The sequence below is a fragment of the Ursus arctos genome, unplaced genomic scaffold (assembly GCF_023065955.2).
Source record: "Ursus arctos isolate Adak ecotype North America unplaced genomic scaffold, UrsArc2.0 scaffold_13, whole genome shotgun sequence".
Taxonomy (NCBI): domain Eukaryota; kingdom Metazoa; phylum Chordata; class Mammalia; order Carnivora; family Ursidae; genus Ursus; species Ursus arctos.
This window is the reverse complement of record NW_026622797.1, coordinates 43,739,667-43,852,178: the sequence shown is the minus strand read 5'-3', so window position 1 is coordinate 43,852,178 and position 112,512 is coordinate 43,739,667. Positions and strand designations below refer to the sequence as shown.

The following is a 112,512-nucleotide window of genomic DNA, read 5'->3' as shown; positions in this document are numbered from 1 at the left end:
CTGCGTGACTTATTTCACTTAACATAATGCCCTCAAGGTCCATCCATGTTGTCACAAATGGTAAGATTTCATTCTTTTTTATGGCTAAATAATATGCTACAGTTTCTTTATTTACTCACTAATCAATAAACACTTAGGTTGCTTCCATATATTGGCTATTGTAAACAATGCTCCAATAAACATGGGGGTACAGATATCTTTCCAAGTTAATGTTTTCATTTTCTTTGGATAAATACCCAGAAGTGGAATTACTGGATCATATGGTAGTTCTATTTTTAAGGAACTGCAATGTTGTTTTCCACAGTGGCTGCACCAATTTACATTTCCACCAACAGTGCACAAGGGTCCCCTTTTCTCCGTATCCTCACCAACACTTGTTATTTCTTGTGTTTCTGATAGCCATAGTAACAACATGAGGTGACATTTCATTGTGGTTTTGATTGACATTTCCCTTACAGTTAAGGATGTTGGTCCTGTATATGTTGACCATCTGGATGTCTTCTTTGGAAAAATGTCTATTCAGATTTTCTGTCCATTTTTTAATTGGATTGTTCGATTTTTTGCTATTGAATTGTCTAAGTTCTTTATATTTTTTTATATTAACCCCTTATCAAATATATGACTGGTAAATATTTTCTCCCATTCAGTAGTTTCCAATTTTAAATGGTTTGTTCGATGTTTATGTGCTTATCTAAGTGCTAAGTCATAAAGAGGGTATCTATCATAAGGCACACACATAAATACAAAATTGTTTCGAATGGCCAAAATACTGAAACACGGTATTTGCCTGTATTTTCATCACATTTTCTTTGACATATCAAGGTAATTTATATATAACTTCTAAATATAATTTTAAAAATATTTTAAAGTTGTTGGTTTGCTGCTTCTCTATGTGAAAATTTAACCGGAAAATGAAGCACTTATAAATGTAATTTAACAGAAAATTCTTTACACAGAATCAAAATATTTTAGGTAAGATATATTTAACCAGCTATCTTATTGAGATTAATTTATAAGTATTAACATTATCCTTTCATATCTATACAACTAAAATAATTCACCAATTATAATGCTGGCCCAGATTTTTCATTTTAAAAATGTAATAATTATGGCAGATTGTCAATTAATTCCCAATTAAATTAAAAATTTAAATGTGCATAGCTGCTGACCGAAAAATTTCACATCTAGAAATTTATCACATATATGTAAAAACACACACACAAACAGGTAATATCTACCTCAAGAACTAAACAGATACAACTGCAGTAGACTATTTAGTGTTACATTGTTTTAAAAACAAGGAAATGAAAACTAAGTCTTGTTCAATAGCCATTAAAGTAGATTATGGAATTATTTAATATAAAGTATATACATATATATACACACACACATATGTTCAAAGTTTAGAAAGGTGTTGAATGATTATTACGTGTAAAAAAAGTAAGTTATGGAACAGTACCTAATATCCCATTTGTTTTCTTTAAATAATATATTCATAAAAACATACATACCCCCTCCCTCCAAAAACACAAAAAACAAAACAAAAAACCACATATGCACTCCTAGCTTATAAAAAAGATAAGTCAGATGGGGAACATGTTTTTTCCAGGCTAAACAAGTTTATAAATTTTTACCAATTGGCTTAGAAATATGCACTTTTGGGGGACCTGGGTGGCTCAGTTGGTTAGTGTCCAACCCTTGATTTCAGCTCAGGTCATGATCTCAGGGTCTCCACACAGTGTGGAGTCTGCTTAGGATTCTCTCTCTCTCTCTGCCCCTCCCCACTGTTTGCACACTCTCGCTCTAAAAAAATTAATTAATTAATTTAAAAAAGATATATGCACTATTGTAATATTCCCACTTGATTAATGGGTTTCAAATTGTATGTGCTTGAATTTTTCTCACATGATACCTATACCAGTTAAATGTTTATTTTGACTGTATTATTTTATGTTCACAACTAATTTAAGTACCCCAAATAATCAAATTGTGTCTTATAAAAAAAACACTACTTTTAGTACATCTATAAAAGAGAGGAAAGTGAGAATGCTGAAATAATAACAACTTGTGTCATTAAAGTAATCAAGTATATTAGAGAGTGTCTCCAAATACAAAATTCAAAATAAGATTAAGATCTTAATGTATTAATAATATATATTAATAATAACAATATTACTACTAAAAAATACCACTTATTTGACCACATGGTGTCCCAAAATTCTTACCACAGCCTTTTACAGGTGTTAGCCCGCAAGTATTTTGTGGATACTCACAAGCTGATTCTAAAGTTTATGTGGGGAAGTAAAAGACCCAGAATAGCCAACACCGTTGAAAGAGTAGAATAAACCTGGAGGACTGACATTGCCTGACTTTAAGACTTACTACAAAGCTACAGTATCAAGACAATGTAGTATTGGTAAAAGAAGAAAATAATCAATCAACAGAATAGAATAGAAAGCCTAGAAATAGACCTACATAAATATAGGAAACTGATATTTGACAAAGGAGCAAAGACAATAATACAGAAGGTAGTTTTTTCAAAAATTTTGCTGGAACAACTGCACAACCACATGCAAAAAAAATGAATTTAGACATAGACCTCACATCCTTCACAAAAATTAATTCAAAAATGGGTCACAGACTTAAAGGTAAAACTTAAAATAATAGAACTCCAAGAAGATAACATCGGAAAAAATTTAGATGACCTGGGGTTTTGTCCTGACTTTTAAGATACAACACCAAAGTTACATTTTATGAAGGAAATAATTGATAAGCTGGACCTGATTAAAATTAAAAATCTGTGACCTGACACTGTCAAGAGAATGAAAAAGACAAGGCAGAGACTTGGAGAAAATATTTGCAAAAGACATATCTAATAAAGGACTGTTTTCCAAAATATACAAAGAAGTCTTAGAACTCAATAAGAAAACAAACAACTCAATTTTAAAAATATGCTGAGGAAAGACGTTCCACATCATATGTCATCGGAGAATTGCAAATTTAAAAAATGAGATACCACTAGACACCTAGTGGACTAGCCAAACACTGACGACACCCATTGCTGGAGAGGATGTGGAACAACAGGAACTTTTATTCTTTGCTGGTGGGAATGCAGCATGTCACGTTGGAAGACGGTGGTTTCTTACAAAAGTAAACATACTCTTACCTTAGAATCCAGCAATCACACTCCTTGGTATTTACCCAAAGGTGTTGGCAACTTCTCTCCACAGAAAACCTGCACGTGAATGTTTATAGCAGCTTTATTCATAATTGCCAGAAATTGGAAATCTTGAATACAAGATAGCTTTCAGTAGGTAAGTGGATAAAGAAACTGTGGTACACCCAGAAAATGAAATATTATTTAGTCTAAAAAGAAATGAACCATCAAGTCATGAATATACACGCAGGAAACCTCGTGTAGAGCACTCAGTGAAAGAAACCAATCTGAAACAGCTACATCCTGTATGATCCAACTGTGTGACATTTTGGAAAAGAAAAAACCATGGAGGCAGTAAAAAGATTAGTAATTGCCAGCAGTTAGGAAAGATGGAGGGTTAAATAAGAGGGACATAGAAGGTATTTAGGTTAGTGAAACTACTCTGTATGACACTCGAATGGCAGATCCATGTTATTAGTCACATGCCTGATGCTGATATAAAAATTCGGCTGTGTATGGGACGCTGGGTTGCTCAGTCAAGCAGCTGCCTTCAGCTCAGGTCATGATCCAAGGGTCCTGGAATCAAGCTCGGCATCGGCATCGGGCTCTTTGCTCGGCAGGGAGCCTGCTTCTCCCTCTCCCCCGCTGCTCTCCCTTCTTGTGCTCTCTCTCTCTCTCTGACAAATCAATAAATAAAAATCTTAAAAATATACATATATATAAAAAATTCGGCTGTGCATATATTTTCATGAAATGAACAAAAATGAGGAGGATCAATGATATTATTAATGATCGAGATAGAGACGCAGAAATCTTTAAAATGCATATATAAACTAATGCCACTTCCTCATATATTCTAACACCACCGCTCCATCCCAAGCCCTCCACCATCCAGATTCCCTGTCCTCTAGGCTTATTACCTCTTTAATGTTCCAGGAGCAGTTACAGGCATACCACATCTTATTGTGTTTCACTTTTTTGTGTTTCCCAGGTACTGAATTTTTTACAAATTAAAGGTCCACAGAACCGGAATTGGAAGTGAAGCCCGAAGAGGTGCTTGAATTGCCGCAATTTCGTGATCAAACTTGACCGGATGAGGAGTCGCTTCTTCTGGGTGAGCAAAGGAAGTGGTTTCTTGGGATGGAAGCTGCTCCTGGTGGAGACGCTGTGAAGATGAGCTTTGATATCGACTATGTTGCATCTGTGTCCACTAAAAGTCAGTCGGTTTGTTCCCCACTGTCAGTTTTTACCTGGGGTTCCTGAGGGCAAATCTAAAGTGGGCAGTTTAAGTCCACGGGAGAACCTGGGCCTTCAGGGGTCAGGGCAAGACGAGGGGGTGGAATAGAAGAGGGGTCACCTAGAATGTCCTCAGAGTCAGAGGAACTGTGAAACGGAACAGGACACATTCTAATTTTTGCGGAGGTCGGGATTTGGGGAACAATGCCATGAAGGCTGGCATACACGGGATCTTCGACCATTTGAAGGAGTTCCAGCAAAAGAGGCCAAGCTGGAAAATAGTATTATAAGAATGGGTTCCATGGAGGGGCCATACCTCTTGATCTGGGAGTTTGTACTGAGGCCAGGAAACATGACATAAAAAGATGGGACATTTTTTCTTAGGCTTTCGGGGCCACATTTGTTCCCGTTTTTTTAAAATGCAACCCAAGGACAAGTCGGAAGGAATAGAGGTGGTTTGTCCCATAGTGGGAAAGACTGGCTAACAATTCTCAAAGGGGCATCCCACCAAGAAGCAAGGTAGCTGAGAGTTAGCAGGCATCAGAAAAGGGGCCCAAGTGAGTCTGTAAAGTGTAAAGTTACCCAGGATGAGTTGCTGTTGCCCACTGTGCCACACATTGGGAACAGAGACCTCAGAGGAGACAGACTGGGAAAGGTTAGAGGAATGGGGTCCTCTTGGGCATGCATAGTCTGACCTGTTGGCCCTCAGACCTTCCAACCACACGGGGGAGCTGCCCTGGCCAGAGACCTTCAGTTGTCTGAGGAGTACTAGGGTTGGCTGCCGAAGGGCCAAAAAGAGAAAGAAGAAGGAGAGAAAGATCCCTCCAAATGGCAAGAGGGGAAATTTCTCACCCTTTCGGGCAAGGGCGGTCCAGCAGGTCCCCCCTGGAGCTTCAGATCTCCACTGAGGAGTAATCTTGGCCGGAGGTCATCAGTTCCCAAAATGTTAGAGTCCAGCCACTAATGGAAACTCCCAGAAAATCTAAGGAGAATTCCAGGCCAGCAGAGGGTCCCCGTGTGGGCTACCAAATGTGGGGTGTCTTGATTGGGTGGGAGCCAGTGGTGCAGATGGTGAAAGAATTCACCCGAAGCTGAACAAAGGAGATAGAAATTTATTGAATACACAGCAAGGGAGCAGCAGGAAGGACAGCAAAGGAGAGACTGTGCTGAGGTTGGGGGTGGGGGTGGGCCCAAAGTTATAGGGTGAAGTGAGGAAATATGGGAATGTAGAGAATTTTCCCTTTTTTGGTAATCGCAGGAACTGTGCTTGGCTGGAAGTAGCGCATTGGTTGGTTAGGGCCTATGACTTAATGAGCCTGTTCGCATCAGTTCGGGTGGTCGCTTGTGGGCCCTTTGGTCTTCCTCCAGTTTCCATTGCTCATGCCTATTGCTTAAAAGCGACCTTTACAAATAGCTTACATCATCTCTCCTACAACATGTGTTGACAATAATTTGGTATGATGAAACTTTTACTTAAAAATAGCTTACAAAATCTTCTGGTAACTTGAACTTTAGAGTTTTGCTCAATTAAATTAAATGATAGAAATATGTTAAATGTCTAGATCATTTCCAAATAAGATAAAATAATGAAACATTAATTTCTGAACATAGGCTTATCTACTTTGGGCGCTCTTATTACAAAGAAACTAAAGATCTGTTAGTGAACATGTTTAATGCTTTATTGAAAGATTATACTATAAGAAAGTACATATTTCTAGAAATCATGAAAAGTATTGATCAGTTTGCCAATTCACAGAATGCTAATGTAAAAGCTCACAACTGTTTACTTCTTAGTTAAGGTTTCTCAAAGTTAAGCACTTTAATACATTTAATTAAAACTGCTAAAAGTAAGGGAAACATCTCAGTATGCGAAAATAAAAATAAGATAAAACAAAAGCAGAATGTGTGTAAAAGAAGGTATAAGGAATGGAAATTCACGTCTGCCTTCGGCTCAGGGCGTGATCCTGGCGTTATGGGATCGAGCCCCACATCAGGCTCCTCCGCTATGAGCCTGCTTCTTCCTCTCCCACTCCCCCTGCCTGTGTTCCCTCTCTCGCTGGCTGTCTCTCTCTCTGTCAAATAAATAAATAAAATCTTAAAAAAAAAAAAAAAGGAATGGAAATTCATTTTTGTTGAGGAAAAATAAAGTCATTTTGTTTTATAGTGAGCTGGTTATTTGAAGACCGGATACTTAGGACAAAATTTAAATGTAAAAAGAAACTTGAGACCATCTGTGGAAAAGAAATCTTTAAAGAGAAATTTTAATATGTGCTCAAGCTGGCTAAGATTACAATGAATTTCTTTTAAAGTAAAAGTATACTGTTGCAAAATTAGAATTGGGGTTGCTTTTATTTATTTATTTATTTTTAAAAGATTTTGTTTATTTATTTGACAGAGAGAGAGACAGCCAGCGAGAGAGGGAACACTGCAGGGGAGTGGGAGAGGAAGAAGCAGGCTCCCAGCGGAGGAGCCCGATGTGGGACTCGATCCAAGGCACAGGCTTAAGGACTGAGCCACCCAGGCGCCCCTGGGTTGCTTTTAAAAAGACCAAGTTTCTTGGGCCCTTGGCCTGCTGTTGATAAAAGATTGTAAAAGGTTTTTTCTAAAAAATGGCTTTGGCAGTTTTTGTGATTAATTAAAACTGAGGCTTTTCTACTGAAAGAGTTAGGGTTCCTATAACTATATTAATTTTCTGCATTTGCCTGTGGTCTCTAATTGTCACCATGCTTAAGTGGATAACTGAGTATTGTTGCACAATGACTGTGATCCTACTTGCCCAAGTATTTTAAAGATTTTGAATATTTTTAACAAGATTCTTTGAATCAACTTATCACTTGTAAGTACAGTTATAATCTTAAAATGTAGTGTGTCTCAAACATAACTAAACCTTCTTGTCAATTCCATTGCTGTAAATTCTCCTTAGATCTTTAACAATGGACAATAAAATCTATAAAGATTGTGGCACCTGTGGGTAAAGTATATTCTGCTTCTATAAAAAATGGTCCCTCATTACCACACTCTTGCCATTCTGATGTCCTTGTAACAATGACAACAGTCTGCTCCTGAATCACAGAAATGAAGATAGGTGAACAATGGCTACAAACTAAATCACAGTCAGGGCTACGGGAAACCCAAGACGGCCACTTGGTCCTTCCTAGCTCCCTGGCAAAACCATTGTTGGTTTTTGCACTCACCTTAGTGCATTTAAGAAAAACTAACTTGGTCCTCAGCGGCCTCAGACCTCCTCTCTCAGGACGTTTTGAACATTTGCAGCTGGACTTCGTTCAACTGCCACTTACTGTGGGTTATCAAAATGTTGATGTGTTTCCCATTTAGGGTACACCTTCCACAATACCCACTTCATTGGGCAAATTGTGTAACACTTAATGAAAACCTTACAACTTTCTTAAAATTATCACTGTTGATAATCAGGCAAGGTCAACAAAACAAATGCAAAACCTGTACTCAAGCAGAACAAGTATTAATTATGTAGGACTGATGTAATTAACGAGCTGATGAATATGGATTATAATTTTTATAACTTTTTGTCTAAAGTGTTACTAGTTTTTAATCTTTTGTTTTACCAGATTTAGAGAAATCTTTTCTTTTAAGCTTTCAACAATTTGGTAAGATAAATCTTTGTAAGCAAAGATGAAACATTTATCTTTTCCTCTCTACCTGATTCCTCTAGAATTCAAACAACAGTGTTAGTTGTTTACATAAATTCAATGAGAAGTTGTTCCCCTTATCACAGGACACAATTTTTAAAAAACTGATTACCTTGCTAAGGCTTTGACTAAAACATTCGTGTTTGCGAGATAGGTGCGTAGACTCAGGTATGACCAGACAGCTTTAAAGAACTGCTTGCAAAAATTAGCCTAGTACCTTGCTTACAAAGTTCCAACAAAGCAATCTTTTCATAAAAAAAGTTTATATAGCCAATCACTATTTTTGCTGCTTTTATATAAATAATCAGGCCTAGCTTAAACAGGTTAATTTTGTCATGATCTTTTATTTTAAAAAAATGGGGTAATTGTAGAGAGAGAAGTTATGTTTGTTCCTTGGTCTATATTAGATCCTAGCCCTATTAATTGTCTTTCAGGTTTTGTCATATACCTGTAAGCTGGACTGGATCCTAAATTCTAGTTTCTTCAAATATCTGGCTTTGACTCTCCAAACTAACATTTCTAATTTTCTCCCACCCTTGTGATTTGAAATCAATAAGGCCGATAACTGTCTTAGAATCTCCTTGGAAGAGATTATATCAGGTCCTCCTCACTCACTGCCCAAATGGTAGCAAACTTCAGGGACTCGAGCCTTGGGGACACATCTCACAGCTGAAGAAGGCTCCACCTGACATCTGGCTCTGCACAAACGCTGGAGACCTCTGAACCAAGCTGACCAGGAAGATGAAGATGGCATCTAATGTGGACAGCTGACTCAAGACTCTGCACCAGGCCTGTGTACTCATGAACATTATTTTGACTCAGCTCTTAATCCATTTCACATGAGATCTGCTTTACAATATCAGCGAACTCTTTAGCTTTTGATAACTCAATATTTCTGCCATGCTCAGATTATTGGTATTTTTTACCGCTTACTCCTTATTTCCTTTCTTCAGTTAATTTCCCTACTAAAACGGGTGCACCTTATTGATTGAACTACAGTGTATAATGACTCCATAATGTGTGCTTCCTCAGGGTATATTTTTACTTGTATTTGGCAAAAGGACTTACGGGGAACACACTGTTTAAGTCCCTGTTAAAGTAAAGCTTGTGCAGGGGCGCCTGGGTGGCACAGCGGTTGGGCGTCTGCCTTCGGCTCAGGGCGTGATCCCGGCGTTAAGGGATCGAGCCCCACATCAGGCTCCTCCGCTATGAGCCTGCTTCTTCCTCTCCCACTCCCCCTGCTTGTGTTCCCTCTCTCACTGGCTGTCTCTATCTCTGTCAAATAAATTAATAAAAAATCTTTAAAAAAAAAAAAGTAAAGCTTGTGCAATTGGATTATCGGTTACACCTATTTCATTTGTATAATCAATCAGAAACGTAGCATCAGGCATCGCCTTTAAATTTACTTCAGAGCCTAAAGTGTGACAGTGGCTGCACACGTAGTCAAGGGCGATCAGTGACGGCTGACGTCAACCCCAGCAAAGCTGCCAGCGTCAGCAGACCACTTGTCCTTGGGTCGATAGTGCCATAAATGAATACGCGAGTAGAAATCTCTCTGAAATCCTGAGCGATATTGCTAAATCTGTTGCTAAAGCAATAGCCATCCAAGAAAATTCTTTGGACTCCCTTGCACAAGTTGTATTCATTAATGGAATTGTTCTGGATTCCCTCCGAGCTGAACATGGGGTCTGCTCTGGGATAAACACCTCTGGTCGTACTTGGGCAAACAGCTCTGGTGAAGTACAAACAGAACTAGATAAAATCCAGGCACAATCCAAGTGGTTAAACGCAATGCGCACTGATTTCTTTTTAGCTGGCTGCCCTCAGGAATTGCTTTCTGGTTAGATCAATTGTCCAATTTGGACTCAGCGTTTTGTTTATTATTATTGGAATTTTTATCATTGTAAAACTTTGTGTCCTCTATATAGCTCAATGTTATAGGGATACCACTCACGTAATGGTCACTCAGAATTTTGAAATGAATTCTAAAGCGTATGAGACATTCCATGAGAAAGCTCCAGAAACTTCAGAAGATATTTGGCCTTAGGACTTGACGGTAAAGCTTTTCTCTCCTCTGGCACTAATGTTGCTCAAATGTGGCCTAAGGCTCCCAAGAAAATCACTTTCCCTCCTACGTGGACATGACACACCGAGAATGAGTCTTCCTGGTGACAAGGGATCACTGATGCTTGGTGGTCAATCAGCAATGCTTTTCAATGGTTGAGATCTACAGTGCTTTCAGAGAAAGGTCTAGATCAAAAAGGGGAAAGGTGAAAAACTGACACGACGATCCATTTTAAAAGGGGTTGGGATGGCCATTGTAGAGAAACCACCTTATGTGCTTTTGTTTGAACTGGGCCAAAACCTTTGGACTGGCCAAAATGGCAATTGTTTTTAAGCATTGTTTGAGAACAGACAGAACAGCAGAACAGACATCTGGTAAGACGCATAGTTGTGGAATTTCTGAAGTAAAAGCAGGGGTCAATCAATGCATAACGCAAAGTAGCTTACCTTGTTAACACCCATAGAGAGCTTCTTCCTTCCTTTGTAACCGAACCCCAATCCATCTGCCATCATTTCACTTATGCATAAGCTGTATTTATCCAATAATTATTGTAGAAGTATTTTGATCAAACTCTTAGCTGTTAGATCAGTTAAAAGTAATAAAATTAAAGATTTGATTTTAAGTTCATTTATTCCTTCTCTAACACTTTTCTTTTCCTCGTGTACATTTGACTTTCTGATCTATATCGTTTTCCGTCTCTCTGAGGAACTTAACATTTCTTGCAAAGCAGGTCTACAGGGAGCAAATCTTCATCTCAGAAAGTCTGTGTATCTCCTTCACTTGTGAAGGATAATTTCATTAGATACAGAATACCAGATTGGTGGGGTTTTTCTTCTTTCAACACTTTGCATATTTCAGTTCACTTTCTTGTTCAAATGGTTTCTAAAGAGAAGTCTAATGTAATTTTATCCTTGTTTCTGTAGAGATAGGTAAAGTGGTTTTTTTCCCCTCTGGCTTCTTTCAAGATTTTCTCTTTGTTTTGCTTTTCTGAAGTTTGAATACTTTATGCCTAGATACAGATTTTTTGGTATTTATCCTGCATGTTCTCTCTTAATTTCCTGGATCTGTGGTTTGGTATCTGTCATTAATTTTTGAAAATTCTTTTTCAAATATTTTTTCTGTTCCTTTCCTTTTTACCTTCTGCTATTTCCCTCAAGTGTATTTTACACCTATTGTAATTATCTCACAGGTCTTGGATATTCAGTTCCTTTTATTTTTATTTTTTAATTCCTTTTTTCTCTTTGCCTTTCAGTTTCAAAAGTTTCTATGAACATATCTTCAAACTCACTGATTCTTTTCTCAGCCATGTCCATTAAACTGATGAGCCCATCAGATACATTCTTCATTTTTTTTCACAGTGATTTTGGTTTCTAGTATTTCCTTTTGATTTTAACAGTTTGCACCTCTCTCCTTAGAGTACTCATCTGTTCTTTGACATTGTCCACTTTTTCCATGAAAGCCTTTGGCCTCTTTATCATAGTTATTTTAAATTCAGGTCGGATAATTCCAAAATCTCTGCCATATCTGAATCTGTTTCCAATGCTAGTTTTTCTCCTTAGACTGTTTATTGTCATTCAGCATGCATTGTAATTTTCTGTGGAAAGCTGGAAGGATGTATCAGGTAAAAGGAATGGAGATACACAGACCTTTAGTGTGAGGTATTATGTTTATCTAGCTGAGAGTTAGGCTGTATTTACTGTTTGCTGCAGCTGTGGTTTCAGAGGCTAAAATTTCCTCTGGTGTCTTTGTTTTTATGTCCTCTGTTGCCTCGGGTTTCTCCAGAGACTCCTTATATTTTTTTAAATGGATCTCAGGTTTGCAGTTCTTCCAGTGTAACCCCCTGTTATTACACAGAAGCCCCACTGATGTGGTGCTCAGATAAGGAGAAAGGGGAAGCATTCCATAAGCTTATAATTAGGTCTCAGTCCTTTGCAAATCCATCCATGTTCCTGGGGCTTAGCCTTCACAAATGCTTCTCAGCTTCCTTCCCCCTCTCCAACCTCAGGTGATATAGGAAGGCTAGAGTGGGCTAGATTTGGATATCTCCCCTCAGGTCAGTTAGGCTTCAGCAAAAAGCCCAATGAAACCCTTGTAAAAATTATTTAGGCTCTGGTAAAATAGCTTTCCTGGAGGGCAATCCTTGTTAAGCAGAACAGAGAGCTCTGGGCATTTTTCAGAATGGTTACTTTCCCCTATCCCCCTGCCCAAAGCAGGAGCTTTTTCTCTGGTCTCCACAAAACCAGGGAAACCTCTGGAGGTAAAACTCACTAGTAGTTCATTACCATGGCAGACTGTGATCAATGCTAAGAATGAGAAGTACAGGGTACTGTGATAGCACATAATAAGAGAAACGGAAATTGTCCGTGGGATCAAGGAAGGTTTTCCTAAGGAAAAAAACTAAGTGGCAGGACAGGGGAAAACTTTTCAGGCAAAGGAAATAGCCATGTGCAATTGCTCTGAGGTCAGAAGGAATATGGAACATTTGAGTGAATGAAAGAAAAATCAGGGTGACTAGGTTGCCCGTACAGAAGGGAGAGTGGAGGGGCGCCTGGGTGGCTCAGTTGGTTAAGCGAATGCCTTCAGCTTAGCTCATGATCCTGGAGTCCCAGGATTGGATTGAGTCCCTGCTCAGCAAGAAGTCTGCTTCTCCCTCTGACCCTCCCCTGTCTCATGCTCTCTCTCTCTCATTCTCTCTCTCAAATAAATAAATAAAATCTTAAAGAAAGAAAGAAAGAAAGAAAGAAAGAAAGAAAGAAAGAGAAAGAAAGAAAGAAAGAAAGAAAGAAAGAAAGAAAGAAAGAAAGAAAGAAAGAAAGAAAGAAAGGCTCCAGATGAAAATGGAAAGGTAAGTAGGCAAAGAGCTTTAATAGTTATTCTAAGAACAGTGAGAACCAACTTTAGGATTACTAGAGTCAGAGTCTAGATAGATAATTGGGGCTGGAAATAAAGCAGGAAAAATAATGGATATTTTCTTAGGTTGTTCCTTTCAGTTGTCCGTCTCCCCTAGTTTATCATTCTAGTTTTTCTTTCATTTTTTAGTCTATTCCGAGGGTTCTAATCTGGGGAGTTTGACTTCAAGGAGTACCTGAACCAGCAGAAATTATAGGCAACATTTTGTGCACACATACACATGTATTTTGTGAGGGGGAAATGTCCACAGTTCTATGGAAGAGTTCTGAAATTCTCCCACCAAATTGGGAGGGGGTGAGAGCTAAGTATCATGTTCTTCCATGAAGTTAAAATTAATGACCAACATCTTGCTAATTGGAAGTTATATCAATGTAAAGTGTCAAAAACCAAGTATTCACTTATTAAAAAAGAGAGATACAGGACAAAGGAACATTGAAGACTAATGAATATACAGTTTATAGTCCAGACCAGATATGGTCCCATCCTTTATATCTTCTTCACATTGGAGACCTAATAATCTGAATTAAGTCATAGTTATAGTCATGGCCTTAAATACTGCAAAATTATGAATTCACATTTATATTATCGAAAAAGGATGATAATATAGTTTTAGGGCTAATTTGAATTTCAATCATTAGAAAACAGGTAACCCCATGAGCTGTATTACTTTTATAGGACAACCTTCTACACTGCCTTCGCCTTCAAGGCAACATGCTGCCTACTCATCCGGCAGATTCCATAAGAGGGGGAAGAATAAAAATCAGGACTTCTTTGTTTATCCTCCAAAAGTCTATCGAGTTTGGATGGCGCGCAGATGAGACATCTCTGCCTTCTAAGCGTGAGTCTTGGACTCTCCTGGTCCGCACACTAGCATCTCTTGCGCACCTATCCCTCGGGATTCCCAAGGTCTGTCTGTCTGTCTGTGCCTGTCTCTGTCACTCCTCACTCACTCACTCACTCAACTCTCTCACTCACTCTGTAAATGCATTATCTCTCCATTAATGCAGGACTCACCCCTTTCTGCGCACCTTGAATCAAACTATCAGACCCTGATGGTTCTCCCGCGCTGGATCGCGACTCTCGCGGCTCCTCCTCCTTTGTTTTTGTTCTCGCGGCGCCGGACCAGTTCTCAGGTTTCCAACCAAGACTGGTCAACTGCGGGTCGGATTGGCTGCGGTAGGAAGAGGAGCAGAGGCTTCACCAAGTCACAAATCTAGGATTTTCTTTTTTCTTTTCTTTTCTTTTTTGTCTCCTCCCCAGAATCCTGGCAACAGGTGTGCGCAGTCTCTCTTCGAGGAACCCTGGCCTGGGGTTGCTATGGAGATAGGACGCTGCAACTTGCAGAGCCGCTAGGACCGAGAAATCGCTTAGCCTACCTCAGCAAAGCGACTGCCTACGTTGCCTCTTCATATTTCTGCACTCCCCCTTCATCCAGAACTTTGTTTTTTCTTGACTCCTTCCATGGAAGACCTGACATACCCGAAGCAAGAACAAGAAAACCAAGAACCGGGGGAAGCAGGGCGGCCATGGGAAGAAAGAGCAGCTTCTTCCCAAGATCCCAAGTCTGGGTTATCTGAGCCCCTGGAGCCGGAGGAGCGGCCGGAAACTGGACCCTCACCCAGAAGCAGCCCTGCTCAGAGCCCACGGTCTAGAGCCAGCACCCCTCTGGATGACCTCACGGGACCAGGGGCATCATCTTCACTTTCCCCTCCTCAGGAGGCCTCTTTCAGTCCTACACTGGCTCTGGCCAGACAGGAGCACTCAGACAAAACCACTAATGTGAATCCCAAAGCTGGGACACCTCGCTCCCACCATTTGGAACAATCATCTGATAAAGGAGAATGGACTGCTCCTGCAACATGCCAATCAGAGGGAAACGCCTTTCAGCAGTCTCAGCAAACCAAACATCACCTGTATGGACCAAAAGATGTGAGCGATAACAGCTCTAAACAAAAAGAGCTGAGATTTAACATCTTTCAGGAGGAAGACTCAAACAGTAACTACGATCTGGATCACGCTGGGCCTGGGGTCTCTGAAGCGGCCCCCAGCCTGCTTGAGATTGCCATTCAGAGTGCTAAGGCTTACCTACAGAAGACCAGTAGCAAGTCTGGCTTAAATCTGTAAGTCTTAAAGGGAAAAAGGAAGGGGGGGGGCGGAAGTTTGGCAAAGAAAAGGGGGTGTGAGTATTTTTGTGTGAGAGTGTGTTTCTGTGGGTAAGTGGAAATGTGTTTGAAAAGGCTGCATTAGTAGGAGAGAGTTAGTGGCTTAATAACTCTTTACATCACAGAACTCAAAATAGGTCTTTGGTGGGAACTCTTTTAACTTCTTTAAAGACCCTTGGCTCACAGAAATAAATCTTAGGAATTATGGAATCTTGGGTTTAAAAGAAATCATGAAGATAGTGAAGTCCAAGCATTTCTCCAAGATGCTTATGAAAAGCAGTTGCCTACCAGTGATAGGGAGTGCGTGGCACCGCCTCTGAGCCTCCTGGTGCTTGTCTGGCTTGACTTAGAGTCGCCCCACCCTCAGGCCAGTGGGGGGGGGGGCTGGTGACCCACTATCTCAGCCACCCAGAACTCTCCTGATTTGAGCACTGGATGTTCTGCATCCTGAAAAACCCTTCCGTCTGGGGCAAACTAAGAGAATTGGTCACCGTAATTTTAAGGTCTAAAGAATTTTTTAAATTAATATTTAATGTGAGAAATCTTCCAGAAAACCTGAGATTGACAATTCAAAAGGTAACTTCTAAAGTGCTGTTTTAAACTACAATTTACTAAACTTCAAAGGTATGATTTATACTCAGTAGTGGATTCTACTTGAATTTGTCATATAAACTTATTGTCCTAATTCTCTGGGTTAAATAACAAGCATGAATTTACAAACTGTGTTAAAATTCAGGAAACACTCATTATAAATACTTGAGAGTTCACTAACATTTTAAAATCGAACACAAAACATCAAGGTGGAAAAATTTCCTTTACTGAATTATTTTGTAACTGACATTACTTAAATATGTAAATTTTATTTTATTTCCAAATGCTAAACCTCTGAGGTCATAAATTAATCTCTTCTATAATACTCACTATTATCTTCTAAGTACTTTAGAGCGTGCATTTAAAAACTGCTCAGGGGGCGCCTGGGTGGCTCAGTCGTTAAGCATCTGCCTTCGGCTCAGGGTGTGATCCCAGAGTCCTGGGATCTCCTGGGATGGAGCCCTGCATTGGGCTCCTTTGCTGGGAGCCTGCTTCTTCCTCTCCCACTCCCCCGGCTTGTGTTCCCTCTCTCGCTGGCTGTCTCTCTCTCTGTCAAGTAAATAAATAAAATATTAAAAAAAAAACCCTGAAAAATAAAATGAAAATTTGGATTTAGAGTCCTCAATTTAATGGCATGTATGTCCTCTATCGGAGCAAATCAAGGACTCCAGTTGCTGTAATATGTTTTTTTTAAACATACTAAATGTTTTGTTAAATGTTCATATCACATTGGAGGCATTTCCTAAGGAAAATTCTAGGGTAGGTTCTTTGTGCAGTGATGCAGTTACCGTCAGTGTTTATCCACTTAAAATTTCTGAAGGCTTTGAGTTGTTGAAGTTTCCTAGAAACCAACTAATTGAGTTTGCATGTATGTAATGTTTCTTCAAAGGCAGTTTGACATGGATATTATCTGGAATTTTCTCTTTTCGGGTAGATATGATCATCTTTCTGATATGCTGACCAAGGTCTTAGATGAGCATCCTGAAAATGCTGTGGACATCATTGAAAGTATCAGCCAAGATGTGAAGATGGCACATTTTAGGAAAAAATTAGATACACTCCAAAATGAGAATGAGATGCTTCCAATATATGAAATAGCAGAGAAGCAAAAGGCTCTTTTTCTCCAGGGAAATTTAGAAGGAGCCGACCAAGAACTAGAAGATGAAATAGTAAGTCACGGCTATAGATTTGAATAGTTCGATCTTAGGGTTTTATTTGAGATGAGTGGGTGTGGCTTGAAATTCTCATTGACTGTCTTTTGTAGTTGCCTAAATAGTATTTGCAACCTCATTTCACACCATTCATTTCCTTGTTTAGAGTTTCTTATTTTTTTACATTATGTTTTAATACTTCGGAGACTTGGTTGTTATGTTTGTGGGGTTGACCTCCTTGATATCAGAGAAAATGATTCCTTCATCTTTTATATTCTCCAAAGTACCTGGTGTAGATGTGGGTTTAAAGCTGTTTCTAATTAAATATTTATTGAATAAATGAATTAATGTCAGAGAGTTAAAAGTTGGGCTTTAAAACAAGTTGCCTATTTGCCCCCTTAATTTACTAGAATAATTAGACGTACTTTTAATGTTATTTGCATTTTTTCCAAGGCAACTTCCTCATATTATGCCTTGATATTATGCATATTACATCAATGGGACATAATCAAGAGGAGAGGGATGGAATATTTATTTTAATCACTATAGACAAAGTGTTAAAAATATTTACAGAGAAAGCTGGTGTCAGAGATAAAAAGCTACCATTAAAGAATAAAATTAGTTGTACCACAGAAATTTTTGCTCCAAATATTTTTAAAATAGCATCAAGTATTCTGTTTCCTGAATGCCCGCATGCTTGTAATTTATACTACTGAGTGATTTATACTATACATGTACTGAGCTTCCATGTTGTGTTACCACTAGACCATTTAAAATCCATCTGTATACTTGCAAATTTGATGTTTGGTGTAAGATATTTTCAGAAAAAGGGGGAGAGTTCAGCCAAGAAAAACATAGGAGGGTAGGGATCTAAAGAGCAAGTTCACCCTCTAGGGCTCTGCAACCTTTGTGGGGAGACCAACCTGACACAGTGGGATGCAGAGTACTCAGAAGGAGCAGGTGATTGTTGTCAAGGAGTTGACATTGGCTGAACCTTTTCTGAAAATATCTTACTCTAAACATGTGGTTAAATAGCTACACACGGTGATGACGTTTCTGGGGACAGTCAGTATGGGGGGATCAAGCAGATAGGCAGACATCTCAGGGAGGAGTTTATCAAAGAGATGTCGACTCCAGTATAAGAATGGGGCTTTGGGCCCTCTGTATAGGCACAGCATGACATGATAGGGATCTGCATCCCAAAACTAGGGGTGAGAACACAAATGAGGTGTTTTGGTCCTGGAACTTCAGCCCCTTAACCAGATTTCATAAATTCTTCCTAATGAGGAGTAGGATTTAGAGCCAGGAAGAGCTGAGCCATCAGATGAAGATTAAAAGCTCTACCTCAGACAGGAGAAAGATGCAGCAACAGGAAGACACATTGGTCTTGGAAGCACTGAAATATAAGCTTTGTGACCAACTCTGTCTCAGACTTAAGACTTAGAGTGTTCATGTCTCTAGTCCTGTCTTTGACCACATGAGAATTCCTGTTCCTAGTTTTCAGCTTTCATTTATTCATACACCCATTGATTCACACTGTGACTACCTACCACATGCCAGCTACACATGAATAAGATATACGCATGAAATGAAATACACACAAAAAAGACTTTTTTGACTTTAAGTTGCTCACAGTCTAGTGAAAGAGCAAAAAAGACTATAAAACTATTTGATTAGCACAATAAAAGAGGTAGCCTCCTTTGGTGGGAAAAACAGGAGCTTGGGAGTTACACCTGAATTAGAATCCTAGCTCAATCACTTACTTGCTGTGTGACTGTGGGTAAGTGATTTAACCCTTTCAAGCCTCAGGGATAATCACATGGCAACAACTCAAGGGGTAGAGTACTATATATGAAGGGTTTGGCACATACTGTTATATTGTTTTGACAAGCTATGAAACAGAATGAAACAACTAACTCCACTATTGGGAATTGGGCAAAACTTTGTACTGGAGGTGACGTTTCATTTGGGTCATGAAGGACAAGTAGAAGTTCACGAGATAGACTATAAGGAATAAATTCTGAGCAAAAAGAACAAAAAAAAGTCAGGAGACATTATGCAATGTTTGGAAAAATGAACATGGGTTTGAGGGGTGATAGAAGCAAAGCAAACAAGGTGCTTAAAGCCAACCTGCTCTTGTGCATTCAGAAGAAATTTCTTGCTTCTATATGATAGGAGGTCAATAGAAGCTTTTCATAAAAAATAGCAATGGTCCGACTTTTGGTTTAGACAGGTAACTCTGGTGATAGTGTGGAGGAGAATGAGAGAAGAAAGATTAGAACAGGGATAAGGAGAGCATTTGAAGCCTTCTGTGATAGGACAAGGAGTCAGAATGGAGACTAGTAGGGTAGAAATGAGAAGGTAGAAATGAGAAATGAAGAAGGGATAATAAGAACAGCTCTTTGGGTGGTAGAATCAATAGGACTCTAACTAGTTAATGAAAGTCTAGAGATTCAGAAGAAACAGGATGATGGAATTAATTTGGGAAACTGAGTGAATGGTGATGTTATTGGCAAAGATAGGGTATATAAGTAAAAAGAGAAGGTTTTGAGAGAAATATGAATGCAATCTTAATTTGAGGTATATGTAGACTCTTAATAAGCTGAAATTTCTCAGAGGTGACTAGAAACCTAGGTGTAGAATATGGGAGAAAAGTCAGAGTAAGAGAGCTGGATTTTAAACAACCACATAACACTTGTGTGTGGAAGCGATCTTCCAAGCATAAAGTACTGAATGATGACTGAAATTTGAGGACACGAATATTTAGGTCTCTATTAAGGACATGAATATTTAGGTCTCTATTAAGGAAAAGGAGCCAATTAGAGACTAAGAAGAAATAGTTATAGAGGGCAAAGGAGGATGAAGAGTGAGAGCCACTGTGGAAAACAGTAGGGAGGTTCCTCAAAAAATTACAAATAGAAATACCATGTGATTCAATAATTCCACTACCGGGTATTTACCAAAAGAAAACAAAAACACTAGTTTGAAAAGATATATGCACCCCTATGTTTATTGCAGCATTATTTACAATAGTCAAGATATGGAAGCAAGCTAAATGTCCATTAAAACACAAATGGATAAGGACAATGGAATATTTCGCAGCCATAAAATGGATGAGACTGTGCTACTTGTGACAGCATGGATAGACCTAGAATGTATGATGCTAAGAGAAATAAGTCAGACTGAGAAGGACAAATGCCATATGATTTTACTCTTGTGTGGAATCTAAAAAAAAAAAAAAAAACCCATACACACACACAAATTTATAAAAAAACAAACAAAAAGCAGAATCAGTCCCATAAATAAAAAAAAAAAAGAGAAGAAAGTGCTGGTCGGGGGGGTGGACAAAATGGGTGAAGGCGACTGGGAGATACAGGCTTCCAGTTTTGAAATGAAAGTCACAGAAATAACAGACGCAGCATAGGGAATACAGTCAATGATATGGTAATAGTATCGTATGGTGACAGATGGAGCTACACTTGTGGTGAGCACAGCATATGTATAAACTTGTCCAATCACTATGGGTCCACCTGAAACAAATGTAACATTGTTTGTCAACTACTCTCAAGTGAAAAAAAAAAAGAAAAGAAAAAAAAAGTGAGGGGTGCAACAAATGCCAAACATGAAAGAGATGAGGATTGTAAAAGTCATCATGCTTATTTTGACACCAAAATTATAATATAAACAAGAGCAGAACGCTTGTAAGAGCAGCAAAGTGCTCTCAACTTCTCTATCTTCAAGGTCTAAAATTTGTCTAAATTTATCTAAAATTTACAAGTGATCCCTATCTTACTTAAGGTTATTCTCTACTTTCTCACAGATGTTTTCTTAGAATCTACTTGAGACTTCGCTTTTTCACTTCTATTTCTTTTATGAAATCATTTTTTAATTTTCTTCCTTATGTTAAATCCAAAAGTATTTATTATAAGTAGGGACAAACACCTGACTAAATTATGTTTTCAAGGGACGTCATGTCTGAGCACTTATTTTATTATATCTTCCTTTTATTTATCCTATATATTACCCTATATAGAGGGCCGTATTGATTTTTATTTACCCTATATATTATCATATGTACATATTAAATATTTATTACTAAGAAAAAATATGGTAATATATACAAACATATATAAACTTTTTTTCTAAATATATGTAGGGAGATAGATTATATTTTATTATTTCAGGATAGTAAAGGCATCACTTAAATATTTTTTATAAAAAGACGATGTTGAATTTTTACTATTCATAGTAGCTATTAAATTATCCTTAAGATACACACATACAACAAAGCAACTATTATATTGGTAAGTATAAGACACAATGGTAGAAGTTACATTTATAAGTACTGAGAGAAAAATTGGAATACAGGAATTATCAGAGTTTGATCTGAGCCTTGAAACAAATGTTGAAGACATGGTGGAGTGAGGAAGTAGAGCTAATACCAAGATGTTGAAAAAGGAAAAGAGAAGCCAGCAGTTTTCTAATACTAACCACAGTGTTTGTATCCCCAGGCAGAGAACTCTCTCCCAAATGTAATGGAGTCAGCTTTTTATTTTGAACAAGCTGGAGTTGGTTTGGGCACAGATGAAACTTATCGCATATTTCTTGCCCTCAAGCAGCTTACTGACACCCATCCAATCCAGAGATGCCGCTTCTGGGGCAAGATCTTAGGTCTGGAAATGAATTATATTGTGGCTGAAGTAGAATTCCGTGAGGGAGAAGACGAAGAGGACATCGAAGATGAAGATGTAACCGAAGAGAGGGACGATGGAGACAGCGAAGCTGAGGAGAATGACGAAGATGAATTACCAAGGACATTTTACAAGACCCCACAGGCTATACCAAAAGAAGAAAGTAGAACGGGGGCCAACAAATATGTGTACTTTGTTTGCAACGAACCAGGAGGACCATGGGTGAAGTTACCATCAGTTACACCCGCACAAATTGTTACTGCAAGAAAAATTAAGAAATTTTTCACTGGGCGTTTAGAGACTCCCATTGTCAGCTACCCACCTTTCCCAGGAAATGAGAGCAATTACTTACGAGCACAAATTGCCAGAATTTCAGCAGGGACCCATGTCAGCCCTCTGGGATTCTATCAGTTTGGTGAAGAGGAAGGAGAGGAGGAGGAAGAGGTAGAAGGCAGGCGAGATAGCTTTGAAGAAAACCCCGATTTTGAAGGCATCCAAGTGATTGATCTCGTGGAATCCCTATCCAATTGGGTTCATCACGTGCAACACATTCTCTCTCAGGTAGGGGTTTGGCAATTCTCAATTCATCAGCCGATCAGCAAATTTGTATTAAATTCTCTCTACAATGCACAGATACATACAAAACAAAGTTCTTCAGATCCTAGACAAAGAAACCTTTGGAAAATCAAGTAAAAACACAGAGTATTACGAAATTGCCAAGGAGTGTAGATCCGGGATCTTCGAACAAATTTTTATTTCCAAACAGAAATAAAATAAATATTTCTATGGAAAATTTGACAAGTTATGTGAGGGTTTAGATTAATGTGTGTTGTGAAATTATATTTTATACGTTAAATATAGATAGGCGCATTCCTGTATTAGGAACAGTTCTTTTATTCTATTTCTATAATACATGGAGCTTTTATACCAAGAAAAAATTTTAGTATTTTTACTAAATACTTATATTTAGTATAAATATAGTATTTATAATACTATATTTATACCAAGAAAAAATTTTAGTATTTTTACTAAATACTTATATTTAGTATAAATATAAGTATTTATAATACTTATACTATTTTAAGTATAAGAAAAATGGAAACAAGTAGAGCTGTAGAGAAGTTATTTGGCACCTCCCCTGCTAGGTGCTTTTAACAGCACTTTACACGTATTATCTCATGTAATCCTCACAACTGTACGGAAGTCTAATATTATCCTGATTTTACAGGTGAGGAAATCGAGGCAGAGAGTTTAGAAGATGTGAAAAAGGGAATATAGCTAATAAGCAACAGTCACATATGAATGGGCAGAATGGACCTGGCATCCATCCTCTTTATCACCCTGCTACGCTGCTTCAACTACACGGAGAAAACCATTACACTTTGATCTACTGAAGAGGGACTCTCATATGTCTCTGGATAAAAGTTACTTAAATGAGAAATAACCCCCAACCTTCTTACCTAACTCAATATCACATTTAAAAATTTGTTATTGCTACTAATAGTAATACCTTACTACTTTCACATAAATTATTCATTACAAATTAGTTAAGTACATTATTTTTTTCACTAAGGTTTTGCTGATTTCAAAATATAAGTGTTCTGTAACTTTAAGAAGTCGGCAAATTTATGAAATAAATTGTACCATTTTTTGCTTGAAATAAGCTAGATCAAAAACCTAGCACTTGGGATGTTGAATGAATAAGTGATTGATTAAATTCCCATACAGGAGGTCCCCCTGGAGATAATTGCTTTAATCCAAATAAATAGTCCAATATTTTAAGGTCCTCATTAGGTTGCTAAATCTTGCAATACTCATTCCCAGGGTCGCTGTAATTGGTTCAACCCCATACAAAAAAGTGAGGAGGAGGAAGAAGAGGAAGATGAAGAAAAAGAAGAAGAAAAAGGAGAAGAGCCTGACTATATGGAACAGGAAGTGGGGCCTCCTCTTTTGACACCAATCTCTGAAGATTTAGGTAATTTTACACAAACTGCATAATACACCATGTGTATTGTATACAAATGTAGCTATTATGTGTATATAATATAGTATATATAGTATACGTATATATACACACACACACACTATAGTGGCTTTATGCATGTATATATAATATACTGCGTATATTATATGGTTAATAAATGAGCGTTGGAAACGTATAAAAAGTGAACAGGAGCCAAAATTTCATCCCCTTTCCCATTCATGTGTTTTGGGATAGTGGGGAATAGAGAATATAGCTGGCCTCACCACCAACTTTCTCGAACAGAGGGTGAAGGAGTGATGCAGGAAAGAAATGTGAATTGGCTGCAGCTGTTACTGAAATGCTGACAGTTGTCTTATGTATCATTCTTGTCTTGCATTCTGCAGACCATAACCTATGGCCGTAAACACACGACATAGTTACAGTAAAATATCATATGAGGTATTGCGGGTTTTTTAAATCTACCCTTGTCCTCCTGTTCTTGTTTCTTCCTACTCAGTTTTGGAGCAGTTTTGCTTGTAACTCTTGTTCTGTTTCATAATAATAATTTGATCTTTTTTTTTTTTTTTGGTCATTAAATAATCTCTCTACCACATAGTTTTCTGCCCCCTTGATATAAATTTTTCTGTTGCACAGATGGACACATACACACACACATACATGCATAAAAATAATCAAATTTTGTTGCTCCACAACATTCATAAACTATCCTTCTGACCTTAAGCTGCTGATGTTTAATTGTTCTTTCAATGTCAAGTATATGTGTTTTAAGATTTGTAAAAAGATTATCTCTGTTACGTAGTAGATCCTTGTCTATTTAGGAGTGAAGTTTTGAATTTCTCTTTGGTTTACAGAAATCCAGAACATACCACCTTGGACAACACGGCTGTCCTCAAACCTCGTTCCTCAATATGCTATTGCCGTCCTAAGATCCAACCTTTGGCCTGGAGCATATGCCTTTTCCAATGGCAAGTAAGTATACAAAGCCATTATCCGGATTATTTAAGTGCTGGAAATTATAGCTATCGCTGGAATGTTGGTACGTTCCAGTTTTGTTTTTTCTTCTTTTTCCCCTCCCTCGCCTGCTTCCCCAGGTGAAGCACAAACCTGGACGAAGCAGTCAGAGTAACCCCAGAGTAACAGACAAGGCTGCCCTGGGTAGTTGTTCAGAGCAGCTACTCACAATAACCTGGGGTGAGATCCCAGACCAGGATGGGAGGGAAAAAAGAGTATGGGGCAGTCTACCCAGAGTAAGGGGTCGGGAGGAGGGATACCAAGGAAGGTGCAGGCCATGAGCCAGACGTCATGTTCAGCACTCGTACTTACATCTTCCCCATGAGTTCTTATCACAACTCTGGGGAGAGAGGTCCCCTATTTCACAGCTTAGGAAATGGGGCTGAGATAAAGAGAGCAAGAGGCCGGAGGCAGATGATGAAGTCCCCAGATGGTATAGTGCGTAAAATGTCACTGCCTAGGACGAGCTTGTCCTGTTGCCGAGTTGACCACTCTCAGGGAAACTACACCCCCAAAATCTGTTAAGCTATTTTCTCAATGGAGTGATTTTCTCAGTGGTGTCTGTTTCTGGAGCCAAGTCTGGTGCCAGAAACGCTCTGGAAGGAGGAAGGGGGTTTCTATTGTTTTAACTCATCTTGGCTTGTCAAGTGTGTGTGCTGTAAGATTCAGTCCAACAACATCTATATTACGTGGTAAGCATCAAATTTAGAACACTAGAGTAATTCAGACTTCTGTCCTAATACGGTTTTTATTCTGAGTATTTGAGTAATAGACTTACTAGTTTTCTAGGATTAATGGAGGTAGCTCTATACAATGTTTAGCTTGAATCTCACATAATTTTTGTTGGGTATTTTGTTAAAAAATAAAGTAAAATATGTTTTATTTAAGCTATCACTTTCAAGGGAATTAGGGTCAAGAGGATACTCAATGTCTTGGGGCACCTGGGTGGCACAGCGGTTAAGCGTCTGCCTTCGGCTCAGGGCGTGATCCTGGCGTTGTGGGATCGAGCCCCACATCGGGCTCCTCCGCTATGAGCCTGCTTCTTCCTCTCCCACTCCCCCTGCTTGTGTTCCCTCTCTCACTGGCTGTCTCTATCTCTGTCGAATAAATAAATAAAATCTTTAAAAAAAAAAAAAGAGGATACTCAATGTCCTTTTATACCTCACCCAGAACTACACTTCTATTTGTCTTATGCTTCCATTTCTCATCTAAAAACCCAGTGTCGGAAGCTCAGCTAAACTGGAGAGAGAGAGATGAGCTGCCAAATATGAGAGATGCCATGAAAGCCACAGCCAAAAATGAGTTGAGCTTTTGATCATTTACTGTGACGATACAAGCAAGAGAAAACTCTGACTGCTCCTGTCCCGTTTTCCTTCATGGAATGGCACACGATGGAAGTGAGTCAGTGTAGATGGTAGGGGTCATCTCACTGACCAGTCTCCAAATACCAGGCTTCTGCGGTTGTATGGCCTCCGGGGCCCAGGAAGCTGGTGGAGGGGAAGGGGGAAGGGCTAGAAGTGAAAAAGTACTGAGTACTGAGTCAGAGTAGGGAGAAGTGTCTTTAAGGCACCCCCCCCCCCCCCCGCCCTTCTGCATCTGAAGACCTCTGCTGAAGGCCTCCCATAAGACCTAGAGTGAAGACAGCTGTGCTAGGAACTCAACTATGCAAACAGCATGGTAGGCCAGATGGGTCAGAGTCCTTGACTAGAACTTTCCTTAGAGACTGCAGTGCACTGGCTGGGCATCAAGTATGGCAAGGAAACAGCAGTTTCCCTGTGGGGCCTGCCAGGTAAAGCATGACAACAGCGTACGGGGGGCCTGAGAAACCTCACACAGGTTGTAACCAATCACAAGCATCCTCTGCCATAGCGACGATTCGCGAGGTTGGTAAGTTTTTAATTTTTCCTAACTCCAAAGAGGATTCGTAACTTTCTAACTTAGTTGTTTTGTTTTTTCTGAAAATAGCAAATAATGATTAAAGATGGTGGTCTAGGTGTAGGGTCCATTTTGACAGAGCCTGGCCGGCCTCTTAACCAGCTTAAGCAGTGTGGACCACAGCAGTGCCCTGTGGTAGAAGAATCACTGAGGGCTGTTTCATCCCTGGCACTCCAAAGGTAGTGTTTTGAAATTATGGGACCATGACACTGAGAGTCATCAGCTTGTACGGAGAAGGATCAACTTTTCTTACTGAAAAATGAGATAATGATCATCTACTTTCTTTTCAAACTTTATAGAAAGTTCGAAAATGTCTACATAGGCTGGGGTCATAAATACAGTCCAGACAACTATACACCCCCAGCTCTACCCCCAGTTTACCAGGAGTACCCCAGCGGAGCCGAAATTACAGAAATGGACGACCCTAGTGTGGAAGAAGAGCAGGCTTTCGAAGCCTCACGGGAAGCAGCTGCTCTTCCAGTTGAAGAGATGGAAGACACTGAGGAAGATGAAGATGAGGAAGATGATGAAGACTGAGAATAGGGTCAGCCCAGTCTTGTGTGAGACTGGTACACGTATACCGTGTGTGGACCTGATTTTACCTATATAAGACGAGTATAGAATTACATAAAATTGGCAACTACTCGTGTGCAAAATGTCACTCCTTGAAAATGTCGTTTGTATTTCATGTGTGCAACTACTACTATGTACTTCTAGAAAGACGCTCGATGCATTTTCCAGAGGCTAAACGACATGTTCTTATCACTGTTCTGATGGCTACAGCTAATAGAATGTGTATTCTTAAAAAAAAAAAAAAAAAAGTCTTAGGTTTAATTTCTACTATGGCAAACATGGAAAGATGTAATCCACAAAATCTTCTTGGGGACTTTAATATTTTCAGTGGGTACTGGGACCAAAATTATTGATAATCCCTGAATCAGAGCATGTATTTTTAACCAGTCTGTGATACTGTATGCAAATATTGTGTATGTCTGTGTGTATGGGGGGATTTTGTGTTTTGTTTTGCTGGGGAGAGGATTTATAATTCCATCACCTGCTCAAAGACTGGGAGCACTCAAAATTTTAACACTTTTACTTGTTACTTCTTAAAAAATGTTCTCAGTCTGGCTCCTTTATCCTACAGAAATTGGTTTGATCTGATTGGGGAAAAATGATCTGCACAGAGATAGCTAGCTGGGATATCCAAAGACTTCAGACTACTATTTTTCTACTACTGTTTCTCTAAAACTAGTTATTATTTCTGTTCACTAAAAAAGTATTTTTAAGTCCTCTATGTGCTAGGCATTCTGAGACTAATGTTAAAAAGTAGACATTGCTCCTGAAATCTTAGAACTCCCATTCAAGGAGGGGAATATGAAAAGAGTAGAAAATTAGAACAGATTACAACTTAGCAGATATTGTGATATAAATGTCACAGGGTACCATAGAACAGTGTTTCTCAAAGTCTATGAAGTACCAATTTAAAAATAAAAATTCTAATCCAGTGCTATTATTTTTGTCAGATAAAATATCAAAGCAATTCTAATTTCTGTAATTATCTTGTCATGGACTGGCAGTTCTCAGATCACTGATCTATCTACACTTTGAAAAACACTGCTATCAAACACTTAGAAGGTGCATTTAATCTAGACTTGAGCCTTGCAGAAAGCACTTCCAAGAAAGTGGAAAACTATGGGGAGAAGGGTCCTAGGCAGTATCAACTGTTTTTTTTTGGCACAGGACTTTAGGCTGAAGGAGTAGAACTTTGAGAGTGGTGAGGGATGAGCCTGGAGAGGTAAGCAGAGGTAAACTTTGAACATATGTGTGTGTGTATATATATGTATATACTTTATATTTAATCTAGACTTGAGCCTTGCAGAAAGCACTTCCAAGAAAGTGGAGAACTATGGGGAGAAGGGTCCTAGGCAGTATCAACTGTTTTTTTTTTTGGCACAGGACTTTAGGCTGAAGGAGTAGAACTTTGAGAGTGGTGAGGGATGAGCCTGGAGAGGTAAGCAGAGCCCAGGTTGTGTGGAATGTGTGGACTTTATCCAATGGAGTGATGAAGAAGACTCAACCAGGAATCACAAAATCACATCTGTATTTCAAAACATTTGGCTTATGTGTGGAAGACTGACTGACAGAGATCAACACAAGATCAAGACAGGGAGACCAGTTAGGAGATTATTACATTATCTAGATGAAAGTAACAGTGGCACGAAACAGGATAAAGTAGAAACCTGGTTACCTGTCTGAGGGACAGAGTATTAGGAAAGATGATTTCCAGAATTTTCCAGTTGGCAATATTATTCATTCTTGGAGTGCAGCTTCTACTATTTGATGGAGTAGCTAATATTTATAAAACCTTATTCAAGTATGTTCTTCCTTTTTTCATCATGTTGCTTTTTGCTGTTGTATAATATCCATTTCCTTATCTACCCTGATTTCCTTTTGAGAAACTGTCTCTGTCAGATGTGCCCTTTGTAGAATCTGTATTTTGAGCAGAGACATTTGACTTGGGCTCCTACCCTGATAGTTCCACTATAAATCAGACCACCTTCTAGCCTCTAGAATTGCCTTTGTTCCAGCAGTTTCCTAGTCACCTGTGTATTCTCTGAGCTTCTGATAATCTTTAAATGAATTCCCTTCTGCTCAAATTGGCCAAAGTAGGATTCCTGCTTGCAACCTTACTTGACACATCCAACATGAATCTGAAAGCTTCTTTCCTATAGGACATGTTAAACACAAGGTTCTAATTCACAGTTGTAGGGGTAAGAGTATAAATATTTAACAAAAGCAAATCCCTCTTTTTAGAGCTATACCTGTTAAATATTAATGTAATTTCTAAGTGATGAGGAGGGGATTTCATTATATGTGTTTTATAACAAAAGAAAGCCCAATACTCAAATGTAAGAGCTTGGAAGTGAGGCAGCCTTGGTTCGCACCCTGGATCACAATCATTTTCTTGGGCAAATTACAAACTTTGCAGAGCTTCAGCTTCCTTACAGGACTAACAGAATTTGTCTCACAGAATTGAAGATTACATTAATTAATACATGGAAAATACTAAGAATACCTAACACAAGGACCCAATAAATATTACATATGACTATCATACAAAACCAGTTTCTAACACATGGATATGAGAGGAAATACAGAACTCATAATGCAAACAAAATAGTTTATTGAATTAGTTACTAAACAATGAGGTACTTGAGGTTAGATGATTTAGATGTTTTAGAAATTAAATTATAAGTTGAGTATTTAAAGAATTCAGATTCGTAAGCTGTATTTGGGACTTTAATATCTGAATTTGGAAAATAAAGTAAAATTCCATGATCACTGAAATGCTTAATTCTTCAAGGAATCTTCTCGGCTGTGAAGACTTGAGAAGCTTGTCTCCTGGCCTTGAAAAGGAATTTTAAAGAACTGTTAATTTTAAGCAAGAAGTCCATTATTTAGAATATATATTATCTAATATAAAAAATAAAATTTAGAATTTTTTTCAAGATAATTAAAATTCCTTAAGAAAAATTACAACTTCAAACTTAGGAAATTAGAAATAAACTTTTTTTTTTTTTTTTAAGTAGTTTCCACACCCAGAGTGGAGCCCAACGGGGGCTTGAACTCAGGACCCTGAGATCAAGACCTGAGCTGAGATCGAGTCAGATGCTTAACTGACTAAGCCACCCAGGCATCCCAGAAGTTAACATTTCTAAAGCCAAACCAAAAAAAAAAAAAAAAAATTAAACAAAATATCAGATAAAGACAAAACAGAAAAAAGTAAAAAGAAAATTCACTCTTTTAAGGAATAATGAGTCAAAAGTAAAAATGATGGCTCATGGTCAGAAAGAGACATGTATAAGCACAGAGAAGGAGAGACAGAGAGAGAGAGAGAGCTATGAGCAGAGAACCTTTAAGAAAATTATCTCCTTCATTATGGCCTTAAAAATGTCACTTTAAAAGACTTTTTTTTTTTTTTTAGAAGATTTTTATTCATTTATTTAAGAGAGAGAGAGAGCACAGGCAGGGGGAAGAGGGAGAGGGAGAAGCAGACTCCCTGCTGAGCAAGGAGCCTCACGTGGGGTGGATCCTAGGACCCTGAGATCATGACCTGAGCCGAAGGCAGATGCTTAACTGTCTGATGCACTCAGGTGCCCCTAAAAGACTTTTAAACATTTTTTCTATTTTCACAAGTTGAGTTACAAATCAAAGCACATTATACCAAGCTAATTTAAAACAAAGTTAAATCAAGTTAAGAGTACAAGGATTACATAATGGAAAGCAAAGAATGCATTGATATAATTTAACTACAACTTGTCAGTGTATGAAAAGAATGAGAAAAATAGCTATTCAATAGGTCTGTATGCATTACTTAACTGAATTGCATTAGGAGATATTTTCCAACATAAATCCTTTCACCTAAACAAGTGCTCCAACACCTATAACAGTTTGGAATTATTACTCAAAATATACTTACGGCAGAAATGTATTATGGTAATTATAGGATAGCTGCCAGGGTAAAAACAATTTTTGAAACCTGATTTCTCTTCTTGAATAAGAGCTGCATGATTATTAAAATATTAAAATTAACTCCAAATATGAAGAACAAAACATAAAATGCAGTTACAAGTATCTATATCTTGGGATACTTTAAAATACTAAATTTGCTCTGAAAGTCCTACAATTAAAATTACAGTTCTCACTTAGGACAAAAAAGACATTTTAAAATGAGCTATAAAAAACCACCACCCTGAAATAAAAAGTAAAGTCTTTAATGTGCCCTTAGTTAAAGACACAGGTTTCTATCTGGTGATATGCAGATCAATCAGTACATCAGTATTTGTGGAATTCCTACAATATATACAGCACTGTTAAAAATGGCAGAATAACTGTAAGACACAGTAATTAAAAAAAGAAAAAAACAAAAACCTAAGCTTGAAAGCAATATGTGAAAACAATGTTAACTGATGATTTTTTTTCATTTTTCAAAATATACTGTCCTATCTTCTCAATAATAAAAGTGAATTGTTCACATATAAGCTTAATTAGCAAACATGAAACAATGAGCCTTTGTATCCTCCCAGGAGAAGCAATACAGAGGACGACTCTGGATGTAAATGGACTGAGTTGAAATCCTGCCTCTTGTTACTTAGCAGCTGTGTGACATAACAACTTCTTTGAGCTTAGGTATCCTCATCTGTAAAACGGGAATAATAGTGCCTATACTGTAGGATGGTGCCTAGCACAAAGCAAGCATTATAAAGTATTACTTTATTAATATTACAATTATAGCCCTATTATTATTATTATTTCTTCTCTATCTGGCAGTACTGTACATAGTCAGCCAAGTTCTGATTCTTTTGCTTAAAGACACAGCTGCTCTCCATGACTCAAAAAAACAAAAAAAGGAACAGTAGCAAATGCACATTTTTAGTATTCTATTAACACCAATGTCTCACTTTCCAAAACCAGAAAGTTAACAACTAAAATGTTCAGCTAGGCTCCATGATAATATTTAACCTCACCAATGCTCTCAAAAGTTACTTGTATGTTGATGAACAAGCATCTTGGTATTTTATACCTATTAAAACTAACCTCTAACAAACAAAAAACAGACTCTTAACTATAGAGAAGAGAGGGCTACCAGAGGGGAGGTGGTACAGGGATGGGTGAACTAGTGAAGGGGAGTACACTTAACTGAGTAATGTATAGAATTGCTGAATCGCTATATTGTACACCTGAAACCAATAGAACATTTTATGTCAACAACACTGGAATTACAATAAAAATATAGGGACCCTTGGGTGGCTCAGTTGGTTAAGCATCTGCCTTTGGCTCAGGTCACGCATAATCCCAGGGTCCTGGGATCAAGTCCCGTATTGGGTTCCTTGCTCAGTGGGGAGTCTGCTTCTCCCTCTGCCTGCAACTCTCCCTGCTTGTGCTTTCTCTCTCTCTGACAAATAAATAAATAAAATCTTTAAAAATTAAAAAAATATATATATAGGGGCACCTGGGTGGCTCAGTTGGTTAAGCATCTGCCTTCTGCTTGGGTCATGATCCCAGAGTCCTGGGATCGAGCCCCACTTGGGGCTCCCTGCCCAACAGGGAAACCTGCTTCTCCCTCACCCTCTCCCTGCTTGTGTGTGCAGGCATGCTCTCTCAAATAAATAAAATTTTTAAAAAAATCAAATAAAAATATAAGTCTTTTTAAAAATCATTAAATGAATTAATAAAATTAATCTCTAACTTCATGCAGCCAAATTAATGATAGGGTGGAAAAAATGAATGTGATTTTGGCATTTATGTCACGGCAAAGAAACCTTTAAGATACAATTAAATTGAAGAACCTCTGAAACAATCTTCACCTTTATATTCCAAGTTGTGAGGCTGAAAAGATGAACTCTGGTTCTATTTCTCATTTCAAGTAATTTTAGTGCTTCCCCCTGTAATCCTGTTACCCTTCATAAATGCTCCTCTCCAGTCCTCTGTCTCTTTTCTCCTCAGAGGGAAACAAACCACATGGAGTAGTCGAATAGGGACATTTTTTTCTTTTAAGATTCTGGGAACTGTGCATTTTCTGGACTTGCTACGCCATTACACAACTTCAGTTTATACCAAGTGAGGGGTTTTCAATCCCTAGAAATTCTTCTGAACATACCAGTCACCACTTAACTGTAAGGGATAAAGAGGCAACTGTACTGAAGTTAAATTCTAGAACTATGTCTATCCAGTAACCCCAGATGCCTAAGATAGAGCCTCAATAATTACAAGAATCACACTTAATAAACCATACTTATTAAGACCAATACGCACTAGGTCTCCTGGGATTAAGTTAGGTTTTCTTACTATATACGTTGCCATTTTTCATCATTTGCCTGGCATTAACAATTACATTATATAAGATTAAATATTTTTATGAAGCTCTGAGTAAAGTATTTGAAAGTCATTAGGTAGCATTTGAAATTTAAAGTTGTCCACTCCAGAAATTAAATGATACAAAACCAAAATAATGCAGAATGAGATCTAAAGGGATAACACTGATTTTAACTAAAGATTTTAAACTTGTAAGTTCAACTTGTTCAAGCTTCACATACATATGCAGATACTTACAACTTTCTCCTCTGAAGAAAGAACACCCTCTACTGCCACTATCTGGTATTGCTTATGTTTTAAATTTCCCACAAATTTCCGAAGTTGCTTGAGATGGCTAGCCTCCATGTCTTGCTTTAACAGTTTCTGCATTTCTCGAGAAGGACATCCAGGATCAAATATTAGTAAACATAATGTTCGGTTTTTTCTCTCTTCAATTCCAACAACTGTTCGACTATGACCTATCAAAAAATAAAAAAACAGCTATGTATATGTGTGTGTCCTAGCTATCTATTGCTATACACATAGACGTTACTAAACACACACACACACACACACACACACACACACACTATATATATATATATATTCTGTATGCAGTGTGTGCACATATGTGTTTAGAATAGAAATATAATCAGTTCCTCTGACAGGTACTCTCTGAAGACACAACAGTTTTAGTTCTATTTCCTAACCTTCAGTTTTCATTTGTTCAATTTTTCTTTTCTCAAAGGCTCCATTACAAAAAATTCTATGTCTACTATGCCATATTATTTTAGCTTTTCTTTCCTAATCCCCTGATCCTTCTTATCCAAATTACCTCACATGAAAGCATTCGAAAATTACCTATCACGGAACAAAAACTCTCATGAATCCAAAAGGTTAACAAAAGTAAATTTATATATACTAGAATTTCATTGGGGGGGGGGCTTAACCTTTACAGCTTGTATTCCTAAATGATAAAATCCCCAACATTTACTTCTACTATTCCTGCTGATTCAAATCATCCATTCAATAAAATACATCAAGTATCCATGTGCCAGGCACTATTCCAGGCAGTCAGCTATACAGAAGCAAACAGAACAAACATCCCTGCCTTTATGGAGTTTTCACTCTAAAAGGAAGGAATATAAACAAGGTAAATAACAAGGTAAATAAATAAGCATATTACTATGTTAGATACAAAAAAATAAAGCAGGGAAGAGAGACAGAAAATGCCAGTGGTAAGGGGATGATAACAAGATGGAATTTTAAATAAGGTGATCAGGGAAGGCCTCACTGAAGTGACAGAGGTGAAGACCTAAAAAAGTAAGGGATGAACAAGAAAGGAAGAGTGAACCAGGTGGCCCTGAAATATACGAGGGATGGCACCCTTCAATACCCAGGAAGGTACCGTAATGACAATGTAGCTCTGAAAATCAGACTAACGTCACAATTCTCCCCTCTTCCCTATTATCTGAATCTTAATCTGTCCTGAAGCAAAAGTCAATTAGGTGTCCTGTAAAGGTATAAGTTATACTCATCATCTATGAGTTATACCAACCTTGATGCTGAAGATAGATTGGAGGTTTAGATGTACACACTACTTTTGGACTCCCTTCTCTCTCTGAAGAATAATAGTTCAATATCCATTCAAATAAACGAGGATGTGTACCCAAAGGACCAGTTGACTTATGAAAATCAACAATGTGGCACCTATAAAAAAATTGACAAAATGGATTGTTTGGAGAATAGTTTTTAAAACATTTTCACCAATGGAGTTATACAAAAAATTTTAATTTAGAACTAACTTTATCTCATTAGTATTTTCCTAAGAAGGAAGTAAGTATAAGTTTCATTATGTATCTGGAAAAATGTCATTTTATGAAGAAATAATTATTTAAATATAATAAGATTGATGACTGATCTAAAAGTTACATTTTCTGACATAGAGAATCTCCATGAATAGTAAACAAGGGCCCAGCTTGGTTTTAAAAGTCATCTACATGTAATCTGAGATACAACTTTCACTCTAAAGTCTCTAAACCTGATTGATATCAATCAGAAGCTGACTTCTAATTTTAATTCTGCAATAGCCACTCACATCTATCAAAAATATCCTGAGTATTTTTCCTGTTGGTTCTCACAAATTCCAATAACAGACAAGAAAAGAACACCTGCAAAGATCTCAGGAAAATCCTGTATGTACTCCCATCTATACATCTATCTATCTGCTATTTGGCAGTAGACCACAGTGGTATTCCTACCTCTAGAGGAAGTCAACCTTGAATAAACGAAATTATTTTAACCAGAAGCACTACTGACACTTCTTAGCAACTATTTTTAAAAGGTCGGGTATAAGCAAGGGGCGCCTGCGTGGCTCAGTGGGTTAAGGTCTAACTCTTGATTTCTGCTCAGGTCATGATCTCAGGGTTGTGTGATGGAGCCCCATGTCGGGCTCCCTGCTGAGCAAGGAGTCTGCTTGAGATTCTCTCTCTCCCTCTGCCCCTCCTCCTACTTGTGCTCGCGTGCTCTTTCTCTCTCTCTCATAAATAAAATCTTTAAAAAAATAATAAGGGGCGCCTGGGTGGCTCAGTTGGTTAAGCGTCTGTCTTCGGCTCAGGTCATGATCCCGGGGTCCTGGGATGGAGCCCCTGCATCGAGATCCTTGCTCAGCTCCCTCTTCCTCTGCCTGACACTCCCCCTGCTTGTGCTGTCAAATAAATAAAGTCTTTAAAATAAAAAATAAAAATAAATAAATAAATAAATACTCGGTCATAAGCAAAAGCAATTAAAAGCTTTTCTGTCACTTCAAAGTATAGCACAGATATCCCGTCCTTCCTTGTCTCTCTTGACAAATAAAGTCCCCAAATACACCAAAATTATAATGGTTGCTATCCTTAGCCTCAGCAAGTCTAGTGTTGAGGCTAACTTTCAACTGATTACTACTGAGTTTTAAACGCTGAAATGAACTTCTGGATAAATTGTTTAAAACGTAGGTATGGTGCTTTTGGGTTAGAAATTGACTACATATTTAGGTTTAGAACCTGAATAGTCCCCTACAGAATATAATTCAGAGCAAAGGGAAGACATTTAAACAAGTAGTAAACAAATTCGGAGCAGAGTATTAAAGAGGCTTTACTAAAAAACTAAACTATTTCAGTCACCAAGAAAAAAGCTGGATATATCAGGTATTTTAGACAGATATTTTCCTTTCCTTAAACATTACCTGAAAACTCAGTATATGATATAATATGTAATCTGAAAGTGTGAACAGACTGACAAGAAGAAAAGAAGAAAAAATAAAGTTAGAGGACATTAAAATAGTCCTTTTGATTTAAATAATTCAAGAAAATTATTAAATAAGGTTTTTCTATTTATTTTCTTTTAAAGATTTTATTTATTTATTTTGAGAAAGAGAGCACAAGTGGGGGGAGGGGCAGGAGCAGAGGAGAGCGAGAATCTCAAGCAGACTCCACACTGAGGAGGGAGCCCCATGTGGGGCTTGAGCCCATAACTGTGAGATCATGACCTGAGCTGAAATTCAGAGTTGGACGCTTAACCAACTGAGCCACCCAGACACCCCCAAAGTTTTTCTATTTAACAGTTAATAGTTTTACCTCTGAATCTAATCAATTAATATGGTAAAAATGGTGTAAAACAAACCTAAAGGAAACACAGAGCCATGAAGCTTAAAGGCAAACTTTCCATTAGAGATGACCATAAGCATCTATCTCTGTTCCCTTAAAAAGCCAAACAACATAATACTGAAGGAGAAAATGATTCAAACAGCCAAGACAAAGAGAATGGAGACAGACCAAACTGCCCTGAATTTTCTGGAAAAGGAAAAGCAGAAAAGGAAACATAAAAGTGAATGCAAAAACAGACAATTGTCTTAAAATCCCAGAGAGGCTGAAAGTTAGAGGAATTAGGTATTGGGGAGAGTAGTAGTGGGGCTATAATGTGAAATGAATTGAATATTTGCATAAAGGCAGCAAATCACTGCTTAACTACCCCCTCCATCAATGCAGGAGCTCTAGGCAGGAGAATGGAGAACTCTTCTCTGAAGGGCCCCTAGAAAAGATCTCTCCCTATATTAATATTTTCAGAGTTTGCCAAACAAATAGCAAGCTTCCACCTACAACTCTCTAAATGAAATCTGCTCATCTGCAAGCTCCATGTAATCCTACAGGACCTCTGATCTTTTAGTGCCTCATCCTCACTCTAGGAATGGACAACTAAGGATTTACAGAAGTTAGAAGAAAGCCTTCAAAATGCGAAAGACTAAAATATATAGACATGAAAACAAATTAACGTGGAAAAAACCCACAAAATGTAAGGAAAAGAAAGAAAGAAAATGTTGGGAAAAAATCTGCAACCATAACAGACTATGATGTTATGAAATTACCCCTTAAAATTAGAAACATGATTGCTAAGACACAAATTTCAATAGAACAGTTGGGAGATAAAATTGAGAAAACCTACATAGTAAAACAAAAAGCAAAGATAAAAAATGAAAAATGACCAATAAACTCAAAAAGTCAAAGGAGTTCAGTGACCAACTACCAGAAGTTCCAGAAAGAAGAATAAAGAAAATGGAGGGATCGTAATTATCAAACAGTTAACCTCTGAGCTCTTACTACATGCCAGTCACAGTTCTAAGCACTTTATCATCTCACTTACTATCACTGTAACTCTATGAAGCAGTTACTATGTACATGTTCTTTTTATCAACAGTGGGACTAGGCTAAGACAAATTAAGTCATACAGCCAACCAATAAGCAGGAAAACTAGAATCAATTGTAGGCAGTCTGACTCCAAAGTCCAAGCTCCTAATCACTATACTGAGATCTTACAACTCACAATTCTAGATTCAAAAGCAAAAACAAATGCCCAACACAAAGAATCAAAGCCCCACATTCATAGTGAAATTTCATAAATAGCAGGACTAAGAGATGATGCAAAAAATTTCTGGAGAAAATAAATAGGTTATACATAAAAGGAATGAAAATCAGATAACATTTTACCTTCTCAACAGTAACAGTGATTGCTAGAAGTCAACAGAGTAAAAACTTGATTTGATCTGAAAATGAGTTTGAATTTAGAATAACATAGCCACCCAAACTATCATTTAAGTAGTTAAGGACTGGGAAGCTAATGAAACATGTGTTTAAGCAGAAGAGCAATCCAAAAGAGATAAAGACATGGAATCCAGAAAAAAGTCCAGGCTCCACTTCAAGAAAACAATGAAGAAATGCTACATAATTACAACTTTGAGGGGGATTTAGGAGACTTGAGCAAAGACAAAGAGGGCTTCAAGGAAGAAGTGTCCAGGAATAGGGGTGCCTCAGATTACGTACGTGGAGGCTGTGAAAAAGTTTGAGACCATGATGCAGTCAAATAGCAAAAAGGAAGAGAAAAGACAATTCTTAAGGAAAAATTTTAAAAGCGTTTCAGAAAAGGAAATGAAATCAGCAATGAATAATATTATACAGTCATGATGTAAACTCTGACTTTAACTTAAATAAAAAGTGAGATTTAACCAAATTACAAGGATTGAGGATGAACACAGGTAGGAAATGTGAGGGAAATGCAACAGACAATGTCTAAAACTGATAAACCAAAAAATGAAAAGAAAAGGGAAAAAAACCCCCGAAAGCATATTATTCAAAACAATGTATTCAAAATAATGGAAGTAACAGCTGCCTCTGAGAAATAAGACTAGAAAATAGAGAAGTATATGAGATAGGGGCTGAATTGCTGGTTTTTAGTATAAGCCTTTCAGTGCCACTTAAATTTTATTTTTTAACTGTCCTTTGATAAAAGAAAAAACCAACAACAAAGAAAACCTCCCAGATGTGACAATAACCTTAACTTCGGTTTTCAGGTACATACTTTACCCTTAGAGAGGTCAGAAGTGTATATACTTCACAAGCTCCGATCCAGGCCTTTGTTCCCTGTAACCTGTTATTAAGTTGAGAGGCACCCTGAGGATCAAAACCTTCCTTCCACGCATCTTCAATCATAGACTGAATTTTTGGAATGCAAGGAATTGACATACCTAAAATATACAAGCAAACACGTTACCTGACAGTTACTAAAGTACTATAGATATTAACGCATTCCATATTATATGTACAGTTGATCCTTGAACAATACAGGGGTTGGGACACTGATCGCCTGCACAGTCAAAAATCTGCATATAACTTTTTGCTCCCCTAAAACTTCACTACTAATAACCTACTGTTGACTGGGAGCCTTACCAATAAACATAAAACGAACAGCTGATTACAATACACATATTTTATGTTATACCTATTACATACTGTATTTTAATAATAAAGCAAAAAAAATTGTAAGAAAAAATCATAAGGCAAAAATACATTTACAATATTAAACTGTAAAAAATCCATGTATAAAAATCCATGTTATATGCAGTGCAAACTCATGTTTTTCAAGGGCCAACTACATATCAGTGGATAAGTTCAGAGAATTGTATTTCACGTACCTTTCAAGCAATCGTCATAAGCATCATTTTGCAGTAATGATGAAAGTAGCATCTGGAAATTTCTGTAACCACAACCCCAACCTTTGTCACCAAAAGATGAATGAAAGTGATCCACCCCTGTGGAAAGCCACACACGCCTCACATCTGTGGCAGCATTCTGATAATATCTATAAAGTGCTTCAATAATTCCTAAAATAAAAAAGAGACTTAGAAGATTTAGAAGGATAAGCTATCATCTTTTATGGCTACCTCATATATTTCTAATATTAGTCTCTCTCTCAAGTGCCCCATGTAAATCCTGTCGATTTCATCTTCTTTATCTTTTTACTGTTATAATCTTAGTTCATGTCTTGTTACTACTATGCAAGTTTTCCTAACACTAGCATACTACTTATTATATATACTAAGACAATGGTGCCTCACTGTCTAGGTAACGCGGTCTTAGCAACCACATCCTATAATTGCCAAAGAAAAATTTCCTCATAATAAAACTTTCTATCCTTAGCTCCTAAATCTCTTTAGAAATTTTTCAATATTTTTTGTGAAATTATAATCTATTGTTAAACAGAAATAATAGCTTTAACTAACAGCTGCTTCAATTAACATTTGCGTAACTAACAAAAATAAAAATCTTTGCAACACAATCACTGAATTTCAAAGCAGCTTATAAAAAGGAAATAGTATATTATAGAGCAGTATTCTTTAATCTTCTACGGATATATTAATATTAAATTATACATACTCTATTCTATAGTAATTCTAAAACATATGCACAAATAGAAATTAAAGGGTGACATAAATTAAAAACAAATAGAAATTCTAGTATTTGCTTCCTAATGAATCATATTCCACATCTGCTGGAATGTCCTACCTCACAGAAACCTTTTTACATGGAGACCCTTGAAGAAATATAAAGATAAGTGGGGAAAGTACAGAGTTGCTTTCCTTTCTTATTGCTTGAGATACATAAGCAGTAAGAACTTATAAATACTGTTATAAATAAGGGGAAAAATTAAATCCACACCATCTCTTTCTCTCTCTCCTTCTCTTTCATACACACATATGTACAAACAAATTCCAAGTGAATTAAAAGTAGAAATATGAAAAGCAAAGTATAAATGTTTAAAGAAAATACAAAGGAATATGTTTATAACCTCAAAGTTGGGGGATTTCCTTAAACAAGACACTTAGGATACAAATAAAGACTAAGACAGAAATTTGATAACATTCAAATTTAAAACTCTAATTAAAAATACCATATACAAAATTTAAAGGCAAATTATAGATGCTGAAGAAGATATTTGTATTTCATATAATCAACAAAGAATTAGTGTCCTAAATATTGAAGGAACTCCCACAAATCAAGAAGAAAAAGACAACCCAAAAGAGGACGGACAAAGGAAGGGAATAGGTTATTTACTGAAGAAACTAACTCAGGAGTAATCAGGAAAATGCAAATTAAGTACTATAGCATTTCAAAAATGAGTGGCAAAAATTAAAAAGTGTCACCATACAAAGTGTGAGTGAGAATACAATGATGCAAATGTAGATTATGATCATTTTAGAAAACAATTCTGCAATAACCTTAACAAAGTTAACAAAGTTAGAGATGTATATGCCCTTTAACCTAGTATCTCCAGTTCTGGATTCATTACAGAGAAACTCTTAAAAAAGACCTCTTGACAAAAGGGTACAAACTGAGGGTTGCTGGAGGGGAGGTGGGTGGGAGGGATGGGGTAAATGGATAATGGGTATTAAGGATAAAAAACAAAACAAACAAAAAAACCGACCTGTTCATAATTTGTAAGAGTAAGAAACTGGAAACAACCTAAATGTTTGTCAACACGAAAACAGGTAAATAAGTTCTGTATAACTTATACAAGGAAATATTATATCAGAGTCAAAATGAATGAAGTACAGCTGTAAGAATCAACATATCTGAGCAGACCAAATAGAAACAGATGTATACCAATTTACACAGTTTAAATACATCAAAATATTACATATTTTTATGGACACCTACATATATGGTAAAAGCACTAAAATATACAGGAGACTGATAAATACCAAATTCAGGATATCGGTTCTCCTTGTGGATAGTAGGGATTAGAAGCAGAAATGGATGCACAAGGGATTTAAAATACATATGAGAGGTTTACAGCTTTAAAACAGTAAGATTAGGAAACTTTGTGGTAGGAACAAGGTTGTGTCCATATACATTTTTTTACTACACTAATAGGTACATTAAAAAAATACCTTAAAAAACATCAGGGAAAAGGCATTCTTTGGAGCAAGGCAGATTTGATTGTGAATACTAGCTGGGCCAATAAGTAGCTATGTGGTTACGTTGGGAAAGTAATTTAATCTATCTAAATCACAATTAACTAATCCAGAAAAATGTAACAGGATACAAGTCAATGTCTGTTTTGAGAGTTAAATGATGCAATATATATATAAAGATCTTAGTGTCTAAAACTATACTAAAACAATATAGTAGTCACTATCTAAGTGTGACTATTAAGCACTTGAGATGTGACTTGTCCAAATATAAATACTCTGTAAAGTATAAAATACACACTGGATTTTGAAGAATGTACAAAGATTGCAAAGTATTTCATTAATAGTTTTTAATATTGATTATATGTTTAAATAATAATAGTATGGACACATGGGGTTTAAAATATTAAAATTAATTTCACTTCATCCCTTCTTACTTTTCCTAATGTGACTACTGGAATTAAAAAAAATATATATATATACACACACATACATACACACATATATATTTGGTTTACTTATACTTCTATCACACAGCATTGATTTAGAACATAGTAAACACTCAATAAAAACTTCTAAAAGGCTCACTTTCAAATGTCAAGTAAATGAACAAAATATAAAAGTAAATTATTTTTATTGCACTACTGGGTATTTACCCCAAAGATACAGACGTAGTGAAGAGAAGGGCCATATGCACCCCAATGTTCATAGCAGCATTGTCCACAATAGCCAAATTGTGGAAGGAGCCGAGATGCCCTTCAACAGATGACTGGATTAAGAAGATGTGGTCCATATATACAATGGAATATTACTCAGCCATCAAAAAGAACGATTTCACAACATTTGCAGCGACATGGACGGGACTGGAGGAGATAATGCTAAGCGAAATAAGTCAAGCAGAGAAAGACAATTATCATACGGTTTCACTCATTCATGGAACATAAGAAGTAGGAAGATTAGTAGAAGAAGAAAGGGAAGAAGGAAGGGGGGGTAAAAAGAAGGGGGAATGAACCATGAGAAACTGTGGACTCTGGGAAACACACTGAGGGCTTTAGAGGGGAGAGGGGTGGGGGATCGGGACAGGATGGTGATGGGTATTAAGGAGGGCATGTATTGCATGGTGCACTGGGTGTTATATGCAAGTAATGAATCATGGAACTTTACATCAAAAACTTGGGATGTACTGTATGGTGACTAACATAACATAATAAAAAATTTTTATAAAAAAAGGTAAATTATTTTTAAGTGAATTATTTAATGAAAAAATAAAAGTGCAGAAGTTTCACAAAAACACTTATAAAAAATTATTTGAACAGTTTCACCTAAAAGTATATAAACTATGGATTATTAAAATAAAGCAAAATTCAAAAAATCTTGATTACTTCACTGTTATATGAAATACTAAAATAATGATTTTGATGCTTAAGTACTCACCAGAAGTTTTTGTTTTTCCATCATCAATACCAACAGCTAGCGATTCCATCATATCAGCTTTTCTTCTATGAAATTCAGATGGATGCATTCTTCCCCTGTTGACTTCTATCTCCATATTTCGTAGTTGCTGTTGTTTGTATCCTCCAGAATTATCTAAACCATATTGTCTCTATCAAACATAAAAATGGCTTACTTTTTATGTCCCTTTACCTCAATGAGGATGGAAACTTACTATAATTTTATTTATTTGGAAATGTATTTTGAAACATTCTGGTTTGTAGACTTTCATACAAGATTAAGATTTTTTTATTAGAGATTTTTATTAAAGATTTTTCTTAAGATTTTTATTAAAGATAAATAACACACACACACACAAATCCCTGAGTTAGTAGCAAACAGCCTTCCTCTGTAAACAACCACCAGGGCAAGAGATTTGCTTTCCTTGTAGTAGGGAAAGTAGAGAATCTTGTCTTCCTACTAAAGGTACTGAAAAAGGCAGACGAGTTCTGAAAACACCACTGATTTATTTAAGAAACTTACCAATACGTATTACTTGGTTCCCAGACTAGCCTATGAAGGCCTACTTAATCCATAATTCATTCAGGCAGTAATTCTACATAGTAAATTAACAATGTTTTTTTGCACACTGGATATAGACTCTCCAATGTATAACACAGCCTCTATGGAAAAAGTTTTTGAGATCTAAACAACTTGCAAAGTTACTTAACGAACTCCCTTAAAAACTGGAAACTTTTTGTATTGATAACGTTCAAAATTATGTAAGACAAAGAAAACTTAGGAAAAGCCAGCTTTTTTTCCTCCTCTGAATCTTGGAGGGAAAATGTTTTGCAAATAAATGAATCACCAAGGAGAAAAATAGCCTAAATTAGGTATTCCAAATGAGAATTATACAGTCAGGTGTGACATATCTAAGATAGACTCAGAAGTCTGAGAAAATTATGATATGTACGACGTACATTCGTATATTAAAAGTTTTCCATTAAAAATGGCTCTTTTTAAATGCCTAAATTGCAATCACTAAAAGAATTTAACACTCGGACAGGAGATATTAATTCTAAATTTCTCTTTTAAGTATCTACACAAACACTTAAATTTGTTTCCTAATCTGCCCTATCAATTTAACATAGGTTTGAATCCAGAGTTTACTATTTAATATAGCCTGAACCTGAACAAGTTACTAGCTCCATAAGCACTCTGTCTCTACATCCTCACCTGTCAGTTAGGGAGCTGTGAAGATCTTAACATACTATATATGAAGTGCTTATCCCAGTACATGACCAGAATGAGTACTTATAAGTGGTAGCTATTACGAACTATAAAATGCGTATGTAAAAAGAATATTTTGTATACCAAAAATGACAATAGGCTGCAGTCTTGACAGCATGTTTGAAAAATAAGAACTCTACCAAAGCAAAATATTACAATTGTTATTAATCTTTGTACCTGGAGCTTCTGAAATTCTCCCATTTCTTGTCGTGATTCTTCAGATCTCCTCTTTCTGTCTTCTTCTTGTTGAAGCTGGTGAGCCAATTCTAGATCTCTAGAACATTGGACTCTATCTATGCCTATTAGATATTTTTAATGTTTAGAATAAAATAACTACTGAATTCAAATCTCACTTATTATACATTAACTCATCTTTTAAATGGAGTAAATGCTATTATTTTGATATTTACTCACGACTATGATGTCATGGAAACACTGCTTCTAGCAGAACTTGAACAACTTCTATAAGGGTAGAACCTTTACTTAAATCACTAATATTCACCGAATAGGTAGGCTGTGACAAGCATTTTTCATTAACTATCTCATTTGATCCTCTCAACAACCTTAGGAAGTAATACTTAAATTCCTAAGGAAACTTCCTTAGAGAAATTAAGTAATACTCTTCATTGGTATTCCTTATTAACACAAATAAAGAAGATTGGCTTTTAAAATAAACTGGGGAAGAAAAGGAAATAATAAGAGCATAAAAATATGTTTGCAAAGTACAGCTTAATTACAATCAGGTCTCAAACAAATGGTACAATTTTGCATCATGTTGCCATTTCCTCTCTACCCCATATCCCACAGATTCATTAGTCAGTGGCTTCTGACCAGGATCTTGTCTCCCCGACTTCCAAATTGATATTTGAATTATGTATTTGAATATTCTTTCTTTTCTTTCAAATTTCTCAGTCTCTACTACATCTTCCTATTTGGTCCCCACTCCTGCTGGAGACAAACAATTTACAACTGATTTTTAGCATACTTCTGACACTATCTATAGTGATTTACTCAGGCCTATCTTTCATTATCTACCATAGGCTTACAGAATAATTTATGTACCCATAGAAAGCCTATTATAAACAAAAGAAGAATTGTCATTCAGCTTCAGAGTACTTATAAGTGGTAGCTGTACACCAGCAGAGAATCACTGTAGTTTGTAGAGAATCACTGGAGTAGAGGACTGTTCTATCTTTGCTCCAGTGATTCTCATTTTGGGATTAGGCTGAGTGAGCAAGCAGTATTACTCATGAAGATCACTGACTGGTACTGGGATCATTAATACTAGATAATGAAGATCCCTGAATTAATAGGAGAAACCAATGTACCTTAAGAAAATGAAATCCAGTAGAACACAATTGGTTTCTCTTAGGGCCTACTTTATATTGTTTCATTGGGACTCTGAAACTCACAGAATCCTTCCACTTCTAAGGCACCACAGTGATTACTTAATCAATGCCACTATTCCAAAAGATAAGGGACAGAGAAAAAACTGTACAGAGTCACTTACAAAACTAGTAAGTGGTAATATAAGGAACTGGGCAAACTGGAAATGAACCTGAAAAACATTTAAATCATATAGTTCATATACATATTTTTTTAAGTTATATGTACCCTATGGCAGCTTCCTCATTCAACAACACCTTTTGCTGAGCTGATGCTAAATTCAGTTCTTTCTAGCTCCTGAAAGAACAGCCTCAACTTCATCAAACAGGTTTCTTAAATTGTACATATTTCATTGTTTTCTAAATATTGGTGTTCTAGGGCAAAACTCTGGGGGCAAAACCACTAGTTTAGCTGCTGCTCCCAACAGTTCATCCTATACAACTTTTCTGTGAAACAACTTCTAAAAAGAAGTTGAAGCTACATTAGAATTCTTTAAAGGGACAAATTTATTTTTAACCAGTATGCTTTTTTCCCTCTATATCACTACTCTAATTAGATATATCCTAGGAAACAGAAATTAAATCATGAGATTCTTATTTTTAAACATATCAACACACCTTGTCCAAAGCTGCTTTCTTCCAAATGTAAGTCAACATGTTCCTGGAGAATATGGTAATTTGTACAGATGAGTCCACACATAGGGCAGTCATACAGTGGTTGATCATGACCTGTTTTAGAAATATAATTCAGTTGGTTTTATTTTGAGAGCTTTTAGATTTTTTGACCCTACGTCAAAGAGAATAACTGTATTTAGGAGGTAGCTGAGACTGCTAGGCAGCTGTTTATTTCCACAAAGTGAATGGGACTGGTCTCATTTTAGGTGGATCAGCTGACCTTAAAACTGAACCAAGTCAATCTGATACATGTGGAGAGACGCTGCAGTCAAAAGACTTAAAATGAGTTGATGGAAACCAAGCCACTGAGTTATCTGTTGATGTTCTTTCCAAGGTAAAATCCATTCAAACAGAAAAATTAATTCAACACGTTGGTGAAATCAGCCAGGACACAAATAAGTACTGTTTTGGAGCTGAAGATACACTAAAGGCTTTGGAAGTGGGAACTGTAGAGATTCTAACAGTTTATGAAAATCTGGATATAATGAGAAATGTTCTTCATTGCCAAGGCACAGAAGAGGAGAAAATTCTTAACCTAACTGAAGAATAAGAGAAGGATAAATCTCATTTCACTGACAGTATAGGAACATGAACCGATTGAGAGTATGTCCCTTCTGGAATGGTTTGCTCGTAACTATCAAAAATTTGGAGCTACACTGGAAATTGTCACAGATAGGTCATATGAAAGATCCTAGTTTGTGACAAGATTTGGTGGAACTGAAGTATCTTGCAATACTGAGTTGATTTCCATGGAATGGAACATCAAAGAGGAGACGATGAATTTTTTCACCGTGATGACTAGCAGGTAGTTGACATGGGTCCCAGAAAATGTGCCTCCCCCTGTAGCAGCCAACTAACATACCCCTGGTGGAATCCAAATGATCCCTGCCTTACAACTGGACCATTTCCAGATCTTAATCCAACAGCACTGGCTACTGAAAACAAAAACAAAACAAAACCAGACCCAACCCTATACTTGGCTTTGTCATGGTGTCAACATTGCAGCTTACAACTAAGTTCCTAAATGTTACTTTGGACTAAATTTAAAAAGAAACCCAGTTTTTACTTTTATTTGATGACAAATTGGGTGCTCTTGCATTTTATGAAAAAAATTTTTTTAACCTTCATACATTCAAGCAAACATAATTTAAGTGCTATAAATCTTCAAAAGTTAACAGAAGTGACATCCTAAAAAAAGAAATGCTAGAGATCGACCACTTAGGCTTATTAAGCAGGCTGGACATGGCTGAGGAAAGAATCTCTGAGTGTGAGGATATGACAAGAGATATTTCCCAAAATGAAACAGAAAGAGACCTCCAAAACATTAAAAAACAAACAAACAAACAAACAAAAAAACCCCCCACAATCTCCAAAAACTGTGGGAGAACTGCAAAAGGTATAATATACACAAAATGGGAATACCAGAAAGAAAGGAACAAAAGTATTATTTGAAGCAATAAGGTCTGAGAATATCCCCAAGTTAATGTCAGACATCAAACTATAGATCCTGGAAGCTCAGAAAACACCAAGCACAGTAAATACCAAAAACTACATCTAGGCACATCATATTCAGACTTCAGAAAATCAAAGATAAAAAATCTTGAAAGTAGCCAGAGGGGAAAAAACACCTTACCTATAGAGGAACAAAGATAAGAATTACATACAACTTTTCAGAAGTCACTCAGGAAATAAGAGAGAGGAGTGAAATATTTAAATTTTCTAGAAGGAAAAAAAAAAACAAAATAAAAAAATACCCCCACTAACCTAAAATTCTGTACTATTCAAAATTATCCCTCAAAAGTAAAGGAAAAATAAAGAATTTCTCAGACAAAAATTAGGGAATTGTTGCCAGTAGACTAGCTGTGCAAGAAATGTTAAAAGAAGTTCTTCAGAAAGAAGGAAAATGATATTGGTCAGAAACATGGATATCCATAAAGGAAGAGCAGAAGAGCATCAGAGAAGAAATAGGAGACGGTAAAATAAAACTTTTATTTTTCTCATTAATTGATATAAAAGATAAGTTTATTTAAAAATAGCAACAACATTCAATTGTGTGTGTATATATATGTATATACATGTGTGCTAACATTTACTTAAAATGAATGGCAGCAATGACATAAGGGACAGGGGGAGGAATTAGGAGTATCTTATTATTATAAGGTCCTTGTACTTCTACAGTGATACAACGTTACTCAAAAGTAGACTTGAATTAGTTGTTAATGTATACTGCAAACTCTAGGCCAAGCACTAAAAAAGTAAAAACAAGTATAAATAGAAAGGAGAGTATTAAACAAGTGACATCTCTTGCGTATGATCAGGAGTAGAAGTCCAAATGCATCTTGATATCAGAATTGCCACAGAAAACATAATGTAGTCAAGTACTGGAGAGAACACTTTACTCACAGTAAACACAGAGAAACACACAGAGAAGAGAAAGAGCAAGATCTTCTTTGGTATTGGACATCAGTCTGCCATGGCCAGTGGGTCACTTCCAGCAGCCAACACAGGGCAATTGGTCTGTACACACCTCTCTTGCACCACAGAATGAAGGATGTCATCCCCTTCAGCAGAGGACAGAGCTAGCATTAAGGCTGTTCAGGTGCCATATGACACACATGCTTAAGCAAAACAAAGGGGTATACATTGTTGCCTGAAACAAGGGAAGATATTTCCATACACAGGCTGTGAGGACTCTATCTCTTGAAAAGGAAGTGTTCTAGGCCCAAGGATCATTCTTATGTTGCCAAATAGGGTCAAAAGACTACATGCATAATGAATCATGGAACATTGCACCAAAAACTGGGGACGTACTGTATGGTGACTAATATAACAAAGTAAAAATTATAAAAATAAATAAATAAACATAAAATAAAGACTACATGCATGAACTATTTTTTCCCCATGGAGAGAAAATGAAATCATATGAAATGCTCCATTAAACCACAAAAAATAGGAAAAAAGTCAAAGACAAAAAAAGAAGCAAAGAACAAGGGCAACAACTAGAAAACAATAACAAATATAGTGTGGATATATTAATCTAACTATAGGAATAATCACTTTAAACATCACTGGTCTAAACATACACAATAAAAGACAGATTATCAAGGTGAAACAAAATATAAGATCTACCTGTATGTTGTCTACAAGAAATACATTTTAAATATAAATACACATATAGAGGGGAGCCTGGGTGCCTCAGTTGGTTAAGCATCCGACTTGGTTAGATCTCACGGGTTGTGAGATGGAGCCCTGCATGAGCTCTGCGCTCAGTGGGGAGTCTACTTGAAGATGCTCTCCCGCTGCCTATTCACCCCCCTCCAAAATAAATATATAAATTAAAAAAAATACAAATATAGGTTAAAAGTAAACGGATGGGGAAAGATACATCATGCTAACACTAACCAAAACCAAAACCAAACGAACAAGGAACTGGGAGTAGCTATACTAACTTCAGAAAGGGCAGATTTCAGAACAAGGAATGTTATCCAGGATAAAGTGGGGGATTACATATTGACAAAGGGTTCAATACTCCAAGACGACATAAAAATCCTTAACCTGCATGGGCCTAACAGAGTGTCAAAATACATGAGGTAAAAATTAATAGAACTGCAAGAAGAAACAGATGAATCTGCCATTATACAGTTAGAGAATTTTTAACACCCCTCTTTTAGAAGTGGACAAATCCAGCAGGCAGAAAATAAGTACGGATATAGTTGAACTCAACAGTACCATCAATCAACTGAATGTATTTAGACACAGGTTCATCCAACAACAGCAGAATATACACTCTGCTTAAGCTCATATAAAATATTCACCAAGACAGACTACATTCTACGCCATCAAACATAAACTAGGCTATTAAAGCTTAAGAAATTTAAAGAATTAAAATCAAACAATGTCTGCTCTCAAACTACAAAGGAAATAAAAATTAAGAGCAGAAAAATCCCCAAATACTTGGAGATTAGACACACATTTAAATAATGTATCAAAGAAATCTCAAGGGAAATTTAAAAATATTTTGAACTAAATGAAAATTAAAATACAGCTTAAAATTTGTGCAATGCAGCAAAAGCACTGCTTTGAAGGAAACTAATAACATTGAACGCATATATCAGAAAAGAAGAAAGATCAATCATCTAGGTTGCCACTAAAGAACATTAGAAAAAGAAGAACAAGTTAAATCCAAGATAAGCAGAAGAAATAAAAAAAAAATAGAGCAAAAATCAATGAAATTGAAAACAGAAAACCAATAGAGAAAACCGATGAAACCAAAGACCTCTAGCCAAGCTAAGAAGAAAAAAGAGAACACAGATTGTTAACACCAGAAATAAAAAAGGGGACATCACATGTCCCATGTATATTCCAAAGATAATAAAGTTATATATTATGTACTATGCCACAAATTTATAAACTAGATGAAATGGACCAATTCCTTGAAAGACACAATTGGGCAAATCAATACCAAAAAAAACACAAAAAGAAACCAAACAAACTTAGGTAAAAACCTAACAAAATATATAACAAGATATACATGAGAAAAAAAATACAAAATTCTGATGAAAGAAATCAAAGAACAACTAAGTTGTTTCTAGTATTTCTCGTTCATGATAGGAAGACTCGACATTGCCACCATGTCTATTCTTCCCAACTTGATCTATAGATTCCAAACAATCCCAATAAAAATCTCAGCAAGCTGTTTTGTGGCTATCAAGTAACTGATTCTAAAATTTATATGAAGAGCCAAAAGATCCAGAATAACCAACACAATAGTGAAGAAGACAGAGTAAAAGGACTGGCTCTACCAGACTTCAAGACTTACTGTAAAGTTACAAGTATCAAGACACAATGGTACTGAAAAAAGAATAAATAGATCAATGGAACAGAACACAGAGCCCAGAAATAGGCTAATAGCCCAGCTGACTAATCTTTGACAAAGCAAGGGCACAACTGTGGAAGAAGGAAAATCTTATTAACAAATGGTGTTGGAACATGTGCACATCAAAATGCAAAGAAAATGAATCTAGACTCAGACCTACATCCTTCACAAAAAGTTACTTGAAAATGGATCATAGACCTAAAATGCGAAACCACAAAATTCCTAGGAGGTAACATGGGAGAAAACTTAGATAACTTAGGATATGGCGATGACAACACCAAAGGCATGATGAAGTTACAAAATAATTGATAAGGTGGACTTCATTAAAATAAAAAAACTTCTGCTCTGCAAAAGACATTGTCAAAGAGAATAAGAAGACAAGTCACAGAATGGGAAAAAATATTTGCAAAAAGATACATGTACTAAAGATCTGTTATCCAAAATATACAAAGAACTCTTAAAAATCAACAATAAGAAAAGCAAAACCAGATAAAAGGTGGGCTGAAGACCTTCACAGACACTTTACCAAAGAAGATATACAGATGATAATTAAGCATACAAAAAAATGTTCATGTTATGTTTATGAGAGAGCACTTCAAATTAAATTAAGATGAGATACCACAACACAAATATTAGAATGGTCACAATCTGGAACACTGACGATACCAAATGCTGGTGAGGATGTGGAGCAACAGGAAATCTCATTCACTGCCACTGTGAAAGAGTTTGGCAGTTTCTTACTAAAACTAAACACACTACTATTATACAATCCATTAACCACATTCCTTGGTATTTACCCAAATGAATCAAAAATTCATTTGTCCATATAAAAACCTGCATTTGGATATTTCAGGGCGCCTGGGTGGCATAGCCGTTAAGCGTCTGCCTTCGGCTCAGGGCGTGATCCCCGCGTTATGGGATCAAGTCCCACATCAGGCTCCTCCGCTATGAGCCTGCTTTTTCCTCTCCCACTCCCCCTGCTTGTGTTCCCTCTCTCGCTGTCAAATAAATAAATAAAATCTTTAAAAAAAAAAACCCTGCATTTGGATATTTAAAGCAGCTTTATTCCTAACTGCCAAAACTTGGAAACAATCAAGATGTTTTTCAGTAGGTTGAATGGATAAACATACTGTAGTACATCTGGACAACGTAATATTATTCAGCCCTAAAAAAGAGCTATCAAGCTATGAAAAGACATGGAGAAACATTTAAATGCATATTACCAAGTAAAAGAAATCAATCTGAAAAAGCTACATATTGTATGATTCCAATGGCATTCTGAAAAAGGCAAAAATATGGATAGTAGAAAGATCTGTGATTGCCAGGGGTTGGGGTGGGGGAGGGGTGACTGGGTGGAGCACGGAGGATTTTTAGGGAACTGAGGCTATTCTCCATGATAACTAAAATGGTGCGTAGTTGTTATTGCACATTGTCAAAACCTGTAGAATGTACACCACCAAGAATGAACTTTAATGGAACTATGGACTTTGGGTGATAATGATGCGTCAGTGTAGGTTCGTTTAGACCAAATAAATCACTTCGTACAGATATTGATACTGGAGGAGGTTATGAGTATATAAGGACAGTGAGTACATGGGTATTCTCTGTACTTTTTACTTAATTTTGCTGTGAACCTGAAACTGCTCTAAAAAATAACATTAATTTAAAAAAATGAATCTAGACACTCTCCTTACATCTTTTAAAAAATTAACTCAAATGAGTCACAGACTTAAATGTAGAATTCAAAACTATAAAACTTCTAGAAGATAACATAGGAAAGGTGACCTTGGGTTTGGTGATGAGTTTTTAGACACAACGTTAAAAGTACAATCCATGAATGAAGAAATCAAGTAAGTTGCACTTCATTAGAGTTAAAACTTCTGCTCTGTGAAAAACACTGTTAAGAGAATGAAAAGAAGCTCCAGACTGAGAGAAATACCTGCAAAACACATATCTGATAAAGGACTTGTATCCAAAATAAACAAATTACTCTTAAAACTCAATAGTAAAGAAAGAGAGGATACTAAATACACTGTATGTACCAACAAAGCCTCCAAATACATAAAATACAGCCTGATAGAACTGAAAGGGAAAATAGACAAATATTATAATCGTGGACTTCAACAACCGCCTTTCAAAAACTGGTAGAACTGCTAGACATGAAATCAGCAAGGCTATAGAAGATCTGAATACAAACAAAGTGATCTAAATGACAAACTTACAACACTCAACCCAACAACAGCAGAATATATATCTCTTTCTCAAGTGTCCATGGAATATGTACCAAGATAGATCATATACAGTATCTTGGTAGATAAAACACATTCCAACACATTTAAAAGAACTAAAACCATACAGTGTGTTCTCTGATCATAAGGGAACCAAACTCAGAACCACAGAAAATCAGAGTACAAGACAGTTCAGGTGCAACTGGGCACGTGGTAAGTAAAAGAATGCCCTCTGAAAAATTGATTCTGAGTGTATATCTCCTCAGAAAGTTTCTAAAACTACTCTCAATGTAGTTGAAACATTTATTATCTGAATCAAAAATTCTTTTCCATAATTATATTTTTATATTGTAATAATAGAAAATGAACAATGTTATAAGCTGAATTTAAAAAACACATTTGCAGTAATCTGATTTACAAACCAACTTTTAGGATACCACATATTAAACTGACACTACTGTTACTTATTACATAAAATGAGTATCTTACCTTCTGATGGAGTGTCTAAAAGATCGGCATGCTTTGTTTTCACATGATTTTCCATATCTTGACTACAGTCTTCTATTCTTCCGCAGAACGGACATTCAGGAGGACTATATGTTGTTTCATAAATTGATCCTTTTATTTTAGATGGATCACACTCTTTTTCCTTACTTGTAAGGAATTTTCTAGATTCAGTTAAGTTCTCTGAATAAAAGGCTTTATGTTTTAAAGCACTATCATTAGGCAGGCTTTGAGCTGAAATTTTTGGATGATTAGATGCACAAGCTGAATGGACACTAGAACTAACTTCCACTCTACACTGTAAGGTATTGTCCTTCCTGTTATCTGAAGTTCTAATCTGTATTGTATTGATCCTCGCAAAGCTTCTTTCTAGTTCATTTTGCTCAAAATGAGCAGTTTCAATATGAAAACACATTTCATCATAATTCACACCTGACAACTTGCAAAATGGACATATAACTTCATTTTCCATGTGAACAATGAGGAGGTGAGCTTTCATGTCTGGTTCTGAGGTTACTGTTTCACCACAAATATCACAAGAAAGCATAGTACATCAGGTAGCTAGAAAAGAATATAACATTATTTTAAGTTTGAAAGACTGAAGAAAAATATGCATTCTATAAAATGATTTGAAACAAATTTTTAACAAATATTTATCAAAAACTGGATTATTTGGATGAAGATATTTTTGATGTACTTAACTGTTCCTCAAATGTACAAACTTCATTATAAATCTCAACCAAAATTTCTCTACTGTATTTTAAGTTTATGGTTTCAATAAAATAAAGGCAATAGTTCAAGTTAAAATAAATAATTTTTAATATATTTCAATAAGCATGTCTGGTGTGAAGTAGAGAAGAAAATAATGTTTATAAAATTGCCCAAGTATGGTAAGTCAGTTAAGGGAACACTAAAAGAAGAAATCTTATCAACTGATCTATCTAAATAGGGAAACTTAAAGTTGTTAACAATGGGGAGGGTAAATAAACACATCTTAATAACAAGAGTTAACAGGTAAAGAGCTTTAGATATATCAAAGTAATTTAAGTAGCATTATTATCATCCTATATGAAGGAAACCCTGGCTCAGATAGGTCACCAAGGCCAGAAAATGGGTTTGCCAAACTGCTAACCCAGTCAGGCTCCAAACGCTGTCCTCTTAATCCAAAGAATAAAAAGAGTGACCATGGTAGCTAAGAGCACAGATTCCAGAACCAAGAGAACTGGATTGCAATCTCACGTCTCAGAATTTTAGGTAAGACAGCCCATGTCTTTGAGGTTCGGTCTATAAAATGAATCGTACTAAATCGGCAGTCACTTTAGGGTTTTATGGATAATACAGTACTGGGTACGGACAAAGGTGATTTTGTTAAGAATTTTTAAAAGGCAATCACAGCCACAACCTTCCTATATCGTTCAGCTAAGGACTATTTAAAAAAACGAAAAGAAAAATAAGGAAACTATTCCCATTGTTTGAATAAATTTAGCTTTATAAGAACTTCCTACATTGTCCTTATGTTTCTTATTCCCCTTCAGACAAGTGAAAATAGTTCCTGATCTTAGAAGCAAATTCTACCAAACCACCAGTGGAAAGAACGTCACATCGTTTCTTCTTTTCCCGGGGCTGGGACACGGCTAAACAGAGAGATACGCTTGAACTGCCAAACACTCTGATCAGAACAAGTGGGTGAGAGATATAAGGAGGCTGTGACAGGTGCCAGGCTGGGCAGGCGGTGAGAGAAGCCCTAAGGGCCAAATGCCAAACGGCCCAGTCTGCCCAAAAGTCCGCGCCAACGTCCAGGACCCGAAACCGGCCCCAGACACTAACTGGGCCAAAGTTGAGGCCGGGGGAATAAGGGAAGGGACCGTTAGTTCCTACCGGCCCAAAGATCCGGCCGCGGCTACACTGCCTTGTGCTTGGCTTCCTCTTCGGGTCGGCCGCCGACGCCGTCTGGCTCTCCCGCAGAGAAGTGCACGTTCAGCGCCGATTACCTTTCCCGGCCTGGAAGATTGGGGGGACCTCCCTATACTCAGAGATTCACAGTTAACCAAGAAAAGAACCAGCGCCTTCAAAACACTTTCATTTCCATTATCACATTCAAAAACGCTTTTCCTCTGTACCCCCGGAAGGAAAAGACTCCCATCATACACTGCTCCACGCCTGTCTGGGTTGTAGTGTTTTCTGGGAGTCGTAGTCTTTTTTTGCATCCTCGGTTCAGCGTGCTGATTCCTAAATTACTAGGAGGCACACAAGGCTCTGAGAATTTTCAGAATGAATTCCTACGAAGGGTGCTAGGACATTACACGAGTACACAATACCCTAAGGCCTGACTGCCGCGGTATATCAAGACAGAGGCCAAATCATGTAGGCTCTTGTAGAAAACTATTGGAATATTTAAACAGGAGGGTGGCATAATCTGATAATGCACAGTATATTCAAATTTTGTGGTTCAATATGGCAGACTGAACATGTACATCTATATTCCCTGCCTCTCACAATCTACTAAAATGACAGAAGAATAAAAATAATAAAAATAAATGTTAATGAGATTTTAATAACATTTGAAAGCTAGAAAAAGGATGGATGAGTAGTAACTAACTTGGCTAAGAGAAGTGAACAAAAACAAATCGGTTTATACACCGGAATTCTGGAAATGTTCAGAAATTAAAGACCAGATACTTCTGAAAAAGATACTAAAACTGGGCCTGAAAAGAGGAACACTTTGCTGAAAATTCTTAATAAGGAGCAGTTAGCCCCCTACCTCCAGATTTCCTCCATTACCAGGTTGCCAAGTGATTGATCTTCCTTCCAAGACAGAAGGCTATAGGTTTGGTTTCATGAAGAAAATGAACCAGAAAGGCTATTAGGTCAGAAATGCACAGCTAAGAGTGGGGGAGAGGGGGTGTCAAGGTGTTGGACTGTAAGTGGGGAACAGTGAAAGCTAAATACTGAATTATGAGGCCATTCCCCCCCAACCCCCATCCGTTCTCATGTCTGATATGTGCCTTCTAGTCAGGAGATTAGAAAAATTCTTCTCCGGGGAAAATCATTGGTCTGAGAGAAAAGACCTACAGATAAGGGCTTTTAGAAAGTCCTCCAATGAAACAGCCAAGATCCCATGTTATTACTCTGTAGGGAGGCCAACAATTGGCAAGTAAATAATCAGCTGATACACAAGTTTACAGTTTTCTTCAGTGTCTCACTCTTAAATATGAACGGATACTCAAGGATCACCAGGCATTGGAGTAGGCTGTGGCAGGAAAGATGAAAACCAAAATGATCATAAAGGAAAAACACTCTGAAGAATCAGAGACAATGAATGAAGGAAAAAAAAAATACTTCAAGGAAACTACAATTAATATCTTCAGAGAGACAAAAAAAAAAAAAAGATATTTGACTCCTGAATCAAAAATAGGAAATAGCTCTTGGGATTAAAAATACAATAGCAGAATCTATCTATCTATCTATCTATCTATCTATCTATCTATCTATCTATCCATCCATCCATCCATCCATCCATCCATCCATCCATCTAAATCCAGAGCTGGAAGATAACCCAAGACATTTCTCAGAAAAGAAAACAAAAAGAACAAGAGATAGAAAACAAGATCTTCCTCAGGGCAGGAATCAGGTGTTATTTATCTTCTATATTCTAGAAGATAGTCTCTTTTCAATGCTGTTTGTTGAAATCCAGGGTGGATTACAAAATTTATGTGTGTTATAACAATTTAGAATTCTTTATTTGGAATTATTTATTTCACGTATTAGTGACTACCTTTTGTTAAAAATCCACAGATGTTATAGAATCCAAATTTTAAGTAAATGGCAAATTGAAAAGCTTGAAACAAATGAGCAGAACATACAGGAAGAGTTGAATGCAGCTGAAGAAAGAGCCTTTCTCTGTGAAGCTCCACGAGGTTGGAATTTTTCCGTTGTGCACACTACAGCAACTCTAATATCTAAAACAGTGCCTAGCACAGATTAGGCCCTCCATCAATGCTATCTTGTAGGATGAATGACTGAATAAATAAACTAAATCAAAGAAAAAGTGAATGAATGAGAGCTCGCCCAGAGGACTAGAGCACTAGGACACACTGCGGCCACCGCGACCGCGCCCGATTAAAATCCCGAAGTCAGTGCAGGGGCCGGCTCCTCTTTCGGTGGGTGGAGCTGGGGCACTCGCTTCTCTCCGCCCCTCTGCCGGTCTGTGCAGCTGCCGCCGCCACCACTGCGGTCGCCGCATGCAAGGGCTTCTGGGAGCCGAGCCTCGGGGTCTCGGGGAAGGGGCGCAGGTAGCCGCCATCTTGAGTTGCGAACCTTGTCGCTACGCTCAACGCTAGGGGCGGAGTGGCGACCCCACTGTTACCTGCAGCGGACGGCGCAACCGGGAACCGGGAAGTTAAGACACCGGGTATTGCCACATTAATGGGTAAGTGGGAGTGACACAGGCCAGTTTGGGTGAACCTCGGGTTTTGACCCTTTGGGAGTTACTGGTTCCAGGGGCCACTGTTTTTACTTACCCATTTCCTTGCGAAGGCTCGAGGACCAGGCCATGCTGCCAGGTTTTTGTTTTTTTTTTTTTGCTCAGGTTCCCCTGAGGGAGACCGCGGTGGCGGGGGCGTGGCAGCCGGACCTATTCCTTGCTGATGCGAAGGTGCAGGGAATACAGATTCTCGCAGCCAGCCAGACCGGCCCTGGGAAGGAGCCTTAAACGGCCGAGCTCCTCCTCCTCCCTTTCTGCTTCTCTGTGACTTGGTAGTTCTTGTTCTCCGTACAAGGTCTTGTCAAACGTTGCCATTCACTCCTGGGACTCAGCGTCTGTGTGAGTCCGGCAGCGTATTAGAAGTTCCATAGTGTCCAGAATACGGCAGGGGTGGCCCTGGGGGGTGGGGGTGGAGGGCTACTTGTCGCACCGACGCGGTCGCCCGCTGCCCTCCACGGGAATGCAGGTGCCTCGGAGGGCTCAGTGTCGACGCCGGCAAGGGTGGGTTAGATGCTTCTCTCTAATAGCCTGTCAGCTCCCTTCCAAGATGAAAATTTAATGAGTGTGTCCTCGGTAATGCGTAAGACATGAAGGATTTGAAAGCTATGAAACGGGATAGTGATACTTCAAAAGAATCAGCATTTACTCTTAGGCTGTTAAAACATTTTTTAGAAACAAACCTCTGACTTAATGTCTCTTAATTGCAGCACTCAGTGATTCATATGCTGTAGGAGAGCGACTTTCTTTCTTGGTAAACAAGAAACAGCTCTGTGCTTTCTGTCTTTGAAGTAGTGCTTGTTTGGTTGTAGCGGCTCTAGTCAGCACACTTAACGTTTTTCTACCGATGTTATAATTTTACTAATATGAAATTCCGTTAGTGGGTACTAGAAAAAGTTCAAATTCCTGTTACTTTCCCAACCTCAAAACAATTCTTCAAAGAGCTGAGTGAAAAAGAAGCTTATGACTGGAAAAAAAAAAAAAAATCCCTCTGTTGGGGATTCAAAGTATCTGAATAGCATTTCTTATATTTGGAATAACTTGTATGAGATAGCAACCTTTGAAATACAGTCTTTAAAGTTATTTGCGAGAAAAGGGAACAATCCTGTTGGGTCAGGCACCTTTAGAGATGATTTTTCTTGGACTTTATATCCCCTTTAAAGCAACTGCAGTGAGGATGCAGGTGTTAAATAAGAAGTTAGTAGTACATGAGAAAAAGGAACAAATGATATATAAGTTATTGGGGGTAGATTTTATTCAGTTAACAGATTTATATTAAAGGTTTTAATGTGGTCACTAGATTAATGGTTTTAGAAGTGTCCAGTGTGTAGGTTGTGGAGGCACAAGGTAATTGAATCAGATATGGGGAGAAAATATTAGAACTTGTTTCTTTACCTTTTAAAACTGTTCCTTTCTAAAAATTTTCTCTTAATTTTATGTATGTTTTTATTTATTTTTATTATGTTCAGTTAGCCAGCATATAGTAGTTTTTGATGTAGTGTTCAACGATTCATTAGTTGCATATTAATGAGACAATTTTTATATATGAAATACTTAGAGAATATTGCTGAACATTGTTATTATTAATAAAGTTAGACTGAGCTGTTTCTAATGATAAGTATTTGTAGGTCCACACAGTATTGTTGAAATCAATTCATTAAATACTTTAAGGAAGGATTTTGGTCGATTATAAATATACTTTAATTGCTGGAATGTACAGGTGTTTGGTTCAAAGACACAAAGTACTTTTTAAATCATTCTGAAGTGTTCAGCCTATTCTACTTTTAGCTTCACCACTATTGAAATTTTTCTCCCTAATCTTTACCAGGGACCTAATAATCAGATCTTATGCCCCATGTGGTACTTGGCTTATTGTAGGCACTTATATTTATTTGCTGGATGAAACAATGAATGAATAAATTGAGTGGCTTGTTTTTAGTGCTACTGCAAATGAAATACTCCTTTGTCTTTTGAATTCCTTTCTCTTTCATGACTCTTTCTTCTGATTCTCTGACCTATTTCTTTTTGGTTTCCTTGGCTCTTCCTTTTCCCACTCAAAGGTAAACAAACATTCTCAGGATTTCTCCCTTGGCTATCTTTCTTTTATAGCTCTGCATGATCTTGAATGATCTATTAGGACTCTTCCTGAGTTTTGACCCATCCTTTTTTTTTTTTTTTAAGATTTTATTTATTTTATTCGACAGAGAGAGCAAGCAACAGCAGGGGGAGTGGCAGGCAGAGGGAGAGGGAGAAGCAGGCTCCCTGCCCTGATGCGGGGCTCCATCCCAGGACCCTGGGATCATAACCCAAGCCAAAGGCAGATGCTTAATCTACTGAGCCACCCAGGCTCCCCTTGACCCATACTTTTAACCATCTATAGGTCTTAATCTCCTGTATGTGCCCTAAGTATTATATAAATATAACACGTTTAAAATGAAAGTTACTATACATCTATTAGAATGGCTACAATTACCAACAAAATCTGACAATACTAAGTGTAGACAGAGCATAGAGCAACAGGAAGTCTTATACATTGCTGACGGAATACTTTGCAGTTTGGCAGTTCTTTATAAAATGTGAAGCATACAGTTGCCATATTATCCATCAGTCCTACTTCTAAATATTTACCCGAGACAAATGAAAACTTATATTTACACAAAAACCTGTAGTGAATATTATAACAGATTTATTCATAACTGCACTAAACTGGAAACAACCTAAATGTCCTTCAACTAATGAATGGATAAACTGTGGAATATCTATGCAATAGATTACTACTCAACAATAAGAAGGAATAAATTATCAATATATGCCAACAGTATGGGTCTCACAAATACACTATGCTAAATAAAACAAGCCAATTTAAGACTATATACTGTTATTATTCCATTTATGTGAAATTCAGGAAAAGTTAGAACTGTGAAGATAGAGAACCAATCAGTGGTTACCAGGTATTAAGGGTGGGAGAGGGGTTAATAGGAGCAGCATGACCAGGTGTTTTTAGGGGGCATGGAGCTGTTCTGTATCTTGATTGTGATAGTTTTATGCCTGTGCATTTGTCATATTCATAGAACTTTATAACAAAAGAGTGATTTTTTTTTCTGTATATAAATTTAAAAATGGGGACGCCTGGATGGCTAAGTCGGTTAAGCATCTGCCTTATGCTCAGCTCATGATCCCAGGGTCCTGGGATCAAGTCCCGCATCGGGCTCATTGCTCAGCAGGGGGCCCGCTTCTCCCTCTGCCTGCCTTGCTCTCTCTCTTTTCCTCTCTCTCTCTGACAAATAAATAAAATCTTTAAAAAAAATAAAGCAATTCACTGTTTTCATCTCAAAAACAAGCAATCAAACAAAACCATCTCTCTGATACTCCATCTTTATTCCCTGTCTTGGCTTATTTTGTTGCCAAACTGAAATAGATCAAGCTAAAAACCATGGAGTTATCCTAAACTACTTTTTTTTCTTCTCCACACATTCCTTACATTTATTTGGTCTCTAATTCTTATTCAATCAATTTCTGCAATGTTTCTGAAATCAGCCAGTCTTCTCCATTTCCAGTGTAGCTGCTAATTTAATTTAGTTCAGGTCTTCATCATCAGAGTTCGAAACAGTCTTCTCTTTAATTTTTTAAATTGTTATTAGGTCAAGTCCAAATTTCTCAGCCTGATTGCAGGAACCATATGTGTTCTTAGTTACCTTTCTAGCTTTATCTCCTGCCCTTTCTCCCACAAGTCTTCTTGTTTAGGCACATTTAATCTCTTACTGTTTTGTGTTTATTCCAGTCTTCTGCAAGAGCTCTTTGCCTTTGCATATATTCCCTCTGCTTGAAATGCTTATTCCTTCCCGATTTTTCCTTTTCACCCTCTTCCCTGACAAATTTTTGCTCAACTGTCAGAGCTCCCTAAGACACAGTTAGTTACTGTGTCTTCTGTGCTCTCACGGGATTTAATGCATATGTTTTAGTGTACTTTTCTACTTAGAGTGTAATTTGCCAGTTCATTAGTCTATCTTCAACATCAGAGATGGCAGATAAATGCCAGCCTTTCCTTTTCTTCTGTTTACTTCGTAAGTGTTAATTGATCACAACATTCTCTCTGGTTTCTAAAAGTAAAATTATATCATTTTAAATGTAAAATATTATGTAAAATATTATAAATGTACTTGTAAGAATATGTTTATATAAATGTTAACTTTTCAAATACATTTATAATAAAACTACTTAAAAATAAAGTATACAAGGATTTCACTATTTTAAAAGAAGTAATTATACCCTCATTTGCAAATTAGTATTGCAGTCCTGACTGAAGTCATGACCCATGCAACCTTACTTATGAAGACAGCACCTTAAGTAAGTGAAAGAAGCCAGACCCCCCAAAATATTTGAGGGATGCTTATTGAAGTCTAATACCAAATTCCATTGAAAATAAGATACTTCATTCTGGCTATCTTTTGATCTTGCCAGGAGCTGTAATTTAGAAGTTTTTTACCCAGCTATTTCATGATTGAGTATATCCTGGCTGACAGTGATTTTAAGATGCATCCCACTTCAGAAAGGTGAAAACACCAGGCATTGGGCAGTGCCTCTTAAAATCAGTGAAGTTAGGGTAATGACTTTATCTGTGTTTAGACCAAAATCTATTATTTGTTTGATAGTTTAGTCCAAAAATGTTTGGTCACTTTGCTCTAATTTTGATATGGGAATGAGGGAATGTATTCTTTGTACATACTTTTCAGAATTGATTTTGTTAGTCTATTTAAGCAGTAAGCGTGAACTTAGTTCTCCTAATAAACATCTCATGTTGTTTTGAGAATTATCAGTATCTGTTTTCTTCTCTCCTAACCTTAAGATGCCATGGCTAGTCCAGGGAAAGATAACTATAGAATGAAAAGTTACAAGAATAAAGCCCTAAATCCCCAAGAGATGCGTAGACGAAGAGAAGAAGAAGGAATACAGCTTCGAAAACAAAAAAGGGAAGAACAGGTAGGTGTTTTAAAATATTTAAATCTGTTTAACACAGAAACATCATTATATAGATTTTAGAAGTTACATTATTACTGCTTATTTTTAGATAACTTAAAATGAAAAAGTGTTTTTAAGAAATTGAATATAAATAAATCTATTCTTTATTAGACTCCAGGAATAATTCATGAATCAGAATCCTGTTCTATTTTTAATCACTGAGAGGAACAGCTTTTCTGTTTTATTGATAGATCTTTTATGTTAATTATATTTTATCCCAGTTTTAAGAAATTTTTACTCTTGAACCTATTTAGATCACTTCCCTTTGTCATTGTAAAATTTCCTCCCCCCAAAAACATCGTATTCATTTGTTGCTTTGTGGTTTTCATAGGTCTTGCTCCTAAGTTAATTACAGTCCTCTTCCTATGCTACTCATACTGTTCCTTCTATAGTCTCATCAGCCAGCTAGCTCTCTTAGCCTTCTCCATTTTGAACTTTGTATATGTGACATAAGGAATAGAAAAATTGTTTAAAAGAGTGCATCTCAACATTTTTCACTCCAAGACATGCTCAAATTTAGAAGTATTTATAATTAAGAGGGTATAGTCCTCACAGCATGAATTAAAAACTAAGGTGTAGAAAGGATAAAGGATAAATGATAAAAGTAGAGAAAGGCCTGTTTTAGAAATATGATTTGTCATCTCCCTATCTATAGTATCTAGCACAGTCCTTATTTTATTATAGTAGGGACTCAAAAAAAAAAATCTGTTGAATGAATGATTAGAAAGAACTGTATACAGGTTGAAGAACAGTATTTCTTTAGCTATCAAAAAGAATATACCAGATTTTTTTCTTTTCTATTTTGATATAGGAAATGTATCCATAAATCTCCCTCAGTGACCTCACTATACTTCATTCCTTTTTTTTATTTTTATTTTTATTCATTCCTGAAATAAAAAGGATAGGGCCATATTTCCTCAGAGTTGTTCTCTATTCCTTATTAATCTGATATGAGTTTGTTAATATACTACAATATTTCTCCCATGTAACTAATTTGCTTTTTAATGAAGATTTTCTTGGAAAAATTCTTAGACATCTTAGACATCTTAGACATATACCAGTGTGAGCATATGTGCTTTTCCAAATGCTATAAAACATAAATGTGTACTCCACCTATGAGGCTGGCCATGGGTAAAAGACCTGAGATTAAGAATGACCCAAAGCAGTCTGCAGGTAAGAGCTAACCAAGCCAGGAGAGTTTAACTTCTCAAAGATAATTTAGGTCTTCATGGAATAGTGATTGAGAAATACTAAATATTTAGAATTTTAAATGATCAGTTTGTTTTGTTCACTTAAATGAGAAGTATAATTCTATGGGAATTCAGTGTTTTATGGAAAGCCCAGTGGATAAAGTGATTTCTCTTTATTACAGTTGTTCAAACGCAGAAATGTCTCTTTGCCCAGAAATGATGAATCTATGCTAGAAAGTCCTATCCAGGATCCGGATATCAGTTCCACTGTACCCATTCCAGAGGTAGATATTACAAAAGCGTATTTCAAATTATACTTCAACAATGTTTCAGAGATAGAGGGTATAGCAACAATTATTCACGTAAAATATTTAAATGATGAATTATATTTTCTATGTTTTAGGAGGAAGTTATCACCACAGATATGGTTCAGATGATTTTTTCTAACAATGCTGATCAACAGCTAACAGCAACACAGAAATTTAGAAAGCTGCTTTCTAAAGGCAAGAATTATTTTCAGTATGCTTATTTGATATTAAAAGATTCTATAATAGAGATTTATTAGGTATTTTTTATTTTAAGACACTTTCTTTGTCAGTAAGTCAGTAGGTCTTAATTTTTCTTTAAAATATACTTGTAAGTAAGATCTATTTTTTATAAAGTTTATTTATTTATTTATTTTAAGTAGGCTCCATGTCCAATGTGGGGCTTGAACTCACAACCCTGAGATCAAGAGTCACATGCTCTACTGACTGAGCCAGCCAGGGAACCCTAAAGGAAGTCTTTTTTATCCTTTTTGTTACATAAATAGGGAACACTAACAGAGAAGTTCCTGGAGAACCGCAAGAGCATACTTTTTGTTGAAGCCAAGGGAGAAGGAAGAGTTGTTGATACTTAGATTGCCAGTAGCTGAAATATCTTGGTTTTAATTTTGAATATCTTTGTTTTAAAATTTCCTAGAGATTTTATGATCCTCAAAAGCCCTCTGCATTTTATGAAAATTTATGAAGAATCCTACAGTCCAATAGCATTTCTGTGAATAATGAATGGTACGCTGACAGCATAGAATATCATTTGGCTGAGAACCATTAGATAATGGTTGATAGGGAAGGCGACATCCCTGGAAAGTGGGGTATGCTTATATAGGATTAGGGGGTCAGTTGGTGTTTTGTGTATTAGACGGAAATACTCCATGTTGTCAAGATGACCTTCTAAATAGCCTTCAACTTACAATATTTAAATATTTGTGTAGGAAATATTTACTAATTTTTCTTACTATGATTAATGAAAAAGAATTTGCTTTCCAGTAAACATTGCAATTATGAGAACATTTATTTACTTCAGTTAAATGCACCTAAGGCTTTTAAATTTGGTCAGTGAAACCTAGGAAAGAGTTATTTCGGGCATCTTGTTAATTGACAGAGGGACCAGGTTATTGTCTTTTTGTGTCTGTGTAATGACTTAATTCTTTTTTAATTTTTAGAACCTAATCCACCAATTGATCAGGTTATACAGAAACCAGGAGTTGTACAGAGATTTGTGAAATTTCTTGAAAGAAATGAAAATTGTACTTTACAGGTGCGTTCTAAAGTTTTCCTTCTTAATCTGTTTCCAGAAATAACATATAATTAAATTTTCTAGTGAAATTCTACAATACTAAATATATTATAAGCATCCAGGAAATACTTGGCAATTAAAGGAAAAGGTAGTACCACCTGTCTTGCCTTAGTCATGTTTGCGATGCTAGTTTTTTCTAGGGACTGTTATTTCATTAAAACGATTTTGAGAAAACCATATAAAATCATTTGTAATGTTAATAAAAATTTTGTAGTTGTCAACTTTTAATAACTTTTTCGTTTTAGAAAACCTCAAATTAGGGGCACCTGGGTGACGTAGTCGTTAAGCGTCTGCCTTCGGCTCAGGGCGTGATCCCGGCGTTCTGGGATCGAACCCCGCATCAGGCTCTTCTGCTGGGAGCCTGCTTCTTCCTCTCCCACTCCCCCTGCTTGTATTCCCTCTCTCGCTGGCTGTCTCTCTCTGTCAAATAAATAAAATCTTTAAAAAAAAAATACAAAAACCTCAAATTAAAATGTTAATGGGTACATTTTTTTTTCGGCTCTCAGCTAATTAGGGTTGTAACTTTTTAGTATAAACTCTTTTACCTTTTAAAACATTTTTATCTGATTGATTAGCTCTTTTTTTTAAAAAAAGGTGAAATCAGTAAAATCTACTAAAAATGTGACCAAAGTTAGGTTTGTCGAAATGAGCATTGCTTCTCAGTTATACTGCAGTGACTGTTGTAATATGTCTTCCAAATAATTGGCTGCTAATAGTAAATTACTGAAGTTTGTAAATATTTTACTGTTTTTTTAAGAAAGATTGCTTTTCCTGATTTCATTGCCATATATATTCTTAAGTAGGAATACAGTGTGGAGTTACATCTATCAGGAATTACACAAGACCTACACCTAGTTTATCAGCGCTATTGTCAGTAATGAAAGATTGTTACTGGTATTTGGGTAATAGTTGTTGAAATTACAACTTAGAATAGTGTTGCAGTTAATTGAGTAATTTGGGAAAGCTCCTCACATTTTAGATAATAAGCAAAGGAATGTGTTGCATACGTGAATATTACCTATCATAAATTTTATGCTGAAAAATTTTGAGAGTGTTTACAATAAGGATGTCAGGAAAAAGCCACTTTGTGTTATATATAATAATACTGTCCATTAGTTTTCAAAGTCCTTAGGTGTTAGCTCTGTAAGGACTAGAGGTCATGACTTCTGGTCCATTTGCTTTATATTTAAGCCTCAAGTTCAGACTAAAACCCAAGCCTCCTGATATTTAGTTTATTATTTGGCTTCTTAATTCTAAATGAATGAAAGAGGAAATTAGTAAATATGAATAAATAAAATTGAGTGTTCGTTTAAGCCATACATTGTGTATAAGGTATTATTTTACAAAATTAAAATATTGTCCCTCTCTGCAGAAATTCTTCACTCTGTGGGGAAGACAAACGTAAACAGATCTGTGATGCCATAGCATGCTTAGTGCTGTAACAGAACTATAAACAAAGTGCTTTAGGAGCACAGACAGTGTAATAACTCATCTGTGTAGGGGAAGTTGAAGAAGACTTCACAAATGTAGTATTATGTGGCTAGTTGTGAGGATGAACCTTTTCAGGATGAACCTGAAGAAAGGAAAATTAATATCAGTTGTGAGAACAGCATGTGCAAAAAGCATAGAGTATTCAAGAAGAACATTGGGGACTTCGGCATTTATTAATCACTGCAGTTAAAACTTAATGAAATTCAACAGTGTGGTCTTGGGATAACTATAGCATTGCCGTATTACCCACGTTCATATGAAAGATGCTAGTTCAGATTTGGTCTGTCAAAGAGGTCTCCAACTGGGGGCCTACAGGCCATATTGGCCTACAAACAAGTTTTGTTTGTCCTGCATATGTTTTAAAAATGTGAATTAGATATTGGCCTTTAAAATATTGGAGAAATTCATATGAAAATCTAGATTTTTGGCTTCTGTTGACAAATCAGAGGAGTTGGCATTACTGCCACACAGTAAAGATCTAGTGGGGCTGAATAGGAGTTGTGCCCCCTGCTTTTTAGAAAGTTACTTCTTTTTTTTCCTTTCTTTTTAGAAAAATCATAGTCATGTTCTCTAGTTTGCTGCAGTTCCCCACTTACTCATATCACTCCTTTTATTGTTAATTATGTTTTGTCAGCTTGTGAATTCACCACTCTTCTCTAATGCTTTCTCCTGGGGATACCTAGGAGAATTTTATGGTGTAACCTTTTAATTGTCCTTTAGTTTGTTTCTTTATAATTGGTTAGTACTATGGTCTTTTTCTTTTTTTTCAACATAAATTCCTTCCTTAAAAATTTAGTCTTACACATAATAGTAACTGCTTTTCGTGCCTTTCAGTAATGCTTTTGGATGTGTTTTTATTTTATTAATCATAGTGATATGTACCTTTCATGTGAAAAGTTGTCTGTACCAAATATTTTTAAAGTTATAGTCACTCCTTAGTTTGCCTGTGGATTCGTAGATCATTTTCAGTAATTTGCTAGTTATTATTTGGGAGCCATGGGTTGAATTTTCTGTTTCTTCTGTTACAAATCCATCATATTTAGATATATCTAAATTTAAGTAGAATTGATATGAGTGACTTTTCAGAGGTTCTGCTGCTTACAGGAATACAAGTCCTGCCTGTGGCTCTGCTAATAGTGAACTCTTTGACTTTGAGCAGATCATCTAAGTCTCTGGACTTCTAATTTTCTTAATTTCTTAAATGAGGAGGCTGAAACTAGATGATTCATCCCCAAGGAAACAAAAGTACCTTTTAGGATTCTAGGTTCCATTAATGTACTATTGCTCTATTAAGTAGTGTCTCATTTATTTTTGAACTGCTTGCTTTAGGACACCTGGCTCTCTAAATAGTAAGCATTAGGAGTTCTGTGAAATATAATTTCAGAGGTGTTCATTTATTGTTCATGATTTTGAAAAGTTTCATTATATGCTTCTCAGTTTTTATTTTTCCAAATTGAGTCCTTTTTTTAAAACTGAGGGTTTTTATTTATGAAATATGATTAATCTTATTAATCATAAATCAGTCTTTCAGGCTTGTACAACTAACTTTACTCCTGCTATTCTTCCCTTTCTTTCTAACATTTCTTTGATACTTTCATTTATTCTACCTTTGTTTTTCCTTAGTTTGAAGCTGCATGGGCATTAACTAATATAGCATCTGGAACTTTTCTGCATACCAAGGTAGTGATTGAAACTGGGGCTGTTCCAATTTTTATCAAACTTCTTAATTCAGAGCATGAAGATGTGCAAGAGCAGGTATGTTTCTAATTAGAATGGTTATATTTACTAGATTTTAATGTTCTCTTGAGAGTTGCATGTGCATTACATTTATTAAAATATTAATTTCTCTTCCGTGTCAGATTAGAAGGAAGCCAGAATGAACTGTCTCAGGCATAATCCTGGGTTCTCTGTAAGTGTGATCTCAGATATCAGAAATTACTACTCCTGCTTTTAAAGAGCATACTGAGACTCAGAAAAGTTAGTAATTTACCCAAAGTCACAGTGAATGGCTGAACCAAGTTTTAAACCTGGGCTGGTCTGACTCCTTATTCTTTGCATGTACATATATTATTTTGTTGTTTCTTTTTAAAATATCACATTATTTTTAATGGAACTGTTTATAATAGACATTATAAATTCTCAGAGTTGTTATAAGAGGGAAAATTTAATCACATATACTTTGTACCAACGAAAGAAAATAAAATGTTTTGGTATTTTTGTTTTGAACTATTCTTATGGCAAATTGATCTGTTGCTCTACCATTCTATTCATCTGTTTAGTTATATATATATATATACATGTGTGTGTATATACACACACACACTTTCCCCCTCCCCCCACTTAATTAATATTGGGAGCCTTTTCTAATGGCATTAATTATTCTTCCAAGAAACTTTTACTGATTACTCATTATCTAGTCAGGTATGAATGATAATTTGTTATCTTTTCCTCTTATTATTTATTAGAGTTATTTCTAGCTTATTAATATTACGATGAACATCATTATCAATCTATGTGTATCTTGATTATTTCATTAGGAAAAATGACTTAACCCTGGTAAAAGAAAAATTTTTCAAGTTTTTATTATGTATTTCAATGTTGACCTCCAAAGAAGTTATATATACTAATTTCCCCACCAACAGAATATTAGACTTCACAGGGTGAAAAATGTCAATACTTCATAAGATTTTTCTTAAGGTGGCTCTGTGACTTAGTTGGTTAAGGCGCCTGTCTTGTAAAAGATTTTTCTTAAAAAATAGAAAATAAACTTAGGCTTAGAGTAGATGTTGAAAATATTAACTCATGTTTTAAATGTTAAAATTTTCCCAATTAAAAAAAGTAACTTGTGTCTACTTTTGCACTTATTTGAAACATTTGAAGTGAGAATATAATGAAATGATAATTTGCATTTGCATTATTTGTTACTTAATTGAAATTTAATGTGAATAATTTGATCTTCTACTTTAATTATTTAAAAAATTATAATGAACCTGGACTAATTCTAAACTTATTTTCAGAGATCAATCCAAGCTAATTCTTGTAGTAGCTTGACTTCACTTTTCTTTATCTTGTCTCTCCTTCCGTTCTTTTACAAATTAGTCCCTTCCCAGTGAGTGGATTCCTTGGCATAGGAGCAAACCTCTAGTATAGGTAATTGCAAAATTCACTAAATTATATTTTGTCTCTCCGTGTAGATTCGGAGTAGACAGACTGTCTCGTTGTTGAACAAAATAAACATTTCACTAGTATGTAATGAAAAAATTTTAATACCCCATCCTTCAGTTGGTTAAAAATATTAGTAAATGGTACTTTTTAACTTTCTTTACTGTCCTGCTAGCATGTTTTAGCTTTTCTTTAATATCTTGGAAACTATTACTTTGTTCATTTTGTACTAAAATCTCATTCTTAAGAGAGAGCATCTTATTTAAGATATTGTAACAGTATTTTTTTCTCATTTTTCTAAGGCCGTTTGGGCACTTGGTAATATTGCTGGTGACAATGCAGAATGCAGAGATTTTGTTTTGAATTGTGAGATACTTCCACCTCTTTTAGAGTAAGTACTTCATCACAATTAAATTAATACTAGTTTTAGAAAATAAAACTATATTCTATACTATATTTCTACATGCACAGTTATGTTCTTCAGTGATGCTTATAAATTTGGTATCTTCAAGAGCAATCGCTTAAAAGTAAGTAAAGCAAGAAAAAAAATTTCCAATTTTCTCATTTCTGTCTTTTATATTTTCTTAAGCCATACTTAACAGTGTTTATTGTGTACTTGATGCTTACTGTGCTGAAATAATAATTCTACAAAATTAAGGATATGTAGTAGTTTTAGTACAATAAAAATTTAAGTTTTACTAAAGAAGGGAATCCTTAGTACATGAACAGATGATGTATTTAGGATATCAGTTTTTATATTTGATGTTGAAATGTTCAGAGAACAAATATCATAAGAGATTTTTCTTTCAGAATTAGAATTAAATGAGTTATCTAGTAGTTTCTTTTTCAAATACCTTACATACTTCTTAAAAAAGCAATTACTCTATAATGTAAGGACCTTTACAGAAATTACATAAAATTATTAGGAATGTAGATTCCTTTATTCATCTTGGTTATCATTCAGTAAGAGGATCTTTTTTTTTAGGCTAGATGCCACTGGCAAGTGGTGAAAAGAAAAAAATGGAGGAGATGGTAAAAAGGAAAAATTTTATCATTCCTGTGGTATTAGCCATCCTCTCCAAGCTGAAGAATTGAAAGGAAGTTTGCAAAAGATATTTTATTCTTTTAGAGAGAATAACTTTCCACGGACGGAGTGATTTCACAGCATTTCACTCAACTAACATTGAATATTTAACTATGTGCAGGCCACTGAACCGCTTGCTATAATGTCATTAACTTTGGACTTATTCAAAGTTAATGTTCCAAAGTATGTGAGAATTTAGCTGAGCTATAACGGAAAATACTGATTTAGAGTTCAATATCAGAATTATTTTGAAATTCATATTATTAAAAGTATCTCTTGAATTTTCAATTTGAGATTTTTCTGTCCTGATTATATGGTTCATAGATTCACCGAGCACTTTGTTTCCTTTTACTTTTGCTTTTTGTCTCATTTTCTTATTTGTTAATATCGCAAGTTGGTCATGGTTTCTGAAATAGTAAGTAAGCATTTCTTAGTTCTAATTCCTTTAAATGTTCTAAAGAGCTTTTAATCATGACCAAAGAAACCAAACTAAAAAATAAAGCTCTAATGGAGAAAAAGTACCTAGCTATGTAGTGCCAGTTATAAATATAATAAATTTCAGAAAATGAATAGGCTTAAACAGAAAGTTTGAAAGTTTCATTAAAAAATTGAGAAAAGTAGTAAAAAAGAAATTATGTCAACTTAGCTACCAGATGCTCTCACTTTAGTTGGGCAAAAGGAAGAGAGTTACTGGCTTTTATTAAGATTATGGATTACCTGTTGTTCACATTGAAATTCACATTTTAGTTATTAAGTAAATGCACAACTTCTATTAATATATGGTTTTATCAATTCAGTTTGAGTGAATTTTAATTTGTTTCATTCTACTTCATTTGATTTGCAGTAAACGTAAGTCTCTCAGCAAATGTAAATCTTCCACTACTGTGGATTTCATATACTGACACATTTGTTATTTTAATTTAATTTGATTTTAATTTATATAATAACCTCATTAATACAGATAAAGAAGAGTAGTATACAACACAGCTTGGCCAACTATAGGCCTCAAGCCAAATCTGGCCTGCTTCCGTTTTGTAAATTAAGTTTTATTGGAACACAATCGCTCCCCTTTGCTCACTTAATGCTACGGTTGCTTTCATGCTACATCAGCAGAGTTGAACAGTTGCTGCCAAGAAACACCTGCAAAGCCTAAAATATTTACTGAAAAAGTTTCTCAACCCCTGATACAGAAAGTCAGTGTAATTATTTTATTTCTAAATGAGTTATGGTTTTAGGAGGCTTTAAAGACTATAGGAAAATCTGTAGAGCAGATTTTTTTTGTATATGGTAAGATATACATAACAAAATTTATCATTTTAATTATTTTAAAATGCACAGTTCACTGGCATTAAACAGTATTTTGTACCTATCACCACTGTCTAGTTCCAGAACTTTTAACACTCCAAACAGAAACCCCAATACCTATTAAGCTGTCATGTCCCATTTTCTCCTGGCCCCAGCTCTTGGAAACCACTAATCTGCTGTCTATGGATTTGCCTATTCTGGATATTTCATATAAATGGAATCATATGTTGTGTGACCTTTTGTATCTGGCTTCTTTCACTGAGCATATTGTTTTCAAGGTTCATCTATACTATAACATGTATCAGTACGTCATTATTAAGGCCTAATAACATTCTGTTGTATGGATGTACCACATTTTATTCACCCATTCATCAGTTGATGGTCATTTATTTTCCATCTGTTGATTACATAGTATTCCTCTGAACATTCATATACAAGATTTTGTTTGAACAGTAGTTTTTAATTCTTTTTAGGTATATACCAATGAATAGAATTACTGAGTCATATGGTAACTCTATCTTTAACTTTTTGGGAACCACCAAACTATTTTCCATAGCAGCAGCACCATTTTACATTCCCACCAGCAATGTATGAGAGTTTCACTTTTCCCACATTCTCATCAGCGCTTGTTAATATGTTATTCTGATTTAAGCCACCCTAGTAGGTGTGAGGTGTTATCTCATTTTGCTTTGATTTATATTGAACATCTTTTCATAGGTTTGTTGGCTATGTCTATATCTTCTTTGGAGAAATGTCTGTTAAGTCTTTTGAATAATTTTTAATTCAGTTACTTGTCCTTTGTTGCTGTGTTGTAAGAATTCTTCATATATTCTGAATACATTCTTATCAGATTAATGATTTACAATTTTTTTTTTTGCATTTTCTGGGTTGTCTTCACTCTTGATATTGTCCATTGAGTCACAAAAGTTTTTAATTTTGATGACATCCAATTTATATATTTTTTTCCTTTTGTTGCTTATGCTTTTGGTATTGTATGTGAGAAACCATTGCCAAATCTAAGGTCATGAATATTTGCCCTTATGTTTTCATCAAAGAGTCAAAGAGCCTTCGTCGAAGAGTCTTATAGTCTTAGCGCTTACATTTGCATCTTTGATGCATTTTGAGTTAATTTTTTTATATGATGCGAGGGCATTTGCTTATCACAGCATAATTTGTTGAAAAGAGTATTCTTTCCTTATTGAATGGTACCATATTGTTTTGATTACAGTAGCTTCGTGGTAAATTTTGAAATCAGAATATGTGAGTCCTTCAGTTTTCTTTTTTTGGTCAAGATTGTTTTAGCTATTAGGGTGCCTGGGAAGCTCAGTCAGTTAAGTGTCCGACTCTTGATTTCAGCTCAGGTCATGATGTCATGGGTTTTGAAATCGAGCCTTGTGTCGGGCTGTGTGCTCAGTGCGAGTCTGCTTGAGATTCTTTCCCTCTCTCTCCCTCGCCTTCCCCTTCTGCTCCTCCCCCTGCTGTGCGTGCTGTCTCTCTTTCTCTCAAATAAATAAATCTTTTTTAAAAATCCTTTTAAAAAAAGATTGTTTTAGCTATTCAGGGCTCCTTGCAATTCCATATGAATTAGTTTTCAGTGTACAGAATTGGTTAAATTTATTCCTAAGTATTTTATTCTTTTTGATGCTATTTTAGATGAAATTTTTTTTGACTTGTTCATTGGTAATGTATAGACATACAGTTGGTTTTTGTGTTTTAATCTTGTAGCCTGCACCTTTGTTGAATTCATTTATTAGCACTAGTGGGGCTTTGTTATGGATTTTGTTGGATTTCTCTATCCAAGATCATGTCATCTGTGAATAGTAATAGTTTCAGTTACTGGTTTCTAATTTGGATGCCTTTATTCCTTTTCCTACCTAATTGCTCTGGCTAGAGCTTCTAGTACAGTGTTGCATAACAGGGCAAAAGAAGGTTTGTTCTGTTTGTTTCTGATCTTGAGTGAAAGCTTTTACTCTCACCATTGAGTATGTTGTTAGCTGTGAATTTTTCATAAATGTTCTTTATCATGTTGAGGTAGTTTGCTCCTACTCCTAGTTTGTTGAGTGTTTTTATTATGAAAGAGTGTTGGGTTCTGTTAAATGCTTTTTTTGCATCAGTTGACAGGATCACATGGTTTTTGGGGTTCTTTTTCCCTTCATTCTGTTAATGTGTATTATATTATTTATTATTTGTACATTGAATTATCTTTGCCTTCCTGGGGTAAATTCCATTAGGTCATAGTATATAACCCTTTTAATATGTTGCTTGATTCAATTTCCTAGAATTCTGTTGAAGATTTTTGCCATGTGCATTTATTAGAAATACTGGTCTGTACTTGTGATGTCTTTGGCTTTGGTATTGGGGTAATGCTGGCTCATAAAACAGGTTAGGAAATGTTCTCTTCTATCTCTTGGGAGAGGTTGAGAAGGATTCAGTTCTTCTCATGTTTGGTAGAATTTACCAGTGAAGCCATCTTGTGCTGGACTCTTCTTTATTGTGAGGTTTTTGATTATTGATCAATATCTTTAATTGTTGTAGGCCTATTCAGATTTTCTGTGTCTTTGTGAATCAGTTTGGTAGTTTTTGTGTTTCTAGTTTTTCATTTCTTCTGGGTTATTCAATTTGTTGGCTTACTATTGCTCATAGTATTCTTTTATACTTATATTCTTATTTCTAGAAGATCAGTAGTAACAGCCCCACTTTAATTCTTTTTTTTTTTTGAAGATTTTATTTATTTATTTATTTATTTGAGAGAGAGAAAACGCACGTGTGTACCTGTGCTTATTCCGGGGGTGGGAGAGGGTAACAGAAGGAAAGGGACAAGCAGACTGAATGCAGAGCCCAATGTGGGGCTCAACCCCATGACCCCACAGTCATGACCGGAGCCAAAATCAAGAGTCAGACGCTCAACCAACTGAGTCACCCAGGTGCCTGCCCCTCCCCACTTCCATTCTTAATTTTGAGTCCCTTTTCCTTTGTCAGTCTAAGTAAAGGTATTAATTTTGTTAATTTTTTTCCCCAAAGAATCAACTTTTGGTTTAGTTCATTTTCTCTAGTGTTTTTCTATTCTTTATTTCATTTACTCTTCTGCTCTTTCTTATTTCCTTCCTTCTGCTAGCTTTTGGTTGAGTTTGCTCTAATTTCTGTAGTTTCTTAAGATGGAAGTTTGAGCTATTGATTTGAGATCTTCTTTCCTTAATGTAGGTTTCTACAGCTATAAATTTTTCTCTGAGCATTGCTTTCACTGTATCCCATTAAGTTTAAATATGTTTGTTTTCATTTTCATTTATTTTAAAATATTTCCTAATTTCCTCATTTTTGGGGGTGTTTTTTGTTTTTACCCATTGGTTAGGAGTATGTTTTTTTAATTCCCACATATTTGTGAATGTTCCAGTTTTTCTTCCGTTAGTGATTTTTAGTTTCATGGTGGTCAGAGAAGATACTTTGTGTGATTTCAGTCTTTTAAAATATATCAGATTTGCTCTATGATCTAATATACAATATATCCTGGAGAATGTTTAATGTGCACTTGAGAATATATATTCTCCTGTTACTGAGTTGAATGTTGTATAGGTGTCTTTTATATTTAGTTGGTTTATAGCATTGTTGAAGTCCTCTTTTTCTTCTTACTGATATTCTATCTAGGTATTCTGTCCATTACTAAAAACAGTGTATTAAAGTTTCTAACTATGATTGTACAATTGTTTTTCTCCCTTCAGGTCTGTCAATTTTTGCTTTGTATTTTTGCTGTATTGTTACATCTTCTAAGTTTATGAGTGTTAGAGCTTCGTGATGGGTTGACTTTTTTATCAATATATAATGTTCCTCTTTGTCTTTTAAAATAATTTTTGACTTGAAGTCTATTTGTCTGATACTACTGTAACTACCCCTGGCTCTCTTTGGGTTATTATTTGCATGGAATGTCTTTTTCCATCCTTTCACTTTCAGCCTATTTGTCTTCATATCTAAAGTGAGTATCTTGTAGGGGTGCCTGGGTGGCTCCGTCGGTTAAGCATCTGACTACTGGTTTCAGCTCAGGTCATAATCTCATGGGTTGTGAGATTGAGCCCCATGTGGGGCTCCGTGCTCAACGGGGAATCTGCTTGAGATTCTTTCCCTTTCTCTCTACCCCTTCCCTGCTCTTGCACATGCTCTCTCCCTCTCTCTAAAATATATAGATCTTTAGGAAAAAGTAAAGTGAGTATCTTGTAGAGTGCATTATAGATGGCTCATAGATTGTTGTTTGTTTATCTTGGGGTTTTTAAAAAATGTGTTCTGCCAGTCACTGCCTTTAATTCAAAAATTTGATCCATTTACATTCAGTAGAAATACTGACAAGGAAGGACTTCTGCCATTTTGTTGGTTTCTGTATGTTTTATTTCCTTTTTGTTTCTTAATTCCTTATTGCCTTCTTTTGTGTTTGATTTTTTGGGGTAAGATATGGTATTGATTCCCTTCTCATTTCCTTTTTCTGTATATTTTTTAGTTATTTTCTTAATGATCAGTCCCAGGAGTACAGTTAACATCTTAAACTTGCAGTAACCTTGTTTGAATTAAAACCAATTTAGTTGCAATATTATGAAAAAAATCTACTCCTGTATATCTCTGTCCTATCCCTAGTTTAAGTTTTGGCAAAAATAACATTATACGTTGTATGCCAATTAAAATAGATCTATAATTATTGTTTTATGTATTTGTCTTTTAAGTCATATAGAAAAAAAGAAAAATTACAAATCGAAATTACCACCTTTTATATTTATCTGTATACTTATTTTTAGCAGTGTTGTTTGTTTTTTCTTCTGGTTTTGAGTTGTTGTTTATTGTCCTTTCACTTCAGCCTAAAGGACTCCTTTTAGTTGCTCTAGTAAAGCAGTTCTACTGGTGATGAGTTTTTCTGCTTTTGTTTTTCTGGGAATCTTTTACTTTCTCTTTGATATTTTGAAGGATAGCTTTGCAGGATATAGAATTCTTAAATGACAGCTCTTTCTTTTAGCAGTTTAAATATAATCTTGTTGCCTTCTGTTCTCCATGGTTTTTGATGAGAATTTATCTGTTGATCTTAATGAAAGAGTTCCCAGTTAGACAAAACAAAGGCAGGCCCCTTGCATCAGTCCTTCAGGCAGCACCCACATAGGTCAAACAAACACAATTCCTTGGAAATATGTCTCCTTAGCTCCTTTTTGGAACTAGGAATTCACAGTGGAAATTCTGGCTTTCTTCTTCAAGACTGCTGCCAGACTTGGGAGGGAGTTAGTCAAGGGTAAATTATACTGCCTGAAATCTCTCTTACCACATTGTAGCCCTTTCTTAGTTAAAAGTTTTCTTGGTGACTATAAGTTTTTTACTATCTTCAAGAGTTCGGATATAGTTGATCCTGACAAAGTTTCCAAGTTTTTTTGGTTGTTTCTAGGAGGGGACAGGCTGCCAGAGTTACTGTCTCCACTATTTTTGCTGAGGTCACTACAGAATAGGGATTTTTTAAAAATCTAGTTTCTCTATACTTGTAACAGGTTACAGATCAAAAATACTGACAATCTGTTCAAAACAAACATCTCTTCTCAGTAGCTGATCTTCATTCAATCTGACCCTGTATTCCTTGCTTCCTGAAACATATTTTTTTCATGGTTTAAAAAAATGTAATCTAATACTCTTTTTAAAGTATATAGAAATAATTTTATTTAAGCACCAAACCCAATATTTGGTATTTTTTCTTTTTTTTTTTACTAAGATAATTTGGCCTTAATTTGTAATGCTTAGGCTACTTTTGCTAAGACTTTATGCATTCCTTTTTCTGCTCCTCTAAAGTCCCAGTGGAAAGATTTCATATTCAAAATCATATTATCTGTTACATTATATTGTGATTTAAAACAATAAATCCGTCAAGGTTTAAAAAAAATAAAGTATATAGAAGTAAATCAGCCAATATTCCATGATACCCTTTATTTTGAACATGTTTTATGTCTTGTAAGGATCTGTTCAGATCATAGATTCAGAATTTTAAAAATACAGTGGTGAGATATATATATATATATATATATATATATATATATAATGATTTTTTAAATTACCTTTTCCTACTTTACCACTTTGACTATGTTATAAAATATATTGAGAATTTTTATATTTTATGATATAAAATAGCTAAAAAGAAGAAATGAATGTAAAGTGACAATTTTCTTTTTTCTTTTCTTTCTTTCTTTCTTTTTCTTTTTTTTTTTTGGCAGGTTATTAACAAATTCAAACAGACTTACAACAACCAGAAATGCTGTATGGGCCCTCTCAAATTTATGTAGAGGCAAAAACCCTCCTCCAAACTTTAGTAAGGTATGACTAAAATATACAAATTAAGGAATCTATGTACATACACTTTTAAGTCTCCTTATAATAGACTTTCAGAGATTGAAGGAACTTTATGCTTTTTTTAGTAATTATTTTCTTTATCGACTAGATAACATTTGCACACGTACAAAGTCTAGAGATATACAATAGAAAGGAACTTCTCTTCTACTTTTACTTTACCTCATGATTGCCTCTCGGCAGCTAGTGTCACTTGATGTCTATTTATGTTAGTGTTGACTTTAGAAATCTTCTAGTTTAGTTCTTCTCATTTATTTCCTATAAGTGAAGTTCAAGCCCCCAAAAAGGTTAAGGTAATTCATCCAGGTCCACTATTAGTTATAAAATTGGAAAAGTAATTAGTCCCCAGTGGCTTGTGCTTTCCCAGTGTATTTTTTATCTGTTTAGAATATCTTTTTCCCCATCTACTCATATTCTGCTGCTAAAAGTATAGATTATTAATAACTTTCCAATCTAGTTCCATTTTCTTACCAATGAGATGTTAAAAAGATAGAATGTAGGTAAATTTCTGGGCTGCCATTATACTTCTTTTGAATTCAGTATCTATGAATGAAAGGGGAACATTGACTCTGGCACTAAGAAGAGCTCAAAATCTGGTGAGAATTTAGTAATTAAGTTTCTGGGGGCAAAAAATAATAAATTCCTAATTGAAAAATATGATGCATGAGCTGGTATGCCTTCTCATTTATACTTTCACCATTGCAGTTTGAAAAATGCATGATTTTAAGCCACATTTCGTCTGAACCACCAACATGACTTTAAAATCTCATTGGTAGCATCATCTATTGATCTTTTACCACACCCCATAGCATGTTATGGGTTCAGTCATAGTTCATAAAATTTTTCCATAACCATCCATGCCTATTCTATCCCATGTTCATTGACAAGTACATAATATGACTAAGAAGATAGTTAAAAGCATTTAAAATATGCTAAAAAAATAAAAGGGGGAACAAAATTATTACTTTTTTTTTTTTAAAGATTTGTGTTTATTTGAGAGAGAGAGAGAGAAGAGAAAAGGCACACATGCATGCGGGGGGAGGGGCAGAGGGAGAGAATCTCAAGCAGACTCCCTGCTGAGCATGGGACCCCCCCCCTACCATGTGGGGCTTGATCTCATGACCCATGAAATCATGACCTGAGCCAAAATCAAGAGTCAGATGCTTAACTTAATGAGTCACCCAGGCACCCCCAAAATTATTATTTTAATCAGAAATTTGGTTTAATAGATACATATATCTTAGAAAAGTTTTGAGTAAACTATATACCATAGCTCCCCAAGGAAGCATTATGAAATAATGTTGCAACAATGGCCTTAGTTTAAAAGGTTTTTTTTTTATAATTTTCACTTTAATAGTAGAAGGATAAGGGATGAATATTCGAACTGGGTATAGTACAAGGAAAAGAATATTTATGTGGTACACAAGTACTCCTCTATGACCTTTTTGTTTTTTTAAAGCATTATGTATAAAAACATCGTTTGGCAATGATTATTCTAGAATTGAAAGGAAAGAAAATGTTCATATTTTGTTTGAGGAGATAATAAGGATCAATTCAACTGATGGTGAATCCTTCGCCAGCTATTTGTAGGTTTAGACTTGCATATGTAGAATTGGCTTGCTAATTATATATGTATATATTCATGGTTTTAGCAGTCACAGTAATTTGTCTTTTTTACCTCTTAAAAATAGTATGGGATAACTATATTTTGATTGAGTCTTTATTCAGTGAACTTTAGTTTATACATTGCTTTTCATTTTAAATTTCTTTCTTTAAAATACGTTCCATTTAAGAGTTTGGAGGTTTTTTTCCCTTTGCTTTTAAAATAGCGTGCATCTGTATGTGTATATGTTGAGATAATAATTATGTGATAATAGTTGTAAATATATAATAAGTTTAAAATGCTATATTTCATTTTTCCCTTTTTTTCTGCTTAGAAACAGTATTGGATCTTTTTTTGTTCACATTTTGAGATCTTTTTGTGTTCCAGTTATATTACATGGTTTTTAAGAGTTCTTTAGCCATAGACAAGCAGTAAAGATTTTTTTAAATTTTTGTAATAACAAGCATCTACTATAAAGGACTCTTTTAAAAAAGTTTTTCTTGTAGAGATGCTTTTCCTGAAGAATTTGCTTATTTGAAAGATACTGAAATTTATAATTTATAAAACTGATAGTCTAAACCACATTTTTCTAAGCTTCCTTTTTAAAAACGATTGCTTTTATGAGACATCTAATGGAACATTAAGGACTTTGAGAAGTTATATGAATCTTGAGAAGCCATGTGGTTATCTGAATTTCAGGCCAATTTACATTTATAATGGCAAATAGATACTATTTTAACAGCTGACCAAAAAAAAGATTTCTCAATTAGGAGACTCTTGTTTTCTCTTCCATCCCACCTCTACTTCCTTCTCCATCCTCAGTCAATTTATGACCCTGCTTCTTCACTGAGAAAATTGAAGCACTCTGAAGAGAACTTCCATGGATTACTACCGTCACTACATTTGCCATCTTGTCATCATTTGTACTGCTATACATTCCTGTCATTGTTAATTACTTTAGCCATGCTTCTTTATAAAGTTAATTCATCTGTTTGGATACTACATAACTTTCTGTTTTCCCTATTCAGGGTCATCGCTCCAAGTCCATCACTCCTTTCCTCTCCAACATTAGTAATTGTTTTACTCTCTCCTACATCATTCTCAATACTATAAAAGTATACTGTTATTTCTCTCATGTTAAATCTTTTCTTAGTCCCTGAGAGTCCTGTTAGCTTCCATGTTTATTGCCACCCCATTTCTTTGCTTCCTTTTATAGCAAAATTCCTCATTTGTCTATTCTCATTGTCTACTCTCTCTCTTTCATTCTTGTTGAACCTCTCCAGTCAGAATTTTCCCTCAGTCACTGCACTGAATCTGCTTTCACTAAGGGCACACATGTGTTCACATTGTGAAATCCAGGGGTCAATGATTAGACCTCATCTTAAACGACTTGCTGTATCACAGTGGTGATTTCTCAGTCTTCATCTTACCTGATCTCTTGCCTTCATATGACACATTTGATCACTTCCTCCTCCTATGTAATTTTTTTCACTTTGTTTTCAGGCTACTACTCTCTTTTAAGTTTTCCTTCTACCTCAATGATTGCTCCTTCTCAGATTCATAGTTCCACTTCTTTTTTTCCTCCTAAAAGTGAGAGTACAAAGTGAGTAGTTTTGGCTTTTTCGTATCTTTATCTGCATTCAATTCCTTATTGATTATTACCCATTCTGTGACTTTAAGTGTCATCCACATGCCAGCAACGTACAGATTTCAATGCTTAGCTCATATCTTCTTTTTAACTCCAAACTCAGCATCTTTATTTGGATAGCTAATAGACGTCTTAAACTTAACATATTTAAAATCTAATTCCTGTTCTTTTCCCTCAGAACCTTCTATGCCAACAGTCTTTCATATCAGTTATAGAATTTCCATCTTCCATTATTAAATGAGGTACTTCAACATTTTTTACCTGCTTTCTCTTTTATCTCATTCTCTACAATCACTCCATCAGTAGATTCTGTTGGCTCTACTTCCAAAGTATATTCAGGTAGGAGTTCCTCTGGCCAAATTTGGTACTGTTTGAGGATCAAGATGAATTAAGAAAAGGAAATACTTTTAACACATTGAATAAAAGAATCTGGGATGCCTGGGTGGCTCAGTTGGTTAAGCGTCTGCCTTCGGGGTAGGTCATGATTCCAGGGTCCTGTGATTGAGTCCCACAATGGGCTCCTTGCTCATTCTGCTTCTCCCTCTACCTGCCGCTTCACCTGCTTGTGCTCACGTGCGCTCTCTCTCTCTCTGACAAATAAATAAATAAAATCTTAGGAAAAAAAAAAAGAATCTGTGAGTCTATCCTAATACTAAAAATGGGGAAAGGAAAGCTCTTTTTTATAGAAGAAAGACTTCATATTAGAAAAGTCAACCACCATGCTAATAATTGATTTAGGCAAGAATTATCAATGCGTTCTAAAACATTTAGGTGAAAGATTGTTGGGGAACAGAATATTGACATTGTTGGAAAGTACTGACCTACAGAGTATTTATTAATTACAAAGGGGATAGGAGGGAGTTTTATTTACTGTTGAGAATTCTAGTGGACTTTAGTCACCTTAACCAAATGATTAAGTTTAACATTACTAATAAAGGGAAAACTGACATGATATGCCTTTAGATGTGACATGACTAAAAATGACGCATCATCACCTATGTAACACTCTTGCTGGAAATGTCTACTCTGAATCTAATAATGAGGGAAGTAAGACAAATCAGAATTGAGGAATGGTTTGTGAAATAAATGTGCTGGACTCGAAGAACATCAGTGGTGTGAAAGCACACAAATAAGCTGAGGAACTATCTAAGATTAAAAGGCAGTAAAGGCACACACCTATTAGAATCGTTAAAATCTAAGAAGCTAGTAATACCAAGTGCTGACAAGATGGATAGCAACTGAAATTCATATACATTGCTGATAAATGTAAAATGGCACAGACACTTTAGTAAGAAGGCAGTTTCTTACTGTGCCATTTAACAATATGGTACTTACCCAGGGAGTAGGACATAGTATGTCTACAAAAAGACCTGTACGTAAATGTTTATGAGAGCTTTATTCATAATCACCAGAAATTGGAAACAGCCCAAACGAACATCAGCTGGTGTATGGATATACAAATTATGTTTCATTCATATGGTGGAATATAACTCAACAGTAAGAAGCTACTGGTACATGTAACAACATGAGTGAATCTCACAAGAATTAAGCTAAACAAAAGAAGCCATACACAAATGCTACATCTTGTATGATTTCATTAATATAATATTTTGGAAAAGACAAAACTATAGAAACAAAATCAGATCAGTGATTGCTGAAAGGGACAGAAGGGTAGTTTTAGAGGTGATAGGAATATTCTATAGCTTGATTGGGTGGTAGCTATACCACTGAATGTATTTGTCAAAACTCTCACTAGAACTGTACATCTAAGAAGAATTACTTTTACTGTAATTTATACTTCAATAAACCTGATTTTTTAAAGATACTAATGAGATATAACAAGTAAATGCAATGTTTAATTACTGATTAGATCGTGGATTGGAATTAAGTTTTAATTTAAAATATTTAAATTTGCTTTAGACCTTAGATGATATTATTGTACCAATAAAAAATTTTTGGATGTGACAATTACATTGTCTTAGAAGAGTGTAAAGAAATTCCATTTTTCTTAAGAGATACATGCTGAAGGATTAGGGGTGAAGTATCATGATAATATTTGTAGTTGGTTCTCAAATAGGCAGTAAACATATTTTTAAAATGTATTTTATATGTATATATATGTGTGTGTTGTGTGTATGCATATTTCCCATTTCATCTCACAATGTATTCAAAAGACATGTATTCAAGAATTGAGACGTAATAAAATGAGTAATTTTTACTGCTTGCTTCTACCAGGTAATTCTTAAATGAAACAGGCATCCTCCCGCCACCCCCCCTTTGCAAGTATGTGAATATAAAGAATACAAAGATCTGTGGTACATTTTGGTACCACTGCCTTGATTTATGCTGAGTTTTATTCACCATTGCTTTTGTAGCTTTAGTGCAAATGTCAACAAAATGAAGAAGACTAATTATGTGTTAGTAGAATTATGAAAATGGTTTTGGCATTAAAGATTGCTTCCCTCAAGGTTTCAGGAATCCTTCAGGAGTCCGTGGACCACACTTTGAGAACCACTGGCCTACAACTTAATGCTTAATATCTGCTTAATATCTATATACTTCCCTCATTTTTAAAAAATATTTAATTTATTTATTTATTTGAGAGAGAGAGCATGAGAGTGGGGTGAGGGGCAGAGGGAGAAGCAGACTCCCCGCTGAGCAAGGAGCCCAATGTGGGACTCGATTCCAGGACTCTGGGATCATGACCTGATCCAAAAGCAGTTGCTTAACTGACTGAGCCACCCAGACCCCCCCCCCATCTTCTTAAAGTGCTTGCTTATAAGTTACCTTTTCCATGAGCTCCACTCTGACTACCCTACATAGTAATGTAATCTCTTACTACCCCAGCCACTGACCTCCACATTTTTTCTGACCTCTAATTTTTTCTTAGCATCTTTTAACATAATACATTTTTAAAAATTTATTACATAATTAATTTTTTCAAAAAAACTTTCTTTCACTGAAATATAAACTCCTTAGAGTTAGGAATCTTTGTCTCTTTTTGTTTACTTATGTATTCCAAACTTAGAGTGTAATTCACATTGATAGGGCTTAAAACTTTTGTTGGGTAAATTTTCTGTGACTTTCTGTGAGAGTTTTTATCATTCACATTTTTTTGAAATTTTTATTTTCAGAATCATAATTTTCAAGAATTTTTTCTGTTCTCTGATTGCTCATCTTTAGCTAGAATTTTACAGGTGTTATAGCTTTTTGTATGCACCAGCAAATTATCTACCTGAGGATTTATAATTTTTTTGAAATTTTCTTTTTTCTGGTGTCTCTCTTTCTTTGTATGTTTTTGTTTTGTTTATGGTTTGTTTGTCTTAGTCTCTTTTTTATTGGGCGATCTCCTCATATAACTGGTGATCCTGGGCACTCTGGACATACTTAGGAGGCAGACACTAAAAGCGAAATGGAAAATAGGTGTAGAGGTGGGTGTATAGATTTGTCATTTCATGGGCTTCATTATAGAGTAATTGGGCAGCAAAACCATGTTTTCTTTGAGGAACTCAAAATTTCTGTATGTTTTCTGAGACCATTCTGTGTCTCCAGAGACAGATTTTCTAGTCTCCTGGTGGAAAGTGAATGGATTGGGTTGAACAGTAGAGTAGATAATACTACTGGAGATGTGGGAGCTGGGCATTGGAAGAGAACTAGAGATTTTCATCAGTCAGTATGTAAACTTTTACTTAATCTCTGTAATTTCTGATCTCGTGCTTTATTTCAAACTTGTCTATGTCTGATATCCCAAAGTTAAGTTTCTGTAGTTCACTTTTTGTTTTTCAGTTTCTCCTTAAAATAAACCTCTAGTCTTTGGTAGCATTGAGAATATTAGATACCTACCTATAGTCTAACATGTTTCTCATTTAGCTTTTTAAGCTTTCTTTCTGTTTTAGCACCATTTCTCTTCTGTGCCTTCTTTGATAGCTGTCACCTCTGATTCTTGAGGCCCTTTGGGGTGATGGTTGGAGGATAAATTAGCTTTCTTCTTCTTTTTTAAATTAGCTTTCTTCATATTGGTAGTTCCCTCTCCAGGCATTGAGGTGTCACCTTTCTCTCATTCATAATCCTGTCCACAATATATTATGGGCATGATTACAGATGTCTGCTGCACTCCTCAGAGATGGGATTTGTATTTCTTTCTTCTTTGCCTTGTTTCTGAGAAGACAGTGGGTCAGAAATGTTTTTATTTTGCTCCCTTAAAACTAGAAATCTGTAGTGCTTCATTTTTTAAATCAGTAAAAAGATATGAACCAGTATGCTGATTTTTTTAACTCAAAAATTTATATTTGCTTTAAAAAATGATTCTCACAGTTCTCTGTTCAAGGAAGAGGTCATTGGCAAGGGTGAAGGCATGATTATTTGGAAAGAATTCAGTTGTGCAGATTTGCTTTACTAACTTACAAACACATCTATTTTGTAAGCGAACTGTTTTTTTTATTCCTGGGCCCTGGGGTCTTCCTTACAGAAAGGCCTCACAGAGAAGATAGATAGGTATTTTCAGATGCTCATAGTTTATATACTGGCAATCTTTAAAATAGAGGTAAAGAGAAAATTCATCTCAAGTATTAGAACCTTAAAAAAGCTGTCATTACTCTTTATTTGTGGCATATCTAAATTTAGTATATAACTCTTATCTGTAGGATACTTTAGGTTGCTGATTAAAAAAAAAACTTGGGGTGCCTGGGTAGCTCAGTTGATTAAGCCTCTGCCTTTGGCTCAGGTCATGATCCCAGGGTTCTGGGATCGAGTCCCACATCGGGCTCTCTCTGCCTCAGACTACTGCCTACTGCCCCCCTCCCCCCCGATTATGCCCTCTATCTTTCTCTCCCTGTCAAATAAATAAATAAAAATCTTAAAAAAAAAAAAACGCTTTAAAAAAAGCTTTAAGGAATATAGAATCAATACTAATCGTGGCAATAAAAAGAGCGAACATCTCCGTGCTTACTACGTGTCAGGTACTGTTCTAAGATGCTACATGCATTCTTACTAGTATAACAGTATTGTTTTATTCCTGTTTTATAAATGAAGAAATTGGTTTTCAGAGATGTTAGGTAATTTGCCCATGGTCATACAGCTAGTGAATCTAGGTCTGTCTGATTTGAGAAAGAAAGGATCATAGAATTTGTCTAATTCAGCCTTTTGTTTCACAGATTTGGAAACTGAGTCTCAGAGAGGTGAAGTGATATGCTCATTTCACAACTAAGTAGTTGTAATACTAATGCTAAAGAGATTTTAATCTTTTAATCTGTTTTCATGTATGTGGTTTTTCTTTTTTTGTAATTGAAGATTCAGGGTTTCAGTACATTAAGTACAGTTAATTAGTGACTTTCATTTAAAAACCCTTCAGATTTCTTTTCGTATTTTCTACACCTGTAGAAAATTGATTTTCTCAATTGATTATTAGATTTGTTTCCAGTAATGTACATGTAATAAGTAGGGTGAGGTTTATTTCAGTTAGATCATATTTCATGATGATATTAAACACAAAACTAAAACATTTTTACTTCTCTTAGCTTTGTTACGCCTTTTTGGGTGTGTTATGTGTGTGATTTAAACATAGGGGATCTCACATATGTATTTCATTACTCTTAAAAACTTTACCACATATCTTATTTAATGTAAGATTAATTAGAGGGGTGCTTGGGTGCTTAGTCAGTTAAGCGTCTGATTCTTGGTTTCAGGTCTGGTCATGATCTCAGGGTCCTGAGATCAAGCTCTGTGTTGGGCTCCCCGCTCAGCGGGGAGTCTGCTTCCCCTCTCTCTCTTCCTTTTTCCCTCCCCCAGCTCATGCCCCCTCTCCCCTCTCTCTTTCTTTCTCTAAAATAAATAAATAAATCTTTTTAAAAAAGTAATTGGAAACAATCAGTTACATATTCATATATATGACCATAATTTTTTAAAACAATAGAATGTTTTAATTTCTGGTATTTTTATAGCATTAAATTTTTGTTTTAAAATGGGTTTCTGTACTTTCCCAAAGAAACCTGTCTTAGATAGAGTAAATTGTTAAATATTGGCTCTTTTCTTTTCTTCCAGGTTTCACCTTGCTTAAATGTCTTGTCACGATTGTTGTTTAGCAGTGACCCAGATGTATTAGCAGATGTGTGCTGGGCCCTTTCTTATCTTTCTGATGGACCCAATGATAAAATTCAAGCAGTCATTGATTCTGGAGTCTGTCGAAGATTGGTGGAACTTTTGATGTAACTATGATTTATGTTTAATAATTGTATGATTGTGTATTAAATTTAGCAGTTAGGGTAATGGCCTTGTAAATATCTCAAGAGTGACTGTCTTTGGAGAGGATTGAAAAGCCATCAATCCCACTTTTCAGAACAGCTATAATGCTGAAAAGTTGACCTTTTTAAATTTATATCTCATCCTTTAGTTGGAACTAATCATTTTGTGAATGTATTTCATTAGTTTTCATCTTTTTATGAGTGACAGGGATTTAATTTAACAGATATATATGGAATGCCTGTTACCTGCTAGAGTGTTGTACAACATATTATTAATGAAGTATAGAACTCGGTACCTGCTCCCACAGAACCAGTAACCTAGTTAATTGTTCATTACAGTAACTAATTTGTGTGAAAATCCATGTAGTGAAAACATTTCGTATTTCACTTGTTTTAGTATTTCACTTGCTAGGCTATTGCTACCCTCTTTAAAAAGAACGTATTTTTTGTAAAAGAAGTTAAAAACTGTAAGAGAATTTGTTTTAAAAAGATACTTTCTTTATCTTTTTCTTTAAAAAGACTTATTATACTACTTCCTTTTATCAAAAAGCCATTAGGTAGGGTCAAACAAAGCAGATGGCACAAAGAAGAGAGGTCTGATAAGGAGTTATGGCTCTAGTCCAAAGACAGCATCTGAGGAGGGTAGGCTGGCAGGTCCAGTGGGGGGATCAGGGCTCAAGCTTGAGGATGGCACCCATTAGAGCGGAATAGCAAGCAGGCTGGAGCAACACATGATGGATAACAGCCTAGCTGGATCAGAAGCCAGTTTCTTATTTTTATTCTAAGAGAATGGAGATGCAAATATGGAAAGGAGGAAAGCCAGAATAATCTTGTGGTATTAGATTAGAACTGGAGATATCAATGTGAACTCATGGCTTTGAACATAAAGAGATAGATGTAGAAATAAATATATATGTAAGTATGTGTGTGTGTGTGTCTGTGTATGTGTGTATCCTCTTAAAGGGCCTGGGAGTAGTGACACATATGTACTAAAAAGTTGAACATACCAAATCTTGGTATTTAAACACTACCCTTCATTAACAGGAACCAAAATTCTTGGATAAATGGCTGATTCTAGGGCTGGGATTGAGAAAAAATAAGATGAACCTAGAAAGTAATAAGTGCTCAAAGAATGGAGAAATATCAAAAGGACACAGAACCCACTTGAGGGGACTCCTGCTGTTGAAGCTTCCAAACTTTGGATGATTTGAGCATTAAAATAAATTGTAGTAATATATTATAGCATTGAATAAAATAGGAATCCATGAGTCCACACTAAAATAAGTAGGTAGATCAATAGACTGAAAAAGCATATAGTTGGAATGATGGTATTACAAATCATTGGCAATAATATTAATAATAATTCAGACAATACACATCAAGAGGTGGTGAAAGTAGTGGTGAAAGTGGGATAAGGAGTGGGGTTTAACATAGTCTAAAAGTATTTCCTCTCAAAAATATTAATTATAAAAGGAAAAACAATAATGTTGAAGTGGAGAAATCTGACAGACACCATTTTAAGTGACGAGTTCGGTGCCACTATTGTGGACAAAGCAGATTATCAGGGGCTACCCTATGTGATGAAAAGACGATTGCATTTGTGATATCCTAGCATAAAGTATATAACTTGTATCTTAATCATGAGGAAACATGGGACAAAACGTAAAAATTAGTTTATGATCATTATAAATGTCAAGATCATGAAATAAAGGAAAAAATAGGAACTGTTTTGAATTAGAATAGAGACATGACAACTGGGTATAATACATAATCCTGGATTAGATTCTTTATTACAGAAGTATTACTGGCATAATTAGTGAAACTTGAGTGGAATCTCTGGGTTAAAGAGTATACAGGACTATTTTGTACTATTTTTGCAAATTTTTTGTAAATTTTAACTCTTGCATAGTATGTAAGTTCATATTTTTATTTTTAGGCACAATGATTATAAAGTTGTATCACCTGCATTAAGAGCAGTTGGTAATATTGTGACTGGTGATGATATTCAAACACAGGTAAGTTCAGACTTCAGTATGATAAATTGTTAAGATAATGGATTTTAAGAAATTTATCTAGTTTCATACTGCTTGGTTACATATTAATCAAGACTTTAGCATTACCATAACTATATAAGCATCTATAATGTGACAGTAAGCATATTCTTGATGATGAGTGATCTACCTCGAATTCCTGTATGTGAAAGCACTATCCTAGATCTATATAGATAGAAAGAAGTACAAGATAGGAGGTTGACTCTTGAAGGATTTATAATAAAATTGAGGAGAAAATATATACTAAAGCAAAGCAAATTACCCAAGTTAGTGTATGTTTTGCTGAGAGCTGATTGGTCAGTAAATGCTACAGAAGTTTAAAGAGATCTCCGTCCTAAGAAATCTTTGTAGATTCCATAAAGAAGTTGTAATTAAAGCTTTATCTTAAAGTTGGGGAAGAACTTAAGTAGACTAGAAGAGATTTATGTGAACATAGGTACAGAGGCAGCCATGTGTGAGTTGTGTTTAAGAGACATTAAACTAGGGGCGCCTGGGTGGCACAGTGGTTAAGCGTCTGCCTTCGGCTCAGGGCGTGATCCCGGCGTTATGGGATCTGGCCCCACATCAGGCTCCTCCGCTATGAGCCTGCTTCTTCCTCTCCCACTCCCCCTGCTTGTGTTCCCTCTCTCGCTGGCTGTCTCTATCTCTGTCAAATAAATAAATAAAATCTTTAAAAAAAAAGAGAGAGACATTAAACTTGACTGGAGAAGGAACTGTTAGTGAAAGGTGATTGATTATAAATGGTTTAAACGTGGGGTTGGTTGGAAATGGGAGGGTCTTTTATAGTAGATTGAAGACCTAGATTATGAGAATGGAAGGAAAGATAGCAAGGAAACATTTTCCGGGATAGTAAATACGTGTGTATCTGTCTGTCTGTCTGTCTGTCTGTCTTTCGGAGGATGGTGAGATACCAGAAAAGGTGTGATGTCAAGATTGACTTAGGTCTGGAGCAATCTTTCTTGAAGATAGGAACTTAAACTCTGTGACACATTAGATTCTCCTTTTTTTGCCACCATAGCTTAAACTTCATTCTCATTTACATATTATCTTTTGGGTTTAATCTTTTCAAGTCCTATTTAGATATATGTTTTTAAGTTGATCCTTAGTAATTGATAGTTATTAATTTAAAATAGCTCTTTAAATGAGAGTGCCCTTTTTTTTTTTTTTTTAAGATTTTATTTATTTATTTGACAGAGAGACAGCCAGCAAGAGAGGGAACACAAGCAGGGGGAGTGGGAGAGGGAGAAGCAGGCTCCCAGCAGAGCAGGGAGCCCAGTGTGAGGCTCTAACCCAGGACTCTGGGATCACGCCCTGAGGCGAAGGTGGACGCTTAACGCCTGCGCCACCCAGGCGCCCCGTGAGAGTGCCCTTCTAAACATAACACTCTTCAGCAGAATTTTGGTGCACTGCTTCATGCCTTCTTCTTCACCAAGTAAATCATTGTGGGTATTCTGAAAATAGGAACATAATTAATTATGACATGGAATGAAGAATGTAAAGGGACAAAGCAGAACATACTTCTTTACAAAAGAAAAGTGGAACAGTAAAAAAATTTAATGAAAAAAATTGACTTATTCTCTGCATTGAAGTTTCTTAACCAGTTACGGAATTAGGTATTTTCAAACTGATTTATTTTCATCATTTCATTTGGTAAAACTAGAGGTTGGATCCTGACCAGTCACTAAATCTCTCTTGAATTGTATCAGTTGAATTCTTGAGTGTATTTGTAAACATGAAGGACACACCTCTGAGTGTCCTGCTTACCCACATTTTAGTGGTTTGACAGAGCACTTTACTGCACCAGGTTTTGGCGAAGTGGGAGAGTAGAAAGTAGCAAGTACCTAAGTTTTACTTTGAGAGGAATTTCTTTTTTCTTAATTAAGTTTTTCAAGAGTGATTTTTGTATTTCTGTAAATCATTAGTCTATCTTTGTGTAGTTTTTTGCTACAAAACTTCTGTTTCCATTTCTGATTTTTGTTTCAGGTAATTTTGAATTGCTCTGCATTACCATGTCTCTTACATTTGTTGAGTAGCCCAAAGGAGTCAATCAGAAAAGAAGCCTGCTGGACTGTTTCTAACATTACTGCTGGAAATAGAGCTCAGATTCAGGTAAATACCTTTCAAACCAAAAAAAAAACCAGGAAGATCTCTTAAGTCAGTTTGGACAAAAGTCAGCATTTTATCAGTGATTTTTTTTTTTTAGTGAGTGAGTTAAAAAAAATTCTTAAAAAGGATTTTACAGAACATGGTCTTTTCTCCTCTAAAATAATAACATCCATTTATAGTTGTCTAGTGAGGAATTGTGTGTGTGTGTGTGTGTATAAAATTGCCCACAGTGCTGGACACATATGGCTAGTCTTAAAAAGAGATTGATTTTTATTAGTTTTAAATAAGTTAGGTAATGATCTTCCTATCAAAACTTTTAAGTAATGATTTATTAGGGTCTTAACAAGCTTCTCGGGTGAAAAATTGAGTCAAAAATTACTTGTACATTTTGATCAAATATCTACCTTGTGCTTTATCATCTTTATTTTTTTATTATTTTTTTTAAAGATTTTATTTATTTGAGAGAGAGAGTGAGAGAACATGACCAGGATGAGGGGCAGAGGGAAAAGCAGACTCCCTGCTGAGCAGGGAGTCCAATGTGGGGCTCGATCCCTGGGACCCTGGGATCATGACCTGAGCCAAAGGCAGACGCTTAACCTAGTGAGCCACCGAGGCTCCCCTGCTTTATCATCTTTAAAATTAATATCCTGTTAATATGTTTTCCAGCTTTGGAAGTATATGAAAGTTTGTTGAAAGATTAGAAAGATTTCCAAAGGTATTTCTAAAAAGCATGACATTTTAAAGCCAATGGGTCTTAAAATTTCTCTACTTAATAACATTTTTAAAACAACATTGGCACTGTTTATGTTGTATCATTTTTCCTCCTCAGGCTGTTATAGATGCAAATATTTTTCCTGTTTTGATTGAGATTCTGCAGAAAGCAGAGTTTCGCACCAGAAAAGAAGCAGCTTGGGCTATAACTAATGCAACATCGGGAGGTACTCCAGAACAAATAAGGTATGATACAGAGTTTTTTAATTTGTTTTTTTTAAATATAAATGGGACAAAATAAAGTACTACATACTTTTTATTTGTTGATGAAACTAAAACATTATTTCTAAGTCAGTTTAATATGCATTTTTAATGTGAAATGAAAGCATTTGTTACATCGGTTATATTATTCATTCATAGTAGTTTTTGTTTTGTTTTGTTTTTCAGTAAAGGATAATTAACACCACTTGCCTTGGCAGACTATTTATGAAAAATCAGAGGTTAAAAATCTGAAAAAGAGCAGCTTTTATTAATTTGCAAAATATACTCTAATGGATATTAAATATTTTTTATACCATTAGAGTCACGTGCATATAACTTTATTATATAGAAATGGCTAATGAATTTGAACATCCACTTATTTAAAATAATTATTAAAAATAAAAGATAATGCTGAAATAGACATTTGTTTGTATAGGATGTTCTCCTGGTCAGTTGTTAGCCTTACCTGTAGATGGTATCTTTTCTTTCTCTATACTTGTTTTCTTTTTTCTTTTTTACGATAGCTTTTTTGATAGGCCTTCTGTTGTTTTTTTTACGTGTTTCTTTTACTAACAACATAAATACTGCGTACATGGGCTTTGAAGTCTGGCAGCTTTCAAATCCTGTTCCTTCAGTAAAAGTTGTGTGACCTTGACAAAGTCATTTTACCTGTCTAATCCACAGTTTCTTCATTTTTTAAATGGATTTGATTAACGGATAATATCTTATGATAGTCTCTTGATAATTAAATGGGATTCATACGTTTAAAGTGCTTAACATGGTGCCTAAACATTAAGTTCTCTACTAAGATTAGCTGCTCTTATCATTATTATTTGTATTCATCACAACTTTTATGATCAGAATTGATACCAGAATTTCTTTTTATCTTGTGCCTTTACTCTCTTTTCCTCCATAGCAAGGTTCTACTTTACACTTGAATAAAGCCTGACTTCCTACAGAATCTTTTTGTTCTACGGATTTGTCTGTGAAACTTAGGACTTTTTAGTTTCTTGAAATGACTGTCTAGGAAGTATTTTCTAATGAGTATTTAATTTATAAAACAAGAAGTCAGGCTACTAGCTATTTTACAAATCACTGAGAGGATTTTGAAATATACCTGTTGTGAGATCTTTGTCTTATTGCTTTCATTTATACTATTATCTTTGTGTCTTAGATTTATATTTATGGATGTTGATAACGTCTCTTCTGCTTTTTATTTTCCATTCTACCTCTTTCCATTACATTTTCATCTCATGTTATGAATATAAAGAGTAATAAAACAAGATCTTCCCCTTGTTCTAGCTTGCATTTTTTATAAACTAATACTGTTTTTTATCTGCTTTGGGAACCAAAGTTTCTTTGTTCACCTACAAATAGTTGAATTTTTTCAGATTATTTTTATTATTATGCCTAGTCTGTATATTATTACCTAAATTTATTGGTGTGAATCAAGTGTCCAAACTGAGATCATTGTTTTTCTAACCATTTTCACCATTTCATTAATTGTACATATATGGGTGGAGATCTTGATCTCAGATTAATTTCGGCATGCCTACCACGAATATTTATTGAATGTCTCATATTGCCAGTTGTTGTGCTAAGTCATTTCAGTTATTGAGTGCCAGGAGAGTATCCGATACTTTCATGTATTTTATGTCCTTTAAGGTCATACCTCTATGAGATATTCATTCAACAAATATATTGATTAGTTATAGTATAGTATATGGCAAGTGAGTGCTCTAGTGAAAGTATGTACTTTTTTAAGAAAAAGGATAGTGGAAACTAACTTGTATCAAATGCTTAACTGTATTTTTGTAGCAACTCTCTGAGCTTGGTGCTGTTGTTATCCCCATTCTAAGATGGAGAAACTGAAGCACAGAGCAGTCACTCAAAGTCACACAACTAATAAGGAGTGGAATTGGGACTTGAAGCCATGCAGTCTGGCTTCAGTACATGTTTTTTTCCTTTAGCTGTAATGGACTTTTCGCCAAGTAAATAAATCAGTGACTTTAGTTATATTATAGAGAATGGAAAAGAACTAATAAAAACTAGAAAAGGGCAAAGTATTAGAAAATGAGTGGAATAACTTTTGTGAACATTGTTTATTAAAATTGTTCACAACATAGCCTGTTTTGCTCCTAGAAGCTTCTGAAACACAGGCAGTATTTTAGAGCATCAGCTATGATTGCTTTTGTGGGAAATTTGATTTCGCTCTCCCTTCTCCCTCTTCAGTTTTGCCTGCTCCCATATGACCCCAATGTGTGTACATAGGCTCACCTTTAAAAAAAGAGAAAAAACACCTTGAAGTCACTATTATTCTTAGTACTCATATGCCATGCAGAAACAGGTCCAAGTACTGATTTGCTTGTATGTATATTTTTGTAGTATTTGTAATCTCATTTATTGCTAATTATGTTAAATGAAAATAGGAGAGTAGAAAAGTTTTCGGGTTCCTATGTAAGTGAAAAGTTAAATGTTACAATGTTTGAGTTTGTATAATAATACTTTTCTTAATTGTTTATAGAACATTTCATTGAAGAATACTTGCTATAAATAATATTTAAGTCTTTCTAAATGTTTTTTCTTCTACTTTTTTTTTTAATTACTCTGAAGGTATTTGGTAGCCTTAGGTTGCATTAAACCACTTTGTGACCTATTGACTGTTATGGACTCTAAAATAGTCCAAGTGGCTTTAAATGGACTTGAAAATATTTTACGTCTTGGAGAACAAGAATCTAAGCAGAATGGAATAGGCATTAATCCATACTGTGCTCTCATTGAAGAAGCATATGGTAAGCAGTCAGTTCGAAATGTGTCATTATAGTCAAGTCTTCTTGTTTTTAATTGACATATAACAAGTTGGTCTCAGGTGTACAACATGATTCAGTGTTTGTATATACTATACATCGATCATGATCACCATAGTAAGTCTAGTTAACAACCATTACTGTACATAGTTACAAAATGTTTTTCTTGTGATGAGAACTTTTAATATTTACTCTCTTAGCAACTTATAAATATATAATATGATATTATTAACTTTAGTCCCCATGCTGTACATTATATCCCCAGACTTATTTATAACTAGAAGTTTGTACCTTTTGTCCTTCACCCATTTTGCCAGCTTCCCACACTGGCAAATACCAGTCCATTTTCTGTATCTATGAGCTTGGTATTTTGTGTTTTGGTTTTGGATTTTACATATATGTGAGATTATATGGTATTTGTCTTTCTCTATGTGGCTTATTTTATTTAGCTTAATGCCCTCAAGGTCCATCCATGTTGTCACAAATGGCAAGATTTCATTCTTTTTTATGGCTGAATAATATTTTATTGTATACATATATATACCACAGTTGTTGTTTTTAATCCATTCGTCCATCAGGAAACACTTACGTTGCTTACATATCTTGGCCACTATAAATAGTGCTGCAATGAACATGGGGGTGAAGATGTCTTTTCTAGTCAGTGTTTTCATTTTCTTTAGATAAATACCCAGAAATGGAATTGCTAAATTATATGGTAGTTCTATTTTTTGGGGGGGGGGTAGTTTAATTTTTTGAAGAACCTCTATACTGTTTACCATAGTGGCTGCACCAATTTACATTTCTACGAACAGTGCACCAGGGTCCCATTTGTTCCACATCTATGCTTGTTATTTCTAGTCTTTTTGATAATAGTCATCCTAACACATGTGAGGTGATTATTTCATTGCAGTTTTGATTTAAATTTCCCTAATGATTACTGACATTGAACACCTTTTCAGGTACCTGTTGGATATCTGTCATCTTTGGAAAAATGTCTATTCAGATCATCTGCCCATTTTTTAACCACATTGCTTGTTTTGGGTGTTGAGTTGGTGTCGAGTTCTTTATCTGTTGTGGGCATTAACTCCTTAAGGTATACGACTTGCAAATATTGTCTACTATTCTGTAGGTTATCTTTTCATTTTGTTGATGGGTTCCTTTGCTGTGCAGAAGCTTTTTAGTTTGATATAATCCCCCTTGTTTATTTTGACTTTTGTTGCCTTTGCTTTTGGTGTCAAATCCAAAATATTGCCAAGACCAATGTCAAATAGTTTATCACCAATGTTTTCTTCTACTTTTATGGTTTCAGATCTTACATTCAAGAAATGTATTCAGAGTTTGTTTTTGTGTACAGTATACATTTTCCCAGTATCCAGTTTTCCCAGCACCATTTTTTTAAGAGACTGCCCTTTCCCCATTGTATGTTACATTCTTTGCTCCTTTGTAGTAAATTAATTGATTTTGTGTATGGATTTCTTTCTGGGCTCTTTATTCCATTGATTTGTTTTTATGCCAGTAAGTTTTTATTATTACAGGTTTGTAGTATAGTTTGAAATCAGAGAATATTATGATCCCTCCAGCTTTGTTCTTTTTCTTAAGATTGCTTTTGGCTATTTGGGGTTCTGTGTGCTTCAATATAGGGGCACCTCAGTGGCTCAGTCAGTTAAGTGTCTGCCTTTGGCTCAGTTCATGATCCTAGGGCCCTGGGATCGAGCCCCACATCAGGCTCTCTGCTCAGTGGGGAGTCTGCTTCTTCCTCTCCCTCTCCCTCTGTGTGCTCTCTCTCTCTCTCAAATAAATAAAATCTTTAAATATATTTATTTATTTATTTAGGATTTTTTTTTCTATTTCTGTGAAAAATGCCATTGGTATTTTCATACAGAGTATATTGAATCTGTAGATTGCTTTGAGTAGTATGGACATTTTAACAATATTAATTCCTCCAACCCATGAGCACAGAATATCTTTCCATTTATTTGTATCCACTTCAGTTTCTTTCATTATAGTTTTCAGTGTGCAGGTCTTTCACCTCCTTGGTTAAATTTATTCCTAGGTATTTTATTCGTTTTGATGTACTTCTAAATGGGATTATTTTTTAATTTCTCTTTCTGATAGTTGTTATTGGTGTATAGAAATGCAACAGATTTTTGTACTGATTTTGTATACTGCTACTTTGCTGAACTCATTGATTAGTTTTAAGTTTTTTGGTGGAGTCTTTAGGATTTTCTATATATAATACCATGTCATCTGCAAATGGTGACAGTTTTACTTCTTCCTTTTTGAAATAGATGGCTTTTATTTCTTTTTATTGCCCAGTTGCTCTGGCTGGTACTTCAGTACTATTCTGCAATGATATAATTGAAGAGGTACCTGTAATTAACTGAAAAATACATTCAGCATCACCCAGTCTTAGTGTAAATTTTTCTTCTTGTGAGCAATAAAATAGAGTCCTCTAGATTTTGCATATCTTGTAAAAGTAGGGTTTTTCAGTTTCACTTATAGGTTGTACTTTTGGTTTATTATACAGTAGCTACATTGGATTTGTAAATAATACTTATTCCGTATTGATCTCTGGCTCTTTCTCTGAGAGAATGTGTGTGTGTTAGTTTGCTCGCCTTTTAGTTTCATTTGTGTTTGTTTTGATGCTTTTCGTTTTTGTACGTTTTATAAATAGCATAATTACTCTGGAAAGGACCTGTGGAATTACATAATCTAAAACTGTCATTTTAAAATTGAGAAACTAAAGTATAGAGAAACCAAACTTATTTGGGCAAAATCACACAGCTAGCAAGGTGTAGTCTGTGATCTTTTTATGCCCTGGCTTGTGCTACTTCTTCATATCACACTGCCTTATGCTGTCATTCTTGAAGTTTAAGACCTAACTGGTGTTGGCTATCAGTATGTGCAGAAATTAGATAAAAATAACAGCCTCATTGCTGATGGACTGAAAGATGCTATTGATTCATTATTTTGGTTCAAATATACGATGAAACTTGAATAACAATTATATATAAATATAAATATAAATATAAATATAAATATAAATATATATGTTTCGTATAACAGGTCTGGATAAAATTGAATTTCTGCAAAGCCATGAAAATCAGGAAATTTACCAAAAGGCTTTTGACCTGATTGAACATTACTTTGGTGTAGAGGAAGATGACCCCAGCATAGTACCTCAGGTGGATGAAAGTCAGCAACAGTTCGTGTTTCAGCAGCAGGAAGCTCCAATGGAAGGGTTTCAACTTTAACTTGGTGGGGGAAAAATTAATGGCTACAAAGGGTGGTTTCAGATATCTCTTCTTTGTTACAATGTCAGTAGGAATGTTTGATGTGTTTTTACTTAGAACAGAAAAGAAAAAAGTTGATGCACTTTTAAAAAGCAAAACAAAAAAAAGTTTCCATTCAGATGCAATCTTTCATTATGGTTTTGCTTTTGTTTTGGTGTACCTATATTTGTGTTTTTATTGTTTTATCTATTTTTTGTAACTCTTTGTGAGCAATTAAATACATATGAAATTATTTAATAACTTAAGCTTGAAAAGGAGAACTTTGGTAAAGTATTACATATAATGGTTCTGAATTTTTTCTGGCATCTTGGAAACTGCACATGAGCAGTACAGCTGATAATTGCATTTTGGCAGGAAGTCTGACATGCCCAGTCTATTAAATCTACCTCTATCTTGAAGCAAAAACAAAAAAGCTTCAGAAGCATGAAATAGTGTAAAAGCTAAATTAGAATGTGAAAATATCTATTACCTTAAATTATAAATCACTGTGCTGTAGGTTATACTTTGCAAAAAAAAAAAAAAAATACAACAGAAAACCTGTAAAATTTATTTATAAAACATAGAAGTATTGTACTGATAATCAATTAAAATGTGGCAATTGTGAAGAGAAAAGCTGTTCTTCATGTTGAACACATTAAAGTGATTACACAACATTTAAATATTTGTGTTTTTAACATGTAAATGCTATTATATTAGTATATTTTGTATTTCGACCGAATATGCTACCATTTTTGAAATAGTGTTTTATTATTTTTTCACTCTTTATTTTAAAAAGCATCATGATAGAGATGCCATCATGAATCTAAAGTAGTGCTGCATAGCAAAAATAATACTGTAATTCTTTCTCTGATTTTTTCAGAGCAGTTATTAAAAAGTTTCACTTTTTGTGTAATAATAAACTTAGGTACTTGAATGGCAAAATTATCCTGAAGAAATCACCTTGTTATGTGTTAAGTTTTATTAAATGCACTTAATGTTTGGACACTAAAGGATGACACTAATGAAAATTGCTAAGGATTCTTTAATATAGTTGAAATCTATATTAGGAATTTTTTTTCATTTTTCATAATACTTGGAGGGCCATACTGCTGCTTGTTGTAAATCAGTGTATTAAATTACATTTGTATCAGATTGGTCAGTATAATGTATGTGTTTTACGTATTAACAGCAAAAACCTCTTCAAACCATGAAGCTTTTAAAAAAAGTTTCCATAGAAAAAGTATATATATATTTATTTATAGATACGTATGTAAATGGTGTCTGTATGTTATTCTCACAGTGCTGTACTTGGTAGAGCTTTCTAAGCAGATATGGTACTGTTGAACTCAGTCTTTTCATTTAGAGTTATATGCAGGCTATTTACACTTCCAATTATATACCTAAAATACTTATTTAAAAATTAGTATACAACTGTTTTAAGATGGGAACTAAGGCATTTTTGATATGATTCATAGTCTATTCTGTAAAGAAAGATTTCATTTATGATAGCATTTATAATGTTTCTGCTGGAAATCAGAGGCATGTTACAAGAAGAAAATGTATATAGGAGTACTTTTAAATAGTATGACACTTTGTAAATTATGTATCATGAAACTGTGCTTTTGGCAAGACACTTAAAACCTACAGCTATGAAATACAGGTTTAAATGGTGTCCATAATGCTGACTGTATCTGCCAAACCTCTTTTATATATTGTTAAGTAGAGGGTTGTATCTGTGCCCTTTTTATTGTGGTGGAAGTTACAAAGTTTAGTATAAACAGTTTTTCTTTTGCATTATGTATAGTCAAAAGAACAGGGTAGTTATATCAAAGATTACCAAACTGATGGTGAATTTATGAGATAAACATTTTTTTTGTGGTACAGATGGTTCTAAGTATCAGGTGACAGGGTATTCCACTCTTTCTAATCAATTGAACTTGATAATGCAGCATAATTCATAAACTAACCAGCTGTGCCTGCTTTTATTTTGAGGACCCTGTAGTCACATTAATAAATACCTAATCCAAGTCTTTCAAACAAAATAGTTCTTATAGAAGGAAAAATAATATATATGTGTGTACATACCCACACATATATAAAATGATTTTTGAGGGGACAATTTTTAAATTTTGCCGGTAAAACAAACCTTATATCTCTAAATACAGAATATGACCATATTTTAAGCATCTAAATATAGAATTATACTTAATTTCTTAGCTCTGTTATTTGGGTAATTAATTTGATTAGATTTGAATGCAAGAGGGAGTATCTGTCTAATAGTTGGGACCAGCCATTGACATGCTGATGACTTCATTGAACCAACACTAGCAAATACTTTGTTACTAAAATTTTTTTTATATATGACTACTCTTTTCAAATAAAATATTTAAAATGCTCCAAAATGTATTTTCATTAATCTTCACTTATCCTTATGGAAAAAAATACCTTTTTTTAACTTGCTTTCCTACTAAGATATATTTAAATTCAAGAGAAACTGTGCCAAAAAAAACAAAAAAACAAAAAAACGTAAAACATGTTGTAAAGGGAAAACGCAACATTAACGCAAAAAAAGAAAACACTTGAAAGAGCCTTTTACATTTATTTAATTAAATTCATTGTTTTATTTTGTCTGAATTTGAATTTGTACTAGTTAATCTATGCAATTATGCTTACTTGTTTTATCATATTTGTAAGTACTTGATTCACTAGCCTTGTTTTCTTTAACAAGTTTTATTTTGAAAGGTGTTCCTAGAACTTAAATTTTTAGTGTCATTTTGTTCACTTAACTGGTAGCACCAGAACAAGAAAGCAAAAAAAAAAAAAAAAAACCAAACACATAAAAAATCTGCTGGCACAGAAATAACATCATTTGGTAACTGTAAAACTTATTTGCAAGGTAAAGGTTGATTTGTTGGACTAAAAGAAGCATTACCTTTGCCTCATTTTTTCTTAAGAAGGAGCATTATGGAAAAGGTAACTCTAATACAAAGTCTTAGTGAATTTTTGTTGCTGTTCTGAATTCAGCAATCTACTGGCTGCTTTGTGAAACTGTGAAATCGAAGTAATTGTTGTTAACCTTTACTCATTTTAGTTCATAGCATTACTGTTTTATGAAATGTGACATTAGGAGCCAATATGGTAGGGCTCTGCAAGGATAATGTGTCTTTAAATTCTGAATTGGGGAGTGGGATGAGGGGAGGATATTCTTGCCTAACTAAATAAACCAACATTTGAGCAGTATGCAATATTATGAAATGTTACAGCACTATATTAAAAATAATAAAATACTATTTTACAATTGCATTTATATAAATGTGTCTATTTCATTTATTCTCACTTAAGATGGTATATTCCTTTTTTTTTTTTTTAAGATTTTATTTATTTATCTGACAGAGAGAGACAGCCAGCCAGAGAGGGAACACAAGCAGGGGGAGTGGGAGAGGAAGAAACAGGCTCCCAGCGGAGGAGCCTGATGTGGGGCTCGATCCCAGAACGCTGGGATCACGCCCTGAGCCGAAGGCAGACGCTGAACGACGGCACCACCCAGGTGACCCTAAGATGGTATATTCTTAACGGAACAAAAACAGATACCCTCATTGATTATAATTCCATCCACTTTCTAGAACCAGTCAGATTGTTGTTTGTAGCATATCCGATAAAGCAGTATGTTGCTTTTATTTTAGAACTTATTTATTCTGCTATACATCAAATTTGTCTTTGTATTTCAAGCTTTGGCAGCAGACATTCACATGTTTTGAGATTATTTTTTCCTTTTCTGTTCTTTTAATGCAATACAATGCATTTATTTAAGGGGTAAGAGTTTTAAATCTGATAAACAGAAACCAGAGGGAATGTCCGATTTAACTTATTCATGAACTCCGGGATACATGGTCTACACTGTGGCCAAGCCCAAGCCTCCCTAGCCTAGTATTTTTGTTTTCTTCTGCTGCTACTATATTTTTTGCTTTGCCTGGCTTCATTTCCTTCAGTATTTGAAACTATGTTAATCACAGAGTAGCAAAAGTAATTGGATCTGTTATTTTTAGGGTACCTTACTGTCAATAAGGCAGTCTGCAATTCTAGTGACAAATGAATTCCTGAAAATGTATGAAAATACAATGTACAGGTCAAACAATAGACTTAAATATGCAGTGGCATTTCCTTCCCAGAAATTCCTAAGTACATCCTTTAATGATGTATTTGCTCAATTTTATATATGTTCTTTTTTTTAACTTTTAAACATTTTTAAATTTATTTAAATTAACATATAATGTATTATTGGTTTCACAGGTACAGGGATATGATTCATCAGTCTTTACCCAGTGTTCATTACATCACATGTCCTCCTTAATGTCCATCACCCAGTTACCCCATCTCTCCACCCTCACTCCCCTCCAGCAACCCTCTGTTTGTTTCCTATGATTAAGAGTTCTTTCCTTTCCTTTCATATTTGAAGAGTTGAGTAAGTTCAATGAGCACATGATTCCCCCCTTCTAGCACATCAAATATTTTTATATTTGTTTCAGTAGCTTAAGTTTTATGAAACATATATCATTATTAATAGCACTTTAACATTACAATTTTCCATTCTGTTATGAAATGGGACTTTCAAATAATTGCACTGGCTGTAAAGCACCACCAGAACTAAAATGTTGATTGGGGGCAACCCCACAAAATAAACAACTTGGAATGCCCAGTAGTTAATGCACAACCATTTTAATTTGGAGACAGTAGGAAGTTGGGGGAATTTAATGTGTAATGCCCAAAAGTGTCTGTTATTTAAAAATTGACTGTTTTAAACTTCTAGACTACTTTTGAGGGAACTCTTCTGTTCTTTTTCAGTTATGGTTAACATGTTTTTAAGAGCTAAAATAGCACGACAAAATTTAATACACATTAGGATTTGACATGACTCACTATTTTCTGAGCATCCCATCTTTTAAATTGTTTTATTATAAGATATACACAAAGAGAATAACGTTTGAATAACAAAATGAACACCTACATATTCACCACCCAACTTAAATTATCAGTCCTTTGTAACTATTACTCTGGATTGTGTTACTAATTCCTATGCTTTTCCTCATTGTTTTATCTCATGTTTATGTATCCCTAAAATAGTTTCACTTCCCTGTTTTTGAAATGTATAAAATGGAATATTTTACATATCCCATGATTTTTTTAGCTCAATGTTAAGCATTTTTTGAGATGCATTCACACTGATGCACATCTGGGGTTCATTTTCTTTGCTACTATTCCATTTTGTGCCATCATCATGATTATCTGATAAGGCAAGTCTTCTATTTTGTTTTTCTTCGGGATAGTCATAGCTCTTTGCATTTTCACATAAAGAATTCACCTATCAAATTCTGTTAAGAGGCCCATAAGATTTTTGGATGAAATTAATTTAATCTAGAGGATGGTTTTGGAGGAATTAACATCTTAATGATACTAACTCTTATTATCCGTGAACAAGTTATAGCTTACCATTTACTTAGAGCTTTCTTACTATATTTCAAAAAAAATTTTTTATAGTTTTCTTCACAAAGATCATTCACATTTTTAAGTTTACTCCCAGGTAGGACCCTTATGTTTTTCATTGTAAAACAATTATCTTTTGTTACCTAAAATTTTCCAACTTGCTGCTGGGATATAGAAATGTAATTTAATTTTGTATATTAATCATGTCCAACAACCTTGCTAAATAAATTCCAATTTATAGATGATTTGGAGTTTTTGTAGACAATATTAACTGAATAATGTCATTCGTTTCAAATTCTTGTTTCTTTTTCTTACTGTATTAGGTAGGATCTCTAGTACAATATTGATTAGAAGTAATAACAGAGATTTTAAACTTGTTCTTATTTTTTTTAACACCTTTAATGTTGCACCACAAAATATAACGTAGTTGGTGTAGTTTCTCTTGGTTTTTGCAGATTCTTTATTATCAAATTTGCCTACTCCCCAAAATCAACATTCAGGGCATTTTCAAGGTTATTTGTGGACATTATGTAGAGTGGTGAAAAAATGGAGTCACCCAGGGCACATGTTCCCAGCTGAGGTTGAACAAAACAAAGCTCTGCTTTCTTATTTCAGCTTTCATACTATCAACAACTATCCTTTCCTGATCTATTTAATGCCACGTTTCTTGCGCTTCTGTTGATTTTGCTATTTAAAATGGCCTCCAAGTATAATGCTGAAGTGCTGTCTAGTGTTCCTCCTAAGTGCAAGAAAACAGTGATGTGTCTTAACAAAAAACACATTACGTTAGCTAGGTTCGTTTGTAGCTCTGTAGGCTCGGAGTTCAATGTTAACGAATCATATATATAGTCTTTAAACAGAAACACACATAGAACAGATTATGTATTGAGTAGTTGACAAAGTGTTACCAGAAGCTCTCAGGAATCTAACCCTGTATTTCCCCTAGGAATAATGATCAGTGCTTGCTAATGCAGTGTTCGCAGCAACTTTCTACAGTAGCTCCCATGAGTAATGAGAATTGACCGGTTTTTTTTGTAGATAGTTTTTGTCAGCTTTAAAAAGCGCTCTTATTCCTAGTGTAAGGTTTTTATTTCGTTCTGTTTTTAACTTGAATGGTGTTTTTTTTCTGCATCATGAATAAGCATATGGTTTTCCATTGTTAATACGTTGAAAAATAGACTTTCCAGCATTGAACCTATTTTAAGATATACCCAATATGTCATTTATCATTTTACTGCTTTTAAGCTTCAAATGCACCCTTCCTCAACCTACTTTGTGATATTGGTACTGGACCCTGTAAACATTTCTCCTTTGCCAAGTGGCATGATGTTAAGCTTTGTCAGTAGAAGGCACTGGAGAGACATCGGAGGGGAAAGAAGTGTCTTGACCTCTTCCAAGTGTGCTCTTCTTAGTGTTTGTTCCTGTCATGCATAACTGTCGTGCAGAAGACTTAGGGGTTCACCTCCAGTACTTGCAGCGGCACTTCTGCAGGCAGCTTCATGGTAAGTTTCGTTGGCACCTCCAGTCAGCTTCCCAGCAAGTTCAGTGGCACTTACAGGCAGCTCACTGGGGAGTTACCCCATCTGGTTTTCTTTTTTCTTTTTTCTTTTCTTTTCCTTTTCTTTTCTTTTCTTTTCTTTTCTTTTCTTTTCTTTTTTCTTTTCTTTTTTTCCTTTCCTTTCCTTTCCTTTCTTTTTTTCTTTTCTTTCTTTTTCTTTCTTTTTTTTTAAAGATTTTATTTATTTAACAGAGACAGTAAGAGAGCACAAGCAGGGGGAACAGTAGAGGGAGAAGCAGGCTCCCCGCCATGCAGAGAGCCCAATGTGGGGCTCGATCCCAGGACCCTGGGATCATGACCTGAGCTGAACACAGACACTTAACCATGTGAGCCACCCAGTTGCCCCCACCCCCAATCTGGTTTTCTAGCAAGGTTGCACAGGCACCCCATAGGTAGCTTCCCAGCTCGTTTCACTGGTGCCCCCAGCAGGCTTGCAAGGAGCCTTGCAGGCACCCCAGTGGGCAACTTCTCAGTGAAATTAAGCAGCACCTTGCAAGCAACATTCTAGGGAGTTCCTCCAGCACCCCTGAGAGCAACTTCCTGGTGAGTTTTGTTGGCACTTCAGTGGACAGTTCTCTGTTTGCCAGCCTCAGCCCGAGACACCCAAAAAACCTAGCTGCCATCCAGGAATGCTGCATACCGATGAGGTCTGAATCTTAGCCTTGGAGGAGAGGGCCCTATTCCAAGTCCATTCCTTCCTTGGGCATAGTGGCTGTTCCCTACATCTACTTCTCCTGCTATTTATCAGACTTCTCTTTACTTGTAGTAGACAATCCCTCATTACTAATCTTTTTACATTAAATTTTCCCTGTTCAGGTATCAAGGACATGCTGCTTTATTTTTTAAAAGAAAAGTTTTATTGAGCTATTCACTTACACACCGTATAATTTATCCACTTAAAATACACAATTCGGTGGTTTCAATGGTTTCTATACCCGTACAGATGTGTAACTATCACCACAATCAACTGTAGAACATCTGATTTTGAGACTCCCTTCTTTCATTTAACAATGTTTTCAGTGTTTATCCATGTGGTAGCATATATCAATACTTCATTCCTTTTTGTTACTGAGTAATATTCCACTCTGTGGATATAACACATGGACATTTGGGTTGTTTCCACACGTTGGTTACCATGAATTGCCCCCTTTATCAAATAACCCTCTTTGTGTTTGGTAATATTCTTTGTTCTAAAATCTACTCTGATTACTATAGCCACTCCTACTTACTTTTGTGTTGCATGGTATATCTTTTCTGTCTTTTTACTTTTAATTTCCCCCTTTATAAAGTGGATTTCTTGTAGGCAACAAATAGGTCTTGCTTTTTTATTCGGACAATATCTGCATTTTAACTGGAGTGTGTTTATAAATCATTAACAATTATCAGGATTATTGATTTAATTTAGTTTAGACCTACCATTGTACTTTTAGTCCCTTTTATTTCGTTCTGCTTTTTCTTTTTCTACCTAGTTTTGGATTAATTATTTTTTAGGGTTCCATTTCATCTCCTTTTTGACTCATTCTCTATAACTTTATATTTGTTTTTCATTTTTTATTGGCTGCTTTAGGCTTTAAAGTAGGCATTTTTAACTTCGGCTACTCTTAAATAATATAGAAGTATGTCACATATAACACTGCGCTTTTGAGCACTTGAAATGTGGCTGGTACCATTGAGAAATGGAACTTTTAATATTGCTTTGTTTTAATGAAGTTAAAAATAAAGACTGATAACTTTACTTGGTTATTAGAAAACCTAAGTATATTTGGAACAACTTGGATATGAGAATCTTTTTTTTTTTTTACTATACATTTTATGAAGTCTAACTATAGACCAAGTATTTCCAATCAAAATATAGCCTTTGAACTGAGATGTAAAATCTACATTGGATCTCAAAAATTTAAAAAGGAAAAAAGAATGTAAAATGTGTTGTTAATAATGTTTATATTATGATTACTTGCTAAAAAACTATTTTGGCCATATTGGATTAACTTCCATTTAAGTTAATTTTATTGATTATTTTTATTTTTTAACATGGCTATTAGAAAATTATAAATTTCATATGTGGCGTTATTTTTCTATTTGATAATACTGATATAAGCTTAAATACAGTATACTTCCATTTCCTCCTTCTCAGCCTCTGTCCTATTGTTCTCATACATTTACTTCTCTGTATGTTATAAACCCCATAATACATTCATGGGTTAGTCATAAATTTTTGCTTTAGTCTATTATTTTAAAAGAGATTTAAGAATTATGAAGTTTTTAATATTTGGTCTCATAGTTACAATTTCTAGTGTTCTTCAATTCTTTGTGTTGATGTAGATTTCCATTTGGTATCATTTTCCTTCTACATGAAGGACTTTAATATTTTCGTATTGTAGGTTTGCTGGTGGAGAATTCCATCAACTTTTGTATGCCTGAATAAGTCTTTACTTCACCTTCATTTTTGAAAGATTTTTTTTTCTTTTTTTTAGAGAGGGAGAGAACAGAAGGAGAGGGAGAGAGAACATCTTAAGCAGGTTCCACAGCCCATGACCTGAGCTGAAATCAAGAGTTGGATGTTCGTAACCAATGGAATCACCCAGGTACCCCTTGAAAGATATTTTTATTGGGTGTAGAATTCTAGATGTATTTTGTTCTTTTAAGATGTTGCTTCACTGTCTTCTGACTTGCCTTTTTCTGACAACAATTCTATCATTCTTATCTCTGTTTCTTTGTAAGTAAATAATGTTAACTTTTTCTTTGGCTGCTTTTAAATTTTTTTCTTCATCACTGATGTTAAGCAATTTGGTTATGATGTGTCCTGGTGTACCTTTTTTCATGTTTCTTGTTCTTGCAGGTAGCTGAGGTTCTTGGGTCTGTGAGGTTATAGTTTTCATCAATTTTGGAAACATTTTAACCTTTATGTCTTCAAATATTTTTTCAATTCCGATTTCACTTATACTAGGCTGCTCAAAATAGTCATACAGCTTACCGATGCTTTGTCCATTTCTTTTTCTCTATGTTTGGATAGTTTTCATTGTTTTGTCTTTATTTTTTTAATTTAAATTCAATTTAGTTAATATATAGTATATTGTTTCAGGGGTAGAATTTAGTGATTCATTAGTTGCATTTAACACCCAGTGCTGATTACATCAAGTGCCCTCCTGAGTGGCTAAAATTAACAACTCAGGAAATGACAGATGTTGGCGAGGATGCAGAGAAAGAGGAACCCTCTTACACTGTTGGTGGGAATGCAAACTGGTGCAGCCACTCTGTAACACAGTATGAAGCTTCCTCAAAAGTTAAAAATAGAGCTACCCTACAATCTAGCAATTGCACTACTAGGTATTTACCGAAAAAATACAAAAATACTGATTCAAAGGGGTACATGCACCCCAATGTTTATAGCAGCATTATCAACAATAGCCAAACTATGGAAATAGCACAAATGTCTACCTACTTACTGAAATGGATAAAGAAGATGTGGTATATATATATAATACACACACACACACACACACACACACACACACACACACACTGGAATATTACTCAGCCATTACAAAGTATGAAATCTTGCCATTTGCAATGACATGGATAGAACTAGAGGGTATTATGCTACGCAAAATAAGTCAGAGAAAGACAAATACCATACGATTTCACTCATATGTGTAATTTAAGAAACAAAATATGAGCATAGAGGAAGGGAAGGAAAAATACGATAAAAACAGACAGGGAGGCAAACCATAAGAGACTCTTAACTAAAAGAAACTGAGGGTTGCTGGAGGGGAACTGGTTGGAGAGATGGGGTAATTGGGTCTTTAAATTCACTAATTTTGTCTTTTGTTGTGTCTAATTTGCTCTTAATTCCATTAGTGTATTTTTCATGTCAGACTTTGTATATTTTATCTTTAGCAAGTTCTACTTGGGTCTGTTTAATATCTCCCATGTTTCTTCTTATACTCAAGTTTTTCTGTATTCTTCAGTGAGTATGACTATAGCTGTTATGTTGTCCTTATCTGCTAATTCTATCATCTGTTCTGTTTCTTTTTATCCTTTTTCTTCATTATGGTTTGTATTTTCCGTTTTGCATGTATTCTTTTCATGTTTGGTAATTTTTGATTGGATACCAGGCATTGTGAATGTGACTTTGTTGGCTATTAGATATTGGGTTTCCTACATCTATTCTTAAGCTTTGGTATGGAACACAATGAAGTTACTTGAAGATGATTTGATCCTTTACAGCCACGCTTTTAAATTTATTTATTTATTTATTTATTTTGCTTTTAAACTTTGTAAGGCAGGCACAGAGCAGCCTTTATTTTACTACTGAGGCTATACCATTCTAAGTACTCAGCTTCTCTGTCAAATATGAGAGTTACTAATTTGGCTGGTTCAACTCGAATTATTCTTGGCCATGTGTGAGCTCCAAAATTTGTTCCTCCTTGTTCTTTCAGATGATTCTTTACATGACCATGGGTAGCGGTCACTTGCGGTCATCAACACT

The 112,512-nt window shown here is 35.4% G+C and overlaps 3 protein-coding genes and 1 pseudogene across 6 annotated transcripts; 3 read left to right on the top strand and 1 right to left on the bottom strand.

Moving 5' to 3' along the window:
* Positions 1-11,244: 11,244 nt before the first annotated feature.
* On the top strand, positions 11,245-27,809 carry RSPH4A (radial spoke head component 4A). Its single transcript, XM_026489221.4, has 6 exons — positions 11,245-15,156; positions 16,724-16,958; positions 21,452-22,192; positions 23,456-23,606; positions 24,467-24,584; positions 26,861-27,809. Exons 1-6 carry the CDS (start codon positions 14,498-14,500, stop codon positions 27,096-27,098), a joined length of 2,142 nt encoding a protein of 713 aa, XP_026345006.2. The 5' UTR covers positions 11,245-14,497; the 3' UTR covers positions 27,099-27,809.
* A 1,916-nt stretch (positions 27,810-29,725) lies between these two features.
* ZUP1 (zinc finger containing ubiquitin peptidase 1) lies at positions 29,726-56,570 on the bottom strand. Its single transcript, XM_026489265.4, has 10 exons — positions 56,463-56,570; positions 54,570-55,145; positions 46,920-47,030; positions 45,094-45,215; positions 43,630-43,798; positions 39,919-40,107; positions 39,306-39,471; positions 34,975-35,126; positions 33,675-33,895; positions 29,726-29,968 (listed from the first exon to the last, which is right to left on the bottom strand). The coding sequence occupies exons 2-10, from the start codon at positions 55,129-55,131 to the stop codon at positions 29,921-29,923; spliced, it is 1,740 nt and encodes a 579-aa protein (XP_026345050.1). The 5' UTR covers positions 55,132-55,145; positions 56,463-56,570; the 3' UTR covers positions 29,726-29,920.
* On the top strand, positions 47,087-47,778 carry LOC113247910 (eukaryotic peptide chain release factor subunit 1-like; annotated as a pseudogene).
* Positions 56,571-58,789: 2,219 nt separating the features above from the next.
* Positions 58,790-103,560, top strand: KPNA5 (karyopherin subunit alpha 5). Of its 4 annotated transcripts, none has more exons than XM_026489251.4 (14): positions 58,790-59,013; positions 63,911-64,044; positions 65,456-65,557; positions 65,677-65,776; positions 66,757-66,851; positions 70,005-70,136; positions 71,846-71,934; positions 80,154-80,253; positions 89,577-89,740; positions 91,713-91,791; positions 93,811-93,936; positions 94,763-94,890; positions 97,519-97,697; positions 100,779-103,560. In XM_026489251.4, the coding sequence occupies exons 1-14, from the start codon at positions 59,010-59,012 to the stop codon at positions 100,964-100,966; spliced, it is 1,620 nt and encodes a 539-aa protein (XP_026345036.1). In that variant the 5' UTR covers positions 58,790-59,009; the 3' UTR covers positions 100,967-103,560. The 4 variants fall into 4 exon arrangements, with proteins under 4 accessions (XP_026345036.1, XP_057167106.1, XP_044236278.1 ...); XM_057311123.1 differs by lacking the exon at positions 58,790-59,013 and adding an exon at positions 59,191-59,339; XM_044380343.3 differs by lacking the exon at positions 58,790-59,013 and adding an exon at positions 59,339-59,406.
* The last annotated feature ends 8,952 nt before the right edge of the window (positions 103,561-112,512 follow it).

Coding starts and splice junctions, on each gene's coding strand:
- ZUP1 (XM_026489265.4), bottom strand. CDS start 55,131: ATGCTTTCTTGTGATATTTGTGGTGAAACAGTAACCTCAGAACCAGAC. Junction 39,472..39,918: donor TTATGACGATTGCTTGAAAG/GTACGTGAAATA, acceptor TGTATATTTTAG/GTATGTCAATTCCTTGCATT. Junction 35,127..39,305: donor CTGACCTCTCTAAGGGTAAA/GTATGTACCTGA, acceptor ATTTTTTTATAG/GTGCCACATTGTTGATTTTC.
- RSPH4A (XM_026489221.4), top strand. CDS start 14,498: ATGGAAGACCTGACATACCCGAAGCAAGAACAAGAAAACCAAGAACCG. Junction 15,157..16,723: donor AGCAAGTCTGGCTTAAATCT/GTAAGTCTTAAA, acceptor CTTTTCGGGTAG/ATATGATCATCTTTCTGATA. Junction 24,585..26,860: donor TATGCCTTTTCCAATGGCAA/GTAAGTATACAA, acceptor CAAACTTTATAG/AAAGTTCGAAAATGTCTACA.
- KPNA5 (XM_026489251.4), top strand. Junction 64,045..65,455: donor AACAAAAAAGGGAAGAACAG/GTAGGTGTTTTA, acceptor TCTTTATTACAG/TTGTTCAAACGCAGAAATGT. Junction 94,891..97,518: donor GGTACTCCAGAACAAATAAG/GTATGATACAGA, acceptor ATTACTCTGAAG/GTATTTGGTAGCCTTAGGTT.